Source organism: Eleutherodactylus coqui, chromosome 2, assembly GCF_035609145.1.
Source record: "Eleutherodactylus coqui strain aEleCoq1 chromosome 2, aEleCoq1.hap1, whole genome shotgun sequence".
In the NCBI taxonomy this organism is placed as follows: Eukaryota; Metazoa; Chordata; class Amphibia; order Anura; family Eleutherodactylidae; genus Eleutherodactylus; species Eleutherodactylus coqui.
In genome coordinates, this window is record NC_089838.1 from 47,858,954 (window position 1) to 47,979,415 (window position 120,462).

Sequence of the window (120,462 nt, forward strand, 5' to 3'; positions counted from 1 at the left end):
TTTCGATCAACACAGTGATCTTTGTCAAGTATACATACACCCTTAGTTACAGACTATATATAGTAGAACAACAATTAAAACCACAAGAAACAGCTGAACAGTACCTAATCCGCACGTGCTCACGTCCTCCATAGCTCCTGATGCTTCCGGGTTGTCTTCCGTGCAAATGTGCATGTGCATAATGTGTCCGCTATCGCGAGATTAAGGAGAGCGGGAGGAATCTTGAGAGACTGTTCGCGCATGCGCCTGGAGTCCTATGTTGCCGCTAGTATAACCATTAGGCTCCGTTTGGTGCCGGGGACTTCAAAAGTACAATGCGCATGCGCTAGAGGTTCCACTATTATGAACGGTCATAGAGGTATCTCCGCACCGCGGAGACACCTGTATACAATGGCAAACAGCACTTTATGTATATAGAGCGTTGTTTGTAAGTAGTCATGCAAGGAAAACTAACTCCTACCCACAAAATAGATATAAATATACCGCTAAGCAATATATACATTAGATAATAGTAATAATATTAGTCGGCTCCATATATTTATATGTAGTTTTAACAACAACCTTTTAGCCGAGGAGTGAGATATGGAGAGGAAGATAAGTAATATTGAGAAAAATATCATAATGGGAATCATCTTGGGTAAAAACCCTAATATGTAAATAATCAACCATCTATCATATCTCACAGCAATAAATCTTAATCAGAATATATATCTCGTGCAAAAACCTCATGGGTCCAACACTTAGAGTACAGCTTCCTTGGTAATCATAACATGCAGTGATACCTCATAAAACAGCCAATACATATAATGAAATAGTATTTATTTATTATGCACATTTGGCACACATTGATGCGAAAGAAGAAAAAATATATTTGAAGGGGAGACAATGTATACTGGAAGCCAAACAGCAAATAAATGAGCAAATAGGAGTCCGGAGCACATGCATCAAACAGATATCTGTAACAAAAATACAAAGGTAATTAAAATCAAATACCGTAGATCAGATCATGTACACATAGTTTGCAGATAAAAAACAAATGCACCAGTCAACCAGGTAATTATCAACGAACTAATTTATAGACAAGACATAATAGGGTACTCTATATTGAGACCCTTGGGGGAAAGGGTATCAAGTTCATGTATCCAACGGATCTCTTTGCGTTTGAGGATACCCTCCCGGTCCCCTCCTCGGGGTAGTGGGGCAACAGAGTCAATGACCCTAAACCTAAGTTGACTGATTGTATGATGATATTCAATAAAATGTTTTGGAATTGGTAGATCTGTCTTTCTTGTTTGTATGGTGCTTTTATGGCTGGTGATGCGACTGCGTACCTCCATGGTTGTTTCCCCCACATATGCAAGGCCACAAGGGCAAGTAATCAAATAAATGGCAAAAGATGTTAAACACGAATATCTGTCTCTCAACATGTACTTCTTACCAGTGGTGGGATGTCTGAAAGAATCTCCTTTGTGCATATTGTTACAGCAAGAACAGGAGAGGCATGGAAAATTGCCTCTCCTGACTTGCCCAAAAGTTCGCTGAGTCAAACCTCCATGTGGAAGAATAAGGGGTCTCACAAGTCTATCTCTAAGATTTTTTCCTCTCTTATACACCAACATCGGTGGCTGCGAGAATTCTGGAATATTACTGCAGCAATTACCAACTATAGGCCAATGTTTCATTATGATGTTTTTAATTTTTCCACTTAGAGGGCCATAAGTGGAAATGAAGGGAATTCTAGATGCACTTGGTTTACGAATCCTATCATTCAATAGTTCACCCTTGTTCATTTGTATGATCCTTTCCTTTGTTGACTGTAATAAAGAGGGGGGATACCCTCTTTGTGTGAATTTATTACACATATCGTCAATCCGTAAATCTATTGTCCTTTCGTCAGTAATCCGCCGTACTCGCAGTAATTGTGACCATGGAAGGGAATTCACCATAGAGCGAGGATGGTTGCTATTATAGTACAATAACGAATTCCTGTCAGTCTCTTTGACATATAAATCAGTCCTCAATACAGTACCCTCATGGATTACTCTGACATCCAGGAAATGGATGTCCGTATGAGAATAGGACATGGTAAAGTGCAATTCAGGGAAGATGTTGTTCAGGTAATTGTTAAACGCAGTCAATCCATCCTCTGTACTGCCCCACAGGACAAAAACGTCGTCTATGAAGCGGTACCAGCATATAATATGGCTCCAGTGTTCGGAACAATAAATATATTGTTCCTCACACACACACATGTATATATTTGCATACGTGGGCGCTACTTTTGAGCCCATTGCGGTGCCCTGTCGCTGCCGGTAGTGCACAAGGTTGGTCCCACCCTGTGGGTAAAGTGGAAGAGTGCTATCCTGAATTGTACTACACACTAGTGCCAATAACAGAGACAGGAAATAATTTAATTGTGAGTTACAACAGGGCAAAATAATCCACAAACATCTATCCACATTGGAAATGTGATATTTTTTAAGCAAATTCATTATTAATTTGATCCTGCCTGCAATGTATCATTAAAATTGAGAAAAAAAAAACTTTTCCTGACTGCCCAAGATTCTCACCTCCTCTCCTTTGTGGACAAGAGAGGGATGACCCATTATGTACTTTTACATCATCTAGCTCCACCCCTTTGATTCTTGTTGCTTGCATGCTTCTTCATGCTTTCATTTGAAATTTGCAATCCCCACATTGACATCACAAAGAAGTTTTACAGCCATCCTTATCCGCATACAAATGCATTTCAACCATTACCAGCTCTCTCTGGAATTAATGTTATCAGGGAGAGCAGCAAAGAGAAGAAGAACATTCAAACTTTATCAGTTTGTAATACTAGAGATGTACAACAGATTCCACAGCAACCACTTTGTGAGGGTATATATATATATTGCCATATGTGTTTTTTATGCTTTTATACCTGTATGCAAGTTTTATTCAATTCCAAATGAGAGAAAAAACTTATATGTCGCCTTACATCAGATATTCCAAGGCTGAGAGAGATGTTCTAGAAATTCAGAGAAAACCACGGAACCAGACACAAGGACGCATGTACTTGGCCGTTTTCCCAGAAGTGCCGTATCAAGATGTTCAACCATGTACATAATTTTCACTGTCCCAGGCCGGAAATCCGGACTTCTTAGAATTGAGTGGGTGATTCTTTGCACTGGAGTTAATTGAATACGTGATTTTCTGTACAAGCCAGAGGCGCCAGTATCAAGATAATGACTGTTATATGATTTTCACTGTCTCAGTCCGCAAATCCGGACTTCCCATATATGGTTATGAGCCCATCACCCCCTTGGGGATGGGACAAAGGGTATAAGATCTCATGTAATCTGTAATAAAGCGCGTCGACGTGGGCACAGCTGAGAGCCATGTCCCGTGTGAGGAATGATACCAGATCCCTGTGTGGTGTCTATTCTTACGGCCGGCAGCGGGGCAAGTGGGGTGGGCCTGATTGGTGCTGTATTTAGAATTTTAACCCTGATAAATGGCGCCCGAACGTGCGGCGACAAAACCGGAGCTTACAACGCATTCCACCCGGATCCACGCCACTGAGAAACCGTCCTGCTGCAAACCGAGCCTGATCAACTCACTTACAACTCCAGGTAAGACAAGCATATATTTATGCTGTGTTTTATACTGTGAGTCTTGCAGCAGGACTGACTATCTGTGGTTTGTGACCGGACGGGTTGGATTAAGAGTTCTACACGGTAACTCGTGTGGGCTCCGGGTTTGCCGTCATGGACCACTGACCGTGATATGCGCACCAATCGGTCACCCAGGGAACTAGTCTGTAGTTTATTTGTACTTTGAAGTTTTAACGTTTTAATGATAGTGGAGATTGTTTGTTGTATCTGCAGAGTTTTTTTTCTCTTACTTTTTATTTTATCTCACAAGAGAAGGGACCCTCAGTTTAGTTTAGTTAGTTGTTAATGGTTTAGCAGAGAGGGATGCATTTTGTGAGATAAGGCTTCATAAGAGAAGGGACTCTCGGTCGGTTTGCCTTATATATGGGGCTAGCGATTTGATTTCAGAGAGATGCATTTTATGGGGCTGGTTCCATAAGGAGAAGGGACCCTCGGTTGTCTGCCGGTATATAAGGGGCTGACAATTTGAAAATTAAGAGGGATGCATTCTATGGAGCGTGTTATTATTATTATTGTTGTTGTTCTAATATGCGTAAGATCTTATTAAAGAAGATAGAGCCCCTCAAGGGCTGCCGCCGTGTGGATGAATCTGTAAAATGTAAGAAAACTCTAATGAAAATGTGTGACACCGACCCGCATGGCAGATTACAAAATGGTGTCTGGGAGGAGGTCTTTAGGACCGAGAGGTGCCTTGGAAGATCAAGGTTTTCTAGAAAGTGCTAGGAGGAGAGAGAGAGACAGTCAGAGTAAGTTGTATATACACATTATTTGTTTAAGAAAGTATCCGTAAGTGAAATGTTGAAAAGTACAGTAAGTGATCAAGAGGGCGTCAGGAGAGTGTCTATTAAAGGTTATATTGGCAGTTAGGTAGGGGAGAGAAATAAGGGGAGCAAGCAAGTCGATAAGTAAGTTACAATGCACGTGATTTGTTGGCAAAGAGAGATGAAAATGTGTATAATACAAGATAGATAATAGATAATATGTATAATCCATACTAGGTGGATATATATGTGTATATATATATACTGTAAGTGCAAATAGTTAACTGAGCTTGCTTTTAGATGAGAAAGATTAACTGAGCTTGCTTTTAGGGGAGAAGAGATTGTTGACATGTAGCTGCGAGCTTGTGTTCAGTCTGTGTAGCCTTCCAAGGTCGGAAGATAACAGCGAGAGAGAAAATGCAATAACAACCTTGGTTAATATCTTTGCTTGCTTGCAATGAATTGAAATGAATTTAATCAGTTATACTGTCTTAGTAGGCAGGGAAATATAGTAATTTCTAATGTATATTCTTACTTATACAGGGGTTGAAAATGAAGAACATGTTGCGCTGTAATTATGATTTCAAAATGCAGGCAATAGTTTAAGCTAAAACTTATTCAGTCTGTGTTTCATATTCGCGGAGAGATAACAGTCAGGGTCACAAGGGGGGCTGAAAAATACCCAGAGATTCTAAAACACTTCAGCGTTTAATACAGCATATAATAGCTTCAGTAGATAAGAAATATAGAATGTATCAGCAAACTTTTTTTCACATAATTTGTCAAAGATAGCGCTCATTCACAATCTCATCTCAATAGAATTATGTACTTTATAAAATTATAGCACTCACCTCAATGTTTTTCAACTGATGTATGTTTGTCAAACTTTTTTTTTGTCCGTGCATCTGTGTGTACTGGTACACCTTCAAGGGGGGTGACGGAGCAAACTTGAGAGCATGGATGGATGAGAGTTGGTGACCCGTGTTCAAGCTGTGGTGGAATGTGTGAGGTGGATAATTGACTGGGGATAAAAGTCCTCCCCATGCATGGGACTTTGCTTGGTTGAGATGTGGACGTGTAGACGGTTAAGCTGAAATTAAGCTGAGAAGACAGACGCACGGAGCCAATTTAGAAGGGGTGGAGCTAGATGATGTAATAGTATGCAATGTTTCATCCCTCTTGTACAAGGGAGGGGGTGAGGATCTTGAACAGCTAGTAAAAGTTTTGTTGTTTTGTTTTGTTTTTTTCTCCTGTCTCAAATTTTGATAAGATATTGCAGGCAGGACCAGACTAATAATGAATTCACTTAAACGGATATCACATTTCAAATATTAGTAGATGTTTTGTAGGTTATTCTTCCCCGGTGTAACTCATGTTTCTGTTATAGGTGCTAACATTTTACAGGCCTTATCTGCATCCATCAAATCTTTTTACAATGTGGTACTAACTTAAACCCGGCTACTATTCTTCCAATTGAGTACCCTGGTTTAAAGGGGGGGGGGGGGGGGGGAGAAGGCATAGGTGATCTAGGTATTGCAAATCAGCCATTTTTAAATTTTTTGCAAGTCAGCCATTTTTAAAAACTTTTTACAAGCCATTTTTTACATTTTTAAATTTTTTGCAACAAGGTTCTAATCTTTTTGAAATAGAATACCAGTCTGATTGTCTAGCAGTGATGCAACAAGAAAATTTAAGTTTAAAAAAAGTTACTGAAAGCCCTTGTTAATAATGCATATTTTGAGTTGTTTTTTATAGATGGTACCCAGGGTGATTGACGACTCCACACTGGATATACGGTGGTTACACAACAAGATGTCCTAAAAAGCAGAATGTCTCCGCATGTCGCAGTACAAGAAGCGGAATTAAAAGCACTCACGGAGGCGTGTAGAGTGGAGGAAGGTAAGACGGCAAACATTTACACTGACTCCCGGTATGCATTTGGCATAGCTCATGATTATGGCCCAACATGGAAGGCCAGACAGTTTTTTACCACAGCAGGACAGCCAATTAAGAATGATGCAGCGGTGCAGTCTCATGGAGGCTCTACTTCTACCTGACAAGGTGGAAAGCTCACACCAATTCCTACACCGGAGAAACAAGAGGCAATGCCATCACAGGCCACACAGCAAAAGCAGCGGCCCTCAAGCCGTGGAAGAAAAGAAGAAAAGAAGAATTTGATAAAAACTTGGACTTTGATAAAAACTTGGACTTTGACTACACTTGGACTTTGATAACAACTTGGACTTTGATAATAATTTTGGACTTTGATTTGAACTTGGACTTTGATAAAAACATTGGACTTTGATATGCTAATGACTTTACAGTTACGAGCCAGCAAGGAAGAAAAAGACAAATGGACTAAAAAGGGACGGCGTATGGTGAACAGTCAACAGCACTTGCCCACCATAGTCCCTGTGCCCCATGATGGCCCAGCTGACGCACGGAAAGACGCACCTCTTAAAGCAACAATGATGTCAACGCTTGAACAAGGACGGGTGGCTCCTTGGTTTTCTGTAGCTGCTGCATCATTTGTCCAATTTTGCATGATCTTTGCCGTAAAGCAACAGGGCAGAAGTAAAATTTGCCACATCACACTTGCCTTGGCCACTCTACCCATTTCAGGGATTGCAAATTGGCTACACTCAGCTCCCACTTGTTGGGAAGCATGAAAATGTGCTTGTTGTTGTTAATGTTTTTCAGGTTGGAGACCTACCCTGTTACCAAAGTAAATAAGCAGGTAACCGCACAGAAGTTCATGAATGAGGTAATCTGCAGATATGGGGTACCGGAAGTGATTGAGTCAAACAAAGGTACACACTTCACAGGTGAAATAATGCAATACATCATGTCTGTTTTGGGTATTTTCCAGGCTTTTCACACACCCTACCATCCACGGAGTAGGGGGAAAGTAGATACAAAAGGCAATGGAGGAAAATGGGCAAATTTTGAATTGAGTGTTTTCCATTAGTTTCTTTTTTTCCAGGAGGATACATGCCACAGTAGCAGAGTTGGGGGAATGATTTTCTTGTTAATTTTGTCATAGGTTTCTCCAAGGAATTGTTAGTAATGCATTCTGCAGTCTCTGCTTTTCTCCCAGGTCCTACAGATGAGTGTCACAATCTAAAACCAGGTGACAGGGTCTATGTGAAAAAGTTTGAGAGAGAGACCCTGTTTAAAGGTCCTTACCAGATGTTGCTCACCACCCCAACTGCAGTCAAGCTCGAAGGAAAACCCACTTGGATCCACACTTCGCACTGAAAAAACTAATGATCCTGCATATCCTTTACATGCTATAATGTGGTACAATTCCTCTAACACACACCTTTGACTACTGTACACTAGCCCCCTGTTTCAGAACAAATTAATACAATCAAATGTGCAATCAATAAGAGTACACTGAGGGTGAGAATCCAACACCGCATCGTGCTAAGAGAGACGTTGACGCTCCAGGTGGTAACTTTAATCCACATGTACACATAGATGCAATAGGAGTGCCAAGGGGGGTGCCAGATGAATTTAATTCTAGAGATCAGGTTAAAGCAGGTTTTGAGTCCTTATTTGCTATTGTCACTGTTAATAATAATGTAGATTGGATGAATTATATCTATTCCAATTAGCAGAGGTTTGTAAACTACACCAGAGATGCTTTGCAAGGGTTAGCTGACCAGTTAGGGCCCACTGCATCCATGGCGTTCCAAAATAGAGTGGCCGTGGATATGATTTTCGCAGAAAGAGGTGGGGTATGTAATTTCCTGTTTGTGTATTATCCCTTTAATGTGACCAAAATTTCCCTTGTTTGAAAAAAGATGAAGAGCCAGTTCCGATAATGGCAACCACGTATGTTACCAGAAGAATGGAGAGATGGACTAGTACTGTGTCTGCCTCGGTCTCATAAGATGGACTGTCAGTGGACTTCCCATTTGCCTAGGGAAAGTGCAGAAGACCTTAGGTTCCGGCGAGGGCACACCCTGTGGGGTGTTAACTTGTACAGATAGAGGGTATGGATGCCCGGAAATAAGCCCAGGGAATCCATGGCCTCCTTCTGAGGTGAGGTAGGGATCCCTCCCTTTTAGGAGTAGGGACTTACGGGCAGTGGAGAAACCCTGACGCAAGGGAGAGACGACCGAGGAAGAGTGCAAAGTCTGATGCTTGATCTCCATATTAAGTTTTTTAGGGGGGTTTGTGAGGGTATATATATATATATTGCCATATGTGTTTTTTATGCTTTTATACCTGTATGCAAGTTTTATTCAATTCCAAATGAGAGAAAAAACTTATATGTCGCCTTACATCAGATATTCCAAGGCTGAGAGAGATGTTCTAGAAATTCAGAGAAAACCACGGAACCAGACACAAGGACGCATGTACTTGGCCGTTTTCCCAGAAGTGCCATATCAAGATGTTCAACCATGTACATAATTTTCACTGTCCCAGGCCGGAAATCCGGACTTCTTAGAATTGAGTGGGTGATTCTTTGCACTGGAGTTAATTGAATACGTGATTTTCTGTACAAGCCAGAGGCGCCAGTATCAAGATAATGACTGTTATATGATTTTCACTGTCTCAGTCTGCAAATCCGGACTTCCCATATATGGTTATGAGCCCATCACCCCCTTGGGGATGGGACAAAGGGTATAAGATCTCATGTAATCTGTAATAAAGCGCGTCGACGTGGGCACAGCTGAGAGCCATGTCCCGTGTGAGGAATGATACCAGATCCCTGTGTGGTGTCTATTCTTACGGCCGGCAGCGGGGCAAGTGGGGTGGGCCTGATTGGTGCTGTATTTAGAATTTTAACCCTGATAACTTTGTCACTAATATTTTCCCATACTAGGAACACTCATTTCTCCTACAGGACATTCTCACAGAGAAAACACAACAGTAACACCATTTAGCAATTATACACATGTCCAACCAATCACAGAACTGACATTTACACAAAGGACAGCCAGAATATACCTTAAAATTCCTATATCTTTTCTATTTTTAAGACCGTATAATTCAATGAATGCATTGCAAGTTTCTATTCCTATTTACGCTTGGTTTTCTTCTCCTTCTATGACCCTGAATACAAACTGAAGTCCGAGAATGACAGCCCCCACCTTTTCTAAATAACTCTCACTGTTAGCTTTTTGTGAAACAGCATAATAGCTATTTCAGCACTGCTACATGCTTCAAATATGGCAAAATATATTAGAAAGCAGCCAGAATATTCAAACAACTTTAAACAATATTAATCATTAGTAATTACAAGAGGTATATCCCTCTGAATGTCCAAATAGAAATATGAATATAATATGAAACACAAACTAAACAAAGTTGTTTAACTTTAACTTCAGGTAATAGTAAAACACGTAAAGAAAAACATATGCTAGGAGCTTCTGAAAGCGCAACATTTTCTGCATTTTTAACCTTTTGTATTCTTAAAAAGCCCCCACAGATGTGAGTGGGGTATAACTTTCTTATACTTGTATGAAGGAGACTAGGACGTATAACAAAGATTAGATTGCATAACATCAAGACGAACAGTAGTGGTTATTTGTCACATAATTGTCCACAGATTCTGCATGAACTTGCTTCATGTCACAGGGGGACACAGACTATAAAATAATTCCCTTTCTCTGATAACCCATTACTGCCATCTATACTTGCCTTAATCCAACTGTCCAACATATCTCCCAATCCATTACTACTGTTATCCAACCTCTGTGACTATCTCTGAATCTTTACCAAACTTGCAGGTCGAAGATTTCATTCTCCCCAAATACCTGCTTTTCTCAACAGCTTACTACATCCTTCCCCCATAGCTTGTTTACCTTCTCTTTCTCCTACTATTTCTTTGGCTGTTTTCCATATAGACAGACTTTTGCCCTGTACGTTTCCTAAGTCTGTCCTTGGTGCGCTATACTTCTGTCCCCTCTTATTTCTCCCTGCCTCTATTTTCCCTTCTTTTGCAAGAGATTTCCCCAGGAACTACTATCGAAAGTTAGTCCTGTTCTACCTAGGCTTCTCACAACCCAAAGTTTGTACCTATTTAGAGGTCAGTAAGGGGGCTCCACGGCTTATAATTGCCTGTATCTCTGCACTACCTTCCACAATACCCAGACTAGAAATAGTACATATAAACAAATACCAACAGCCAAGCAAATACCTTCCCACTCAAGCAACATATCAGCCCATCTGGGTTCTTATGGACTCGAGGTCTTACAAGGAAGCATGCACACCTACCCTCAGACCTGGAGAAAGATCAACCAGAAAAAACAGACCAGGTTGGCAAGATAGCGTCTTACCGTACAGCGCTGTTTTTCAGTCTGTGGTTCCGGGCTGCTCCCTCCCATTCGTGTCCCGAGAGTTGGGGTACAAGGATCATCCTTCTGTCGCCTCAAGCCCCTCCATTGGGCAGCAAGTTTGTTAGAGATATTCCAGGGACCCCAAATGATATGTGGCCAAGTTCTGAATTAGTATATCGTATATATTGTATCTCAAAGAATTCCAAGTTTTATTACCACAGAGAAGAGTTTTTATCAAGAAAACGAAAAAAGGAGTATACATGGCTTTATGCCAAACCTTCACATAAGGTCTCATGTGAAATTATTAACTCACATAAGCAAGTTTTCATTCTCATGTGAAACTAACACACAAGTACATACAGATGGTCCCCGACTTGCGAACAGGTTCCGTTCCAGGAACCTGTTCGCAAGTCGATTTGTTCGCAAGTCGAACAAATGCTTGTATGGAGCGGGATCGCGGGTGGATCCCGCTCCATACAACGTCGGGTGCCGGCTGTTCTTACAGCGGGCACCCGGCGGCAGCAGTTCCGACGAGCTGCGCCGCTCGTCGGAACTGTTAACACTTTAAATACCGCTCGTCGGAACTGCTGCCGCCGGGTGCCCGCTGTAAGAAACAGCCTGCATCCGATGTTCAGGGGGCCCGTACAGCGTCCCACGATGAGATCGCGGGACGCTGTGTGGTTGCTAGGCAGCCGGGGAACTCCTGAAAGGCCCCAGGGCTGCCTATGCAGAGTGCCCATCAAGCACACGGCTTGATAGGCGCTCTGCATAGACAGCCCTAGGGCCTTTCAGAAGGCCCCCGGCTGCCTAGCAACCGCGATCTGATCGGACAGGCTTCTATCAGGCTTGATAGAAGCTTGTCCGATCCCTGCACAGTATGATGTAATGCCATAGCATTACATCATACTGTGTAGGACAGATAGTTCGTATCTTGCGAAATTTGTAACTCGAATGTTCGCAAGTCGGGGACTATCTGTATCTACAAAAACGTGTAACATTTCCAGCTGCGGAATGCTGATATAACTGAACAAGCTATATTTCATGAGAGATTCTAAAAGAACAAAGGAATGTCTGTACACCCAGATGAATCCTCATCATAGGTGAAAAACAGAATGGGCTAAAGTTCATAGTTAGCGCTGTATGAGACAAGACAAAATGAGTTTAACAGAACTATAGTCTTAACAGTAACGAGTATCCACCACAGCCTTCTATGACTGGTATTGTTTAATGTTATGTTATGTCCTAAGTGTGTTACTGGGCTTATGTTGGTATAAATGAGGGTGGCTGTGGTCTAGTTAAGACTAAGAGACCAGGATTTGAGGTTAAATTGTTAGATTGCCACCCCATTATGCCACGATCGTCTGAGGTCCTGATTTTTTCACCTTAACGTCCACTACCCAGTTGAAGAGAGGGTGGGATTGTCTCTGAGAGAGACAAAGGAGCAGGCAATAGTAAGTGGATACAGTATTGAGAGGTGTCCGCGCCACCAGAATCAGCCAGAGGGCTGTGAGAGAACGGAACAGGAGAGGGTTAAGTGGTAGGTTCCAGTTGGGGAGGCCACAGGAACACTAAAGAGAGATAGGCACGAGGCAGTCTAAGCCTCAGGAAGACATTTTAACATGTGAACTGGGGGCGACAAGGGAGGAGGATGTTACAAGAAAATGAGTAAGTTAATGAAGATGTGTTATAGAAGGGGAAAGATTATAGGCAGAGGAATAGCGGAAAACCATAAGGGACAAAAGTTAAAGTAAGATAGATGCAGATACAAGATGGCATTTGTTTCATGTGCTTTGAGGTAAAGACAAAGCAAGGCCAGCCCTTCCTCACCATCTGAGGGCACCGCCCTGGCTGTCTTGTGGATGATGTATCTTGATACGCGTCTAGTATATAGTATTCCTGGACCTGCCCGTCACCATCGTCCAGTCATGCCACGCCTTTGGTGGCCATTTCAGTGCCAGCCATGGCCCGGCAGCCATTTTAGCATCTGCTGTAACAGTACCTTTGGATGCTGCCCAGGTGTCATCTTAGCTCCGCAGCAGAAATTAGCTGGCTTCTCATCCCCTATCCTATCTCATTTCCTTTTACCTGGAATCCCAATTTTTGCACTACAGTGATGGATGCGTTTCTGAATTCTGCATAGGAATATTTAAATGCCCTCCATCCTAGCTGCAAACACCTTTCCCCCGATTATCTGCCCTGAAGTCTGTGTTTAGCCCCCAAAGTAGTTTTGTCTAGCATTGTGCACATATGTAGTTGTTGCTAGAAAAAAAATTTCCACTCCACAAGGGGGAAAATGGGGTAGAAAGAGAGTTCTTTCATAATGTGTCCCCTTATGACATGAATCAAGTTCATGCAGAATTTGTGGACAACTATGTGACAATTAACCACCATACCGTTTGATCATTGCTGTACGTGATAATAGTTATATATGCAGTGCAAGAGTGTGATTGTGTCACCTATAGATAGGAATAGATAAATAGTTAAATGCTTGATGGTTAATGCAAACCCCTCATCACCACTCCCCTTCTGAGTTTGCTTTCAGTGTCCTTCAGAGCTTGCTTTTAGTTAGAGAAAGACTGTGTGTTTCCAGTAGCTGTGGGCAGCAGCAGCCCCCCTCCTTGCTTCCCAGCTTCTCATGGTGTGTCTGAAATTGCTAAAGTACTTGTTAGTTGTTACAGCTGTACTCTCTAGTGTCAATTGACTAGAACCTTGTAATGAATCCAGTGAATTAGACTGTCTTAGAAGGCAGGAAAGATAGGAATTTTAAGGTACATTCTTGTTATTTGTGTAAATGTCAGTTCTGTGATTAGTTGGACACGTGTACACTTGCTAAATGGTGTTACTGTTGGGTATAGGAAAAGCATTACATACAGTTAAAGGTTGAATGTTAGTGGTAGCAATTGAATGCAAGATGAGGAGAGTTGTAGAACTTCTGTAACTTATTCTTTGGTGGGAAACAATATTTCAAGTACATCTATGTTTGCCAAATCCGCAAATTTAATTGCTATCATCTACAGTGTTAAATAGTCACAACTGCCCGTGAATTTACAACATAGTAGCTACATATTAGACGTTAGAAGTTCCCTGTCTTATCAGGAATGTCAGTCAGAGGTTGAAGAAGGAGAGGGGGGTGAAATGTCACCAATACCCACGCATTCCAAAGACACCAGCGTTTAACATAGCGTATAACAGCTTCAGTAAATAATGAAGATGGAATAATATCTCTGCAGTCACTCAGCAAACTTTTTCACACAATTTGCCAAAGTAGCAATCATTCACAGTCTCATATCAGGGCAATAAAATCATGCACTTTATAGCATTATAACACTCACCTCAATTGTCCAGACATCATTCAAGCAGTTCACATTCCTAACTCTATCCAAAGGTATATCAACCCTCCAGGCTCTTTGCATGGATCAAACATGTTTAGTCATTGCAGGCAATTCTTTAGTCGTCACACAGACACACTCACCCCCTGCCTTTCTGTTAGAGACCTTGAGCACATAACATGACTCTTATCTCTTTCTAACATTGTTTTTTTCCTTTCACATAGCTATTTCAGCTATTTCAGCACTGTTACATACTTCAAATATGGCAAAAGATATTAGAAAGCAGCCAGAATCTTTAAACTTCTTTAAACAATATTAGTCATTAGTAATTAAAAGAGGTATGTCCCTCTGAATGTCCAAGTAGAAATATGAGTTCTGGAGTTTCACCACCTTTAGGGATAGTCAGACCCAAGGTTCCAGCGCAGGGCTGCTCTTATGAGGATGGTCACTCTGCTTATAGGTAGGGGTCTGCCATTCTCCCTGCAGCCAAGAGTCAGTTCCTGTCTACAGTCCGTCTATCTGAGGAGTCGGCTACTAACTGCTCAGGGACTGTCCTCAGCCTGGTTTAGTTGGTCCAGTGGATCCACAATTTCCTGAAAATCCATAACAGCAGTAAACATTGTGTATGAAGGATCATATGGTTCTTAATATTTATTTGAGCGAGACAGACTTGACCGCATGGATGGGTGAGAGTTAATGACCAAGATGTGGTGAATGTAAAATGTGTGATGCAGATATTGACTGGGGAAATATATTTTAAAAAAATTTTAAAAATGAAAATTTCTGTCCCCCTATGCATAAGACTTTAATGACCACTCAGAGTAGGATTTCAATTTCAGCTGCATTTTTTGTTTTTTTTCTTTCTATATTTTAGTGTCAGTCTTCACTAAAACTATAATTTTATTCATGCAGAATAAGCAGTGATAAATAGTGCTGTCTCTGACATTCCACAGACTGGAAGACTGGCAACGCCTCCCCCCAGCATATTACGCAACATGCCTCTACTCTGTTGCTTGTGTTATGCCCACTTGTGTTAAAAATGCTAAATGCAGCTGAGGGGGGGGGGAAAGGGTTTTCGCTCAGACGTTGCTTCATAGAATGTCATTTTTACCTACAGTGCGCCCTGCTCATGCCACTTAACGTGCCAGTGTTGCAACGCCCCCAGTCCAGCTACCTTGCTACCTCTGGAGAAAGGAGGGAAGTGGGAATAATCACCTGATAGTTTTTCCTCTCAGCTTGATACACATGACTATGCACTAGCTAATGGCCCAGGAGACAGGGAATTCAGTCATGTTGATCAGTCATTAGATAACCCTGATTTTGCACTCTTTATGGATGGATCCAGGTATGGTCAAGTAGGCAGGTTCTATACAGGTTATGTTGTGCTCTCGTTACATGATGTAGTCAAAGCCGAACCTCTTCCATCTTGTATGTCAGCCCAAGAAGCCAAATTGCGAGCTGTGAAAGAAGTATGATATGCTGAGCTATGAAACAAGCATGCCCACGAGAACGCGGCTATTGCTCATGACTACGGACCCATCTGGAGAGCGAGGTCATTCTTGAAAAAAGCAGAAAAATAGAAAAGGTGCACCAGCACTAATGGAAACCCTCTTCCTGCCCGAGAGTGGCCTGAAAATGCAATAAAAGGCTACTTCAGGGATGGCACAAAAGAGGCAACCGTAAATCACCCGGCTGATCAGGCTGTGAAGACAGCCACACAGAAGCCCAGACTTGATAGTCCAGGGGTTAGGGCAGTACATGTACCTCCTCAGATGTCACCCCCTCCCCTTCCCCCATGGATTATGATCTGTTGATTCAGTTACAAAAGCAGGCAACCAAAGGGGGGGGAAAGGAACAATGGGAACCAGCAAGAGGGGCAGAGAGACACCTGGAGATAAGTGCATGGTATCCAACAAGCCTTGTCTCCCACAGGCCCCTATCTGGTCATGGTTCCGGCCTCCCGCGAAAATACACACCTGTCAAAAACAGCTATGACAGATGTGGTTGCTAGTCACTGGTCTGCATCAGGATTTAGCGTCATGGCAGCCAAACACACACAGTGCTGCCTGATTTGTGCACAGTACGTGGGTAAGTCTGTATAGGCTACCATGCAGTGCACCCCCCGTCCTGACTACCCATTCCAGCGTCTTCAAGTAGACTTCTTCCAGCTGCCAAGGGTAGACAGGTATGAGTTCTGTTTGGTCTGGCTAGACCCATTCTCAGGGTAGCCAGTCTGGCATACCCACTCACAAACGCCACCACCAAAAACTGATATCTGAGATGGTATACAGGTACAGAGTACCGAAGACAACTGAGAGTGACCGAGGTACTCCCTCCACAGAAAAAGTGTTGCGGAAAGTAATAAAAAGTGTTGGGGGTAGAACTGGCCTTCTGTACCATCCACAAAGCAGTGGTAAAGCATAGAGCTTAAATGGTACCTTAGAAACCATGATCCAGAAGGCCATGGCAGAGCTCAATAGACCATGGACCGAGTGCCTCCCCCTGGCACTCTTCTCTGTAAGGTACACACCTGACACAATAGACCTCAGTCCATATGAGGTACTTTTTGGGTCCACCCGAAGGTTAGGATTGTATTTACCACAATAACCCCAGATGCAGCATGATAACTTGACAAACTGTGTTATTGCTCTCACAAAACACTTAACTAATGTATATTCTCGAGTGTTGACTTCCTTCCAGATCCAGAGACTGACACGGGGACCCATGACCTGCTCCCCAGAGATTAGGTCTATGTGAAGAAATTTGTTAGAAAACACTCCCTTGAGCCCAAATACGACGGTCCCTACTGACCACAGCCATGTCAGTGAAACTAGATGAAAAGAGCTCCTGGATCCACACCTCCCATTGCAAAAAGGTTCTGCTTCCTGAGGAGCAAGCATAATTATGCTATATATCCTTCTACTACTGGGGCTGTTCAGGGAGGGGGTGGATCTCAGGTAGCCATCACAAGAGAAAAGGATGGGAACTGGAACCCCTGGTCAATGGCATACGAGGGTACAGTTATGTTCTCGTACAATTCATCTAATACCCATGTAGCCACATTCTCCTTTGATTATTGTGGCCTAGCCCCCTGCCCTCATGCTTTGTGGCAGTGTAACGGATATGCGGGCATAAAATACATTTGCATCACGGATTCTTACTGGGGACAGGACTGTAGCTATTGAGGATCTGTGGGGTGGAACACAGGGACACCATAGGGCTACAAACCACAGAGTGCCTTAGACAAGAAAGACAGAAACGGAAAATCCTTAATTAGTCGCATGACCCTACTCAAGACTGGCAGATGCCTCGACATCGGAAGATCCGACTTCAGCATGTCCCTTCGCCACCCTACAGTGGTGATCTGCCATACTGGGTATGTCTCACCTGTGACGTCCAGAATCCCAGATGGCATGACATCTGTTTTAATTGTGGTGCGTCCCAACCCTGTCCCTCTGAGACTTTACCTCTTCTTCCCATACTCCAAGCCACTCCTACTACAACTCCGGTGACCACTTCCTGTCCTATCGGCCATCTTTGCACTCCTGGAACTACACCTTCTCCACCCAGTTCTGGCAGCAATCTTGGTACACCAGCCAGAATGCACAACCAGGAAGGACCTAAGCCCACTACGTCCCTCTATCCAGTCCTTAGGGTAGATGGCTCCTTCTATGTACCACCTAATACTGGCCCTCCTGCACCTGTAGCCAACCCCTTACATCCTAAGATACAGACAGGGGACACCAAAGATGCCCTACAGGGACTAGCGGACCAGCTAGGACCGACCGCCTCCATGACTTTCCAGAATAAATGGCTTTAGATGTGATCTTAGCAGAGAAAGGAGGGGTATGTAAAATGATAGGGGAGACCTGCTGTACATACATCCCCAACAACACAGGACCAAACGGTAAAGTGACTTTAGCCATCAGGAGTCCAGAGGACAACGAGAAATCCTACATCCCTTTGCACACTCTTTCCTGAAGCAATTACAATACCTTTAAGCCTATAGGGACAGCATCTGACTTCTCTATGTGCAAAGCCCGTGGCAAGAGAGGTCATGGGATAGCCATGACTCGTCTAACGTGCGGTACAAAAGAGTTCTGAAGCACATTGAGACAGATGAGATAGGCCCGGTATTAGGGACATATAAAATAGTCATTTTCAGGGGGAATTGTAATGGATTGTAATTAAAGATGAGCGAACGTACTCGTAATGAGTACTTACGCACCCAAGTACCGCCATTTTTGAGTACTTCTGTACTCGCGCGTAAAGATTCGGGGGGCGGGGAGAGGCGCGGCGGTGCGGGGGGTAGCAGCGGGGAACAGGGGGGAGCCCTCTCTCTCTCCCTCTCCCCCCCCACTCCCCGCCGCAACCCCCCGCGCCGCCACGGCGCCCCCCGAATTTTTTTGCCCGAGTACGGAAGTACTCGAAAATCGCGGTACTCGGGCGAAAAAGGGGCAGGGCCGAGCACGTTCGCTCATCTCTAATTGTAATAAACTAAGTAAAAAGTCTATTGCAAATATGTGTTTCTTTTCCCCACTACTAACACAGCTGTCTGTCTGAAAGTGCTAACTACTCGCTCCCCCCTCCCACTGTGCTCTTAACAGTTTACCCAAGATGGCGCATTCCTCATCCAGAAATCCCAAGATAAGGACGTCAGCACTTGGGAGAAGAAACTCATACAACATAATCACCAATCAGCTACAGATTTGTACTTCATGATGTACTAACTATGCACACCGTCTATAAAACCCAATGCAGCTTGATTAGAATAAAGAAGTTTCATTTAGCTGAACAACAGGTTTCAGTGTGATTTTTCTGCGCATCCACAGGCCTCAGGTCTTGAACCTTTTAATCAGGAAGGGGGCAGATATTCATTAGGTATATTAGTACCAATCAATAACACTACTACAGAGAGTAGCATAAGACACACTTTGAGTCTTCCATCAATTACGGTGAGCTGAACAGGCTGTTGAGATTGGGGCAAAAGTTTTTTCCTAAAATACAGACCAGTGCCGTGAGTCGTGCAAGAAACAGCTCCAGGGGGTTTCTCTAAATTGTGACCAGGAAATTAAATTGTAAATGCTTGTGTGGCTGTGTAGAGTGGAGACAAGCCAAGACTTGGGCCATTAGAGAGAGAAACCTGAAGTAAGCTATGGGTGGTATGCTAAGTAATAGCATTGAACGGGGCTGGAATTGTAGTGGAGAGAGAGGGCAAAAATGCAGTCAAAGGGTCTGCAAAAATGTATCTGTGAACATATAGGATTGTACTTGATGAAGGCCTGATGTAGTAACTGGCCGAAACGCGTCTACAACTACTTCCAATAAATACGTGGAACTAATTTCCTTGACTGCAGAACCTTGCTTTATGCCTGCTGGGACCGGAGGCGTCTGGGCACGGACGCCTCCGTGAAGTAAGTTCAAATTACATCCATTTTTCATTATTGCAATTATTGATGCCCTTTTCTTGAGCGCTGAGAATTTTTTTCCTTTTTTTCTTTCTATATATACATCCCCCCCATCATTTATATGTTTGTGGGTCATCTCATGCTGCTCTGCAGTGTTCACTTCTCTGCATGAATTGGGTATCTATCTCCTGGACCTCAAGATCTACACCCTCAAGTAATATTGCATTCTAATGCAATACTGTCTATGGTCATTTGAACAGTGAGCGCTCCCTCTTCTACATTATTGTAAGGTAAGGAAGGTGTTAGAGGAGGTGACAAGACGTGATTTTAATGACAACTGTGACAGCAAAAATCCCGACTATAGGATGGCAGTACCTTTTAGCAATGCATCATATTGGACATGCAAGCATCATTTATGGACTGTTCAGTCTCCTTTGCAGTGTATATGTCCGGCACACATTCTGACTGACATCACACAGAAAGACAAGACAGTAAAGAAATTCTTTGTAAGACTACTGATTAGGTATAACCAACACAATCTTTCAGACCAGCATCTGCTTGTTTCAACTTATGGGCTCGGGGAGACATTCAGGGAGGAGCTTATCAAAGGACCGCCAAAAGGAGTAAAATGCAGGGGGATACACAGTAGGACTTTGTTTTATTACAATTGCGTAATAGAGGGGCATATTAGATGGACCTGCTGAGCTTCCCGGCTCATGGGGTGCTTTTTTCACCCTCCAGTGAAAAAGTGAAATTGCAGTTAAAAGAATATTAAACAATGTAAAAAAAAATAAACTGGCATGAGTCTGTGGTGTGTCTGTACATTTACACTATTAATAATAACTTTGTGTAATGCGCAATAGTAATCTGTTCATATTGCTACTTAGATGCAGCCGCACTGAAATAGCCATTTTGTGTTAAAAGTTAGAAAGTCGTTGCTTCATAAAGAGAAATAAGGGAGTCATGTTAAGTTCAGTGAGGCGCTATGCTTAAAGACAGAGAGAAGGGAGGGGGGAATCTTGTATCGCTGGAAAAAGAGCACTGCTTGCTTAGATTGAATAGACCTGTGCATGTTAAGTGTGAATTGCAGCTTATTAATTGTGGCGTTTGATTGTGAGACTGTGAGATTTAGTACAGTGTTATCATAGGGGGAGATATTACAGTGGATATGAGAAGAAGCTATATAATGCATGGAATTGTGATATAAAAAAGTGAAGGGTGACTGTTTAAAAAGAGTCACAAAGTGTGCAGTGGAAAACGATGATTATTTGATTATTTGGTCTGTGCAAATGTGTTGTGATTTTTTCTGGCTTTCTCCTATGTCCCTTAAGGGGGGGTTCTCATATACAATATGAGTATATTTGCTGTATATGGAACGTGTGTGTTGGTGAATTGTAACCATCAACTGAGCGAAGATGGTCAGACAATTAGTCAAATTCATAGGGGTGGAGCTGGATGATGTAAAAGTAGGCCATGGATCAGCCCTCTCTGCAGCAAAGGAGGGGATGAGAAGCAAAGGCTCTGGGAAATAAATGCTGAGAGAAAAATCCAGTGCTGTATGGAAAGCTGTACAAAAAGTGCCTCAGGAAAGTTGAGTGGATAAAGAATTCCACTAAACATTTTATTGCCAATCATATATGATTCCACTGTTCCTGCGAGAAGTCTGTTTGGCGATTTAGATGTTAAATTCTTCATCAAGCATATTCATATTCATGTTTTCGTTTTATGAACCAATGGTAATAAATGAATTAAAATAAATTTGAATTATTGTAATTGAGGCATGTGCATCTATGAAAACTGTTGCCTGTCAATTAATAAACAGCTAACTTTTGATCACACCTAGTTGTGTTGTGGTGCAAGTTATTTCTGGGCCCAGCTATACAAACAAATAATTTGAAAACCCCAAAACATATCTTTTAAAAGCAATTTTTAAAGTTTTTATTAACAATATGTATGGTTTCAGATTACAGGGCACAAATGGAGGTTTTCATTGCCGCTGCCTTTGGGTCATTTTCTCTTTTATGTATATTTTCTTATTTCATTCTGTAATTTTTCTAACTTATTTTCAGACCTATTTTTTTTACCATCTATGACCCCCATGATGACATATAAGACCTATGGGGGTCATTCCCATAGTCTTTTTTTTATTACACACTCTTCCACTGTAGCTGGGGCATCCATAGGAGCCCCAGTTACAGGAAAAAAGCATCCCCTGTAGTGACAGTAGTAACTGGCAGAGCTGATCTGGGTCTGCTAGGACTCAGTAGCTCTGCTATAACAGGGGGTCTAGTGATCCCTGGGTTGTGTAGTGGAAGAAGAACTTCCACTTTCACTTCTTAGTACATAGCACATATTGAATGCTCTGTACCCGGGAAAGGAGAGGACAATAGTGGTTAAAAACTGCTTCTCCCTTCTCCTCTGTGTTCTCAGATGGGTCATTCCGTGTCAGTTCAACCAACGCTCCCGGTCGACCATCTCAGATTTCAATGAAACTTTGCACAAAGATAGACCCTGACCCTAAACTAAGATAGCCAGAATATTAGGCTTCAAAGTGCTTTGGTTCACGAGCTACAGGTCTTAATCTAGGGGGTTGTCATGTGATTACAGCGCGCAACCTGAAAAAAGTGGCGATTTCAATCCATTGCCAAGCCAGTTCCAATGACTCTAGAGCAATGAAACTTCACACACTAGGAGAACTTTTGGTGCTGAATCCAGCTAAGCTACTCAGACTGCCACTCTTATCATCATTCTGCCACCAATGCATGTGAAAGTAGCTGAAAAATTCTATCGCGCAAAATAAAACTCATATTTTAAGCAGTAATAACTCATAATCAATGCAATCCAACTCAGCTATGAATTTATCAATGTGTACTCCATAGTAAGGTTTCTCATTATTCACATTATGGACCCAAAAGGATGCATAGCTCTTAAGATACAATGAGTCAAAAATGGCAAAAAACACTTTTTTGCTAATTTTTCCCTTTTTCAAAGGCGAAAATCGGAATGTACTCCATTTTTATTTTTTTTCGTTTTTGTTCTATTTGGAAGAGAATTTTGTGCTCTACAAGATTCGATGTTTTTCATTTTGTTCCCAGACCTTCTAGATGGGAAAATATCAATGCCTGTGAAGGTCCTATGCACTCGCGGAGGTCAAATAATAAAATAAGTGTAGGTTTTGCATGGATGTATAATTAGTTTAGAAATCATGAGAAGGTAAATTATTTTTGGAATGAGACAACTTTTTGTGCTCAAGAAACGTATGTGATCAAAAATTGCATGGCGAGTTCAGGTGAGCCACAAGCTTTGGGCTAAGATGGTCAGAATATCATTGAGTGTTGCATAATGATTGTGGTATATTACAGTGATCACTGGGCTTATTTAGCACTCTATCCATATTGGATACTAAGATTATCTAAGGCTAGCATTTGTGTAATAAATAACTATAGTTTACAAGTGACTGATTGTGCACCAGCAAAGATGAAGTGAAAAATGAGCAGAAAGGAAGCGCAACAAGCCAGCTCCCCCACTACTGCACAATGCATCAGAATATTATTTGACAAACTTCAGCTCTGCTTTCTTCCTTCTCTTCATTGTCATCCTTGCTGGTTCCAACCATGCTTCTTTCTTGCAAACTAGAATCATCCATCGCACATAAAATTCTAGTATAATTTCCTTAAAAAACAAACATATTAGACAATGGATAAACATTTCAACATTTGCCTCTGTAAAATGCTAGTACCTAAACAAATCGAATCAAGCAGAATAAATATTTTATTCATTAAACATGTAAATGTTACCATGCAGGGCAGCGCAGGGTCCCGCGGTCAGCGCGCGCCCCCCCGGCGTCGGCTCCGGCGTCCTGGAGCCCTGACGTCGGGGCTCTCCCGGTGACGTGGAATGGCTGGTGTGCGGCGGCGTGGGCGTGTCCGCCCGTACTCATCCACCTCTCTTGTGCAGTAGTGGGGGACCTGGCTTGTTGCGCTTCCTTTCTGCTCGTTTTTCACTTCATCTTTGCTGGTGCACAATCAGTCACTTGTAAACTATAGTTATTTATTACACAAATGCTAGCCTTAGATAATCTTAGTATCCAATATGGATAGAGTGCTAAATAAGCCCAGTGATCACTGTAATATACCACAATCATTATGCAACCCTCAATGATATTCTGACCATCTTAGCCCAAAGCTTGTGGCTCACCTGATCTCGCCATGCAATTTTTGATCACATAAGTTTCTTGAGCACAAAAAGTTGTCTCATTCCAAAAATAATTTACCTTCTCATGATTTCTAAACTAATTATACATCCATGCAAAACTTACACTTATTTTATTATTTGACCTCCGCAAGTGCATAGGACCTTCACAGGCATTGATATTTTCCCATCTAGAAGGTCTGGGAACAAAATGAAAAACATCGAATCTTGTAGAGCAAAAAATTCTCTTCCAAATAGAACAAAAATGAAAAAAAATAAAAAATGAGTACATTCCGATTTTCGCCTTTGAAAAAGGGAAAAATTTGCATAAGGGCTCAGTCACACGGGCGTTTATTGCCGCGATTTGCGCATGCGCATGCGTCCGGCGATTTTTTAAAACCATTGCTTTGCAATGGTATCGGACACATGAGCGCTTTTTATGCGCTCGTCCGATAAATTAGAGAACAGAAATCGCAGATCGCACCTATCTGCGATCTGCGATTCCTGTTCTCTTCTCTATATGCGCTCAATGGGGCCGGCGGCAGCAGCGCCGACCCCAATGAGAACATATAGAAGACAAATCATTCTTCTCTGCCACAGCTGTAACAGCTGTGGCAGAGAAGAACGATGTTTGCCCATTGAATTCAATGGAGCGGCAATACAGCCGCTCCATTGAAAGCAATGGGCTGCCGGCGTGCGCGGGGTTAATTGTCGGGAAGGGGTTAAATATATAACCCCTTTCCTGCAATGCATCCTGAAAAGTGAAAAAATAAAAAAAAAGGATGTACTTACCTGCTCCCGGCAGCCTGAGATCCCCGCGTCGGTCCTGCAGTGGGTGTGAAGGGGGTGTGACTCAGGCTTGCCCCTGATTGGCTCAGCCTGAGCCAATCAGAGGCTGATCTCAGTCACACCCATTCACGAATTCATGAATGGGTGTGACTGAGACTTGCTTCTGATTGGCTCAGCGCTGAGCCAATCAGGGGCAAGCCTGAGTCACACCCCCTTCACACCCACTGCAGGCCGGCCGCCGGGATCTCCAGCTGCCGGGAGCAGGTAAGTACATACATTTTTTTTATTTTTTCACTTTTCAGGATGCATTGCAGGAAAGGGGTTATATATTTAACCCCTTCCCGACAAATCATCCCACACTCGCCCGCAGCGCTTGCATTCAATGGAGCCGCTGTATTGCCGTCTCCATTGAATGCAATGCGCTGGACAGCTCCGGCCCGTTTCTAATGAAACGCGGCTAGGAGCAGATTTTCGGGCGATTTCTGGGCCGATTTTTCGGCGCCGGTCACGCGATTTGCGCATGCGCATCCGTCATGCGATGCGCAAATCGCGTGAAAAAACGCCCGTGTGACTAAGGCCTCAAACTGTTTTTTGCCATTTTTGACTCATTGTATCTTAAGAGCTATGCATCCTTTTGGGTCCATAATGTGAATAATGAGAAACCTTTCTATGGAGTACACATTGATAAATTGTGATAAGAGTGGCAGTCTGAGTAGCTTAGCTGGATTCAGCACCAAAAGTTCTCCTAGTGTGTGAAGTTTCATTGCTCTAGAGTCATTGGAACTGGCTTGGCAATGGATTGAAATTGCCACTTTTTTCAGGTTGCGCGCTGTAATCACATGACAACCCCCTAGATTAAGACCTGTAGCTCGTGAACCAAAGCACTTTGAAGCCTAATATTCTGGCTATCTTAGTTTAGGGTCGGGGTCTATCTTTGTGCAAAGTTTCATTGAAATCTGAGATGGTCGACCGGGAGCGTTGGTTGAACTGACACGGAATGACCCAGATGTAACTAACAGCTGAAAACCCAACCTGCTCCTGCTGGCTTGCAGGAGCAGAGGCTTTAACCCCTTAGTGACGGCCCCATCGGGAAACTATACGTCCTCAGTAAGTGGGCTTTAATCCTAGAGGACGTAGTATTATGCGTCCTCTTAGGATTAATGCCCACTTGCCTGAGGACGTGACAGCTCCATGCTGTCATTGGCCGCAGGTAGCCGACATCATGGAGCTGTCATCCCGGGCTGCGAGCAGTCACCCCCAGCATTGCGATCGGCGCTATCCAATGGATAGCGCCGATCGCAATAAAGTAAATAAAACAGTGAAAAATGTTAAAGATCCAGCTGCCCTGATGGATCCGATCCATCAGGGAAGCTGAAAATATTCACCCAGCTTGTCCGCGATGTCCCGCGGCGAATGGGTCCTCCGGGAACCGACGCCGCTCTTCTGCACATGCGCGCCAGACGTATGACGACACGCGCATGCGCAAAAGGCCGGCACATTCAAAATCTCCTGGCTCCCGGCTCCTGAAGATAGCCGGGAACCAGGAGATGTCACTGGGGACCGCAGTAAGCGGTCCCTGGGCCCACGATCGCCGCTATCCAGTGGATAGCGGCAATCGCGAAAAAGTTCAAAAAGTTTTTTAAAAGTACAAGTTTCACATCCCTTCATGGATCCGATCCATGAGGGGAGGTGAAAATACTCACCTCAGGTCCGCCGATGTCCCCGGTGTTCTGGGACCCGAAGTCCCCGTCTGCGCATGCGCGCCCGTTGTCAATCATCGGGCGCGTGCACAGAAGGGCTCAAGCCCCGGGAAATTTAAAATCCCTCTACTCCTGGCTGCCATGTGTAGCCAGGAGCAGAGAGATTTCACTGGGGACATGATCACTGTTATCCTATGGATAACAGTGATCATTTCAAGTAAAGAAAGTGTAAAAAGTTTTTTTTTTTAAAAAGTGTAAAAAGTAAAAAAAAAAGTTTTAAAAAGTTTAAAAAAAAGTGTAAAAAGTAAAAAAAAAAGTTTTAAAAAGTTAAAAAAAAAGTTTAAAAAGTTAAAAAAGCTTACGTTTCATCTCCCCCCACGGATCATATCCATGAGGGAGGATGAAATGACATACCTAAGGCCCGCGGATTTATCCGCGGACCTTACCCCAGCTTCTGCGCACGCACCCGTCGCCAAATGGCAGGCGCAGCGCAAAAGCCGTGAATTGCCAGGGTAATTTAAAATCTCCCTGCTCCTGGCTACAAAACTTAGCCGAGAGCCTGGAGATTTCACGGGGGGCCGCAGTGAGCGGTTCCTGATCACGTGTTCGCCGTTATCCAATGGATAATGGCGATCACGTAAAAGTAAAAAAAAAAGGTGAAGGTTCATCTCCCCTCACCTATGCGATCAGTGAGATGAGATGAAACTTTTTACCGGAGGCCTCCGTATTTGCACCCCGACGCGATCTTCCTCTGTGAACTTTCCCGGATTCTGCACATGCGACTGCCAGCAAAACACCGGACACATGCGCAGGAGTCGGGGAGCCCAGGAAATTTAAAATCTCCTTGCTCCCAGCAACCAACGGTCGCCGAGAGCCTGGAGCAGTGACCTTGTTGAGCGGTCGCCAGTCACGTGATAAAAAGGTAGCGATCTATCTTTGGCCGGTCTCACATGACCGGATAGGAATTACGGATTCTGCATGCGTCTGATCCGCGATAATACGCAGATCAATCGCATTGGATTACACAATTCCGCTCACATTAGTGGGTCGGAATTGCGTAATCCACTCGGAGAAAACAGAACACAGCAGGTTCTATTTTATCGCGGATATCCGCAACATACAGCCCATTGTGCTCAATGGTCGGGAAAATACCCGCAGCCCATACGCAACTACCTTGTATACGGGCTGCGGGTACCCATGTCATCGCTAAGCAACGGTGCGGGAAATACAAACAAAAAAAAAAGTACTGCGCATGACCGCCTGTGTGAGTAGGCAGTTATGTGCAGTACATTACGCCGCCGTACGCAGGGTCACAGCCGGGCTCACAGCTGTTTTCCGCTGCAGGCCTCCGCAAGCGGATTCCACCTACGGCTGCATGAGCCCGGCGTTATTCAGACCGCTACCTGTAATACGCAATTTACAAGAAGCCCCGGGAACGCTCGCCTTCCTGCAGTTCCAGGAGCACCTTGTTGAGCGTCTTCTGTGTGAGACCGCCGCACCTCATCAAGCTTACGGAGACTCACAGAGCGACACTTTTTACACCCTATACCCGCTACTGAGGTCACAAAATACCCACAAAAAGCATGAGAGGAGGGGGAATACACGGTTTTATTACCCCTGTCTTTGGAAATACTACACAGTTCACATTATTACTTTTATCTAAGATTTGGGGAACGCTGAAAAGGGCGCGGAGTGTGTGTGTGGGGGGGGGATTTTTTTAAGGTGTCAATTTTTATTCCGTACAAGTGGGCAATGGGGCCTGGAATGTATTCAGTTGTGCCCTGCAATCCAACAGGTATTCCCTCCATTACAGGCCTTGCCATGTGTCCTTTAAGTAGATTAGGGCCACAAGGGGTATGTTTTTGAACACGGGACAAACAGGGGTATCCATTTTGGGGTAAACGTCTTCATTCCTATGTACACTGTACAAAAAAACTGTTTTTAAATTGACAAAATTGACAAAAAAATGAAAATCGTAATTTTTTCCTTCTGCTTTGCTTAGATTCATTCAAATACTGTGGGGTCAAAATACACAGTACACCCCTAGATAAATTCGTTAAGGGGTCTAGTTTTTAAAATGGGGTCATTTGTGGGGGTTCTTTATCGTTTTGGACGCTCAATGGCTCTACAAGTAGGCAATGGGGCCTGGAATTTATTCCGTTGTACCCTGAAATCCAATGGGTGCTCCTTCCATTATAGGCCTAGCCATGTGTCCTTTAAGTAGATTAGGGCCACAAGGGGTATGGTTCTGAACACGGGACAAACAGGGGTATCCATTTTGTGGTGAAAGTCTTCATTCCTATGTGTGCTGTACAAAAAAACAGTTTTTAAATTGATACAACTGCCAAAAAAATGAAAATTGTAATTTTTTCCTACTGCTTTGCTTAGATTAATTCAAAAATTGTAGGCTTAAAATACACAGTACACCCCTAGATGAATTCGTTAAGGGGTCTAGTTTTCAAAATGGGATCATTTGTTGGGGTTCTCTGTCGTTTTGGCCGCTCAAGGGCTCTACAAGTGGGCAATGGGGCCTAAATCACCTTCATGCTAAATTTCTGTTCTGAAAGCCACCGACTACTCCTTTCATTTTGGGCCCCGTTGTGCATCCAGACAAAAGATTAGGGCCATAATGGTATGTCTCTGAACACGGGACAAACAGGGGTATCCATTTTTGGGTACAAGGCTTCATTCATGTGTGTGCTGTACAAAAAAAGCAGCTTTTAAAATGACAAAATTGACAAAAAAACGAAAATCACATTTTTTTCCTTTTGCTTTGCTTGAATTCATTCAAAAACTGTGGGGTCAAAATGGGTAGTACACCCCTAGATAAATTCGTTAAGGGGTCTAGTTTTCAAAATGGGGGTCACTTGTGGGGGTTCTCGTTGGTTTTGGCCGCTCAAGAGCTCCACAAAAGTGCTACGGGGCCTAAAACGCCTTCAAGCAAAATTTATGTTCTGAAAGACACTGACTACTCCTTTCATTTTAGGCCCTGTTGTGCATCCAGACATAAGATTAGGGCCACAATGGGTATATTTCTGAACACAGGAGAAACAGGGGTATCCATTTTGGGGTGTAAATCCTCATTTTCATGGGCACTATAGGAAAAAAATATGTCTTTAAAATGACATATTTGCAAAAATATGACATTTTATTTTTTCTCCTCTAAATTGAATTAATTCCTGAAAAAAATGGTAGGGTCAAAATACTCATGACACCCCTCAGTTAATACATTAAGGGGTGTATTTTTTAAAATGGGGTCATTTGGGGGGGTATCTATTATTCTGACACTCATGAGCCTTTGCAAACTTGGCTTGGTGCAGGAAAACAATGTGTTCCTTGAAATGCTGAAAAGGAATGTTAAATTTGTACGTCATCTAAATGGTTAAAAACACAAAAGTTTTTGAAATGTGCATTCAGAATAAAGTAAACAGATGGAAATATATATCCTATCAAAATTTTGTACAGTAGGTTTGGACATATTTGAGATATTACAGTTGAAAATGTGAAGAAAAAATGATATTTTTTCAAAATTTTTCCAATATTGGTACTTTTAATAAATATACACAAATTATATCGGTCTCTTTTTACAACCAAAATGAAGTACAACATGTGGCAAAAAAACTATGTCAGAATCATTTGGATATGCAAAACCTTTACGGAGTTATGCTATGTTGAACGACGCATGTCAGATTTCCAAAATTTGGCTCCGTCACTAAGGCGCAAACAGGCTTCGTCACTAAGGGGTTAAACCTGCTCTGCACTTCTGCTATTGGGCAGGATTAAAGCCCAGGACCAAGTGCCATAAATTTACAGCGCTTGGTCCTTAAGGGGCTAAAATGCTTACGTAACTGGCAGACCTGAAAGCGATCATTAGACCTCTGGCTGCCATTGTTTTACTAATAAGATGCTGTGATTGCTATCAAAAGCTGGAATGTTATAGACACAACGATTATAGCTCAAAAGATGTCTTTTGAGTGACTTTTGAGCGAAAATCAATGTGTGCCTTTAGGCACAAGGTGATCGCTCAAACGTTGAGCAATCACTTTGTGCCCCGAGTAAGGGATGCAGAAGACAAGCGGGGCCACTTGTCTTCTGCATCCATTTGTTCTCTGCTCGGAGTGCTCAGGTGTTATACAGCTGAGCGCTCCGAGCAGGGGATGCAGAAGACATGTTGTCTTTGGTTTTTTGACTTTGTCGGGGTTTTCAACTGTTCTCAATAGATAGTTCTCCTGCAAGTTGGCCACTAATTTTGATATGTCTCAACTTAAGCCTTTGTCTAATGCATGGGGGCAATCCAGAATACTTTTACCTCATAACACTACAGGATGTACAGTTAGGTCCTGAGTGCGCGGGGCTTATATGGAGCAGGATTTCAAGCTGATCCCGCTACATACAAGGCGTGTACCGGCTGTATGTGATGGACTCTTTGCAAAGATTGCCGTGAAACTTTTGCAAGGTTAAGTCTAGCAGTGCAAATATATATATATATATATATATACACACACATATATATATATATATATATATATATACACACACACATATATATATATACGCAAAGGATATACAAAAAGGTTGTTACACGGGAGTATAAGGGTATACTGGCATATACACACACAGTGCTAAAGATAAACAGAGATAAAATGCCAGAAAGATACTAGGCTGAAGATTGGTTCAGGTCCTAGTAGTGTAATAGACACGGGAACAACGGGCAGCCCTTCACCAAAGTGAATCTCCAAGGTCTAATACATAGGAGAGGGAACCCCTCTGCTATAAGGTCTCCTCGGACCACACCTCCTCCAGCTTTCTTTTAACATCACAGAGGGGTGTATTGAATGTATGCATACACCAAAGTTTATTTTTTTCCGAGGAAAAGTAAGGAAGCTGATGGGTCAATTGAAAAAGCATATACTTTTTTAATTCCATTTGTGCCATTACATATCCACAGATAAAATCCAACAAAGGACGCGTTTCAGCTCCTGCTGGAGCTTTGATCACCAGGTACAACCGTTTGGGTCTGTGCGGTGAAGCCGTGTCTCACTGAAGGTGAAAGGTTTTGCTGGAGTTGGGACTGCATGTAATGAAGCTAAGGTAGCGAACAACTGTTTAGTTTTCTATTCAGAATGTATCCGAAGGCCACTTCAATGGAAACCCAATTTATTTTTTGGCCATATTTCCCCAGGAGGCACTCCCGTGGGAAAATTAAGGCTGCCATGCTGCATATCATAACCCTAGCTATCTGTGAGTACCAAACATGATATGCAGCTGATGCACTACTACGCACATAGGCGGTCCAGTGTGTTCCGAGGGTCGCATAATGATGGGAGTGGATGAGTTAGCTCCGCTGTAACCGGTTATGAAAATATAATCGCTGTTACGCTGGGACCTTTCGGGGATCTATAATCCCCATTATTGGATTTTCCCTATGATCTATCTCTGGTGCCGATTTGTCAGCCTTCTGTCTCTTGCTTCAAAAGAGGCCATATACAAATTATCACATTCTTGTCACTGCCCCCTTGTTTGTATGAGAAGGACATTTGCTCTTCCAGCCAGGGGACATTAACACTTCTAAGACAATGGGGGGTGAGGGGAAGGAATGTAGTTGATTCCTGTAGAAGCTGGGAAGAGCAGACTGACAGCTATCTGGCTACCCAGCTTTCCCTGGAACCTGAACGGTGATAGACTGACGCAGCAAAATGGGTGACGATTTTTGGGCCGCCCTATATCACAATAGGCCCTGCCCCTTAATCACACCTCTCTATCCCGCTTTGACTCTGGGAAAGTCAGGTCATCTTAATGAAAGTCAATGTGATTAAAAACCGGATTCACTAATTTTTCCTTCAGAAAATCCTCAATACAGCCCAACACCCTGAGATTGCATGAAAATACAACCACACATCTGGGAAACACTGTGCTTTTCCCAAAAATTACTAAAATAGTGAATAGCGGTGTAGGGGTCAATCGTAGCACATGGGTGTCACTGAAAACAAAAGAAGGCCCACATAGGCATAGGATATCCTAGATTAAGGGATAATGCCCACAAACAGATTTGCGCGGCAGAAATCCACGGCGGAATAACGCAGCTATTGATTCTATTAAACCTAATAGCTCAGTCCTGACATGCGGGATTCTGCCACGGATTTACATCGCGGAAAAATAATCGCGGCATGTTATATTTTACAGCGTTTTTCTGCAGTGGGAGGTCTCCATTAATATAGTATTAATGGAGACCTAAGATTGTGCCAAGAAAGACAGCAGGTGTGCTGCTTGTTATAAAAGCAATGCCATAAAGTTTGCAAAGGTCAAATTCTACAACACAACACTCAAGCATTGACCATATCCAAGGAAAAGTTGTAGAGCTGCCACTATTTCTTATGCTGTATTTCCATATTGACATATTTTTCATGTAGGGGTGAGTAGGAGGAGGAAACATGGTGGAAGCAGAAGGAAAGCAGCAAGGGCATTACTACCACCAGCAGCACCACCACTACTCACAGCAGCACCTTGAGGGCAGAGTGTGGTCCTCATGGAAACAGGAGACCTATAGTGCCACATACATTGACATATTTGTCATTTAGGGGGAAGTAGGAGGGGGAAAAACATGGCGTTGGCAGGACAAGGAGACCAGCAGCAGCTCCACCACTACCAGCAGCAGGACCTTGAGGGTACAGTGTGATCTTTCATATTAATCTATGCTCAGTCACATGTGAGGCATCATGATAACTAATCACTGTAATCTGCCATGCGGATCGAGAGGTCCGATGAAATCCATGTCTGGTTCATTTTTATAAACGTCAGACGATCCTCATTGTCTGGATGGGCGGATGTATCCATCAGTTATCACACCTCCAGCTGCGCTGAACACCCTTTCTGATAGCACATTGGCAGTTGGGCAGCCAAGCACCTTTAAAGCATGCAGTGTTTCTGTCCTGTGCCCAATTGTGCCTATGTTATATATGGATAGGTCATGTGATGCAGGCGCCCAATAAAACTGCTGTCCATATGCAAGTTGGAGGAAACATTTGGTGGCATCAGCAAGGCACCCTGGCTGCTGATTGGCTCCAAATTGACCTCTGTAGCATTATGGGAAATTCAATTTTCCCCAAAAATTTGGTTGGGCTCACTCAATTCAATTTTGCTAAAAACAAAGCGATTTCACCGATCAAGACAAGCAATGTGTGGAAAAATAGCAACGTGTCCTATTTTGATTCATATTATGGACTAAGATTGCTGACGCCGATCCATGGGAGTGTTAAAATACAGGATGAATGTCCATGATAGATGTGTATTCAGTGCGTACGTTCGCAAGAAGGCAGGAGACATTCATTGGTCCTTCTTGTGGGTTTTTCGCATGTGAAAAACGCAGTAAGAACACATGAACCTAAGTAGATCTGAGCCGGTCAAAACTGAGATCACATGACCATCTGAGGATAAAGGCCAGGAGTTTCAGACAGAAAGAAATAACTAACCGAGGTAACGCAAGGTGACTTCTGTATTCTGGAGGGATAGCTATATAATGAATGCAGAAAAATCACTGTAGTGCCCCATTAATTTTCCTTGAGTATTGAACCTCGGATCGAGTCCTTGGTGTACGAGCACAGGCGAGTGCTTGCAGAAGCGCGTGCATGTACGGACATGAATAAGTGTATGAGTGCGGGTGTGGCTGCTGCACAGGTATATAAGTTACATTAGCGCAGCGCCCGGTCCTGCACTCGTCTCATCCACTGCTCTGTAAGTACAACCTGCACCATCTCCCATGTAATAACATGAATGCACTCTTGTAGCTATTTATAGTTTGTATATTGCTGTAACTGCTACATGCCGGTGCTATATGGGCACACGTATGGTGTTCTTCTGTATTCTGTGGATTACAGGGGACGTGGAGACCTGCACCATCACTGTCTCTTTATATGAAAATACTCCTGCGGCCAATTCCAGTGCCATGACAGTAGAAATATGAAAACCACTTTGTTTACCTTTATGTGTATATATATTTATATATATGTATATATATACACTCATTGTCAGTAACATTCCCTCGCTAGAAGGAGTGTATATATATATATATATATATATATATATATATATACATATATATATATATATACTAACTGATTTACCCGGCTTCGCTCGAGTTAATTTGGTGCTGGTGTTTATCTGGTGTTCACACGGAAAATCTTATTAAAGGGGTTGTCCCGCGCCGAAACGGGTTTTTTTTTTTTTCAACCCCCCCCCCCGTTCGGCGCGAGACAACCCCGATGCAGGGAAGTAAAGAAAGTTTACCGGAGCGCTTACCTTAATCCCCGCGCTCCGGTGACTTCAATACTTACCGCTGAAGATGGCCGCCGGGATCCTCTGTCTTCGTGGACCGCAGCTCTTCTGTGCGGTCCACTGCCGATTCCAGCCTCCTGATTGGCTGGAATCGGCACGTGACGGGGCGGAGCTACACGGAGCCGCTCTCTGGCACGAGCGGCTCCATAGAAGACTGCTGAAGACCCGGACTGCGCAAGCGCGGCTAATTTGGCCATCGGAGGCCAAAAATTAGTCGGCACCATGGAGACGAGGACGCCAGCAACGGAGCAGGTAAGTATAAAACTTTTTATAACTTCTGTATGGCTCATAATTAATGCACAATGTACATTACAAAGTGCATTATTATGGCCATACAGAAGTGTATAGACCCACTTGCTGCCTCGGGACAACCCCTTTAAGTAGTGGTTATTTTAGAGATACTGAGGAAAAAATTATGTTCACCATTTTGCATGGTTCTTTGCGTTACCCAGGAAACACCATGTGGAGGTAACCATGCAACGTTTCTTTTATATAAAATGACATCAGGAAGTGAGAGAACTGGATTACGTACGTAAAATTTGGGCGCTAATTTTTTTGCACTTAGAATTGAATAATCGAGCTGGGACCCATTAACTTTTGTCTGTTAATGACATAATCAATGCTCGTGCCAAATTTCAAGTTTCTATGACATCGGGAAGTGAGAGAATTAGATTACATACGTAAAATTTGGACGCTAATTCTTTTGCGCTTAGAATTAAATAATGGAGTTGGGACCCATTAGCTATTCCTATTTATGACATAATCAATGCTCGTGCCAAATTTCAAGCTTCTACGACATCGGGAAGTGAGAGAATTAGTGGCGAGTCAGTCAGTGAATCAGTCAGTGAGTCAGTCAGTCAGTCAGTCAGTCAGTGAGTCAGTCAGTGAGGGCTTTCATCTTTATATATATAGATATATATATACACACACTTTCATTGTCAGTAACATCCCTCCCATAGTAGGAGAATATATAAATACTAGTTGACATTCCCGGCTTCACCCGAGTTCATTTGGAATGGGAAAGGAACGCAAAGATGGATCTGGAATTACTATAGGGGGAAGAGAACACAAAATCACTTTGTTTGCGGACGACATTATTATAGCCTTGACCAACCCAGAATCTTTATTACCTGCAATGTTAGAAACACTAAATACATTCAGCAACATCTCTTATTACAAACTAAACGTCACTAAATCTCAAATCTTAGGTAAGTACAGTGTATACCCAACTCTGTTATTTCCAGCTTAAAAGGAAATTCTTATTTCCCTGAGTATCGGACTCACTTACCGATTTGGGATTAATCTATCCTTCCCTGAACACTATTTGTGAATATTTCTATTCCATTCCTCCAAGATAAGATTTAACCTATTTTCTTAAATAAAAGGCATCGTGGGTAGGTAACATAGCAGCCATCAAGATGTTAATAATTCCCATATACGTTTATCTCCCTGCTCCAGCGTCTTACCTACTGAAACTACAAACAATTCTTTATAAACATGTTCGGGAAGGACAACGCCCTGTGTGACAGTCACATATTATATTCCCATCAATAATGGCGGATTAGGCTCACCACAAGCTTCTTATTACTAATATGTGACTATAATCGACCAAGTCAGAGAATGGAAAGTCAACACCATCACAAAGCATTGGTGAATGTGCAATAATAGTTTCCAAACACGATACTGACAGTGTTTTATTATGCAAATAATTCAGGGAGTTATTCTTTAGATTATTATGCAACTATTGAAGCTAAGATCACAGCATGGAAATGCATAATAATTTCCAAATCTGTTAACCCCTTCAGACTGCCTGAATTACCTTTACAGGTGACACCCTTTATTATCTCAGATATCCTAATTATTAGGTCCCCTTCACACGCGCAACAAAGTCGCCCGATTTTATATTCAATAAATTTTTATTGATTTTACAAACCGTTAACATCGTATACAGGTTTCAATCTTTAACCACATTACTGACCAGTTTCAATGGCAAGACATTGCTGATAAAATAACTTTTGCTGGATAATAATATAGGCCCGACACTCGGGCTACATATATTGATATGCCATATAACATGACACATCTCTGCCATACTTAACTATACACAATGACCACAAACATGGGGAGACAGGGAGATCAGGGAAGACACAAGAAGGAGGGGGTATATCCAGGTATGACCCTCTGAGTATCCATCTCTGTGTGGTGCTTCATCACACTACTCACAGGTGCCATTTTGTAGCCATCTGGTGAAGATAAGGGTATTCCGGATATCTGACCACACTGCCCATGTACGGTAGAAACCCTCGACACTTGCCTCGGAGACCTCCGATCTGAGCCCTTCTAGGTGTTTGATCTCATCTATCGCCTCCACCCATGCACTCCTGGGAACTTCTGTAGCCTGCTTCCAAAATCTAGGTATCACCCGTCTCGTGGCTATGATGAAGAATCTCCATAGGCCCATTTTGAGTGATGGGGTGGTGCCAGGAGAGATCGTCAACAGCGCTAATTCCGGCGTCAGGACCACCAATTCTCGGCTCACCCTCCTGAATAGATGCCACCATGGGACAATCCCACCATATATTAAGCATAAAGCTTACCTCACCTCGGCACCGCCAGCAGACATCTGGGGATGAAGGAAAAAATCCATGCAATCTCTCCGGGGTCATGTACCGTTGTGAAATGATTTTAAAATTTAGCTCCTGGAGCTTACTGGAAACAGATATTTTCTGTGTTAACTGGAAGGCCCTGCCCCAGAGCTCTCTGGGAAAAGACCTACCCAAAGCCTCCTACAATGCCCCCATCCATCTCGGAAGGTGACTATCCAGGCGCTCCTCTTGTAGTTGGTTATAGATCGACGAGACCGTATGTCTAGGTATCTCCGAAGCACAACACAGCCTCTTGAACGGGATGCGCCCCATGTTCCAGCCCTGTTGGGGGGATTTTTTTCCTATATACCTGCGTATCTAAAGGTACTGCATCCACTTGCCCCGTGGCAACTCACCTGATCCACGCAAGTCATTTACAGGTTGTAAGCCCTCTGCGCCCACCAGCTCTCCCACCCTGACTTCCATTCCCTCTGGCAAAAACCCTAAGCCACGTAGGCCTAATGTAGATGGTAGTTGTGGGTTCCCAACTAAAGGAGTAAGAGGTCCCGGGACCACCATTCCGCATCCCCCCTCCAAGCCCTGAGCAGAGTGGCCATCATAAATGAGGCTCCTATCCTTTTCCAATTGACCCTCCCCGGGATCCAAAAAGCCCCCCGAGTCTCAAATGGGTTGTTTTCCCGTTCTATTGACACCCATAGTTTGTCAGACACATAGTGGAACAAGTCCAATATGCATGTTCCCACCACAGCCTTATGAGATAACCTGAGGTCAGAGAGGCCTACCCCACCTTTGTCTTTCTGTTTGGTCAGGCTCTTATATCTAAGCCTCTTTGATCCCCCTTTCCAAATAAATTTGAGTACTAGACCTCGTAATCTGTCGAAGAAAGACCTTGGTGGCCAGCATGGTGCGGTTTGGAAGACATAGAGCAGTCTCGGAAGTACGTCCATCTTGATAGCACTCATCCTTCCAAACCACGACATAGGAACCCCCGCCCAACCTTCTAGATCCCTCACGAGAGAGGACAGCAGCGGTTTGTAATTTAGGTCATATATCGGAGATGGATTTACCGGTATCTGAACCCCCAGGTGTTTTATAGACTTATGGTCCTAGAGAAATGGGAAAGCTGTTTCTAGATCTATCGCCTCTCTCCGAGGGATCGAGACGTTTAGTATCAGCGATTTTTGTGCGTTCACCTTATAGTTGCTGAGCTCTCCAAACAATGTGAACTCTTACATGATATTGGGCAAACCCACTCGAGGGTCTGGGATGTAAACCAAGAGGTCGTCCACGAAATCGAGACTTTGTGCTCTGCAGCCCCAACCCGCACCCCCCGTATGGAAGGGTTATTTCTGATGACGCTAGCCAAGGCCTCCATCTCCAATATATATAAAGTTGGCGACAAGGGGCACCCCTGTCGCGTGCCATTCTTAATCTCAAAGGGGGCAGTCTTTCATTGACCCTAACCTGTGGAGAGGGACCACAGTATAAAGCCATGATCCAGGATAAAGCTCGAGACCCAAGACCCATCTTCACAAGCGTCGCCTCAAGGAATCTCCAGCTGATCCTGTCAAACGCTTTCTCTGCGTTGACAGATAGCATACAGAGGGGAGCTTTCTCTCTGCGTGCTCTTGCTATCAGGGACAGGGTCTTGAGGGTATTATCCCGTGCCTCCCTGCCTGGTAGAAAACCCACCTGGTCCACTCGTGCAAGACGGGGCACCAGAAGATTCAGTCTGTTTGCCAGCATTTTTGAAAATAGCTTGAGGTTACAGTTGATAAGTGAAATCAGGCGGTAATTGCCACATGACAGGGGATCCCTGCCCGGCTTAGGTATCAGAGCAATGTGAGCTTGCAGGGCCTGAGGGGGAAAATAACAACCCCGTGAGACTGCATTGAAGGCTTGTAGGAGCAAGTCCGAAATAAGTCTCCCAAACTGCTTATAAAATCTAGGAGAGTACCCATCCGGGCCTGGACTCTTCCCGACCTTGATCCCTTGTAATACCGCGTTAGCTCCTCTGTTTCCAAATCCCGATCCAGGGCCAGAGCCTCCTCTGGAGAAATAAGCCCCGGGGCGTTACGATCTAAGTATTCTACAATGGCTCGTTGACTCTGACTCCCCTGTGAAACCGGGGGCTCGGGATATTGTAAAGTTTAGAGTAGAATGAACGGAACTCTCCCAGGATCTCCTGTGGGGAGTGGGCTTGCCTCCCCCCCGCGGTGTTTATGGAGTATATATTCGGCTATGCTATCCTCGGGTGGAGTGCCCTGGCCAACCACCTGCTGCTCTTGTCACCTGACTCATAGTAATCAGCTCTACATTTGTCCCTCCGACAAAGAGCCTTTTGATCAAAGATTTCTAGAATTTTGTGGCGGAGTTCTGAGATTTCGGTTTGGAGCACGGCAGCTGGATGGGATTTATTTGCTGTTTCTTTATCCCCAAGTTACGGTATCAATTGGGTGAGACATTGTGTGTGTTCTTTTCTAAGCCTGGCCCCATGTGAAATGAAAACTCCACACAAAACACATTTTGGGGCCTCCCATTTCAACGGGCAGGCATGGGATCCGAACCATGGTCCATTAAAAAATTTTCTATGGCTTTAGCTACATCGCTTGCACATGCAGCATCTTTAAGTAGCTTGTCATTTAGACGCCATGATGGCGACCTACCCCTCACTTCAAAGTCGCCAGATTTTGTCGCGTTGCCACAATGCTACAAATCGCATGTATGTAAGGCCCATACTTTCCTATGGGTTAATTCACATGTGCGATGTATTCTAGTATGCGACATCCCGACACAAAAACTTCGCAGTTTCAGCGATATGCCTGCGACTCGTGAGGTTTTGTAGCCCATGTTTCCTTATGGAGCCTTCCTCTCTGTTGCATTGTGCGGTGCGATGTAACTTTGACAGTAGGAATGCCATAACCAAAGCCCTAACTGCATGAAAATATAAAGAAAAAGTATACATCACCTTAGAAATGCTGTCAGCCCGGCCACATCTTCCCCCCTGGGTCCACGACACTATTCTTCTTCATCTCTTCTGGCTGGGGATTGAAAAATCCCCGCCTCCTGAAAGCGCTGCCTCTGATTGCATAACGCTTAGCCAGTCACAGCCAGTGCTCAATTAACCATTCACAGCCATTCATTGAGCACTGGCTCTGATTGGCTAAGCGTCAGCCAATCACAGCCAGCGCTTCTAGGAGGCGGGGATTTTTCAATCCCCGGCCAGAAGAGATGAAGAAAACCAGTGTCGAGGACCAGGAGGAAGCTGCAGCAGCCCTGGACAGCGCTTCTAACATGATGTATATGTTTTTTATTTTTTTATAGGGCTTATGTTTCAAGCCACCATGACTGGACCTGAGTTAGGATAAACCACTTGAGTTACGTCTGCAAACTCCAGCTCGCTGCAAACATATTTTGGGAATGCCCAAGTATTAACTGCATGTGGAACCAAACTAAAGTCCTTCTTGAAAATACTTTAAGTATTCCAATAATACAGAGCTGCTTCTCTGATGTATGATTCAAAAACACCCAGGTAGATTCTTAAGGATTTAGAATTGCAGCTTCTTTATATATATCGACACATATGAGCCCACTTTAAATCATTTTCTAAGACTGAACTGTAGACTAAATGATACATTTAGTATCATTCAGACCTCAAGGTTGTATTTCAGAAAGGCAGATTTTAATGAATTCAGAAAGAGGGTAGGAAGAATCCAATGGCTGGATGCTCTTAAGGACATAATGTCCAAGAAGGTTGGGAAATATTGCAAAATGAGATTCTCAAAGCATAATCGTTAACAATCCCTAAAAGAAGGAAGAATGGGAAGTATTTAAAGAGACCAGGATGGATGAACACAGAACTTACAGACACGTTAAAAATGAACAAAAATATGTTTACCAAATGGAAAGAGGGGGGAATTGCTAAAGAAGAATATAATGGGGTCTGCAGAAACTGTAAGGCAAGTGTCAGAAAAGCTAAAGTTAATAATGAATTGAGGCTTGCAACAGAGGCCAAAAGCAATAAAAAAGGATTTTGGGGATATGTCAAAAGCAAAAGAAAAGTCAAAGATGCTATTGCATGCTTACAAGATAAAAATGGTGAATTAGTTAAGAATGATGTTGAGAAGGCCGAACTTTTAAATTCCTATTTTGTATCTGTTTTCTCTCAGAAAGTAGATGTAACATCAGCTGATCTTCCCTATGCTATTGGGGGAATAAAAGAATGCAGGCTATCTATAAGCAGAGAGATTGTGAGGGAACACTTAGCTAACTTAAATTAATTCAAGTCAGGAAACAGCGGAGGTAATTGCTGAACCACTCTCCATAATCTTTGAAAGTTTCTGGAGAACAGGAGAGGTCCCAGAAGATTGGAAAAGGAAAAATGTTGACCCTGGATCCAGGAAACTACAGGCCTGTGTGCCTGACTTCTATACCGGGAAAGATCTTTGAACAGATTTTTAAACAGGATGTATGCAAGTACTTGGATAAAAATGGAGTAATTAACCAGAGCCAGAATAGGTTTGTAACAAACAAGTCATGCCAGACTAATCTAATTTCCTTTAGTAAGTATCACCGACTGGGTTGATAAGGAAAATGTGGTGGATATAGTATATCTTGACTTTAGTAAAGCATTTGACAAAGTATCTCATACAATACTTATTGAAAAAATTACCAAATATGGGATTGACAAGGCAGCTGTAAGGTGGATTCACAGCTGGCTGAGTGATCGTACTCAAAGAGTGGTCAAAAATGGCTGCACATCCAAGTGGGAGAATGTATCAAGTGGGGTACCACAAGGCTCTGTCCTAGGCCCAGTGTTGTTCAACATTTTTATAAATGATCTGGAGGAGGGAATTGATAGGAAACTGATCACATTTGTAGACGACACAAAGCTAGGAGGGATAGCTAACACTAGGGAAGACAGAGAGTTTTCAAAATGATCTAGAAAAGCTTGAACATTGAGCAGCAACTAACAGAATGGTATTTAACAAGGAGAAAGGCAAAGTCCTAAATCTGGGCAAGAAAAATGAAAAAAGCACATACAGAATGGGAGGAATTGGGATAAGCAGCAGAACATATGAAAAAGACTTTGGTATACTAATAGATCATAGACTGAACATGAGTCAACAATGTGATGCAGCAGTCAAAAAGGCAAACACAATTATGGGATGTATTAAAAGAAGCATAGAGGCTAGATCGCATGAGATAATTATCCCCCTCTACTCTTTCTTAGTCAGACCTCATCTGGAATACTGTGTCCAGTTTTGGGCACCCCACTTTCAAAAAGACATAGACAAACTGAAGCAAGTTCAAAGAAGAGTTACCAAGATGGTGAGTGGTCTGCAAATCATGTCCCATGAGGAATAGTTAAAGGATCTGGGAATGTTTAGCTTGAGGAAGAGAAGGCTGAAAGGAGACCTAATAGCTGTCACAGTGCAGAGGGATCATCCCTATTCTCATCTGCACAAGGAAAGACTAGAAGCAATGGATGAAAATAGCAAGTACATTAGCAAGTATGCATAAGAACTAAATTGGGCACGCCAATTTAAAAAAATACATCAACAAACTGGAGCAAGTTCAGAAAATAGCTGCCAGGATGGTGAGTGGTCTGCAAATCATCTGCACAAGGAAAGATTAGAAGCAATGGAGTGAAACTGAGAGGGAGGAGACAGATTAGATATTAGACAGTGAGGGGGATCAATGAGTGGAACAGGTTACCATGGGAGGTGGTGAGTTCTCCTTCAATGAAGTCTTCAGAGGCTGGATAGACATTGGTCTGAGATGATTTAGTCATCCTGCATTAAGCAAGGGGTTGGACCCGATTACCCTGGAGGTCCCTTCCAACTCTACCATTCTAGGATTCTATGCAAAATATACTGTTAATTGGGAAAGTGGATAAATTCACCACTTTATTCTTCTACCTTGTGCTAATGTTAAAGACGTTCATTGAGTTTTTTAAAAGAACCTTATTGGAGGTCTTCCGTATTTGCAGCCACTTGTTATCTTATATTTATGTTTTTTTTCAGAATTGGAATCTTTGGCTGAAACTTTATTTAAAATTGTGACATTGCAACAACCCATTCTTGCTCAATAAAATTTATTTTTAAAAAAGTGTGGAAACACCCACACAAGATTAAAACCATTTGGCAGACGGTGCTGCAATTTCGCGTACAAGCTCAAATCTGTTAGACTGTGTAACTAACATGACGGACATTTTGAAAGCCACCATCTTGGATTCAACTCATAGTTTTTCCAATGTGTGATGTATCAACTTGATGGAAAACTTTGCCAGAAAATAATGGCATGCTTCATTTTAGCATAACTATTAGATATGAGCGAACATGCTCGTTTAGAGCAATTACTCGTTCGAGCATCGTTTTTTTCGAGTGACTGCCTAATCGGGCGAAAAGATTCGGGGGCGCTGGGAGTGAGTGGGGGGTTGCGGGGGGAAAAGAGAGAGAGAGAGCTCCCCCCCTGTTCCCCCCTGACACCCCCTGCTCCAACCCGCCGGCCCCCGCTGCCCCCCGAATCTTTTCACCCGAGCAGGCAGTTACTCGAAAAAAGCGATGCTCAATCAAGTAATTGTCCTAAACGAGCACGTTCGCTCCTCTTTAATAACTATATTCGTTCTACTCTTTACATAATGATTTTTTTTCATTAAGTCAATATGAATGACGGCGTCATCTCAAGCAGAACGTGTTGAGATTGTCCTTATGTCAGGTGAATGAAGCAGATGCGTCATCACTGCAGATTTCAGTCTATGCCCCCCAACCAGACCTCCTATTACCCAAATTGTTGTCAAACTTCTTTTCAAATTTTGAGAAAAAAAGTCACTCATAAACCAAAATTCTGTCCCGGGGCAGAGGGGGTAGCAGATATATTACCTGCAGTTGTTCTTTTCTACTATCCCATTGATCCGCAGGGTTCTGAATCCAATTTCTGTCTGTCAAAGATGTCAAGATGTCAATTTTCTAACTAGCTTGTGCACATTGTGTGCTGCTGTCTTATTGGCTAGTGCTGATCCTTTGAGCAGCGTTGGGTAATAAGTGAGCAGGTATAGTAAACTGGAAGTCTAGCACTATTAGTGCACTTTGTGGGATTAGGCGGTTTGAAATTTACATCAGCCATCTTGAATAGCCAATAATAGGACTGGGAACCATCGAATTGGAGGGAAAAAGAAGAACTGCAGCAGGTGATATATTCCCTCTCCCCTCTAGTCCTGCTGATTAGTTGATTGCCAGGCACTTGTGCATGAAGGTGATTTCTGCAGGAAGCAGACAGCTCCATTCCCACTGCAGTGGTCATGCTTGATACTACAGGCATTGAAGTGAATTGGAGCTTTGCCTGTAATACCAGAATGGAGCTGTCTATATCCTACAGAAATCAGATCAGCACAAGAGCACACCGACTGGGCAAATAGCTGATCAGCAGGGTTCTTGGGTGGCAGACCCCCACCAATCTACTATAAATGGTCGATCTTCCAGATAGGTCATCTATAGTTTACAACTGGACAACCCCTTTAACTGTAATAGATAGATATTAACTCTCTTGCTATATTTTTGTTTTGCAGTCAGTGAACAGTTTGTGGAGTTATTATAATAGAAAATGTATTTTCTTTGTTTGTCAGATATTGAATTTATGACTGGAAGAGAAGGAGGTGCCATCTTCACTGCTGTCAATTTGGACTTTAAATGTTTTGGTCATTAAAGTGATTGACTGATCTCAAAATAAATTCACATGAAACTTTTATTGATGGTCTGAAGAACTCAGAAGACTTTCTGAAAAGCTATTACACCAACTCCGTTCCATTAATCTATCCTGTGACACTTAATGCTGAATTTCAGTTCTCCCCAATTAAATTAGATCCCTACAAGAAGATGGAGAAGATCTTTGTAGATCAATTTGAAAAGTATGTCAAGACCCATAAAAGCCTTCGAAAGGCCTACCGTAGCATTAGAAAGGATTTCACTAATAACATTGTGTGTAAGCAGCCCATGACCACCAATATCATCCAAATCCTCGAAGAACACAGTAAGAATGTTGCATGGATCGAGGTTATGGCAAATGACCAAAGAGTAAACATGGGTACGTTTTTTCTTCTGACAGAATCCCTGGGTCTGACTTGTTACCATCTGGTGAAAGATGTTCTGAAGACTAATTTCAGCATTTCAATCACTTTTGACTATACTGCAGAGGATGTGGATGTACATTATTTACCCGCTGAGGTTGAGACATATTCTGAGCAATATGACTATGCATATTTACGTGTTAAAAGCCCTAGCCCAGAGGGTCCAGTAGGTTTATTGCAAAACTTGTCTATTCCACCACAAGATGGAGTTGTGGCCATCATAGGTCATCTTCAGGGTGACTGCAAGAAAATAGATTTTTCTTCTGTGGTCAACTTTGACACCTATGAGGATTTGAGTCCCCCATCTTTTGTCCATGTATTAACAATGTACAATTACATGAAAATGTTACAATGCAAATTAACATCTAGTAAGACAAGCGCATGTCTCTGTGGTGCCCCGATTTTTAATGAGCGTGGAGAACTTGTGGGGATGCACAAAGGTTGTTACAGAATTGACGCTCCAAATAAGTCTAAAACTATGATTGAGTACGGAAGGTCCATAGTTGAGATAATTGTTATTGGAAGTATAAAAATAGTTGAATTACGTCACCAGTTTTTTAAACTTCTACAGAGGAATAAAACACTAGAAAGCTACTTGGATTCTGCTTCCCATCCTCCACACATGAAGACTCATATTACAAACCTCAAGAAGTTGTGGGAAGAAGAAATAAGGCAAATCAGTATGGAGACAAAAGACCAAAAACTTCTATGTGCAAAACAAATGGAGGTTCTAAAAATCACCCAGACGTTGAGAGCCCGGGGCTATACGAATAAAGGAGAAATAGAGGAAGATGGAGGTACACGTCCTCCTTTGACCTTTGAGGTCATACTTAGCCTACAGTTTGAGATAGCTGATGAAGATGCCCTATATCGTGCGTTCACATGCTGTAGCCATTATATTTCACAGAAGGCTTTTACCTTCGAAGCACTTCTTTCCCCTGGTTTTTTTTACAATAAGACTGAAAAGGCTTCACCCGGGGAAGAAGCTGGATGTTACAAGTGCAAACCAGAGTGTAAGGCTTGTAAATATATGAAGGAAGATACAATTGTTTCTTCATATCGCACTGAAAAAAAATATGAGATTTCTCAGCGTATCGGCTGCAACTCTTCATACGTTGTCTATTTAATCTCTTGTACGTCCTGCCGACTGCAATATGTAGGTTGCACTATAGGAAAACTGAAAGGACGAATCTTCAAACATATCTCAGATGCTTCAAATAAATTAGCCAGATCTCCTTCTGCAGTCTCTAAGCACTTCTTCGAAGTTCACGAGGGGAATCTATGTACCTTGGAGTTCCGAGGAATACTAATAGTGGAAGAACCCAGCAGACGTGAGACCCGGCAACAATTACTGCGCAATCAAGAGGCGTTTTGGATTTGGAATCTAAATACAATTCATCCAAACGGTCTAAATAGAAAATTAAATTTTGCATACCGCCCTCTGGATCATCTGCTATATAAAGGCAGCACAGGATAAATAGAGAGGGGCGGTGCTTGGGGATTATATAGTTTCCTATGATTTCATTCAGTATTTTCAGTACATTCAATTTAATACTTTAGTTGCCCACCTTTATACCCGATCAAGCTCTGCTATATGCTCCTCAAGTACTGGTGCCCAAAACTGTCCACAACATTCTATGTGTGGTCTGATCAGTGACTTGTAAAGAGGAAGAACAATGTTCTCGTTATGTGCACTTAGATATCTTTTGATGCCCCCCATGATCCTACTGTATTTGGCTTGGCAGCAGCTCATATATTATAAAGCTCTTGTGTCCCCACAATTTCCTCATAGATTGAAAGCTCTTGTGCCCACTGATTTCCTAAAAATCGTAAGCTTTTGTGTCCCCTCATTTCATCATAGACTTTAAACTCCTGTGACCCCCTACTTCCTTCTCATAGATTGTAAACTAATCCCCCCTACTCCCCACATAGACTATAAACTCTCATGTTCCTCCTATTTCCTCATAAACTGTAAACTTTTGTGTCTCCTCTACTTTCTCATAGATTATAAGCTCTTGTGTTCCCCCATTTCCTCCTCATAGACTGCAAGCTCTCATTCCCCACTATTTCCTCTTAGGCTGCCTGTCCACGGGCGATTGTTCATTGCGTTATTCGCGGCGATAATCCGGACGCGGGTATCGCAGTGAACGCTTTCCAATAGCGGCGTCCACGAGCGGAGAATCATAGCGATTCTCCGCTCGTATGATTCAAATCCCAGCATGTCGCTATTCTCCACGGTGAGCCTATCTGTCAGAACTACTGTGAGAACTGCTGAGAACTGACAGCGCCCCCCCCCCTCTCCTCCCCCGCGGCGGAATATTGCTGGCGATATTCCGCAACAGCCGTGGACAGGGGGCCTTACACTATAACCTATTGGGTACTGTTGTATCTTGTCTTCACCAGAAAAATGGGTGGAGACATGCTTTGACAGTGCTGAGTTGAAGGACACTCCCCCTGCGTCTGATTGGCTGTCGCAGACATGCCCTCCTGAGCTCGGCCTCCTGCCTCATCCTCCTGGGCCCCACACAGACATATGCTGCTGGAAGTGGGGCCAGCCCTGAAGCTGTGGTTGCTACTGCTGCTAGAGGACAGCGGTACCCCTCTGCAGCAACTGCAGGGAAAACAGGGAGAGCAAAAGCGTTGCTGGCGGCAGCACCGATGAGCCAGCACAGCAGGGCCCTGAACAGCGCCGTTTAGAGGCAGCTCAGCGCGAACGTCATGGGACCACGTAAAAGAGTGGGGGCAGAGGGGTGGTTGGGGGGAGGGGAGTCGGCTGTAGCGTGAATGGAGAACGCCATGGGAGACCTCCGCAAATGTGACAGGGAGGTGGTGAGTGGAAATGCCAAAAGTCTGAGACCACTGACGGGTAGAGAGTCACAGGGTCACCAGCAACTGACATGGCATGCCACAGAGGCCAGCTGTGAAACAGTCGCTGGGAAGCGTACATGCCAGAGGGGCGTGTACAGCTGTCTGCCTGGCCCTTTCCTACTGCTGTCCCTGGCCAACCCATGTCTCAGCCCTTACTTCTGGTGTAAACAAGATACAACAGTACCAAGCTCTTGTGTAACCAGTATAAGCGCTGCGAAATAAGTTGGCGCTATACAAATAAAGATTATTATTATTTCCTCATAGATTGTAAGCTCTTGTGTCCTCATTTTCTCCTTAAATCTTGTAAACGTATGCCCACCTATTTCCTCATAGACTGCAAGTTCTTATGTCACCCCTATTTACTCATAGAGTATAAGCTCTTTTGTCCCCCTAATTCCTCCTCATAATAATAATAATCTTTATTTGTATAGCGTCAACTTATTCCACAGCGCTTTCAGGCATGGGTAAATGCAAAACAATACAACAATTATAATGTGAGGTACATTGGGTTTGACACAAATGGGTTGGGGGTGATACAGGAGGTGCAAAGGGTGGGGGGGAGAAGCAAGGCATGGGGAACACAGGCAATAGGGAATTTCATGTGCCGATCAATTATTAGATTGTAAGCTCTTGTGTCACCCATATTTTCCCCTCATAGACTGCTAGCTCTTACGTCCCCCTATTTCCTCATAGATTATAAGCTCTTGTGGACCCCTATTTTCTTCTAGATTGTAAGCTCTTGTGTTCCCCCTATTTGCTCATAGACTTTAAGTTCTGTGTGTCTCCTCATATTTCCTCCTCACATGCATACATACATTCTATACAGGTGAAGCTATCAAACAGCAATGTGTAGGTGGATGAAGCAGGACTCACAACCTCCTTTTATGAGTGGGAGGAGTAATCAGGACTCGGTCTTTCTCTGAGTAACTCAGGACTTCTTTGCATAAACATTTTTAATGAAATTTTACAAACCTATATATCTCCAAACTCCACCCCTCTCATTGATGTTGACACAATCCCCTCTCTTGACACCCATTTACCCTAATAGGGTGTGTGCACAGGGGCTCTTCTCTCAGATTTAATTATGAGTAGCGCTACATTTATCAACGCTCTGCTGGAAATGTGCTACTATGTCTGGAAATCTGTCATGTTATTTGCTACCAATAAAGAAATTATGTCACAATCACAGAGCTGCATTCTAGATACATTACTAGACATAGAAGGCCCCCAATAAAATGAACATGGTATAGGGGATTCTTGGTGGAAACATGAGGTGCTTCTTTTCACTACTGATATACCTCCAAGAATAACTCCAGAATTGCTGCTGTTCAGCATGGTGCCACAGGTGTCTACTGAACCAGATCACCATCTGTATGTGTATAGTAATCTACGTTCAAGGCTTGAAGGCAGAAACATTATTGGCCTCGAAGATAAGAAGATACACCATGACAGCTTAAAGGCAGCTTCCTACTTATTGACAATTAGATTGCATATTAGAGAATGAGAGAGTTGAGTCTGGAGGGGCACGACAGAGTCTGGAAGGGGACAGCAGAGTCTGGAAGAGACACTATAGTCTAGCATAAGACAGAGGTGTTTGCTGAAAGATAAAGGAGTCTGGAGGAGAACAAATTAGTGAGGAGAGCACAGAGTAGTCTGTAAGAGGACAGAGAAATCTGAAATGTGACAAAAAAGTCTGGAGAAGGATAAAGGAGTCTCAGCAGGCCAGAGAGGTAAAAACAGCGGAGTGTGAAGGGGGTATAGGAAAGAGACACTTGGAGGAAGATAGAGGAGTCTGGAGGGGGACAAGGGAGTCTGGACGGGAACAGAGGAGTCTGGAGGAAGAGAGAGAGAAGTCTAGAGGGGGACGGATAAATCTAGAGAAAGTTTGCAGGGGTACAGATTTGTCTGAAATAGGACAGAGGAGTCTGGAGGAGGACAGAGGGGTCTGGATGAGGCAGTGGATTGTGAAGCGGACAACGAAATTTGGAGGGGGACAAAGAGTTCTGGAGGAGGACACAGGTGTCAGGAGGAGGAATTAAGAGTCTGAAAGAGGACAGGGGATTCTGAAGGCAGACAGAAGGATTTGGAGGAGGACAAATGGGCCTGGAGGAAGACAAAGGAGTATGGAGGAGGACAGAGGGTCTGGAAGAGGAAATATGGGTCTGAAGAGTAACAAAAGTCTGGAGGACGACATGGGTTTCTAAGGGGTGCAGAGAAGTCTGCAGGAGGAAAGACGTGTCTGAAGAAAGGCAGAAGATTCTGGAGAAGGACAGAGGGGTATGGTGAAGGAAAGAGGGCTCTGGCAGAGGTCTTTGGAGTCTGGGTGAGACAGCGAACTGTGAAATGGACAATGAAGTGTCTGGTGGAGGTCAGGGGAGTTTGTAAGCAATAGTACACTGTGAAGGGGACATAGTTTGGAAGGAGACAGAGGGGTTGTCAGGACTCGAACCTGGGACCTCCTATGCTCTGGATGGTGTCTCTACTCAGTGAGCTATCCAGATAAGCTCCCCTTGCTGAACCTAGCCTTATTTCATGATCCTGTTTACCTAGTTACTGGCTTCCTGTCCTAGCCCTACCATACTTCTGATTAAGCCCTCTATATAAACCTGTCCTGTCCTTTCATGCATTGTGTGATTATTGTGGTCCCAGCATTGATCAGTTCCACTTCTGACAGCTCCTCTGCCGTTGTGACAAGACCTCCTGACTCTGCTCACAATACATGGCCAAAATACGTTAGTCTGAGTCTGGTCATCTTGTCCTCCGTGAGTCTGGTCATCTTGCCCTCCAGTGATATAGCGGGTCTTATACAATTCAGGACTTCTCTGTTTGTTACTCTCATCGTCCAGTCTATACGGAGCAGCTTTCGCCAGCACCACAGCTCAAACACATCAATCCTCTTATCAGCTTTTTTCGCAGTCCAGCTTTCACATCCATACACGGCTGTGGGGAAAACGGTGGTTTGCACTATCCTGCGTTTAGTTGCTAGACCGATATCCCTACTTTTCCAGATTTTGTCCATGTTTAGCATCACGCTTCGCCCCAATGCTATTCTGCGTTTTATCTCTAGGATAAATTCTCCATCCTGGTCAATTTTGGAGTCAAGGAAGATGAAGTCTCGCACGCATTCTATGACCTCATTGTCAATTTTGATTTGAATTTGGCAATTTTTTGCAATTGTCATAATTTTAGTCTTCTTTAAATTCAGGTAGAGGCCCATTTTTAACTTTCAGTTTTTATCTTACACATCAGCTGCTTCAGACTTGCTTCTGTTTCTGCAAGCAGAGTTGTGTAAACCACATAACGGAGATTGTTGATATTTCTGCGATCGATTTTCACCCCAATTTCCAATTTGCCTAGGTCCATTTTCCAAATGATCACTTTCGCATATAGGTTAAACAAGAAGGGTGAGATGATACAGCCCTATCGAACGCCTTTGCTGATCCCAAACCAATCTGCGTCCCCATACTGTGTTCTCACAGTGGCTTCTTGATTGCTATAAACTGATTTTATTAGCTTGACTAGATGTGCCGATACGCCCAGCTCTTGTAGGGCGTGTCATAGCTTGTCATGGCTGTCAAGTCAAAGGCCTTGATGTAGTCGATGAAGCACATGTAGATATTCTTTTGGTATTCTCAAACTTTTTCCATGGTCCATTGCAGGTTTGAATATGGTCGTGGGTGCCGCGTCCTCAGCGAGATCCTGCTGCGCATCAGGGAGTGATGCTTAAACCACTGATCTCAAGAGCTATTATTCGGTAGTTAGAGCATTTCTGGGAGTCGCCTTTCTTTGGTAGAAGGATGAAGACAGATCTTTTTCAGTCCTGTGGCCATTGTTTGGATTCCCATACTGCCTGGCATCATGGAGTGCCGCTTCAACTACTGCCTCAGTCTTTCCTGTATACTTTTGAGAAGGATCTTGCTTGCATGTGGAATGAGGGCGGCTGTTCTGTAGTTGAAGCAATTCTGGGAATCGCGTTTCTTTCGTAGAGGGATGAAGACAGATCTTTTCCAGTCCTGTGGCCATTGTGTGGATACCAATACTGCCTGGCACAGCGCTGTGATGGTTTTCACTGCTACTGGCAGCAATACCTGTACCAGTATGTAATCTACACCTAATGCTTTATTTTTGGCTAGCTGTTTTATTGCCATAACCACTTCTGACACCATAATGGAGGTTCCAAGTCCACAGGCTCCACCTCATGCAATGGTGGAGGTATGTGGTTGCAGGCATATAGTTCCTCTGAGTATTCCCTCCACCTATCCTTGATTGTCTGTTGGTCATTCAGTTCCTTCCAATTTTTGCCTTTGATTGTGTTAATGCGTGCCATGAAAGGTTTTCGGGTCATCTTGACCTGTGAGAATAGACCTCGCATATGTCCTTTCATGGCTTCTGCTTCGAGTTGTTTGCAACACTCATTCCAGTGCATTTCCTTGTCTTTCCTTGCTAAAAATTGGAAGTTGCCAAAATTTGTCTTTCTTGCTGGCCGGCTTTGCTTCTCCTCCTTTATCGACTATTCTGAGGGTTTGCTCGGACAACCAATAGTTTCATTTTTCCTGCTTCTTATAGGTGACATGCTTACTGGCTGTTTCCATAACTGTGGAAGGTGTATAGGGGGTGCATAGACATCTGCAAGAGGACTGAGAAGTTTAGAGGAAGGCAGAAAAGTCTGGTAAAGGAAAAAGGAGTCTGGATGAGGACAGAGTGGTCTAGAGGAGACAGTGGACTGTGAAGAGTACATGGAAGTTTGGAGGAGGATAGAGGGATCTGAGGGAAGACAAAGGAGTCTGGTGAAGGACAGAGGGGTCTGGAGGGAGACAGAGGGATTTGGAGGGGGACAGAGGGGTCTGGATAAGGACAGAGGGGTCTGGAGGGAGACAGAGGGGCCTGGAAGATAAAATAGAGTCTAGAGGATAAACAGATGGAATAGATACGATACAAGATATTGGTTCGTATTTTGGCCAAGACACTTAAGCCCACGAGCCTGCGGCAAGGGTTCTCATTGTTTTGTGGGTCCCTACTCTCACAAGACAACTTACCTCATGAGTCTTGCCTACAAGTGGGGTGATCGTCCCAATAGGGACGGCCCCACACTGGAACCTAAGGACCTAACTTACCCTATATGGTAAACGATCCAAGCAGACAGGACACAATTCACACCAACACACAAAGGATTGCAAACCACACAGAACAGGGCTGTTCATACACCATGTCCGGCCACATGCTCAGACCCACAGAACATGTCACTGTTCACACCATACAGAACACCATACATGGAAGCAAACACCAGGGTGTTAGGAAACCAGCATCCTCTAGCCAAAGGGGCTGGTATATATGTGCAGCAGACAGGTGGTGATTGGCTGGATAGAGAACTCCACACCCATCGAGCTCAATTATCCCACACCCTCATAGAACCTCATAGAACTACAGATCCCAGCAGCACAACCTAACAAAAACAGAGGGGTCTGGTGAAGGACAGATGAGTTTGTAGGAGGACAGAAGGGTTTGTAGGAGAACATAGGAGTCTGGAGGAGGTCAGATTGGTCTGGAAGAAGACAGATGAATCTGGAGAATAACAGAAGAGTATGGAGGAGGAAAAAAGGGTCTGGAGAATGACAAAAGGGTCTGGAAGAGAACAGAGGGTTTTACAGGAGGACAGAGAAATCTGGAGGAAGACAGAAGAGTCTAAAGAAGAACAAAGAAGTGTGAAGGGGACATAGGAGTCCTGGAGGAGGCCAAAGAAGTGAGAGCACAGAGGGGCCCGAAGGGGAGGATAGAAGGCTCTAGGGTTCAATAAAGGGTTCTGAGGGAGGACAGAGGGGTCTGGAGGAGGAAAGAGGGTCCTAAAGGAGGACAGCAGGGTCTAGAGAAGAACAGAGGGGTCTAGAGGAGAACAGAGGGGGTCTAGAGGAGAACAGAAGGGGTCTAGAGGAGAACAGAGAGGGTTTGCAGAAGGATAGAGGGATCTGGAGAAGGACAGAGGGATCTGGGGAAGGACAGAGGACTGCGAAGAGGATAGACGGGTGTAAAGATGATCAGAATCTGGAGGAGGTCAGAGAAGTGTGGAGGTGACCAAGAAATGGTCCTAATGTGAAATTCAATAACAATTTCAGACCATGCACCAATATCAATGACTATCTCCGTCCAACGCCTTCCTTTTAGAGACTGGTGATAGCGCCTTAATAATACTCTTATTGAAGATTAGAGAAATGTACTTTCACTTTCAGAAAAACTATCAGAAATTTTTCAGCTCATTGACACACCAGAAATCTTCCCCCTCAGTTATTTGGGAATCACATAAAGCGTATATTGAAGGTAAATTGATAGCTTTAGTGACAAATTTCAAAAAGCAGAGAGAACTGGAATTAACACCGTTCTCTCTCAAATTTCCATTCTAGAGAATCTACATTTAAAAAAATCATTAGATACTGTCTTATTAACCTATCTTAAAAAACGTAAAAACAGACTTAAAGGCCTCTTAGACATGAGAGCAGCCAAAACATTCCGTTCTTCCAAATACAAAATATATTCACATGGAAGTAAAGACTCTAAAGCCATGTCAAAATGTATGAAAAAGAAAGAGCATTCAAAATAAGATCTACCTTGGGAAGTATAGTCACATCTATTACAGATACTGCTAACGAATTTCAGACTTATTTTTATACCTTATACAACTTAGAAAGCAACAATCCTACAAACTCAACACAAACAACATATCCCTCTGGTGAGACCCTTTTAAGTACCTTAAGAATTCCAAAACAGCCGAAGAAAAAAAACTTCAGCGTCTCAGACCATTCCCAGCAACCAAAGTAACAAAGATCTGCACATCTATCCCCAGTGGAAAAACCCAGACACAGAAGGACTCCCTATTTGTTATTAAATGAAATTTTCTAAAGTCTTCCTCCCATAATTCGTTAAGTTATGTAACTCCCTATTAATAGGCGATCAACTCTCTTAACAAACTTTAGAAGCCTTCATTACTGTAAAATTCAAGAAGGGCAAAGACCCCAAATTATGTAGTAATTACCGCTCCATTTCCCTATTGAACGCTGACCTCAAATTATGGGCAAAACTTATTGCCCACCTAATGTCCTATCTGCTTCCTTAGTTTATATATCCAGACCAAGTTGAGTTTGTCCCTAATAGAGAGGAAAAATTTACTTCCTCCTCTATTATTCATGCTATACACTACGCCAGATTTAATAAAACCTCGCTGGACCTATTAAGCATAAATGTCAAAAAGACCTTTGATAGAGTCAGTTGAAATTATTTAAGAGATGTCCTGCATAAATGTGGGTTCCCTTCACAATGTATCTCAGCTATCTTCTCTCTATACTCTCAACCATCAGCTAGATTACAAGTTAACGGCACCCTCTCAAAATCATTTTCAATTTAAAAACGGCACCAGAGATAGAAACTTTTTCTGCAAACAATCAGACAATTCCCTAATATAAAAGGTTTACAAATCGGGGACATTACCCATTCCATAGCAGGCTTTGTGGACAATCTCCTTATTTTAACCACAATTCCGAAAAAAGCGTTCCCTTCAATTTTCAAAATTTTCTATTTCTTCTGCAAATTTACAAATAAACTACAACAAAACCGAGGCCTTGAACATCTTGGCTTCTGTAAGGGTAATCACCTCTATAAAACAACACTCCCCTTTCATGTGGCCCACTTCAAGAACCAAATATTTAGGTATCACACTGACTTCGGACCGTTCCTTATTATACAAATGTAATTACATTCCTCTCATCAAGAAACACAAATTCAGTTACAATACTTTTATACGCCACATTTTTCCTGGTTGGAATGTAAAAACGTAATGTCTGCATATGTGTTTTATATGCTTCAAACAATCGCAGTAGCGGTTCCCAAGTACTGCTTTAGCAAAATAAAATAACTTTTTGCCAATTTATATGGAATTATCGCAAACCAAGACTCACATGCTCTTACTTAATTTAAAAAAACAAAAACAGCAAGGTGGCTTCGGCCCCCCAAATGTATATCGCTATTTTCAAGCAATTCATACGGGAGGAATGGCTTTCCTCAATGGACCACTCAATGGACTTCCCTACAATAAACCATGAAAGATCTCTGGTCAAACTGCCCCACAAATACTATTAACCCTTTCCAATCCACTGTCTGACGTCTAAAGACATTATGATTTAAGGCTGTACAGCTCCGACATTGGAAGACGTCCGTTGGGGTTCTCTTACTGTATATTGCCAGTCTCTCTGCTGTCGGAGCCTATCCAACGTGTCACCTCTTGCAGTACTGGCTTTAGCCAGCAGATAGCGCCATTGTATAATGGCAGAAAAATAGTAAGCCCCTTAGGAAAAGCAGGATACAAATTGGATTGGAAAGGGTTAAGCAACACCTCATCCCTATTACAAATGGCACAATTTTATTTATACAGAAAAATCCGCATGTTCGCCTCGTAGTCTTCCAAACTTTCGCCTTTACTTTCTGCCTCCTTAATTCCTTCAATATTAGCGAATAAACACTTAAAAACATCTCAGGCATGGAGTAAATTAAACCTCTTAACAATTCTTGATATTCTCAAAAAGCTATTAACATTACTAACCCAGACCATGTTAAAACCCTAATTTTAATTCTATGAGAAAATTCCAATGTTTTTCCACAATAAACTAAAAGACCCAGTATGGCTCGAAACTTCTCTCTACCTCCTGACTATTCCAAGCAACCTCATAACACGACTAGATAAGGGGTTATCACACAATTCCTCTCCTTGTAAACCTCCGATCCATTAAAATAATGTATTATTTATCCTGCACAGTGAACTTCATTAAATAGAAGCGTAATGCCAGAATTGCACTTTTCTGCTCACAATCTCCAAGGGAAAAAATGTACAAAAAGTGATCAAAAAGTCAAAATGGTACCAATAGAAGTTATAGGTCATCCCACATAAAAAGAAGCCCTCACTCAACCCCATTGACAGAAAAATAAAATAGTTATGGGCCTGGGTGCAGAAAGCTGTTTGTTTTAAAAGACACTTCATTTTTTAAAAGTAGTACAAAAACAAAAAACTATAGAAATTTGTTCATTGCAATTACTGTATAAAATTATATATGTACAAGCTGGTATAAGATATAACAAGCTGCTGTATATAGTGATATGGAGCATGCTGGTATAACCTGGGTATCTCCTGTATATAATTATATATGTACAGCTAGTATAAGTTATACATCTGCTGTATATAGTGATATGGAGCATGCTTGGAGGAAGTTCTCACTATCGCTATGAATAAGATGCTACCCGTGCCGTTCAGTGAGTTTTCCAGGCAGCGCCACCGGGACACACCGGGATCAGAGCAGAAGCCGCTATTCCGAACCCTTCATAATGGCCGGTGCTTGTAATTGCAGGCGCAGCTCTCACTGAAATGAATGGGAGCTGTTTCTGCAATTATGAGTGCAGCTCCCAATGTCAGCTCAATACATAATGCAGCGGCTCGGGTTGGTACTGCAGCTCCCAGTGAAATGAATGTAATACCAACCCGGACAGCTGCAATGTATATGGAGCTGTTAGCTTCCTGCTCCACCTGCACTGCCAGCATGCTCAGCAAACAGCTGATTGCTGGATCATCAATAGTCTTATCATGTTATAGGACGGGCATACCCCTGTAATGTAACGTGCCAAGGCCGCCACCTGCTGGCCTCACAGGGTTTTGCAAAGGATTCAAGAAAAAAACTGCAAAAATTATTTCTTGTCTCTGGAAAAAAACATAATTTTGTGTTTGAAACGCTAAAAATTCCAAGACACATCCTCAGCTGCTGATATGTGTACGGCTGACCGAGAAGATGAATGACAGCTCCGCAGAGTATTGGCAGCAGGTATCATGTGTAACACAAAATCTGAAGGGTCCCAGACAAGTCATGGAAAGCAGAATCATCAATCGGAGGAGGGAAGGGGGGGAGGGTTACAGAGTATCTAAGGGCTCATATACAAGAAATAGTATGTGAACCCTGTGGAATTCCTTGCACTTTTGCACCTATTACTAATACAATGTATCTGATTGTATCCAAGTCACAATTATAGACACAATGTATCTAATAACACACTGACAGCTGTACAGCATCCACAGTGCAGGGATCAAAAGTAAGTGAACCCTAGTGTTACTGACTTCTGCAAGAGCTAATAGGCAAACGTGTCCCAGGAAAGGAGTTGACATGGCAGTGCGGGTGTCACAGATGATTTGCCCATTAAATAAAGGCACACAGAGCCTGGTTATTGACACATCTGTTATTCTCAGTGTTTGGTCAGTGTGAGCTGCACCTTGATGTAAGTGACTTCCAGAAGACCTCAGAAAACATGTTACAGAGGTGCATAAAGCTGGAAAAGGCTACAAAAAGAAGAATATGTTTTTGAAATGGTCAACTCAGAATTCTGATCTTAACCCTAAGGAGACACTGTGGTGACTTGAAGAGGCCTGTGCACACAAGGCACCCCAATATAAGGGTTAAAATCCACAGCAGATCCACAACAAAAAACGTGGCAGTATCTGCACCATCTAGGTGGGGATTTGCTACAGGTTTTCCTCTGTGGAAAGCCTGTAGCAGATATGCTGTATGTGGCCCTGCTTTGTAATAGGACCCTCTTGGGTGCTCCCAGTTAGTAATAGGAAACACTATGTGGCCTCAAATAGTACTAGTAGCCCCCTCTATGGCCTTACTTATAGTAATAACAGAACTCCCGGTGAGACCCAGTTTAAACTAGAACAATATGGGAAGGACAGTAAAATGCCAGACAAAAATATACAACTGATGAGTACAATTGAGAACCTTGTTATTAGAAGTGGAAAGAAAAAACAAAGACGTTCAGAAGGAAAGTAGAGGAGCAAGAGACACCGATCACAAACTAAAATGTTTCTACACAAATGCACAGAGCATGGGAAACAAACAAGGAAAATTTGAGCTTCTAACACAAGAAAAGAAATATGATGTCATAGGCATCAGGGAAACTTGGTGGGATGATACACATGATTGGAATACAAGGCTTGAAGGATACAATGTATTTATAAAGAACAGACAGGTTGTGCTTCTGGGACTTGTAGTACTCTGGGTCCCAGGAGCACATCTGCACAGGTGAGGGTTAATTGAGCTGGCCGGGTATCGTTGTTCTGGTTAGCCAATCACATGGGTCTGGGTGTAGATATATATTCCAGCCCCTCTGCAAGAAGAAGCATTATCTACTCAGTCTTGTCTGTCTGTGTTTGTGTCATGTCAGCTTGCTGTGTGTGCAGTGTCTGGTCAGCTTGCAGGGTGTGTGGTGCCCTGTGCTGCCTGTTTTGTGTGTTGCTAGAGTAGGGACTACAAGACACAAGGAGCCTTGATCACGGCCTTGCAGCTTAAGTTCATTGGCCAATGTATGAACTAATCCCTCGTATTTATATTTAGCTTTATCATCTGCTTTAGTGTGCGGGGTTGAGTGGTAAGTGTGTTCTGTCAGTTACTAGTTTGTGCATTTGGTTTGTCCGTACTTGTCCTGGTTCCGTGTACCACCTATTCTGGGAGAGCCAGGGCCAAGGTTCTAGCATGGGGCCGCCTTTATTGAGACAATCGTTCTGCTTGTTAGGTAGGGTCTCATCATCTTCCCTTCAGCACAGGGTTAGTTTCCCCTTCCGTGTTTTGTATGCCAGTTCTGTCGTTTTCCCCAGTCTGTTGCTATGTCAGTTGTTCCAAATCCCTGTCCTTGGCCACCTTCGTGTGGTCCTGATGCTTATTAACCCACATGAACATAACACAGACCTAATAAAAGAGGAGGAAGTGTTGTATTGTGTAAAAGAAGCATCTTCTCCACAGAGATTCAAGCTTCAGAGCATGGCAGTTCCGTAGAAACTGTTTGGGTAAGAATACAAGGGGAGAACAACAGAAAGGACACCATTGTAGGCATTTACTATAGGCCGCCTGGACAAGAAGATATGTATGAAGTCTTTCTACATCAGATGGCCAAGCTCTCAAAACAACATGACATGAAGGTTGTGAGTTCAATCCCCGCTTGGTTCAGGTAGCCAACTCAAGATTGACTCAGCCTTCCATCCTTCTGAGGTTGGTAAAATGAGTACCCATCTTGGTGGGGGGTAATAAATAAATCACCTGAAAGTGCTGTGGAATAAGTTGGCACTATACAAATGACAAGATTTATTTTTCATTTAGTGATCATTGGAGATTGTAACTATCCAGACATTTGTTCGGAATCTCAGGCAAAAGTAATGGATCCAACAAATTGTTATCCGCTCCTGCTGACAACTTTATCTTCCAAAAGGTAGAAGAGAAAATGAGAGGATCTGCTATCTTGGACCTAAGACCGCATGCACACAAGCAGGTCAGATTCCTCATGCGGGGGCCTGTAGCGGAATCCGACCCCGTGTCCAGCCGGCATCCGTGCGTACCTGCTTTTCTTTTTCTGTACTGTGGACGCTCCCGTACGGCATGCCGTCGGACGTGCACAGTAGAGATTTTTATTTTTTAAACTTCTGTTTTTACTGTGGAATCCGTGGGCCATCTGCAATGTCAGTTGCGGACAGACGGCGGGTTGGACACCTTCCCTTGACTTCAATGGAAGCCATTTGTGCGGGAACCGCAGTAAAATGGAGCATGCTGCGATTTTTCGTACGTGAGCAGAAACTGCATTTGGTTTCCACTCATGTGCATGAAGAATCATTTTACCATAGCATGCTATGGAGGGTTATTGTTGTGAAATTTGGAGGCAGACGCCTGCTCCAGATTCCGTAGCAAAAATCCACCCGTGTGCATGAAGCCTAATTCTTACCAACAGGGAGGAAATGGTTGGGGAAGTACCGGTGGTTGAGACCTTAGGAAGCAGTGATCATGATATCATTGCAGTTTGGATAACAAGGGGAGGAAAACAGGAGAAGACTCAGACCTCGAGGTTGGATTTCAGAAAGGCAGATTTTAATGGACTCATAAAACAGGGTAGAAAGAATCCAATAGCTGGATGTCAAAAAAGAATTGGGAATTATTATGAAATGAGATTCTCAAAGCACAATCATTAACAATCTCTAAAAGAAGGAATACTGGGAAGCATTTAAAAAGACCAGGATGGATGAGCACAGAACTTACACAAATGTTAAAAAGGAAGACAAACATGTTTATCAAATGGAAAGAGGGGGAATATAATGCCATTTGCAGAAACTGTAGGGCAAGTGTCAGAAAAGCTAAAGCTAATAATGAATTGCGTCTTATAAAAAGGGCCAAAAACAATAAAAAAGGATTTCAAAAGAAAAGTGAAAGATGTTATAGGATGTTTACAAGATGAAAATGGTGAATTGGTTAAAAATGATGTTGAGAAGGCCAAACTTTTAAATTTCTGTTTTGCATCTGTTTTTGCTCAGAAAGTAAACGTAACATCAGCTGATCTTCCCTGTGCTACTGGGGGAATACATAATTGCATCTATCTATAAACAGAGAGATGGTGATAGAAAACTTAGCTTAGTTACATGAATCCAAGTGTCTCCAGATTAAGATGAATTACATCCTAGGATACTGAAGGATGCAGCAGAGGTAATTGCTGAACCACTTACCGGAGTCTTTAAGAATTCATGGAGAACAGGAAAAGTCCCTGAAGATTGGAGAAGGGGAAATATTGTCCCTGTCTTAAAAAAAAGGGAAGAAGGTGGATCCAGGAAACTACAGGCCTGTAAGCCTGACTTCCATACCAGGAAAGACCTCTAAACAAAATATAAAACCGGATGTATGCAAGTACTTGGATGAGAATGGACTAATTAACCAGAGGCAACATGGGTTTATAACTAACAAGTCATGCCAGACTAACCTAATTTCCTTCTAAGACAGAATCACCCACTGGGTTGATCAGCGAAATGCGGTGGATATAGTATATCTTGACTTTACTAAAAAGCATTTAACAAAGTATCTCATACCATCCTTATTGAAAAAAATTACCAAATATGGGCTCGACAAGGCAACTGTTAGGTGTATAGCTAAGACTAGAGAGACAGGATTCAAAAAGATCTAGAAAAGCTTGAACAGTGGGCAGCGACTAACAGAATGGCATTTAACAATAAGAAATGCCAAGTCCTACATCTTGGCAAGAAAAATGAAAAAAGCACATTCAGAATGGGAGGAATTGTGAAAAAGACTAGGGTATACTAATAGATCATAGACTGAACATGAGTCAACAATGTGATGCAGCAACAAAAAAAGCAAACACAATTCTTGTATGTATTAAGATAAATAATAATAATTTTGATTTGTATAGCGCAAACTTATACAGCAGCACTTTCAAAGCACAGGGAACACAAACAAGATAGTTACATGTGGTATACACTTATTTGGAAAGAGGCGGCATGGGGGAGGTTCAGGAAGTACAGGGGCACGAAAGGAGGCACGGAGGAGCACAAAACAGTACGAAAATCACATATGGTATTTAATTATTAGGAAACAGTGTGGGGGTAGTGATAAGTAGGTACAGGCGTAGAAGATGTATACGATAGGCAAAGTGGAAGGTGTGGGGAGCCATAGGGAAAAGCAGGGTGCATGTTGTTGGGGTAGTGTACGGACAGGAGGAAGGTGATATACGGTGTTTCAGCGCCATGGGTGAGGGTGATGAGTTTGAATTTAGTTCTACAGTGGATGGGTGGCCAGTGCAGCGACTGCCCTAGTGCAGAGACATCTGACAAGCGGCTAGATAGGAAAATTAGTCCAGCTTCCGCGTTTAGTATAGATTAGAAAGGGGAGAGTCTGGTGCTGGGAAGGCCAATGAGCAGCGAGTTGCAGTAATCAAGTCGGGAATGGATAAGCCAATAACGAGTGTCTTTAGGAGTCCGTGGTGAGAAACTGCTGGATTTTAGCAATATTTCTGAGGTGCAGGTGGCATGTTTAGGCCAGAGATTGGACATGGGGGTTAAGGAGAGGTCAGAATCCAGTGTGACCCCAAAACAGCGTGTGTGCTTATGATTGTGACAGACACTGGAATGGAGATGTTAGCGGGGGGTCGGTTGGAAGGCAGAAATGCAAGAAGGTCAGTTTTAAAGAGATTAAATTTGAGAAAAAGGGAGGACATAGTATTAGAGACAGCGGACAGACAGTCGGTGATATTTTGGAGGAATGGTTCAGAGATCTCACGGGAAGAGGTATATAGTTGGGTGTCGTCAGCATAGAGATGGTATTGGATACAGAATTTGCGGATGGTTTGTCTGATTGGGGCTGTGTAGCTAGAGAATAGAAGGGGATTGAGGACCGAGCCCTGGGGGACCCCAACAGCAAGGGGAAGGGGAGAGGAGTTAGAGCCAGCGAAGGAGATGCTGAATGAGCGGTCAGAGAGAAGCATAGAGTCTAGATCGCGTGAGGTAATTATCCCCCTCTACTCTTCCTTAGTCAGGAATTCATCATCTGGAATACTGTGTCCAAAAAATTACATCAACAAACTGGAGCAAGTTCAGGGAAGAGCTACCAGGATGGTGAGTAAACTGCAAACCATGTTCTGTGAGGAATGGTTTAAGGATCTGGGAATGTTTAGCTTGCAAAAAAGAAGGATGTCACAGTGCAGAGGGATCAGCCCTATTCTCATCTGCACAAGGACAGACTAGAAGCAATGGGATGAAACTGAAAGGGAGGAGACACAGATTAGATATTAGACAGAGAGGGTGATCACTGAGTGGAACAGGTTGGTGGTGGCTTTGTTTTTGTAATCCTGAACATCCCCTTTAAAAATGCTCTAGTAGTGTCTCACGGCATTACATGACGGTGTACGTCGTTCCTGAAACGTATACTGTAAGAGGACAATCCCTTTAAGTTGGTGTCTGGCTCTGTCACTGCGCTATCCCCCTGTAGGGCTTGCACGTGGGTCAAGGAAAACATTGAAAACCGACATGTTAATTAGTATCTGTATGCTAATGTCACATGACTGGATTCCAGCAATGTGATTAGTTCTTACTGATTTTAAAACCACTTGTGTGAACCCTTATATTGGCGCTATCAGTAAGGCCTGAACAGCGGCTCCTCCGGTATTCTGCTGTGGATTTTAGATGCAAACAAAGCTTTCGGAATCTCTCAGTTTTGCTTTTTTCCACCTGCGCTCCATGGAATTTTTTCTTTAGGACCAGCGCCACATATATAGCGATCAAGACATTATTTGCGGCCAAATATAAGACGCCACCAAATGCGGATATTATAATTATGTTTTCTCCGATATATTACGCATTGCCGGGCTTTAGTTGCGAACACAAACACAAAAGAAATGAATAGAAAATATAAAACATGAGCGCCTGACACCACGCAAAAATATTATTCCTTTATCAAATATATAAACTATATATAATATTATTAGCAGCTCATTTGCATGGTAATAAGAAATGCCTAGAATTCTTATCTCATTTGCATAGTAATGAGATGCTGATGAGCCCCTCCTCGGCCGCTCTTCCAGCAGGCTTCTGTCTTTGTTCCGGCTCCGGCGGCAGCACACAAAGACCCGACACATTTCTGCCTACGGGGCGGGAGCGCTACTTACTATTCATGAGGAGACACCGCCCCCCTCATGAATTATTCCTCGACGGCTTCCTATTGGATCAGGCGAGGGGCGTGGTCTAAGGAGCCGCTCTACTGGCGAAAGGGAAGGGGAAAAAAAAAAGAATCCAGCCTGGACCGTACCACCGAGCGCCGCTGCTGGGGGTGCGCAGAGTTGAGTTCGGCGCGGGCATCACGTTGTTCCAGCGGTTTCCGCCGGCCCTGGCTGCAGTTGGTAACGGCCACAGGAGGCGTGTCCGCAGCGGGCGCCCAGTCTGCGTCGGGCTGCCGTGAGTGTCGGATGTCAGGAGCCCGTGAGGCGGTTATAGCGGAGCGGCCAACGAGGGCCAGGAAAGTCCCAGGACTCTAAGCATGGAGGAGGCCGCGGCCTTGCCTAAGGCGGTCCCCCCGCCGCCCCCGGAGAATGAGGCGGAGAGCCGGCCGGGCCCGGAGGAGAGGAGCGGGGAGAGGGCCGCGCTCAGCCTGCTGGAGACGTGCGGTGTGTGCCGGGCCAACATCCAGAGCCGGAGCCCCCGCCTGCTGCCCTGCCTGCACTCCGTGTGCCTGCGCTGCCTGCCGGCCCCTAGCCGCTGCATCAGCCTGCCGGCGGGACCCCAGCCCAACGCGAACCCGGGGCCCCCAGCGCCCGGCAACAGCGGCACCGTGCAGGGTGAGTACCCGGAGAGTGGGCGGCCGCGCCCCGAAGGTTACCGATGGTGACCGTTACCCCGGTCCTACTAGCAAGGCCCCAGTGTTACCGATAGCGACCGTTACCCCGGTCCTACTAGCAAGGCCCCAGTGTTACCGATAGCGACCGTTACCCCGGTCCTACTAGCAAGGCCCGAGGGTTACCGATGGCGACCGTTACCCCGGTCCTACTAGCAAGGCCCGATGGTGACCGTTACCCCGGTCCTACTAGCAAGGCCCCAGTGTTACCGATGGCGACCGTTACCCCGGTCCTACTAGCAAGGCCCCAGTGTTACCGATGGCGACCGTTACCCCGGTCCTACTAGCAAGGCCCGAGGGTTACCGATGGCGACCGTTACCCCGGTCCTACTAGCAAGGCCCCAGTGTTACCGATGGCGACCGTTACCCCGGTCCTACTAGCAAGGCCCCAGTGTTACCGATGGCGACCGTTACCCCGGTCCTACTAGCAAGGCCCGAGGGTTACCGATGGCGACCGTTACCCCGGTCCTACTAGCAAGGCCCGAGTGTTACCGATGGCGACCGTTACCCCGGTCCTACTAGCAAGGCCCGAGTGTTACCGATGGCGACCGTTACCCCGGTCCTACTAGCAAGGCCCGAGTGTTACCGATGGCGACCGTTACCCCGGTCCTACTAGCAAGGCCCGAGTGTTACCGATGGCGACCGTTACCCCGGTCCTACTAGCAAGGCCCCAGTGTTACCGATGGCGACCGTTACCCCGGTCCTACTAGCAAGGCCCCAGTGTTACCGATGGCGACCGTTACCCCGGTCCTACTAGCAAGGCCCCAGTGTTACCGATGGCGACCGTTACCCCGGTCCTACTAGCAAGGCCCCAGTGTTACCGATGGCGACCGTTACCCCGGTCCTACTAGCAAGGCCCCAGTGTTACCGATGGCGACCGTTACCCCGGTCCTACTAGCAAGGCCCCAGTGTTACCGATGGCGACCGTTACCCCGGTCCTACTAGCAAGGCCCCAGTGTTACCGATGGCGACCGTTACCCCGGTCCTACTAGCAAGGCCCCAGTGTTACCGATGGCGACCGTTACCCCGGTCCTACTAGCAAGGCCCCAGTGTTACCGATGGCGACCGTTACCCCGGTCCTACTAGCAAGGCCCCAGTGTTACCGATGGCGACCGTTACCCCGGTCCTACTAGCAAGGCCCCAGTGTTACCGATGGCGACCGTTACCCCGGTCCTACTAGCAAGGCCCGAGGGTTACCGATGGCGACCGTTACCCCGGTCCTACTAGCAAGGCCCGAGTGTTACCGATGGCGACCGTTACCCCGGTCCTACTAGCAAGGCCCGAGTGTTACCGATGGCGACCGTTACCCCGGTCCTACTAGCAAGGCCCGAGTGTTACCGATGGCGACCGTTACCCCGGTCCTACTAGCAAGGCCCGAGTGTTACCGATGGCGACCGTTACCCCGGTCCTACTAGCAAGGCCCCAGTGTTACCGATGGCGACCGTTACCCCGGTCCTACTAGCAAGGCCCCAGTGTTACCGATGGCGACCGTTACCCCGGTCCTACTAGCAAGGCCCCAGTGTTACCGATGGCGACCGTTACCCCGGTCCTACTAGCAAGGCCCCAGTGTTACCGATGGCGACCGTTACCCCGGTCCTACTAGCAAGGCCCCAGTGTTACCGATGGCGACCGTTACCCCGGTCCTACTAGCAAGGCCCCAGTGTTACCGATGGCGACCGTTACCCCGGTCCTACTAGCAAGGCCCCAGTGTTACCGATGGCGACCGTTACCCCGGTCCTACTAGCAAGGCCCCAGTGTTACCGATGGCGACCGTTACCCCGGTCCTACTAGCAAGGCCCCAGTGTTACCGATGGCGACCGTTACCCCGGTCCTACTAGCAAGGCCCCAGTGTTACCGATGGCGACCGTTACCCCGGTCCTACTAGCAAGGCCCCAGTGTTACCGATGGCGACCGTTACCCCGGTCCTACTAGCAAGGCCCCAGTGTTACCGATGGCGACCGTTACCCCGGTCCTACTAGCAAGGCCCCAGTGTTACCGATGGCGACCGTTACCCCGGTCCTACTAGCAAGGCCCCAGTGTTACCGATGGCGACCGTTACCCCGGTCCTACTAGCAAGGCCCCAGTGTTACCGATGGCGACCGTTACCCCGGTCCTACTAGCAAGGCCCCAGTGTTACCGATGGCGACCGTTACCCCGGTCCTACTAGCAAGGCCCCAGTGTTACCGATGGCGACCGTTACCCCGGTCCTACTAGCAAGGCCCCAGTGTTACCGATGGCGACCGTTACCCCGGTCCTACTAGCAAGGCCCCAGTGTTACCGATGGCGACCGTTACCCCGGTCCTACTAGCAAGGCCCCAGTGTTACCGATGGCGACCGTTACCCCGGTCCTACTAGCAAGGCCCCAGTGTTACCGATGGCGACCGTTACCCCGGTCCTACTAGCAAGGCCCCAGTGTTACCGATGGCGACCGTTACCCCGGTCCTACTAGCAAGGCCCCAGTGTTACCGATGGCGACCGTTACCCCGGTCCTACTAGCAAGGCCCCAGTGTTACCGATGGCGACCGTTACCCCGGTCCTACTAGCAAGGCCCCAGTGTTACCGATGGCGACCGTTACCCCGGTCCTACTAGCAAGGCCCCAGTGTTACCGATGGCGACCGTTACCCCGGTCCTACTAGCAAGGCCCCAGTGTTACCGATGGCGACCGTTACCCCGGTCCTACTAGCAAGGCCCCAGTGTTACCGATGGCGACCGTTACCCCGGTCCTACTAGCAAGGCCCCAGTGTTACCGATGGCGACCGTTACCCCGGTCCTACTAGCAAGGCCCCAGTGTTACCGATGGCGACCGTTACCCCGGTCCTACTAGCAAGGCCCCAGTGTTACCGATGGCGACCGTTACCCCGGTCCTACTAGCAAGGCCCCAGTGTTACCGATGGCGACCGTTACCCCGGTCCTACTAGCAAGGCCCCAGTGTTACCGATGGCGACCGTTACCCCGGTCCTACTAGCAAGGCCCCAGTGTTACCGATGGCGACCGTTAACCTAATACTACTGGTAAGGCCTGAGCGTTCCCCTGATAGTGACCGACTGTTACTCTGGTACTACTAACGGGGCCGAGTGTTATCGATAGTGACCGTTACCCCGGCGGTACGGACGGCGCCCCGAGGGTTGCCCTGATGGTGACCGTTACCCCGGCGGTACGGACGGCGCCCCGAGGGTTGCCCTGATGGTGACCGTTACCCCGGCGGTACGGACGGCGCCCCGAGGGTTGCCCTGATGGTGACCGTTACCCCGGCGGTACGGACGGCGCCCCGAGGGTTGCCCTGATGGTGACCGTTACCCCGGCGGTACGGACGGCGCCCCGAGGGTTGCCCTGATGGTGACCGTTACCCCGGCGGTACGGACGGCGCCCCGAGGGTTGCCCTGATGGTGACCGTTACCCCGGCGGTACGGACGGCGCCCCGAGGGTTGCCCTGATGGTGACCGTTACCCCGGCGGTACGGACGGCGCCCCGAGGGTTGCCCTGATGGTGACCGTTACCCCGGCGGTACGGACGGCGCCCCGAGGGTTGCCCTGATGGTGACCGTTACCCCGGCGGTACGGACGGCGCCCCGAGGGTTGCCCTGATGGTGACCGTTACCCCGGCGGTACGGACGGCGCCCCGAGGGTTGCCCTGATAGTAGTAGTATCAGGGTAACAGTCACTATTGTTAACACTCAGGGCTTGTTAACAGTACCAGGGTAACAGTCACTAATGGGCCTTGAGTCTTACCAATAGTGACTGTTACCCTGGTACTACTTGATAACGGCCCCGTGCTATACCCTGATAGTAGAGGTTATTCTGCTTGATAACTGCATTCCGAGCGGTACCCTGCTGCTTGGTAACTGCATTCCGATTGATGCCCTGTAAGTGACCATTACCCTAATGCTGCCTAATGACTGTGCCCCGAGCGGTACCCTTGTGCTACTTGATAACGGCGCCCTGTGTATTACCTTGATAGTGACTTCTACCTTATTGCTGCTTTAAAACGGTGCCCCGGCATTAGCCAGATAGTGACTGTTGTTCTGGTTCTTGATACCAGCGCCCTTAGGGATACCCTGATAGTGACTAAGGCTGTCTGTCCACGGGCGTAGCGATATCCTGAAGCGTGGGAGCGCTGACGGTTCTTCAAACTGAGCCTATCTGACAGGCTCACTGTGGCAAATTGAAGCATGCTGCGATTTGCCGCCTGTCTCCGGAGAATCGCTATGATTCTCCGCTCGTGGACAGGGGGCCACGCTTTCCATAGCAACGCTATGGAAAGCGTTCACTGCGTTCCCCGCGGCCGGACTATCGCAGCAGGGAACGCAATGAAAATTCGCCCGTGGACAGGCAGCCTTGCTCTGGTACTACTAGATAACTCTGCCCCGAGTGTTACTTGATATTGATGTTAACTTAGTACTGCTTGATAATGGCACCCCAAGTGTTAACTTGATAACGATTACCCTGGTACTGCTTGATATTGGTGCCCCGAGTGTTACCCTGGTACCACTACTAACCTCACCCCGAGTGTTACCCTGATGGTGGCGGTTACCCTCGTGCTAACTGCGCTCTGCAGGGTGTGTACCCCAATACTGTTACTTCTGGAACTGCGCAGCGTATGTGTCGTGCAACTAATAGAACTGAGTGTTACCCCAATAGTGACTGTCGCTTCTAAGTGCTACCCCAATACTGAGATCCTGAGTGTTACCCTGATACTCTTACTAACTGCCCCATGAAGGGTGATGACTGGGTGTGTGCGGCCTGTTGTCTGTCTGCCCGAGTGTTACCCCAACAGTGTAAGTAATGGCATCCTGATTGTTACCCTGCTAGTAAGACCCCAAATGTTGCTGCATTACTACTAGTACCAGCACCGGCCACGTGTGCCCCGATGTCTACCCGAGTGTTACCCTAATAGTAGCTGTAACCCCAATACTGTTACTGACTGCATATTAATGTTACTCTGCTGGTGAGTAATGTCGCCCCAAGTGGTACCCCAATACTGACCCTGGGGTAGTGACTATCTGTACCGTGCAGGGTGAGTGCTGCGTGCACCCCGATACTAACCCCTAGGGTGTTGGAGCTCATTCACACGGGTGTGAGCTGTGCCTGAAAACCTTGGGCACAGCGGACAGCGAGCGGACTCATATCTGTATGCTGTCTGATTCTGGCGCAACAGGACGTGCAGCGAGGTGTTTTATAAACGCAAAATACATAGCGCATGGCTTGAAAATACACCCGTGTGGATAAGCGCTCACCCCGATGGTGAGACCCCAACAGTGAGTGTCACCCTTGTTCTGTTACTAACGCTCCCACAAATCTGACGAGAGATCCACGGCGAGTCCGCGCGGCGTTTTCCGAGAGACATCGCACCGTAGTCTATACCGCACGACCTTTCTTTGCGCGTGGATTTGAGATCCACATGGGGGGGCAATGGTGCAGTTTTCACGGCCTGTGGATGCGCCGGCGGACGTGCGCAGTCGCTGTTATTATGGATTCCGTCATGTGAACATAAAGTTTTGTTCCACCATATCGTCGTTCTGTAGTCTGTGGGTTGATGTTGGGGATACCCGGGTATTGCGGTGTATTGCAGACTAATGACTGCCACTATACATATCCACCCCTTTTTTCTGGTTTGCATTTGCGTGGGCGGTCTCGAGGCTTTCCACTGATGGTTACTGAGCGTCGTGGCAACCGTGCGTTACTTCACTGCGGATCGTACGTCACTAGATACTTCTGAGGTCCCTTATATTTCCCAAACATGGCGGTCTATTAGAGCGTCTCCCTCCCCATATTCCCTGAGTGACCACCTCTGCGCCGTCTATCGTCCCTTCGTCTTGGGGCTCATTCACATGGGCGGATGCAGATTTCTGTCTGAATAAGCAGTGTATTCACGGACCAAAAGACTGCGTATTCTGTGCGCGTTGCGTCTTTCTTGCGTGAACATTGTGTTTTTCACGCGCACCAAAAACCGCCATAGTCTCCATTCATTTCCAGTTTAAATATACCGTGAATGCGTGCGTCCCACGAAGACCTACGCGGGCTGACTGACTAATGGCATCTTTCAGTCCGTAATACGTGCCAAAATATCAATCCGCTGCTTTTTTTTCACGACTAAAAATTGCGTGAAAAATACCCATGTGAGTAAACCCACTAAATTAAAGGGTTCTATCCAGTCCGTGTTATGTGTGTATCTACGCCCGTGTGAGCCCATAGTGACCGACGGCTGTAGTGTCTAACACGGTGCAGGCGGATTTGCGCTTTGAGATCAGCCATATCCGTATTTCTACGCATGAGACTGAACCTAAAGCGTGTGTGCTGTGGAATTAAGATACCAGCCCCTCTCGTGCCGCCGGCGTCATTCTGCTCCTGACTGTCTTCTCGATGGCATGTGATGGCTGCCGCCAGCGCCTTGTCTTAGTGGTCGCTGTAGTCGGATGCCATACTGCAAGGAATTGCGCTCTCCGGAAGAGAGGAGGGAACAGAATGGAGCGGTGACAAAGTAAGGGGGCGAGCGTCTTGTTTGTTTTTATTTAGCGGCATGAAAGGGGGAGGGGCCTTATTACTGACCATGGAAGGGGAGGCGGCTCATTAGTATCATTAGGCGTTAGTAATATGTTCTTTATAAATAGCTGGTTTTTAACCCCTTGCATGCTTGTCTATTGGCTTGAATTACTACGAATTGCATCATCCTCCGTGACTAAAAATACTCCTCAAATGTACCTTGATCAACGTTCTGGAAAATGCGTAGTGCGCCGCCTGTGTACAAAAATGACCTCCCTTCCGCCCCTCAAGTGTTCAGTAGTGACTGCACCACCTCCCATCCTTCGGTAGGAAGCTCCAATATTGGAGACGTGTGCCAACATTTGGAGCTCCGTCTCCTGCGCTGCCTGCCAGCCCCCAGTCCATTGTCAGCCTGCCGGCGGAGTATCAGTTCTTCCAGACATGTTGGGTGCTGACGTTCCCCGTTTTGTCCGCCGGCTCCAATCTCTGCAGCTGGAGCCGTGTCACCGGCGGACTGAGACGGATGAGGCCGCTGCAGCCTGTAGACAAGCACAGTGGAGACCAGAGCTGATGGCAGGGGACAATCGGGAGAGCAGAGTATCAGCTGCTTTTACACCACGGGGGACCCCACGAGAGTCCTTTACATAACTCGGAGAACCCCTTTAAGTTCTCCAGTACATTATATGGTACCATGCAAATATGCATCTGGTCTAGCAACAAGCAATCCCTCCTCGGGGTCTGTCAGCGGGAACTGGGGGGCGAAAAACTGGATAATGTCTGTACATGGCGGAGCTGAGAGACGTTTGGCGAAGGCAGAATGCTTCTGGTTTTATTCTCCTCCTAGATAATAAGGGCCACAAAGTTGTTTTGCCGTTAATCCCTGCGGTACGTCGTAACCTAGTTGTAGCCGCGTTGAGCTCTTCAGGACCTGCAGGTGCCACTCTGGAGTATTAACCCTTTGCAATCCAATTTTAAATTAGAGGTTTCCTAGGGGGCTCTCTCTTTCAGCCATTATACAATGGCGCCATCTGCTGGTAGAGCCAGTACTGTGGAATGTGACATGCTGGAGAGGCCCCCGGCAACAGAGCAGCCAGTAATCTACAGTAAGAATACCCTGCCGGACGTCTTCCGACATCAGAGCTGTACAGCCTTCAATCAGAATGTCTTTAGAGGTCAGACAATGGATTGGAAAGGGTTAAAACGTCGTCTATGAAGCTTCCGCAAACTATTATACAGGTGCTCCCCGACTTGCGAACAGGTTCCGTTCCGGGAGCCTGTTCGCAAGTCCGTTTTGTTCGCAAGTCGAACAAATGGCAGTATGGAGCGGGATCGCGGGTGGATCCCGCTCCATACAACGTCGGGTGCCAGCTGTTCTTACAGCGGGCACCCGGCGGCAGCAGTTCCGACGAGCCTCGCCGCTTGTCAGAACTGTTAACACTTTAAATACCGCTCTATCATGTTATCTATGTTAATAAACGTTACAAGAATTACGTAAAAGTGTTTCTACTGATATGAAAAAGAACAAAAAGGAAAAAACCCAAAGTGGACTATGTTTTAGAACAGATCTCGAGTCAATTGCTATTGGCAAGTTTCTCAAACTTTTTGTTAACACTTATTATTATTATAACTAAACCTTAGAGGTTTGTTTGTGCCTCAGATGCATACGGGAAGCCGGGGGTTCTCACCCACTCCTGTAGCATGGGTCTTGTTGGTACTATTCTTACTTCGCATCTTCGGTTTTGCTATTAAGGAGAGAGGAAAGAAAAAAAGAAGGGGGGGGGGGCGAAAGGGGTATAAGAATGGGAGGAATGGGGGAAATATCCAGGGGGAGAGGGATAGAGGAGCCACTAGGGGCTCTGGGAAATGAGATTAGAGGGGGGTCTGGTCAGTGCAATTGACTTTTTGATCGCTTTTTATTATATTTTTTTCTCAGATAGGGTGACCAGAAAAGTGCATTTTGGGTGTTTATTTTTTTTTTTTCGGACCACGTTCACCATGCGGGGTAAATAATACATTACTTTGATAGATCGGACTTTTATGGACGCAGCAATACCAAACACGTATTTTTTAGATTGCAAATATGGCAAAAGGGTTTTTCTTGAACTTTTATTACAGTTTTTAATAATTACTAAAGCTTTATTGATCTTATTTTTACACTTTCTTTTAGTCCTCCTAGAGCAGGGCTCCCCAATCTTGAAAACATGACCTGTTGGCGGTCCCTGAAGACTGGAGTTGGGGAACACTGTCCTAGAGGACTACATCCAGCGATGCTTTGATCGCTACTGCAGTATGCTATAGCATTACGTCATACTGGGTTTTTTTTTGACAGGCAGTCTATTAAGCCACCCCACGGGGATGCCTTGATAGGCAGTCTGCTAAGGCAGCCCTGGGGCCTTTCAGAAGGCCCCCGGCTGCCATGACATCTGCACGGCTCCCACGATCTCACCGCGGGGGGACCGTACGGGACCCCCAAACGTCGTTCAGGGTATTTAAATGCCGCTGTCAGAATTGACAGCGGCATTTAAAGGGTTAATAGCAGCTATTGCCCGCGGGTGTCGGCTGTAGTAAACAGCTGACGCCCGCGGCGCTATCTCCCTCCATACATGTCCTACAACAGCAGGACATAAAAAAATAGGGCTGTCACTAAGGGGTTAAGACCCGTAGAGTAAATATAATGTGATCATTCTCATTAAAGGTCCTTCTGGGGACAGCTGCAGTTCTGTGGATTCTGTAAGGTGGCGCCGTTGGAGGATACGGCACGTTTAGTCCGTCCTTCCCTCAAAGGAGAGAACCTGAGGTATAGGATGAGCATGGGAGGTATAACACGTAGACATCAGTCGCCACATCACTTCTACCGCAGTAACCAAGAGACTGGACTGGTTCTTCACCTCCAGAGCTGCATTGTGAGTTTTGCTGGCTGCCAACCCCAGATTGCTTAGGATCTGTTCTCCTGACAGGCACCAACAACCTTCATCTTCCCACAATAAATCAAGAAGTAGGAGTCTTGACACTGGTGTATCTATCTGTCAACTTGACAATCTCCTTATTTAAAAAAGCTGGATGGAAAACTTGCTGCAATGCATCATGGGAGATGTTGCTTCCCTCAGAATCCTAAAAAGGGAAGCTTGCAGAACTGGAATGAGCAGCAGGAAGTGGAAAGATGTTTTGCTGTCCTCTGTGCAGGTGTTAAACCTCCAGAAGGGTTTGATTTCTTGTGTTGTAGAAAAGCTGAACCAGCAGGAGGTGCAGAGACTTGTGAAGTCAGAGGAAGTATGAGTTGTGTTCTGGATGTGACTGGAGTTAATAATACAGGCTGTAACTCAAAATGCTCTATGTAGTTACCCTGCTAGAACGGAGCTGCTTGGTGTCTGTACCGCCACTTGGGTGTAACATGACTAGTGATTCCTCTGCTACAGATGCAAAGGGTAATCCAGCAGGATTCCTGAAACTGGCACTTCGGGGAGGTGTCACAGCGATGCACGCCTATAGAGTGGACCCGGGACAAGCTTGACAAAAACCTGTTGTGTATCTTGGGTCAAAACGTTGCTGCTGTTGGGGTTGTGCAATAAAGTCCTTATGGATATATTTTAATTGCACTAATTGATGCTGCCTGGATCTGTTCTTTGATGGTGATTTTTCACCCCTGTGAGGTCAGCACGCCATCTTTCAAAAAAGTAATTTTTTTCAAAAGTTCTGGATGCACAGCAAAGAGTTCTAGAGTTCACTATTGATTTTAAAAATGGTTCTAGCGAATTAATCTCGGGGGTGCTAACATCAAAAAATGAGATCACTAAATCAGCGAGAACTTTGTAAATATGGGCTCTAGAGCTTCGAGCAATCAGATCGAAAATCTTCAATATTATTACGTGCAAATAATTTTTGGGTAAATCCCGCGATTTTATAAGAGTTCTGAAGAAAACTCTTAATGCTTGAAGCTCTAGAACCCATATCTACAAAGTTCTCGCTGATTTAGTCATCTCTTTTTGAAGTTGGCGCCATGAGATACAGTTGTTGTTTTTTGCTTAATTTGCTAGAACTATTTTTTTGTGGGACGTGTTGTACATGTTACTGGCTGCACACTGCGGGACATATGTCTTGGAGATGTTACTGGCCGCACTCTAGGGGGACATATAATGGGTTGTACAACTTTAATTACATACAGTTAGGGCCAGAAATATTTGGACAGTGACACAAGTTTTGTTATTTTAGCTGTTTACAAAAACATGTTCAGAAATACAATTATATATATATAATATGGGCTGAAAGTGCACACTCCCAGCTGCAATATGAGAGTTTCCACATCCAAATCGGAGAAAGGGTTTAGGAATCATAGCTCTGTAATGCATAGCCTCCTCTTTTTCAAGGGACCAAAAGTAATTGGACAATGGACTCTAAGGGCTGCAATTAACTCAGAAGGCGTCTCCCTCGTTAACCTGTAATCAATTAAGTAGTTAAAAGGTCTGGGGTTGATTCCAGGTGTGTGGTTTTGGATTTGGAAGCTGTTGCTGTGACCAGACAACATGCGGTCAAAGGAAGTCTCAATTGAGGTGAAGCAGAACATCCTGAGGCTGAAAAAAAAGAAAAAATCCATCAGAGATAGCAGACCTGCTTGGAGTAGCAAAATCAACAGTCGGGTACATTCTGAGAAAAAAGGAATTCACTGGTGAGCTTGGGAACTCAAAAAGGCCTGGGCGTCCACGGAAGACAACGGTGGTGGATGATCGCCGCATACTTGCTTTGGTGAAGAAGAACCCGTTCACAACATCAACTGAAGTCCAGAACACTCTCAGGGAAGTAGGTGTATCTGTCTCTAAGTCAACAGTAAAGAGAAGACTCCATGAAAGTAAATACAAAGGGTTCACATCTAGATGCAAACCATTCATCAATTCCAAAAAGACAGGCCACAGTTAAATTTGCCGAAAAACACCTCAAGAAGCCAGCCCAGTTCTGGAAAAGTATTCTATGGACAGATGAGACAAAGATCAACCTGTACCAGAATGATGGGAAGAAAAAAGTTTGGAGAAGAAAGGGAACGGCACATGATCCAAGGCACACCACATCCTCTGTAAAACATGGTGGAGGCAACGTGATGGCATGGGCATGCATGGCTTTCAATGGCACTGGGTCACTTGTGTTTATTGATGACATAACAGCAGACAAGAGTAGCCGGATGAATTCTGAAGTGTACCGGGATATACTTTCAGCCCAGATTCAGCCAAATGCTGCAAAGTTGATCGGACGGCGCTTCACAGTACAGATGGACAATGACCCCAAGCATACAGCCAAAGCTACCCAGGAGTTCATGAGTGCAAAAAAGTGGAACATTCTGCAATGGCCAAGTCAATCACCAGAGCTTAACCCAATTGAGCATGCATTTCACTTGCTCAAATCCAGACTTCAGACGGAAAGACCCACAAACAAGCAAGACCTGAAGGCTGCGGCTGTAAAGGCCTGGCAAAGCATTAAGAAGGAGGAAACCCAGCGTTTGGTGATGTCCATGGGTTCCAGACTTAAGACAGTGATTGCCTCCAAAGGATTCGCAACAAAATATTGAAAAAAAAATATTTTGTTTGGGTTATGTTTATTTGTCCAATTACTTTTGAGCTCCTAAAATGTGGAGTGTTTGTAAAGAAATGTGTACAATTCCTACATTTTCTATCAGATATTTTTGTTCAACCCTTTAAATTAAACGTTACAATCTGCACTTGAATTCTGTTGTAGAGGCTTCATTTCAAATCCAATGCGGTGGCATGCAGAGCCCAACTCGCGAAAATTGTGTTACTGTCCAAATATTTCTGGCCCTAACTGTACTTGTGTACGGCAGAGTCCTGGCTTTTTACTGTTTTTTTTTTTCTTTGGGGGGGGGGGGGTGCACTTTTTTTTTTTTTTTACACTAGAATAGTACACTGCCATACTTTATGTATTGCTTTCTACTTGGCCTATGACAGTTATGGAGGCCTTCGTCAGGCTGCCTTGGGAATCCGTTTGTACCTTGTGATTGCGTGGTGGGGTGTGGATGGGTGACAGGAGCCCCTGTCATCTGATTACGTGCTGCAATTGCTATTGATTGTTGCATGTAAGGATTTGAGATTTCTCAATTTCTGGCGGTTAGAGCAGGAGCTGGGCTGTCAGTAGTCAGCCAAGCTACTGCCTTTAAAAAGATATATGTGCAGGCTTAAAACTCGTTAGTGACTGCCATAAAAAGATGTATTGGTCACCAAGGGGTTAAATCCCTTTGGTTGTTTTGTTTATAAATGTAAAAAAAATAAACTCTAATTTCCTGCACACTTGTACTGTTGTCTGTGCGGTTATTGGCTTGTGCTGCAGCTACCTGACACTGAGTGTTGCTGCTAATCTCACTGTTTGCATCTATTTACCTCTTCATCTCTGTCTGACTTGTACGGATGGAAAGTGTTGACTCTGTGTAGTGGTTTAGGTTGGAGAATATATAATTGTGTAACAAGGCCGACTCAATCTTTATATCTTATTGAGAAAGTTCTCTATCTTCTATGAAAAGTTTTCCAGAGATGGGCGGAGCCTCGCTGGCGGCTTCAGGTGCTTATCTAGATGACAGAAGGCATTGATAAGAAACGATTGACATACTAAAAATAAGATGACGAAGCAGAACTAACAGTCTATACTGTAAGCATGTTTTGTAGAGGCACACTGGGTTGTACTCTGTTTCCGGGCCGTCGGTGAGGCTGCTCTCTTGGAAGCTCCAGCAGTGTGTGTGCGACGGGCCAACTATATGTAACAGGAGAACCCGGGCCTCATTATAGACTGCAAGCTAAAATGCCACCCGAGAGCGATTCGTGGGTTCTCGAGGGCCAGATGAGGAAGTCCATACCAAAAATTGAGAAAAAGAGCAGGTCCACCACGACTTATATGCAGTAGCAGAAGGTTCTGGCGTTGGTGCCCCCAGTAAATATTATCGGGGGGTTTAAGCCCAGTAGAGAACTGACTGGCCCCCTGTAGCAGGAAGGTCAGATTGTAGGGTATCAACTCTGCAAGGCAGTCACATATCAAGATCATGCAGCAGCCACCTGACACTGAGTGCTGCTGCTTCTTACTGATCTGCTTTTTGTTAACCCCTTAATGACACAGCCTTTCATGGGAGGGGGGGGGGGGGGAACTAATTTTCTGTTGCATGGCTTTTTTTTTTTTTTTTTTGCTGGATGAGTTGTATTTTTAAATGATACTTAATGTAATGGAGAACTTTATAAAAAAAAATCTCATAGTGAAATGGAAAAAGATGTGATTCCATCTTTGGGGGCTCTTGCTTTTATAGGGTACACACTGCAACAAAAATTGTATAACTATCCTGTGGATTAGTAAGTACGACTATGATGATGCGAAACTTATAGGTGTTTTCTGTACTACATTGGGGGAAAAAGACTAGAATTATGTTTACCGTTAATTCCTTTTCCATGAGTCCATCAGGACACGTGGAGGTTGCCCTGCCTGAGCTCCTTGGGACTGGAAGAGTTCTTAAGGCCACCTCCAGTGACTCCAATCATCACAACGGATACATGGGCCAATTCTTTTATTGCTGAAAAAGATCAACATGTTGCGTGTACAGCACAGATAATTCAAGGGTGGAAAGTATGTGCTGCCATGATGGACTGAGGGAAAAGGAATTAACGGTAAACCTAATTCTAGTCTTTCCATAGCGTCTATCCTGATAGCACACAGGGAGGTATGCCGAATCACCATCATTTTTTTTAAGGGGGGGGGGGGGGTACTGCCTGGAGGACCTTTTGTCCGAAGGCCAGATCTCTTCCCGCCTGAAGGTCCAACTCTTTAATGATTTGAAAACATATGGATATTTGACCAAGTTCCCGCCCTGCAAATTTGTTCTGCCGACGCACCGCCGCATTCGGCCCTTCTTACTGAATCTAAGAGGACCCCCCCCCCCCCCCCCCCAAAAAAAAAATAAAAATCTTCCTGGTATTAGGAGTGAGACTGGATTTTTCAAAATTAACAATCCAACCTAGATACGTGAGGAGGTTGAGTGTCTGCAAAAGACGTGGACACAATGGGTTCCCACATAGAGCACTTACCAGAAAATCATCCAAATAAGGGATGATATTGATGCCCCTCTCATGCAGAAAACTGATCGGTTCGATCATGACTTTTGAAAATATCCTCAGGGCCAAGGAGATGCCAAAAAGTAGACAGATAAATTGATGATAAATAACCCCTTTTATCTGGACCGTGAACCTGAGAGATTTCTGGCATGTTGTATGTGATAGGCGTTCTTTAAGTCCACCGTAGATCACATAAGAGGGACCTATCAGTGGAACCGTCGACCTGATTGTCTCCATTTTAAACGTAGAATTCTTAACATACTCGTTACATGCTTTTAAGTTAATAATCGCCCTAAAACGGTCCATTAGATTTTGGAAGTAAAAATAAATAGAACCCCCTGACCCTGTTCATCCACAGGGACAGGAGAAATGGCCCCTCATTTTGTAAAACTATAAATCCCCTCCTCCAAATTCTCTTAAAGCAGAGAGGTTTGTATCGGGGTAATTGGGTATCTTGTAGGGGGAATAGATGATAATTCAATCTGATACCCTGACGGGATTACCGACAACCTGGCACCATCTCTGAGTATTGAGCCAGTCTACCCCCCACTGTGCTGAATTTATCTGGGTTCGGGTTTGGAGGAAAAACTGGAGCTTTCCCCCTTTCGGGTATGACCACCTACCCTATTTGCCTTTACTCCTCGCTCCAGGTGGTAATGATTCCTTCCGGGAAGATGAAGTGCCCCTGGGTAGATAATTCGAACCCTTTTTTCCTATCGGCGGTTTTCTCCAAGAACTTATCTAAGATTGGTCCGAATAGGTATTCTCCTTGGAACGGAATTGCGCATAGTTTATTCTTAGACAGTGTCCCCCGACCAAGCTCTAAGCCATAACGCTCGCCTGGCTGAATTTCCCAGCCCCGCGTTTCTTGCTGAGAACCTCACAGATCCGGCTGAGGCGTCTGCCAGAAAAGCTGTAGCTTTTTTGATTAGCGGACTACACTCCAGGATTTGCTCTCGAGGTTTTTTGTTGAAGATGGGATTCCAGTTGTTGTAGCCAGAGATACATCGATCTTGCCAGTGACGTAGCTGCTATATTGGCTTCAATTACAGTGGTCAAAGATTCCCAGATGCCTTTAAGAAACCTTCAATTTTTCGATCCATAGGATCTTTCAATGGAGAGCTATCCTCGAAGGGTAACGAGGTCGTCTTAATTAGTTTAGCCACCTGAACGTCAACTTTGGGACTCATGCCAAAGCACAGTGTAATCCGAAGCGAACAGTAGCCTTTCCCTAAATTCTTTAGGCATGGCATACCCTTGCTTCAACTTATGCCATTCGTCCCTAACAAGTTATCATTGACTGGAAAACCTTTTTCTGCGCCTGGTCCTGAGCCCCTTCAAACACTTTGTCTTGAACAGACCTAGTTTGAACCTCAAGTACCTCCATGGTGGTGTTCCGCCATGATCAGCTCCTCTAAATGATTGGTCTTTTGATGCTGTTGTCCAGCCTTTTTGAACATAAGGTGCATCATTTAATCCGCTTTTGGCTTTTAATGCTTCCTCCTGCATACAGAAGCCATTACCCCAATAACTAGCATAAGATCAGCAGTCCTTTTTGTCCAAGTGGACTACTCACGCTTGGTGCAATTCCATTGTCACCTTCTGCACTATCCATGGTGTCTGAGGGGAAGATGGAGCCCAGCAGCTCAGACGGCGTTTGATTTTTGAATTCGCCACCATTTTTAATGGGGAAGCATCTAACGTCATCACTGGGAATCGGCCGTCACTAGACGTTGGGACCTAGGCGCGAGATGCGGCTGCACTTGCTGCGGGTCCTGCGGTCTCCAGACCGCTCTCCTGCTGCGTCTTGAAGTGGAAGGCAGGTCCCGGACGCTGCAGACCCTCCCGCCACCTGTCAACCCCAAAGAAGGTTCCAGCCTGCATCTGGTGAGATACAGCCATAGCGTCCACTTGGCACAGAGAACTGTGTCCCTTGGGACAAGAAGAAACACTGGAGATGGATGGTGGGAGGTGGTCTTAAGAACTCTCCTTCCTGTCCCAAGGAGCAGAGGCGGGGCAACCTACATGTGCACCGTCAGGATGATGCTATGGAAAATTAATTTTTTATTAATGAGCTCTTCTGTGACAACTGTTTTCTTGAGACAAATTGGCCAACAAGGTGCAATTCTGACATGTTTTGTTTTTTTTCTCATGATTTTCAGAGTTGGATAAATTATGTTTTGATAGATCAGACTGTTAAGGCCCTTTTACACGCAATGATCGCTAAAACAACCGCACGGCTGAACGAACTGCGGACACTTTTGAATAAAATTACATGTACAGATAATGGCTTTTAATCATCTGCACTTCCTCCCAGGAGCTAGCTGTTTGCTCACCTGGCCATGTGTTATGCAATGGTTATCTGCCAGGCAGGAGTCAATTGTCTCCTGACTACACAATGAGTAGACGGTGTACTCATTATGTATTCAAGGCAAACGAAACCCCAACCTGCAGCAGCTCAAAAGCCACTCAAAATCCCACTTGAATGGAACAAATTTTGAGCGATCAAACTAAGTGACGACGAATAGTCCATGACTGCCCGCTTACATGTAACCATTATATTATGAAATTGCCCTAGGAATACTCTGGCATTTAGAATTGTGTTTGTATGACCCAAAGGCAAAAAATACCCATGGGTAATATCTGCTAAAATATAATCTAAATACTTTGTTATTCAGAAAGACAAAAGACATCGAATAATATTTAAGGGCAAATGGTGGTAGCAAATGAGATGTGACTAGTAGTCATCCGTGAGCATCGAGTGTGCAATTGTGCACATACACACTAGAACATAGGCCTGGATGGCTGGGAGACTTGAATTTGCCATCACTCATAATAATGCAATACTATGGTATTGCATTATATGATGATCTGACAGTCTGTAAAGCCATGTCATGCCCTGCCCCATGCTGCCGTGGCAACTGAACAGCACTTTGCGATCTCAAAGGGGGGTGATTCAGGACTCCTGAATATCAGGGCATTTAAAGGGTTAACAGATGGGTGTCAACTGTCATGTATGCAATCTATGGAGCAGGATCGGCTCCCTGTTCTGCTCCGCACAAACCATAAGCGCCAAGATGTAAATCTACACCCCGAGGCGCGAAGGGCTTAAGATTTTCGTAGTTTTATTTGTATCCATTTTTTTCCATCTCTGAGGACAAATTAAATAGACTGGCAGAATGTTTCCCCAGCAGAGGCGTTGGCGCGTTGGTCACTGACTGGTCCTTGGTACTTCCTTCGCTATCTGAACCAGGTGCTTTCTGTCTTGATGTCATCTAGTCATAACTCTATTTGCTCTTCTTTACCAACTGATGTCTACAAATTATCTTGGCTTATGTTGCTTGTTGTCTTTTTGTACTCTGATATGTCAACTGTTTGCTTTACAGCGGCGCCGGGTCATAGACAGTATGTAAAGAAATGTCTGTGAGAGAGCGTAGTGACATACACAGCTATTGACTTGTGGGAGAGCTTAGTGAGCATGCTCTGTGGCGTGTACAGCTATTTACTTGTGGGAGAGCTTAGTGAGCATGCTCTGTGGCGTGTACAGCTATTGACTTGTGGGAGAGGGTAGCGAGCATGCTCTGTGGCGTGTACAGCTATTTACTTGTGGGAGAGCTTAGTGAGCATGCTCTGTGGCGTGTACAGCTATTGACTTGTGGGAGAGGGTAGCGAGCATGCTCTGTGGCGTGTACAGCTATTTACTTGTGGGAGAGCTTAGTGAGCATGCTCTGTGGCGTGTACAGCTATTGACTTGTGGGAGAGGGTAGCGAGCATGCTCTGTGGCGTGTACAGCTATTTACTTGTGGGAGAGCTTAGTGAGCATGCTCTGTGGCGTGTACAGCTATTGACTTGTGGGAGAGCTTAGTGAGCATGCTCTGTGGCGTGTACAGCTATTGACTTGTGGGAGAGGGTAGCGAGCATGCTCTGTGGCGTGTACAGCTATTGACTTGTGGGAGAGGGTAGCGAGCATGCTCTGTGGCGTGTACAGCCATTGACCTGTGGCAGAGGGTAGCGAGCATGCTCTGTGGCGTGTACAGCCATTGACCTGTGGCAGAGGGTAGTGAGCATGCTCTGTGGCGTGTACAGCCATTGACCTGTGGCAGAGGGTAGTGAGCATGCTCTGTGGCGTGTACAGCCATTGACCTGTGGCAGAGGGTAGTGAGCATGCTCTGTGGCGTGTACAGCCATTGACCTGTGGCAGAGGGTAGTGAGCATGCTCTGTGGCGTGTACAGCTATTGACTTGTGGGAGAGCTTAGTGAGCATGCTCTGTGGCGTGTACAGCTATTGACTTGTGGGAGAGCTTAGTGAGCATGCTCTGTGGCGTGTACAGCTATTGACTTGTGGGAGAGCTTAGTGAGCATGCTCTGTGGTGTGTACAGCTATTGACTTGTGGGAGAGCTTAGTGAGCATGCTCTGTGGCGTGTACAGCTATTGACTTGTGGGAGAGGGTAGCGAGCATGCTCTGTGGCGTGTACAGCTATTTACTTGTGGGAGAGCTTAGTGAGCATGCTCTGTGGCGTGTACAGCTATTGACTTGTGGGAGAGCTTAGTGAGCATGCTCTGTGGCGTGTACAGCTATTGACTTGTGGGAGAGCTTAGTGAGCATGCTCTGTGGCGTGTACAGCTATTGACTTGTGGGAGAGCTTAGTGAGCATGCTCTGTGGCGTGTACAGCTATTGACTTGTGGGAGAGGGTAGCGAGCATGCTCTGTGGCGTGTACAGCTATTGACTTGTGGGAGAGGGTAGCGAGCATGCTCTGTGGTGTGTACAGCCATTGACCTGTGGCAGAGGGTAGTGAGCATGCTCTGTGGCGTGTACAGCCATTGACCTGTGGCAGAGGGTAGTGAGCATGCTCTGTGGCGTGTACAGCCATTGACCTGTGGCAGAGGGTAGTGAGCATGCTCTGTGGCGTGTACAGCCATTGACCTGTGGCAGAGGGTAGTGAGCATGCTCTGTGGCGTGTACAGCCATTGACCTGTGGCAGAGGGTAGTGAGCATGCTCTGTGGCGTGTACAGCCATTGACCTGTGGCAGAGGGTAGTGAGCATGCTCTGTGGCGTGTACAGCTATTTACTTGTGGGAGAGCTTAGTGAGCATGCTCTGTGGCGTGTACAGCTATTGACTTGTGGGAGAGCTTAGTGAGCATGCTCTGTGGCGTGTACAGCTATTGACTTGTGGGAGAGCTTAGTGAGCATGCTCTGTGGTGTGTACAGCTATTGACTTGTGGGAGAGCTTAGTGAGCATGCTCTGTGGCGTGTACAGCTATTGACTTGTGGGAGAGGGTAGCGAGCATGCTCTGTGGCGTGTACAGCTATTGACTTGTGGGAGAGGGTAGCGAGCATGCTCTGTGGCGTGTACAGCCATTGACCTGTGGCAGAGGGTAGTGAGCATGCTCTGTGGCGTGTACAGCCATTGACCTGTGGCAGAGGGTAGTGAGCATGCTCTGTGGCATGTACAGCCATTGACCTGTGGCAGAGGGTAGTGAGCATGCTCTGTGGCGTGTACAGCCATTGACCTGTGGCAGAGGGTAGTGAGCATGCTCTGTGGCGTGTACAGCCATTGACCTGTGGCAGAGGGTAGTGAGCATGCTCTGTGGCGTGTACAGCCATTGACTCATGGAAATATTGTGAGCATGCTTAGCGATATGTGCAGAGGACACTGGTGTGACATGGAGGGGAGCAGTTCCCAGTACTTCCGTGAGTGTAGTTATCATGATTCTACAAATGTCACAAAGCATGCTCACTACACTATAGAAGTACTGGGAAGTGCTCGCCTCTATTTCTCAATGTGTCTTCTGCACATATCACTAAGCATGCTCATAATACTTGCATAAGTTACTGTAGTCTCCCTATCAGCGATTGACACTATAGCTATTGTGGGCACACTTGGTGACTTAACCCCTTGAGTGGCACGCCCGGAAATCTTCCGGGACGAGCTCCACTGCTCATAGCAACATAGCCTGGAAGATTTCCGGGCTATGTATCACTATGGGAGCTGCAGAGCACAATGCCACAAGCTGTGACATTGTGCTCTGCCTGCACAGTCCCACAGAGAACAAAGCAAGGGCTTTGAAAAACCAGCAGAAGATATTGCCGACATGCCGGCAATCTCCTGCACTGGTTTGTTTACAGGTTGCCATAGAGACCATCGGCTTGTCAGAAGCAAGCCGATGGTCTCTGTGGCAAGGAGAGCTGGTTGTTAGCTATCAGAGGACAGCTAGGTACCAGCTCTTACAGCAGAGATCAGAGAAAATCTCTGATCTCTGCTGTGTTAACCCCTATGTGACTGCAGCATGTAAAGGGCTGTCACTGCAGCATGTAAAGGGCTGTCACCATCGGACCCCCAGAATGTGATCAGGGGTCCTGATGGGTCCCTGTGGAAGTCCCCTAAAGGGACAAAAGAAAAAAAAAAAAAAAAAAAAAAGTTAAAAAATTATAAGAACAATTGTCTCCCTTTTACTTTGTAAAAAATCAAAAATATAATCACACGTGGTATCCCTGCGTCGTAATGACCCAGAGTAGGAGGTTAATACATTATTTAACCCCTTAATGACATGGCCCCTTTTTTTCTTTTTTCTTTATTTCTTTTTTTCCTCCCCCCTGTTTAAAAAATCACAACTTGTCCCGCAAAAAACAAGCCCTTATATGGCCATGTCAATGGAAAAATGAAAAAGTTATGGCTCTTGAGACGTAACTGCAAAATTAGTTGAAATTCAATGATTAGACCATTTTAAAAAACCTGCCCTGGTGGGCACGACAGGGTGGTAGGAAACCGGCCACTCAAGGGGTTAAAGGAGAAAAGCCGTCTCCATTACTTCTGTGGAAGAGAGTAGTGGGCACGCCTCATGACATGGGAGAGCACAACCTCTGTACATCTTCTAACTTATGAGGGTATTGTCATGCTTAGTGACATGTAAAGACCCTGTGCAGAGATCGAAGGGTTAAGTAATCATTACTTACTGACTTCTATGGGAAGTTGCAATGAGCATGCTCTGTGACATGTTTGTTTGCAGTCATCTGGGACAGGACTCTTGGGCTGACCGGGGCAGGGGGGACATGATGGGATTTTAAAAAAATGTAAAAAAAATTTCAGCTTTTTTTTCCCTTTCCTCTGACAACTTATTAACTCAGTTTGTGAGTTTTTGGGTGCGGTGAGAACCTGCGCTTCACTGTGGGACCAGTTTTGGATTAACATATGTTTACACAAGATCACCTGTACCCTGCTGTGCACAGTCGCTGCACGACCGGTTTAGGCACTGAATATCACCACTGGCACTTGGTGCCCAGCCCAGAACTACATTACTGACACTTGGCACCGGTTCAGCACAATGTGACTGGCACGTAACAGCTTCATAACTAAATAAATGGCCCTTGCATCAATGTTGCCACAAAATCTCCAGCTCTTAAGGCCAGAATTATGGGCAGATTACGGTCCCTTGGTGTCGGCCCCGGGCTATCCACGGAAGCTGTAGGACTCGGCTGCGAATCAATGGCGTCTGGCGCCATTTCAGCTTGCGATCAGCCAGTGGATTTTACTTTTGACATCATACTTGGTTGATAGATGCCAGGAGCCAAGATACAGAATCCTAGGTACACATTCTTCATATCTGTCCGGTTCACGCCGTGCGACCAAAATACGGTCCGCGCTCCTCATCCAGCCTGGAGACGCCGTTTCTTTGTTTTTATTTCTCTGCATTTGCTGCTCTTTACGTTAAAAGGTGAGGAGAATTCCTGGTTTATAATGATAAACGTCTCCAAAGTTTGTGCTGGCTCTTGGGTAAATGACTTTGACATGACTGTCGGGACGGCCACGGCCGTTGTGTTGCAGCGTGTGTGAAGGGATCTTGGCCACAATTCCCAGAGTCCGTGCTAATCGCCGCACATCACTGTCGACTGGTAAATGAGTCGCGCCAAGAATGTAGAAGTGATTTGCTTGGTGCACGGGAACCGTTTGCATTTGCTCTGCCAGTTTACCTCGGAGCAAAATGCAAACATGTGAGGTTGTATGATGATGGCCATGTAAGCCGGAGGTTCTCCAGCACTGCACCCGGCACTGCGTTACTACCGGCTAAACCATCTTGTGACTCATCATCTCCAGGCACGTTGTTGAAGGTCGTGAGCAGCTCTGAAACCTGCACTTAAAGGGAAAGTCTACAAGTTTGCAGATACTCTGGATTTTAAAGGGACCGGTCACCGCTACTCCACACTGTAATCTACACCGTTTACACAAACACAAATGTGCATTTCAAAAATAACTGTCCTTCGTGCGTCAAGTGAACCTGCAAGATGCAGACTTATTTTTCATATGCCGTATGCAAATAACAAGCGATCAGTCCTGTGGGCGGCCGGACCATCCCTGGAACCCCGTGTAACTCCGCCCCTGGCGACACGTGACAGATGTTCCAAGATCCGTGCAATAATTTGTCCCTATTGGCAGTTTCGGCATGTGATGGACTGTGGCCGCCGCTGTGATGACGCAGAGAACAGTCGTTTGCTGAGAGGGGCGGTGTTGGGGGAGTTTAATAAGGTTCCAAAGATGGTCCAGGGCGCCCGCCAGAGCGATCATGTGTTTGCACGTGACGATGCAAAGTTCACTCTTGAAATGCACACCTGTGTTTAAACGGTGTAAACGTACTACAGTGTGAACAAGTGGTGTTCACTTTAAATCTGCCGTTTTGTGTCTGCAGCTCCCCGTCATGGGCAGTTGACAAGCCTGTGCAGTCTGATCATGTCCTCCTCCCATCTACAGACAGATATAGGACTGCAGGATCTGACTACACACTCATGTAGTCTGTAACCATGGAGACAGAAGGCATGGGAAATGTAAACTAAAAATGGTAGACTGGAGAAGTTGTTGTTGGGTTTTTATCTACATCGAGGTAATAAGATTGCAGAAGTCTACAGGGCTGCAGGTAAGAAGCTGATGATAAAAGGAAGATGACAGCAAGTCCGGCCCCCGTGCAGCAGGGCATTTTTGACTTTTTTTTTTTTTTCTTACTAACCTGAATGGAGTCACTTCTCATGCCATTTACCTCCTCTTACACTTAAAGGTCATATTGTTTGGGTGTAAAAGAGCCACCAAAAAAAGCCGTGTTCCACTTTGACCTCAAACGACACCTAGATGTGGGCGCAGATTCGGGATAGGCTCTAATTTCGACTCCTTTATTGGGTTTATGGTTCCTGGTGGGACTCTGCTCCATACGGCTGTATTTGGAAGGCTCTGGTCTTCCTTGTGGTGATACTGCTAAGCAATGCATCCTGGGAAGACAGTATGCAAATACGCTCTTCATCAAGAGGAAAACTGCCTCTTAGATTCCACCTACAGGTGGCAGTTATGTAGCTTTCTTCCTTCTGGAAGAGAGCTAATGTGCAGGGAGAGTCGTCTAAGAATGTGATGACCGCAGTACTTGGAAGGAAGACATTAATTTTCAGTGATGGGGGGGGGGGGGTGATTACTCAGCCGCTCTAACTGATTAGGGGGGACACAAGACTCTGCAGGTCACACTGATGAAGTCTACTCGTCTCTGCTCTCCTCCTCCCCCTTTTCCTCCCTCTGAATGGTTTGACCTGATTTAAGCAGGAGGAAGAGATGTGAAGTACTTGATTTTTTTGCAGTCACATCCAGCTGAAACCAGTTTTAGGCAGTTTCCGCAGCCGCTGGTCTGAGTATTGATGGAGAGGGGGGGATGGGCAGCGATCTCCCGACAGAGCCCGGCTCGTCTCTACAATGACTATTACAAATCAATAGGAACCTGTGAATCCCCGTATCGGCCGCCAATTGCGATAACCTTTGGTGGCTAAAAAGGGAAAAATGGTAAAAGCAAAATCTAGTTGGTACCGCACGCGGGTGATCACACTCGGTACCCACCCCCCACCCTGCTGTGGTGACGCCCCCTGACCACTAGCATACATATATAGATTTTATTTGGACCAACGGCTTTTTAGGAATTTTCGCCACCTTTCTAAAGTTTTATACCTTTATTCTGCGGCCATATGCGGCTTCTTCTTTCATGGGATCAGTAGTTTTCGCTGGTACCGTGTTTTGGGTACATATAATGTGTAACTTCTTCCATGTGTTTGCGTTTTGCCATCTGCGCAGCTCTGTTGCCTCGTTTTGCATGGTTAGCTGTAGACTTTACTGGCACCGTTTTGGGGTACATACTGCTTTTTGATAACTTATTGCATCTTTAGGGAAGTGAAATGAACAGGAAAAAACTTTTTAGCACCATTGCTTTACTGAGTTGTGGATGCGGCTATACCATAGTAGATAAAACTGTTCATAGTAGATAACACCGTCTCGCTTTCCTTTTTTTTTTTCTTACTAGTGCCCCAGCTATGGTCTGTCCTATAATACACTGCAGTACTTCAATACTATAATGCATTATCACCTCTCATAGCAACCACAGGCTATGGCGGGCCTGAATGCGATTTGTCTGGCAACCGGTTGCCATGACAACCCATTGTCCCTCCGTGATGACAAGCGCGGAGAGCGCTCCCACTGTGACATCCTCTTGTGAACCCTGTACAGTCCACACTCAACACAGCATGAAGGGATTGACAGTGGGGATCGGTGTTCTGACTCCCGCTGTGAAAGCATGCTCTGCTTCTGAGCCGCTCCATCCATAAGACATACATTTACATTCCCAGCCTGTGGTGGGGAAGGGGTTAAATACTTGGGGTAATTGGGACATGTGCTCCAGTCACACCCAAAGCTGCATTGTACTTGCGGTGTGCTGAATAGTACACTGTGGGGGCTCAAACTGTTAAAAATATATTAAAATGCCAGAGCCAATCTCTGGGTGCAGCTTTGGTTGTGACTGGAGTGGAAGACCTGACATGAAGCAAAAGGTTAACGAAATTGCTCTGTGGTATTGCTGCAGGTGGAAACTTTTGCCTACTCCAGGGCTCCTCTATGGCTCCTTCATCAGGCGAACGCTGTAACTGCGGGTGACGGTGCAGGCAGGTTTTACGAGCTGTGCGGTTGGCCTCGTGCGCAGCTTGCTCAGGGTGACTCCTCATGTTTACAGCGATGACAAGTGTGAAATGTTAGGTGGACGGAGCTTCTCTTCCGAGTCACACGTGTGGCAATATTGTTGCAGGCTTCTTACGTATTATGTCTGCAGGATGTCACTGGGGGTGGGGGGATGTCACTGGAGGTCCTCGAGGAGAGGGGGGGATGTCACTGGAGGTCCTCAAGGGGGAAGGGGGGGCTCTACAGATCATTATCTGAAGATTACAATTTCTTTCTATTAAGGAGTAAAAAGGCCTTAATAGAATGTAAATTACCTCTCAGACTCCTTGTTTTTTTGTGCCATTTCAATGCAAATTCAGTCTTCATGAAACTAATCTCCAGCGATTACTCGCAGGGACTTCGCAGGGGGCAGATGGTGTTCTCATGCTCTGTCCGTCCCTGCTGTAATGACACTTCCTAGAATGCATTGCATGACCTTTTAGACTCCAGTGCCAATGACAAGTCTCCACAAGGAGAGACGTCACCTCCTCCCATACTGTAAGATGTGTTCAGATAGCGCCGTCTCCTTAAATATATTTTGTTTCATTAATTAAAATTTGTCACCGCGCTTAATGCTCCGTTAGTCGCTCTGCGTTATGGCTACCACTTGTATCCGACTTGTGGAAAGGAGGGTGATCCGGGGTGGTGGCCCTGCTACGACTGTCCGGGAAAGCTGAGTGACAACTTTGTGTGTGTGTATATGTGGCCCGATCAGTTGCTCCCCAGCAGGATCTGATGGAATGAAGCCCCTGCTGTCCTGCCCTGTGCCTCCTGCCGTCCTCCCCTCACCTTTGTCTTCTCTCTGGCAGTGGGAATCATCCGGTGCCCCATGTGCAGCCAGGAATGTGCGGAGAGGGACATCATTGAGAACTACTTTGTACGCGACACCACAGAAGTCCCCAGCAGCACCGTGGAGAAGCCCAGTCAGGTGAGTCAGTGGAGCGACACTGCAGCTGTAGAGTATACCATGGCTAGTAATGGCGTGGGTTACATCCCCTTTATACGAGCGAACACCACTGCTTAGATGGGCAGCATTAACCCTAGCAGCGTTGGGGTAAGCGACCGTCGACCATCTCCCAGTAACTATGTGGGGGTGACCGATGCAGCCATGAATGATTGCCTGCCAGAATGTGGTATAATGCAATGTTATGGTATTTCATTATACTGTGTGAATGATCAAACGGTCACATGTTCAAGTCCCCTGTGTGGACTAGAAAGACTAATGATAAGGGGGGGGAGAAGCTTTACTAAATATTAGAAAAAAGAAAAGCTAATAAGTTTAAAAAAGCCCTCACTTCACCGTAAAGGGAAAAAATTACTTTATCGCTGCATCGGCAAAAGTCTGCGTAGTGAACACTACCAGAAAACGACACCATGCCTGAATTCCACCTTTTTTTTTCGTCACTCAATAGCCAAGAAAAAATAGAATAAAAAACGATTAAAGTCTTTATGTACCTCCAAAATTTTTTTTTTTTTTATAAAAACAAGTCGCCACGCATGCAGTAAGTTGTACTACATGAAAGTATAATGTCGCATCTCCATAATCGCACCAATCTGTAGAACAAAGTGTCATTTTTATCGCACAGTGAATGCTGTAAAAGCTGAATGCGCTCGCCAAAAAGTCTTCAGTTGAATTTTTTCCATTTTCCCTTAATTAGAAATTTAAGTTTTTTTTTTTGGTTTTTTTTTTTTTCTGGGCGGGATCTCCTTTCCTCCAGTTTCGGTGGTTTCCTGTAACGCACCGTGTAAATACAATCAAGCTGACGATGAGTCCTCATATGTCGATGTAACTGGCAGAATAAGAGTTGGGATTATTAGCACTTTGGGCAGGAAAAAAAAAGAAAATGAGAGAACGCGAAAGGACTGCAGGGAAGGGGTTAATAGTCCGCTCACATGAGGTGGCAGGAAAAGCTTCAGCACCCCCTGCTTGTTCAGCTCACCCCACATGCAGCTCCAGTCCTCCGGCAGCTGCTGCTGAGTCTGTGGTCGCTGACTTCGTGCTGAGGTGGAAGATCAGCGGTCAGAGACTCTGCGCTGCCCCCCAGACAGGAGCTTCAGGCAGGTGAGGGGAATTCCTGTTGAGCGTGATGCCTGGCCGGTGGGCCGCACAGTGAGGCGGAGGGACTTGTGATCCTCCGTTTTACATCACGCCCCGCACACTGTGTGTAGAGACGCCGCCATCCTTATTATTTTTTTCATTGGGTTTGTCCTTCTTGCAGCAAGTATGCACGAGCTGCGAGGACAACGCGGAGGCGCGAGGCTTCTGCGTGGAGTGCGTGGAGTGGCTGTGTAAGAACTGCGTGCAGGCGCATCAGAGGGTGAAGTTCACCAAGGACCACACCGTACGGCAGAAAGAGGAGGTGCCGCCCGGTAAGTGGCCACTTGTTTGGGGGTCATGACGTTGGCGCTGTGCAGGATCTGACTTTATGGCGCTCTGATTTCTTTCTTTGTCCTTGCAGCAGTCGGCGGGAATAGTCAGCGCCCGGTCTTCTGTCCGTTCCACAAGAAAGAGCAGCTGAAACTGTACTGTGAAACCTGCGATAAACTGACCTGCCGAGACTGTCAGCTCCAGGAACACAAGGAGCACAGGTAGGCCACCTCAGCCGGGGCGGACCCCCCTGCTTTACACTGCAGGTGGAAAACTCCCACAGAAATGTCGCCATGGTTTTTGGGCTTTACCCAAGGTTCCTCCTTTGGTTATACATAGCAGCACGATTACTGGGACACCGGGTTTATAGATTTTTCTTTTTTTTTTTTTTTTTTTACTACTCTTCCACAATAAAAATATTTTTAAGTAGAACAATTAACTCGCCGCATTTTTTTCAGGCAGCGGAGCCCTGTTAGTGGTTTGTTTTTTGCATGAATAGTTGTCGTTTTTATTAGTGCTATTGTAAGAGATTTTATCCAATTTAAAAAAAAATAAAAAATTCTCCCTTTTTAGTGGAATTTTTTTATTAAATGTTTTTTTTGTTTGATTTGAAGATGTGATTGTTGAATTGCTAGGATAGTACACTGCATTACTTATGTAATGCATTCTACTAAGCCTTTGACAGCAGCCTATTAGACTCTACAGGAGGCGAGAACTAAAAGGCTGAATTATTTGTCAGGCCTTTCTCAGGTTTCCGGCTGCCATGGGAACCCATTGGTACCATGCAATTGCATGACTGGGTTCTGATGGTAACTAAAAGTGCCCCCTGTCTTCTGCTCACATGCTGCAGTTGCTATTTATTGTGGCGTGTAATGAGTTAAACTGCCAGGATCTGAGGTTTCTCCAATCCTGGTGGTTAGAGCAGGAGCCTCGCTGTCAGTCAGCCAGGCCACCGATTTAACCCCTTAACGACCAGCCCATAGTGTTTTTACGTCCTCCCGAAGTGGGCTCTATTCTCTGAGGACGTAAAAACATGCTTCCTGCAGAGAATAGTGCCCCTCGGGCTGTGGACGTGACAGCTCCATGCTGTCGGTGTCCGCAGGTAGCTGACAGCATGGAGCTGTCATCCCGGGCTGTTCGGAGCCCCCCCCGGCATTGCGATCGGCGCTATGCAATGTATAGCGCCGATCGCAAAAAAAGTAAATAAAAGTACATAAAAGTTAAAGATTCAGCTGCTCTGATGGATCGGATCCATCGGAGCAGCTGAAATTACTCACCCAGGTCCTGCACGCTGCTCCCCGCTCTCCTGCCGCTCCGGGGCCCGAAGCCGGTCTTCTGCGCATGCGCGCCAGGCGGCATTACGTCAGCCGCATGCGCAGAAGGCCCGGCGGCGCGGGAGATTTAAAATCTCCTGGCTCCCGGCTCCTGTAGGTAGCCGGGAGGCAGGAGATGTCAGCGGGGACTGCGGTGAGCGGTCCCCGGTACCGCGATCGCCGTTATCCAATGGTTAGCGGCGATCGCGAAAAAGTTAAAAAAAAGTTTTAAAAAAGTCAGTTTCACCTCCCCTCATGGATCGGATCCATGAGGGGAGGTGAAAATACTCACCCCCAGTCCTCAGCGGTGTCCCGATGTCCCGGGACCCGAATCCCCGTCTGCGCATGCGCGCCCGATGATTGACATCGGGCGCGTGCACAGACGGGCTCGAGCCCCGGGGAATTTAAAATCCCTCTGCTTCTGGCTGCCATGTGTAGCTAGGAGCAGAGAGATTATACCGGGGACATGATCACTGTCATCCAATGGATGACAGTGATCATGTAAAGTGAAAAAAAAGTGTAAAAAAGTAAAAAAAAAAAAAGTTAAAAAAAGTTTTTAAACGTTTAAAAAGCGTATGTTTCATCTCCCCTCATGGATCATATCCGTGAGGGAGGATGAAAGTACGTACCTAAGGCCCCCAGATTTATCCGCGGACCTTACCACAGCTTCTGCACACGCGCCCGTCGCCAAAATGGCGGGCGCATGCGCAAAAGCTGTGGATTGCCAGGATAATTTAAATTCTCCCTGCTCCTGGCTACAAAACGTAGCCAAGAGCATGGAGATTTAATGGGGGTCCGCGGTGAGCGGTTCCTGGTCACGTGTTCGCCATTATCCAATAATGGCGATCACGTAAAAGTAAAAAAAAAAATTTGAAGTTTCATCTCCCCTCACTGATGCGATCGGTGAGAGGAGATGAATCTTTTTACCGGAGGCCTGCGTATTTGAACCCCGACGCGATCTTCCTCCGTGGACCTTCCAGGATTCTGCACATGCGATTGCCGGCAAAAAGCCGGACACATGCGCAGGAGTCAGGGAGCCCAGGAAACTTAAAATCTCCTTGCTCCCAGCGACCAACGGTCGCCGAGAGCCTGGAGCAGTGACGGGTGGCCTCGTTGAGCGGTCCCCGGTCACGTGATAAAAAGGTAGCGATCTACCATAGGCCGGTCTCACATGACCGGATAGGAATGACGGATTCCGCATGCTTCTGATCCGCGGTAATACGCAGATCAATCGCATTGGATTACACAATTCCGCTCACATTAGCGGGTCAGAATTGCGTAATCCACTCGCAGAAAAGAGAACGCAGCAGGTTCTATTTTACTGCGGAATCGGCAACATAGAGCCCATTGTGCTCCATGGTCGCGGATATACCCGCTGCCCATACGCAACTACCTTGTATACGGGCTGCGGGTACCCGTGTCATCGCTAAGCGACGGTGCGGGAAATACAAACAAAGGTGTACTGTGCATGACCGCCTGTGTGAGTAGGCAGTTATGCGCAGTACATTACGCAGCCGTACGCAGGCTCACAGATGGGATCCGCCGGGCCCTCCGCAAGCGGATTCCGCCTGCACCCGCGTGAACCCGGCGTTATTCAGACAGCTACCTGTGATACGTATTTTACAAGAAGCCCCGGGAACGCTCGCTTTCCTGCAGTTCCAGGAGCACCTTGTTGAGCGCCTTCTGTGTGAGACCGCCGCACCTCATCAAGCTTACGGAGACTCACGGAACGCCACTTTTTACACCCCATACCCGCCACTGAGGTCATGAAATACCCCCAAAAAGCATGAGAGGGGGGGGGGGGGGGATACCCGGTTTTATTGCCCCATGGGCCCATTCCAACCAGCCTCCGTAATTACCCCTGTCTTCAGAAATACTACACAGTTCACATTTTTACTTTTATCTAAGATTTGCGAACGCCAAAAAGGGCGTGGAGGGGGAGGGGGGGAATTTTTAGGGAGTCAATCTTTATTCTGTACAAATAAGCAATGGGGCCTGGAATGTATTCAGTTGTGCCCTAAAATCCAACGGGTGTTCCGTCCTTTATAGGCCTTGCCATGCGTCCTGTAAGTAGATTAGGGCCACAATGGGTATGTTTCTGAACTCGGGACAAACGGGGGTATCCATTTTGGGGTGAACGTCTTCATTCCTATGTACACTGTACAAAAAAACTGTTTTTAAATTGAAAAAATTGCCAAAAAAATTGAAAATCGTAACTTTTTCCTTCTGCTTTGCTTAGATTCATTCAAATACTGTGGGGTCAAAATACGCAGTACACCCCTAGATGAATTCGTTAAGGGGTCTAGTTTTCAAAATGGGGTCATTTGAGGGGGTTCTTTATAGTTTTGGCCGCTCAATGGCTCGATAAGTGGGCAATGGGGCCTGAAATTTATTCAGTGGTACCCTGAAATCCAACGGGTATTCCTTTCATTGTAGGCCTAGCCATGGGTCCTGTAAGTCTATTAGGGCCACAATGGGTATGTTTCTGAACACGGGACAAACAGGGGTATCCATTTTGGGGTGAAAGCCTTCATTTATATGTGTGCTGTACAAAAAAAACTGTTTTTAAATTGACACAATAGCCCAAAAAATGAAAATCCTATTTTTTTCCTTTTGCTTTGCTTGAATTTATTCAAAAACTGTGGGGTCAAAATATGCAGTACATCCCTAGATAAATTCGTTAAGGGGTCTAGTTTTCAAAATGGGGTCATTTGTGGGGGTTCTATATGGTTTTGGGCGCTCAAGAACTCTACAAGTGGGCAATGGGGCCTAAAAGGACTTCAAGCAAAATCTATGTTCTGAAAGCCACCGATTACTCCTTTTATTTTGGGCCCCGTTGTGCATGCGGACATAAGATTAGGGCCACAATGGGTATATTTCTGAAAACAGCACAAACAGGGGTATCCATTTTGGGGTGTAAGTCTTCCTTCATATGTGTGCTGTACAAAAAAAGCTGTTTTTAAAATGACAAAATTGCCAAAAAAACAAAAATCCAAATTTTTTCCTTTTGCTTTGCTTGAATTTATTCAAAAACTGTGGGGTCAAAATGCGCAGTACACCCCTAGATAAATTCGTTAAGGAGTCTAGTTTTCAAAATGGGGTCATTTGTGGGGGTTCTCTATGGTTTTGGGCGCTCAAGAACTCTACAAGTGGGCAATGGGGCCTAAAAGGACTTCAAGCAAAATTTGTGTTCCGAAAGCCACCGGTCGCTCCTTTCATTTTGGGCTCCGTTGTGTATCCAGACATAAGATTAGGGCCACAATGGGTATGTCTCTGAACACGGGACAAACAGGGGTATCCATTTTTGGGTGCAAGTCTTCCTTCATATGTGTGCTGTACAAAAAAAGCTGTTTTTAAAATGACAGAATTGCCGAAAAAACGAAAATCACAATTTTTTCCTTTTGCTTGATTTGAATTCATTCAAAAACTGTGGGGTCAAAATATGCAGCACACCCCTAGATAAATTCCTTAAGGGGTCTAGTTTTCAAAATGGGGTCATTTGTGGGGGTTTTCTATGGTTTTGGGCGCTCAAGAACTCTACATGTGTGCTATGGGGCCTAAAAGGACTTCAAGCAAAATTTCTGTTTTGAAAGACACTGACTACTCCTTTCATTTTGGGCCCCGTTGTGGACTCAGATATAACAATAGGGCCACAATGGGTATATTTCTGAACACGGGAGAAATAGGGGTATCCATTTTGGCGTGTAAATCCTGATTTTCATGTAAACTATAGGAAAAAAATATGTCTTTAAAATGACAGATTTGCAAAAATATGAAATTTTACTTTTTCTCCTCTAAATTGAATTAATTCCTGAAAAAAAACTGTGGGGTCAAAATACTCATGACACCCCTCAGTGAATACATTAAGGGGTGTAGTTTTTAAAATGAGGTCATTTGGGGGGGTATCTATTATTCTGACACTCATGAGCCTTTCCAATCTCGGCTTGGTATAGGAAAACAAAGTGTTCCTCAAAATGCTAAAAAGTAATGTTAAATTTGTACGTCTCCTAAATAGTTAAAAAAAAACGAAAGTTTTTCCAATGTGCGCCCAAAATAAAGTAAACGGGTGGAAATATAAATCTTAGCAAAAATTTCTATATTATGTTTGCACATATTTAAGATATTGCAGTTGGAAATGTGAAAAAATGACGATTTTTTCAAAATTTTCCCAATTTTGGCGCTTTTAATAAATAAACACAATTTCTATCGGTCTATTTTTTCCGCCTAAATGAAGCACAACATGTGGCGAAAAAACAATGTCAGAATCGCTTGGATATGCAAAACCTTTCTGGTGTTTTTCCATGTTAAAGTGACACATGTCAGATTTGCAAAATTTGGCCTGGTCATTAAGGCGCAAACAGGCTTGGTCACTAAGGGGTTAATATTTATGTGCAGGTTTAAAGTCCTTTGTGGCATCATCGGAGGTCTTTCTCTCCGCTCAGGTACCAGTTTATTGAGGAGGCTTTCCAGAGCCAGAAGGTGACCATCGACACCCTCATAGCCAAACTCATCGAGAAGAATAAGTACATCAAATTCACCGGAGACCAAATCCAAAACAGGTGCGTTCCACAGGACGAGGGGGGTCGCGCTGCGGTGGGATACATTATATCTGCTTATATTGCGGTACGTAACTTACAGGATAGGATGGCGAATTGTATAAAAGGGTCATCTGGTGCAGAAAATCCCAGAGCCGAAGAGAGGTTCCGGGGGGTTCAGGATGCGGCTCGTGTTCTCAGCTATCACATTTCCCACTGCTGCATTGCAGTCAGTATAGTAAATGTCCCTGTCCGCTACTGCCGCTGGCGCTCTCCAGCTGCACACGAAACGCCTCTCTCCTTTTTAATTGGATGATATTTCAGCTCTGACAGTTCGTGTTCCTGCAGCGTCTCATTTAAGTGCTTTTTTTTTTTCCTCCCTCAGAATCCTTGAAGTTAACCAAAATCAAAAGCAGGTGGAGCAAGATATCAAAGTCGCCATTTTTACGCTAATGGTGGAGATTAATAAGAAAGGCAAAGCCCTGCTGCAGCAGCTGGAGGTAAAGACTGTCAACCTATCTCTTCTGGTGAACTGCTCCAACCTCCTGGCACCAGGTTACCAATCGCCTATAGAACTTATCTACATAAATAGGGGTGTCACTGTGAACATGCATCACTTATCCTATATTATACTCCAGAGCTGCGCTCACTATGCTGCTGCAGTGCATGTTACTCCGTCTCTAAACCATTGCTTTTCCTCAGGCACTCGCCAAGGAGCGGAGGATGAAGCTCCTAAAGCAGCAGAGCGAGGTGGACATCTTCTCCAAGCAGCTGGAGCATGTGGTGTACTTCTCCAAGTGGGCGGTGTCTAGCGGCAGCAGCACGGCGCTCCTGTACAGTAAGCGCTTGGTAAGTGCATCCTTACTGCCTCTTCTGGATGGTGGAGGCTGTTGCACGGTTTCCGAGGCAGCTTTCCCCTTTGGTTACAGGTTGAAAGTAATATAATTTCTCCTGCAGATCACGTATCGGCTGCGGCACCTGCTGCGCGCCCGCTGGGATGTCATCCCCATAACCAACAATGTTCAGTTTCTATGTGATGCCAATTCCTGGGCACAGCATATCTTCAGCCTAGGTAAAAGCAGACTCTGCTGTGGTGGGGAGGGGTGTTGGGGGCGGGGCAACTGCTGTGGTGGGGAGGGGGTGGGGACTGGTGGGGAGGCAGGGCCTCTGCTATGGTGGGAAGGGCTTTGGGGGTGGGACCTCTGCTATGGTGGGGAGGGGCCTGGGGTGCTGGTGGATATAGCATCCTTGTTGAAATCAGTCTCTCTCGCAGGCTCCCTAGTTGTTGAGGAGGGGGAGCCCGCTCAGCAGACGACTCCTATGGATGTCCACAATTCTCAAGGGACTGCGCCCAACCAGCAGCTCTCCAAATTCCCAACACAGATCAACCTGGCACAGCTCCGCCTGCAGCACATGCACCAGCAGCTCCTCGCCCAGCGCCAGCAGCAGCAGCAGGGACAGCGACGGCCAAATGCCAACCCACCTCCTCAGCCCATGGTGGTAAATAATCCGAGAGTCCAAGGCCCCGCGGGCCATCAGCCACTGGCCGGTGGTCAGGTAGGTTGTCCACTCCCCTGCGAGTCTTCATTATAATGCTCTTCGTTTTACAGCTCCTAAGCGGACCTTTGTATGTGGTTACAGGGACAGCGTTTCATGACTGTCCAGAATATGAACCCGCGGGCCAACGGGATGGTTATGTCCCAGCAGCCTCTGCGCTACCCGACGTCGGAGCTTCATATGCACAACATGCCCAGAAGAGCTGCTGCTCCCAACCCAACGAGAGCGCCCTACATTGCCCCGAATGTCATGAAGCAGGTACAGTGCCGCCCCCAGGTATTTTCGCCAACACTTCTGCCACTTTATAATGGACTTCCTGCTTTGTTTTCCTCATTTGCAAAGTCTCTGCTTGCTGTCTGTGAATAAGGATGTTTTTGTTTCCACCCTGGAATGAAAGGCTTCCTTAGTTGTGGTGCTTGTAGCAATGAGTCAGATCTGTCATTTTGGCTTCAAGTGGGCAAACTTCAGGCTTTTGTTGCTGTTAACTTACAGCAAGCAGGAATTTGTGCAGGAAGGAAACAAAGTAAATTAAAAGGTTGAATAACCCTAAAAATATTGTTTCCGCTAACCGGCCATCTCCTCTAGTGGCAGATCAGTGGAAACCAAAACCTCAACCCAGTGGCCAGTGGCAGCTCCACCCCATCCAGTCCGACCATCACCAGCGTGGCCGGCGGCGATGGGAAACGTCTCTCCTCACCCGTAATGGAGTTGGTGTCTTCAGCAGCAAATTCCTTCAACCTCCCTCCTCTGCCGGATGTAAGTAGTCCGCGAACCAGAACTCCCATCATCCCTGGCCTCAAGACATTAAGGGAGATGGTGAACTGGAGTCAGGGATGATGGGGGTAATACGAAGGAGGGGAATAACAGCGCACTAATCATAGCCTCAAGACCACGGGATGAAGCACTTGGCCTAGTGGGAACAACTATGGGAAAATGAAATTGCAGCTGATCCTTTTGCTTGAAAACATAGAATAAAACCACGAAAACTTTAATTCATATAACTATTAAACATGCGTCAGACTGTTTTGTTTTTTGTTTTTGTTTGTTTTTGTTTTTGTTTTTTTTTTGCATCTACAAAAACGTCCGACGCGGTTCTGGAGAGTCTACGCTCTTAGTCATAGCAAAGAAATAACATTGCACCCCAAAAGCAGCTACGCACAATAGCAGGGAGACCAAACGCATCCTATTAGCGAACAGGTATGGATAAAAGGTAATCGCATCACTGGATCGCTGGCGGGCACATTCTGAATGATTAATTAGTGAATGTCACATCTAATCAGAAGTGCAGTAAATCTACTTAGTGACACTTAGTGTGCAAATAGAACGTCCGGCGAGACAGAAGGATAAAGCGCCCTGCACCATTGAAAGATACCAGCGTGTGCAGAAGAATTCATCAGATCGCGCGTTGCCATGTATGCGCATGGGAGGTAAAAAGATCCACGGCGTTTGGTTGTGCTACTTGTTAAGCATCGGCAGAGTCGGCCAGCAATGCGTGTATCTGCGCATAGCGTGTTAGACGGTCCGCTGGGTTCAGTTGTGCCACAATGCACACATACAGAACAGCGGACCACAAGCATACTAGACATCAAAAAACAATGTAATCGCCAAACCTATGAACCAGAGAACAGCCGGCACATGTTCTGGTCCGGAATAAGACCACAATTAGAAGCGAAACACACAAATATCAAGAGCCTCACGGAAATGGAAAGAACAGCCAAGAAGACTCTGCTTAATATAAATAACCCGACGATCATAAGGCCCCCTGTCCATCACAGCATGGCGCTATTTGAGTCCGGGGAGCGGAGAATCGCTCTGATTCTCCGCTCGTGGACAGGGGGCTGGAAAGCATGCACTGTGTTACTTGCGGCCGGATTATCGCCATGAGTAACGCAGTGCACTATTGTCCATGGACAGCAGCCCAGCTCAGAGCTTATAGGCATCCATGAAAGCAAAAAATGACAAATGCAACCGCTTAAACTATACAGTCAAATCTCTTGTGTGAACAAAAATCGCCAAAAAGTCACAGAATACTAATGGCGTGCAGATAAACGTGGGACTTGTAAAATGTCAGCGGGACTGAGTTATTTCATACCCCTAATAGATCCCCCATTCTGCCCCTGACGCGCTGATTCACTGCACTCCCAAAATATTACATGACAAGTGGCGTCACCTAATGTACAGGACGTCACTGCTGATGTCTCTCTAGAACCGTGCAATCGCGGCAACTGGCCAGTATTCCAGCGGTGGTGCTCTCCCCTACGGTGTGTCGGCTGTAACGGTGTGGACACGGTACATGCGTCAGCAAGCTATTAAGATTGACTGTGTGTCTGGAACGCCATTCTAACTAGAGATGCCGGCTCTCCTCCCAGCCCCTTCTCTGACGTTGGTCTCATGCTGCAGCCCCGATTGGTGCAGCGCCTGAATCTGCCCCTGCCTGGAAGGAACGGGAGGAGGATTCCAGCTGTGAGTGGGGGTGCAGCCGCAGGACTGCCGCTAGGGACTTCCTTGGCCACCTTTATCTTCTGGGGACACAGAGGGGAAGCATTCCTGGGGGGGGGGGGTGATGGTCACACTTGCTGTGCGGAGGCACTTTTACAGCGCATTTACAAGGTAGAGAGGTGAAAGGGCACATTTACAAGCGAGGGGTGACAAAGGGCATATTTACTGCAGAGGGCACACTTGCTTTGTGGGGGTCACGTACTTGGGGTCCTAATCCTGTTGCCTTAAACCCCCACAGATGCGACCGCCCAGCAGAGTAACCCGAATTTAAAGAACTGGTTTTTGCTTTCATGGACGTCTAAAATGTGAATTAGGATTGTGGCGGAATCTTATTGGCCGTTTTACATATTTCCGTGCGGCTCCTGCGTGTCGTGTTTATTGCGGTCCTATTCCATTCTGTGTGGTGGTTTCCATGTATCTGCTTTCTAGTTGTCTTGCATTTAGTGCTGCGGTTCCCCGTTCTATACACGTTTGATATGTGGCACAACTGAACCCTGAGGATCTTTTTAATGCACATTCATGGCGACTCACAATCCGGTGGATTGTTTTTGCACACGCTGGTGTCCTTCAATGGCACCGGGTGCTTCATCCTCTCCACATATACTCCCATGCTCTATGCTGCCTATGGTGCGCAAGTTACGGTTCTCAGAATGCATCTGCCATCGATCTAGTGACGCGATTTACCTTTTGTCCACACCTGTTTGCTAGTGACTTGTGGACAGATAGGATGCGACTGCTCGCCCTGGTATTGTGCGCAGCTGCTTTTAGGGTGTTGTATCACATGATCACTTGTTTTATTGTCTGATCCTATTACTCTGCTGTGACTAAGGGCGCATGGACAGGCCAGAAACGCGTCAAAAGTTCTTCTAGATGCCAAATTCTAGCCTAACGCGTGTTTTTATTTGTATGAATTAAAGTTTTTGTGGTTTTATTAGTGATGGGGTGATACATTGTGTGGTGGTAGGGGGGATTAGATTGTGAACTCCTGGGGTCGGGGATGATGGGAGTGGTACATTGTGTGCAACCTCACCCCAGGAGCTCACAATCTAATCCCCCCTCCCACACCCACCATCACACACAATGTATCACTCCCTTCGCCCCTCACCACAGGAGCTCGCAATCTAATCTCCCTCTCACATTGTATAAATTGTCCATGACTGCGATTATCACCGCCTGCCTCTTACAGATCGACAGCACCGATCATGTCATGATGGACAAGCTGATGCGTAAAGACCTTGCCATGGAGAGTCACCAGCAGCGGATGGCATCTCACCGAACCGTCCAGTCCCCCAATTCCTCTGTGCCATCCCCCCTAGGTACAGAGACCTTCTGTTTCCCCTCTTGTGGTTGTATTGCTCCCTTCTGACTGGTCTTCCTTGTAACAATTGCCTTCTCTTCGATTCAGGTTACATGGCCGCCCTTCACCCTCCGATCCGAACCTCCAGCGCGTCCAGTGTGGGCAGTCGGGAGAGGTAAGCGCGTGTTTCCTGGTGATGCAGGATGGTTAATCAGCGTATCGGGTGCGAATCCTAATCGGATTCTTATGATCTGTTCAACAGCACAGGGTCTTTTAGTAAACCAAGCGGAGGCGCCGACTCCACCCACAAAGTGCCGGTTGTTAGGCTCGAGCCCATCAAAATCAAGTCTGAGAACAGCGTTGACAGCGAGACGCTTGATTATCCCATAGTGGTGGTCAAACAGGCGAACCGGCGTCAACAGCAGCGATCCCGCAACGTAAGCTATCCTCTAATAATACTACAACTCCCAGCAGGTCCTGACAGCTGCTGCATATCTCCCTACACACTTTATCAACGACTCTGCTTCGTTGCTCAATCTGTTTCTGTCTTTTCTTACAGACCAATTACTCAGGAACCCTCTTAACCTCCATGCTGCTCGACAGAAACTGCAACCGCACTACGAAACTGGACACGGCGCCACGGAGAGACACGCCAGACAGCACCGGTGACCGCCACGTGGTCCAGGAAGGGTTGCTGTCGGGATCCAGCGACTGGATGTCTCAGAACCATGTGACAGAAAGCGGCGGAAAAGAAGACGACCCCAACGAAGACTGGTGTGCGGTGTGTCAAAACGGAGGCGAGCTGCTCTGCTGCGAGAAGTGTCCCAAAGTGTTCCACCTCTCCTGCCACGTGCCGACGCTGATGAACTTCCCCAGGTGAGGAACCGGTGGCCGCCATCTTATCTGGCTGCAGGAGACTGATGTCTTACAAATACTCTGATATCATCAATCGTAGCTTTTTGCGCAGTGTTTATCTATATTTTTTTTTATATATATTAAACTACACCCCCTTTCCATAGAAAATGGTACTAGGTTATAAAAAACCCTGCGCTCATAGGATTCCTTAATTGAATCAGAATAGCCCCACAAATACGCCACTGTATGAGTCACTTACATTGAGCGAGGGGTATATACCTAGGGATAATACCTAGTTCTATTTTTTTTTTTTTTTATCCTTTACACAGGAGGGTCCTCCTGGTGAAGACCCCTGTATATCCTGCAGCTTTCCTCTGAAATAGCGGATGCCACCAGGCATCTACAACCAAAGGTGAGGCAGCTGGAACCATAGGGTACCTAGCTGTCCACACCAGGTGAGACTTCCTACCTTTTTACACCATCTCAGGCGCTATTCCACTATATAGTAGTATTGCCCTTTCCACAGAGGTTGTCTTCCTAGAAGACTCCGTCATGAAAATAAACGCGACGGAAGGGCAGTCTTGAAACTCTGCGCTAGTTTCCTGCACCTCCCGGATTTGCATCCATTAAGGCCTCCGTCACTAGTTTTCGGGGCGGAGCAGCAGTTCAGTCCAGGAAGATGACTACTATGGCGAAGGGGTTGACTTCATCAAGAAAGTGGTGCAGAACTACTAAACATGTTAAGTCTCAAATACCAGTTATCTGTCCTGTACTTGAGATGTCTGACTGCTCTAATACTTCACAGCTGAGGGTTTGTTACAGTCACTCCTGATTGATTTGCTGCAATGTATCAGTACAGGTAACTCCGCACTGATATCTTTTAACAAACCTCATCAGCTGTGTGAGCAGGACTAAGTTACCAGGGGATTGGCTGTGATTAAATGTAACTTCAGCAGGTTACTGACTCGCTGTAGTGACCCAGCGAAGGGATCGAAAGCTCCCTATATATACTCCGCCCACAAATTGGTTATCAGATGCTGACTCCGCCCTCTTCTCTTGCAGTGGTAATTGGTTCTGCACCTTCTGCCGGGACCTTTCCAAGCCAGAATTGGAATATGACTGTGACGACCCTGCGCTGGCGGAGAAGAGGAAGCTAGGGGGGGTGTCAATCATGACGGCCATCGACCAGAGAGTAAGTGTTCTCCCCATCAGTCGGTAAAACCCGGTGTCATCAGATATTAATGTCCCTCCCCTGTTGTGTCTGCAGAAGTGCGAGCAGATCCTCCTGTACCTCTTCTGTCACGAGATGAGTCTGCCTTTCCAGGACCCCGTCCCTCTGACGGTAAGTGACCTAAGGAGTTGCCATGGGGGCGGTTCTACAATGAAGGTTAGTAGCGGGGAGCAACAAAGCACAACCCGTAGACTGTGATTGTGTCGCCTTTCAGGTGCCCGATTATTACCGGATAATCAAGAGTCCAATGGATTTATCGCACATCAAGCGGAAGCTTCAGCTGAACGGCTCACCACACTACTCGCGGCCGGAAGAATTTGTCAGCGATGTATATTTGATCTTTAGGAACTGCTCTGAGTTCAATGAGGTGAGAGTGGCGAGGAATGTAATACAGATTATGAATTGCATCTCTTATCCTCCAGTCACATTCAAAGCTGCATTTCTATAATCTTGACTGTACAATCTCACTACTGCCGCCTGGATAAGTTTGATACTGAGATGGTGAGAGCCCTGGCTGCACCCCCTAGGAGGTAGTGGGAGTTTGGGTCATGCCTCCTAGATGTCTCCACCCTCTAGCAGGCCATGCCCCTTGAAGGTGGTATGCGCCTTAGCCACACTCCTAAAATATTTCCTTATCTCTTCTCCCTGCTGACTTCTCTCCTGTTTCCTGTATGCAGCTCTGATTGTGACTACAGTAAGGCGGACGGAACAACCGCCAGCTGCGAGCAGCGCCTTGGTCGTATCTTGCATGCGGTTAACTATTGGCGTTCTTCCTCCCGCAGCCTGAGTCTGAGGTGGCCACTGCCGGCATCAAGTTGGAGTCGTACTTTGAGGAGCTGCTGGCAAACATTTACCGTGAGAAGAAATTCCCCAAATTAACTTACGACTTTGGCGTCAGCGAAGAAGAGACTGACGACTTTGTGGTGCCGCGGAAAAAGCGCTTCAAGGGGGACGAGCGCATATTTTTCAAATGAACTTAGTTTGTAGCGTGGCGTGTACATACGAGGGTAGCTGCTCAAAACTATTTTTGGAAATGGCTGTGAGCCTGAGACTTGAAACCCGGACAGGAGAGCGGCGCCGCAGCAAGACGGACGCAACATGGATGCCGCTGCCCCGCCCCTTTTTTTATAACTTCAGCTTCACCACCTTCAGTCTTCTCTTCATGGACCTGAAATGTTCAGCTGCTGAGAAGCAAACGTTCCTAGATGCTCCAGATCATCTCGCATTACTGAGGTTTGGTGAATCTCTGACCAGAATCTAATGTGAACTCTTTGGAGGGAGACGGAAATTCCAAGCGGAACGTATCTGCATACTCTCTATATACCGCAGCAGTCAAGTCAGGATATGGAATTGCCCGATGGGCCATGTGATGTCATGGGGTCCGCTAGAGTAAAGAGCGGCCAATCACCGTTATACAGCTCACGTATAGAAGTAATCTCTATACGAAGATGAGCAACTGCAATGCATCCTGTAATATACTCCACAGCTGCACTCACTATTCTGCTGGTGCTGTCACTGTGTACATATCTTACTTATCCTGTGATACATCCTGTATTATACTCCAGAGCTGCACTCACTATACTGCTGGTGGAGTCACTGTGTACATACATTACTTATACTGTACTGATCCGGAGTTACATCCTGTATTATACTCCAGAGCTGCACTCAATATTCTGCTGCTGGTGGAGTCACTGTACATATATATCTTGTATCTTGTTACATCTTTTATTATACTTCACCAGCAGAATAGTGAGTGCAGCTCTGGAGTAACTGTGTACATTTACTTATCCTGTACTGCTCCTGAGTTACATCCTGTATTATACTCCAGAGCTGTACTCACTATTTTGCTAGTGGAGTAACTCAGGATTAGTACAGGATAAGTAATGTAGTATGTACACAGTGACTCCACAAGGAGAATAGTGAGTGCAGCTCTGGGGTATAATACAGCATGTAACTCGGGAGAAGTACTGTATATATACATACTCCAGAGCAGCACTCGGTATTCTGCTTTTGTAGTGACATGCAGGATAACTGATGCATTTCTGGAGACGATTCTACATGTGACTTGGGCTAATTTGCTATGAGCATTTTCCCGTTATGTGTTCCCGACTTTCGCACTCCTCCCGCTTTTCATCCTGCAGTTTTTCCCGCCTCCACACGACGTCTTCCGCTCTGAGGTTTGTTTAATTTCCAATGTTCGATGAGAACGATGATAACCTTTTGTTGCAACAGAAAAACCTTTACTTGATCGGTGATCCTCCTTTATGCATTTCAGAGGTCTTCAACACACACACACACACACGCGCGCACACACCCCCTTGATACTGAAGTCCGTGTGGATGTCATTGCACCTGCAGTGCATTTTGTGGCCATCTTTAGGAGTCTGGTGACTTGCCCCATCCCCCACCTTCATAGCGCTCTGCGGTTTCTGGAAACTCTACAACGCCTGCTATGCAGGACAGCAGAGCAATGTGGTGAATCAGCAGCATTGTGAATGCAGCTCTGGGTGAGCTCTTTGCATAAACCGTGATGTAACTTGGGATTGGTGCTGTAAAAGTGAAGCTGAGGAGCCCCATGAACCACGGAGACGATCTGACGTCACTTGTGGCGGCTCTTCCTGCTAGTTAATGGTTGGCATAGAGGTATTTTCAGACGAGCGAGTGATGTCATTGTTGGTGCGTTCGCTCTCGTGACGCCTGTTTTTAGAGGCAGGTACATTATTGGCGCGTTCGCTCTCGTTCCGCCTGCTGGAACGAGCCAACGCTGTATCTGCCTGAGAAATCATTCAGTTGAAATATATATCATTTTAACAATGATCGTTCAGTGTAAAAGCGCCTTTAGTCAGTGCGCCCCCTGGTGGTGGGGTGTGAAATGTCAGTATTACTGCAGGAGTGGGGGGGGGGGGGGGGGCACATACTTTTTTTTTCACCCCTGAATGACATCTGCTGGTTAGTGTTTAGAGTCTCATGATGGGGTGGAACTTGGCGCAGGAGGACTGGCCTGTAGTGTCGCGGCCTCCTTGGGTTCAGTGTATCAACAAAATTCTGAAAACGTCTATTCTGAACCATTTAATATCTGCTTGCTGTCAGTGAATGAAACCTTTTTTTTTAACATCTGTGTGATTTTGCTTCTCTATCCGGCCACAATTAAAAATAAATAAATAACCCCCCATTCTGTCTGAATTTGTTCTCCACATAATCCCAACAGAAGCACGAACATATCCAACTGTACTGCTGCGGTGCTGTTGCAGTGTATCAGTGTAGGTGGCTAGAGCATTATCTAGACTGGATACAGTTGTAACAGACCCTCAGCTATGAGAAGGGATTGGGTCAGGGACAGGGTTCCAGCCTCGCGCTACTTTTACAAATGGTGGAAATGCTGCGGTAACAAAAGTCGTCATTCACCCCATTGGCGCAGATTTTCTGCTGCATATAATCCATCACATTTCTGCTACGTCTGAATGTACTCGAGGTAAATCTGGTTTCATTCACTGAGAGCAAGCAGAGATTTTGATAAAAGCAAATCAAGCAGAAGTTATAGCAGACTGTTGCAGGAGGCCGGGTGTGAGGCCAGTGGCGATCACTATGTGGCTGGAGCGCTGCGTGTGACGGCCCCCGTGTAGCATCGTCATATGAGACCTAAGGCGGGAGGGGCGTTCTAGAGTAGGGCATGCTGGGAGTTGTAGTTGCAGGTGCTGATACCAGAGAGGCTTCAGCTCAGCAGTGCCATCTATGGAGTCACTAATACTTCCAAATAAAGGACACTTTGTTTTGATTGGCTGCGTGTCCCCCGCCATCGTGGGACATGTTTCCCTTTATTTTGCAGCGGGTTGCCTCCTGGCTGCCTCTATGTTGCGTTTCTCTTTGCTCTGAGGGTTGAAGAATGATTTTTGTTTGCAGAAGATAAAACTTGTTTTTGGATTAGAAATTAATTTTATTTCCTGTCGATGAAGTTTGTCTGTATCACTAACGAGGTGACGACTAACATCTATTGTAATAAAGTCTTCTCTTCTACGCTGGCCTCACTTCACTTGCTGCAGACGAAAGAGAATGGGAACATTTAGACACGCAAAAGAGAAAGTAGACAAGTCTATACAGATAAATACAGCCCCCCACTAGGGGGAGTTCACTGCATACAGATATACAGGCACCATTAGAGGGAGCTTACTACATACAGATGTATGCAGCCACCAGTAGAGGGAGCTTACTACATACAGATGTATACAGCCACAACTAGGAAGAGCACGCTACACACAGATGTATACAACCACCACTAGGGCGAGGAGTTCACTACATACAGAAATATAGAGAGAGAAAAAATATTTAAATTGCATATTCCACCACTAGGAGGAGCTCACGACACACAAATATATACAGCTCCCCCACTTGGTGAAACTCCTCACGGCATACGCATATATACAGCCACCACTAGGAGGAGCTCACTACATACATACATGCACTGCCACCACTAGGAGGAGCTCAGCACACACACACACACACACACACACACACACACACACACACACACACACACACACACACACACACACACACACACACACACACACACACACACACACACACACACACACACACAGCCACCACCACTAGGGGGGAGCTCACCACATACATAGAGACATGAGCTTGCTGCTGTCAGATTTATTTGGCGCAGTACGATGGCACAGTGATTAGCACTGTTACAGCTGTGGTCCTGGGTTCAAAGCTAAGGGTGACTACTGCCTGGAGTTTGCCTGTTGTACTTGTTTCTTCCCACACTGCAAAAACCTGTTAATAGGAGAACTTGGCCTAGTAGTGCATACAAACTGCACATCACCATATTTTCTGTCCCTGTCTTATGAGGAAAATAAGAGTGGGAGATGTAGTGAGCGCCTCCTAGTGGTGGCTGCAGCCATGCTGAGGTTGGAAAGCAGCCCTCAAATGCAATTTCTTAATTACTTGTGGGGGGCACAAACAATTTCCACAGTGTAAAGCAGCAGCAGGCTCTTCCTCTAATCAGACAGCTGAGTTTCAGAGCGCTCACTTACCTGCAGAGCTCGACCTTTGGTCTCTATGGGTAGTGTAAAGGCAGAAAGTGCACAGATAAAACAGATAATAGCGAAGAGGCAGACACCGCCAATAATTGAGGTACTGAGGAGGACCTGTGAGGGTTAATAAAGAAAAGTTAGAAATTTTTTTAAAACCTTTTTTTTTTTTTGCATTAATTTTGCAGCTGAGCATCTCTTACTTGTGCTATAAACGGGGCGGCCATTGCCCCAACACGGCACAGTGAGCCGCTCGTCCCCATCCCGATCGCTCTCATCACAGTTGGATAAACCTGCGGATAGAAGCAAGATGATTTAGCAGGTGGTGACACAGCGCCATGTACCCCTGTGATAAATCTGCCCCTTGTGATAGGTGACATGCACTCCTGACCAATAGGAAACATTCTAAAACATGGCCTCTGGAATAAATGACACCTAATTGACGTGTGCCCATGCTATAATGGGTGGGGTCGACTCTTGCGGTTACGTCTCGGGTTAGATTTCGGCCTCGTCACCTCCGCCGTGTAGATGTAGATGGTGTTGAAGTTTGCGGACACCAAAGCGCGAAGGCAGAAGAGAATCGCGATGAGTCCGGTCCTGGGGAGAGAGAAAAGTCACATCCAGGACTGAAGAAGCTGGTGTTGCAGCCGCAGGGATAGAATGCTCACTGCAATCTTACCGTGACAGGCAGATTATGAGCAGAAGGAAGAAGATGCCGGTGGTTGTCATGGTGAGGCCGAGTGTCCAGCGCCGACCAATCAGGTTAATGCCCAGAATGTTAAAAGGGTTCACTAAAGAAGACGAAAACTGATTGCAGCTACCATTTGGCTGTACAGACACCACTAGGGAGAGCACACAGAAGTATACAGACACCGCTAGGGGGAGCTCACAGCATACAGGGGTATATAGCCACCAGGTATTAGTGTATCTTGACACCACCGGACGGTAGGGGTTTGACAGGAGGATTGCCCCTATCACACCCCTAACTCCTAATTGGTGCAAGAATGCATAAGTTAGGTGCCCTGTGACTGGCCTCGGTGTTAGTTGGCATAGCTGTGCGTGCACTGGCTGTCACTCACCTTCCCTCTCCGCTGTGGGCTCCCTGCAGCACTGAGTTAGTGTCTCCCATTGCGCTCTATGGAGTCCCTAGTGTAGTCTTGCAGCGCTACTGTTCCGGCGCCGCAGCTGAGTGCTTTTTCCTCGCTCGCTAGTCTTTGGCCGCCACTCTGTCACTTTCCCCCGCGCTGTATGGCCTCCCAGCTCTCCTCCTACTGCGGGCGGCAGCAGTGACGGTCTTGCCTAGGGCGCTGTGTACTCCGTGCTGTGGCGGCTTCACGGCGCTCTGCTGTGCCTGCTTATGTGGCTTCTCTACAGGTACTGGGTTGCGCCGCTGGGGAAGGAGATTCAAGCAGCAGTGCTGTTCCTGATGCCGTCACCGCTGTGCGCTTTGGGGAACAATGTTTGAGCTTGGTGCCGCTGTATGTTTCTCAAACTAGGTACTTTGGGCGCTCAGCGGGAAGCACCTTGCACATAGGGGGTATTGGTATATTTTGACGCCACCAGGAATTCCTGGTGGAGTCAAGATTGACAGGGGGTGACGCCCCCTCAACGTGATTGGCTGCAACGCTTGTTATTCCTCAGGTCCTACAAGGGCACTAAAATTATTTACAGAAGGCATAGAGCTGTTGCCGCAGCGTGTTCTTCGGCCCCTGGTGCAAGTGAGTTCCCCGGCTGGCCCACTGAAGGGATAGCACTTACATTCTCACCTTGGAGCGGCCTTAACAGAATATTGACGCGGCCGCCCTCACCTATCACAGAGGCAGCTGCCGTCTTCTGATGTTTCTTCGGTGAAGCGGGTGTTCGGGGGTCACAGAGGCGGCATCCGTATTGTCAGCGGAGGAGCGGCCTTCAGCCATCAGAGAGCCGGCCACCGCAAGATAGAGCAGTCAGTCGGCCCCACACAGAGGCGGCCGCCCTCACCCATCAGAGGCGACCGCAGTATTTTGAGCTGCCACTGGGGGAGCGCCCGTCAGGCATCAGAGAGTGGGCCGGCGTAAGACACAGCAGTCAGTACAGAGGAGTAAGGGAACGGATGGCAGGGAGCCTTGAGGCGCCACCCGGGGGGGGGGGGGGGGGGGGTTGGCTCAAATAACGACTGAACCGCAGCGTACACACAGGCAGGCACACAGTGTAGATTGATTTGTGCATGCCCTGCATGCTGAAATCAATCCACGCTGTGCTGCTAGAACCTTAATTCGTTGACCCTATCGGGAGCTAGTGGTGTGACAGGGGCGTTACTCCTGTCAAACCCCTAGCTTCCGGTGGCGTCAAGATACACTAATACCCAAATAGGGTTGGCTGCATTGGGAGACCGTGTGTTCTTTCCCCATACATCATTGTTGGGCTGTCAGGACCTGCAGCCTATCCACCTCTTCAGCCAATCAGCATCAAGGGACGTCACCCCCTTGTCTATCTTGACTCCACCAGTACTTCCTGGTGGTATCAACATACACTAATACCTAGCCACCAATAGGAGGAGCACACAGGAGTATACAAACATCACTAGGAGGAGCTCACAGCACACAGGAGTATAAAGCCACCACTAGGGGGAGCTCACAGCACACAAGGGTATGCAGACACCACTAGGGGGAGTTCACAGCATACAGGGGTATACATCCACCACTAGGGGGAGCTCAAAGCACACGGGAGTATACAGCGACTACTGGGGGGGCACACAGAAGTATACAGACACCGCTAGTGGGAGCTCACAGCACACAGGGGTATGCAGACACCACTTGGGGGAGCTCACAGCACTCAGGGGTATACAGCTCTGGAATGACTGGTTACTGTATGCCCTTACAGGCGATCTCTCCCACAGTGCTGATAATCATGGTTTGGTAGTCGGAGGGGCTTAGCATGTTGCAGTAGCAGGGGCTGTAATCTCCCTCCACCACATCCACAACCCGACCCGTCCCGCACAGCAGATTATTCTCCAGCAGCTCTGAGCTGGCCAGGATCACGCCGTAGTACGCAAAGGCGATTCCCAACCTAAGCAGTGAAAAAAAGGGTTAGCATAAGTTATCAATGGTAGGGTCTAATCCCTGGTTCTGACACCAATTCTGGTGAATGGGGTTAAGCTGCAATACTATGGACTGCCACATGAACCTGGATGGCGTAGTGTAATGAAGGAGCCTCCACATCCAGCAAGTGCATCCCCTTGTGTTCTGAAGATAGAGGTGGATGGTCAGACAGGCATATTAATGGCCTGTCCTTAAGACAGTCCAGCAATGAAAACCCCTTTTAGATGCCTACTGCAGCCCAAAGCATTAAAAAGTTAACAAATTACCAGATGACCCAGATCTGCAGTGATGTGCGCAAATATTTCCGGTCCAGAAGATCAAGCAAACTTCCGGTCGTCTCCTGGGAGGGAAGAAGGGAACATAAAGTTGGTATTCAGAGACAGAGATGTCAGAGAAGAAATCATTGTTCCACCTCATCATTGTCGCCATCTTCATTCTGCTTTACTTCTCTAGTTTAGTTACATCTTATGCTCCAGTTACATCCAGAGCTGCTCTCAGCAAATCAATGCAGCACTCACTGAACTAACGCGACGGCTGGGATTGTTTCAGCGAGTGCTGCATTGATTGGCTGAGAACAGTGTTCGCTGCACCAATCAGAGCCATAGCTTCCTGGAGGTGGGATATATGAACCCCGCAACCAAGAAGTGAAGTTCTGTTGGCCGCCAAAAAGTGCAGGACAAGCGGCGGAGCTGCGGAACTTTTTTGAATTGTGGTTGTATTATAGGACTAATGCTGCGTCGGACAGATTCCTTGGCAGAATTGTGACTGCAGCTCTGGAGGTGACTGGAGTTCACAGTCATCAGCTAATCAGGACTTACTGACACTGGTTCATGGATTGTTCCCTCCGGTATCTTTGATCGATTCATTTTGGCGATTTTTCCCAACGTGTCCATTGCCGCCTGTTGTCTTCCCACGGAAACATTGAATCTTGCAGACTCAGGGACGAACTGTGGGAAAAGAGGCAAATTATGTCACAACCGATAACTTGGAAACTTCGACCTGAACTGTAAGAGAGAAAAATGTCTTACTTTGAAGACGAGGATGAGGATGATGCCGGGAATGGAAGCAAAACGTACAAGCCAGCGCCAGCCAAGAGTGGGGGTGACCACTGAGCCCAAGCCGATGATAAGTAATGACCCCCCCAGCCAGAAGAGCTGCAGGGAGAAGGGAGCTGATCGGTGCCGAATATCAGGGTCCCTCCTTTACCTTATTTAGGCTTTGGGGGTCTTACCTGCGTTAGCGGCAGCATGAACCCACGGAAATTCTTCGGCAAAAATTCTGTTTTGATGATGAGGCTGCGAAATAATAAAAATAATGTATAGGGCAGATAATGTATCTCCCAGGATGCATCATTTCCAGCTACTATAAAATAAATGTTTTCCCTTGCTGGGAGGAGCTTAGTAATCACAAATAAAGAGGGTGGAGCCTGCCAAATTGGGGTCATGAAGATGTAGGGAGGAGTCATGGAGGATGGACCGTTACTAACCCTTGTGCATGACCTGAGAAGCCACAACCGACCATACATCTCAGGAAGACAAACCAGCCGTACGTTGGAGCGAAAGAGGTGAGCAAGGAGAAGTATGCCCCCCACAGGAAGGATATGAACAGGATCTGGGGCAAGAATAAAATCACATCATGTAAGAAGACTGAAATTTGGCAGACAAAGCCTACTTTACCTGCCGTCATTCCGCTGCTCCCATCTACCCCATGACTGACACATCAGAAGCGCCCAAAACCCGCACATATAAACCGCCACTCAGCAGAACCAAGCTTGTCAGCAGTGCGCAGCTTCACCAACCTTAAGACGACCATATCTGTCCGCCAGAAGTCCCAGGACAATACTGAAGATCATATATCCGAGGAAAACCATCTGCAAAACATGAACAACTGTGCAAATCTGACAAGAAGTCACATATAGAATAATCAACGAATACAACTGAGTCACAACGTTCATACATTATATTACTTATCCTGTATTATACTCCAGAGCCGCACTCACTATTCTGCTTCTGCTGTAGTCACTGTGTACATACATTACTTATCCTATACTGAGCCTGAGTTACATTCTGTATTATACCCCAGAGCTTCACTCATTACTCTACTGCTGCAGTCACTAAGAATAGTGAGTGCAGTTCTGGAGTATAATGAAGGATGTAACTCAAGAGCAGTACAGGATAAGTAATGTGAGTACACAGTGACTCCACCAGCAGAATACTGAGTGCAGCTCTGGAATATAATACAGGATGTAACTCGGGATCAGTACAGGATAAGTAATGTATGTACACAGAGACTCCACCAGCAGAATAGTGAGTGCAGCTCTGGAATATAATACATGATATAACTCAGGATCCGTACAGGATAAGTAATATATGTACACAGTGACTCCAGCAGAATAGTGAGTGCAGCTCTGTAGTATAATACAGGATAAGCAATGTGAGAACACAGTGACTCCACTAGCAAAATAGTGAGTGCAGCTCTGGAGGATAACTCAGGATAGTTATTGTACTTTATTACATAGCAGCTATTATATTCCATCTGTCCAGTTTACGCACCATAGTGACCAGCGCCACTTGCCAGCTCTGAAGACGCCACTCACAGCGAATGGAGGAGGAGATCACGGCCAAGAGCATAATCTCCATGGCCTCGGCGATCTGCCAGGAAGAAAATAAATGGTCATTGCTGATGTCCTCATAACTGGGCAACCAGTGGCTTCACTAAGGGACTCTCCGTCACATCATACTCACTCCCGTGCTGCCCATAATCAGAAACAACATAATATGGAAGCGGCCAAATCCGATGGTCTCCACCGCTTCCTCCACCGAATAAGTTTTTGGACCTAAAGAAAAGATGCACAAATTAGTAATAATGCAGCACCTTTCCTGTTCTCATGAAGATGGCGGTGAGCTGGGTTTGTGTCATGTGACCACCTGCAGCGGCAACAGGGAACATGGATGGAAACTGCTGCCGCGAATGGTAATTGTATCCGTGTGCAACATGTGTTTCATACACTCAGGCTACACCAATATGGCGATTATTAGCTTGCAGAGCATGCTGGGAGATTCAGCACAGATCTGGCAGCCATATTGTTATGAACTTCATTAGATCCATTCAGGAAATAAATTCCCCTTCTGTAAAGGCCACCATACTTACCCTTCGAGGGTTCTGTGAAACGTGGCGCCATTTCCTCCATCTTCACGAGGCTCACATATTTTGTCAGCTGCGGCTCCATCTTGTGTCATGCGACTGCGTTTATCTTGCCTTAAAACTGGGAAAACAAGAAAGAATAAAAGGTCAAACGCACACAATGCACAGATACATCAGCGGTGAGGCGAGGAAGACGGACACTAGCCTCGACAACATATGTAATCTGTGACAGCAGCTTTGGATGGAAGTAGACTATGGCACAATCTATTAAGCACTGCGAATCACCTCGGCTTTGCATTCAACGCTCTGTAGGATAACCCCTAATATAGCGTCTGATCTGTTAACTCCCCACGGGATCCTGATCGACAGCAATATTATCACAAATATAATCGCTGATCATTGCTGGAGGATGAAGGGTTGTAATAACCGCTTGTTATAATACTTCGGAATGTAACAGAGCGCCTAGAAAGAGATGATTGTTCAAATTCAAAACGCTACCTCTACACAAGCGCTATTGACAAAGTAGAGCACAAGAATATAGCTATTATAATACCGCTTCCTATGTACAAGTATATAACTACTGCAACACTGCTTCCTATGTACAAGAATATAACTACTGTACTATTGCCCCTTATGTAAAAGAATATAACTACTATAATACTGCTCCCTACGTACAAGAATATAACTGCTATTATACTGCTCCCTATGTACAAGGATATAACTACTATAATACTGCCTCCTATGTACAAGAATATAACTACTATAATACTGCCCCCTATGTACAAGAATATAACTACTATAATACTGCTCCCTATGTACAAGAGTATAACTACTATTATGCTGCTCCCTATGTACAAGGATATAACTACTAAAATACTGCTCCCTATGTACAAAAATAGAACTATTATAATAATATCCATATGTAAAAGAATAAAACTACTATAATACTGCCCCTTATGTACAAGAATATAACTACTATAATACTGCCCCCTATGTACAAGAATATAACTACTATAATACTCCCCCTATATACAAGAATATAACTACTATAATACTGCCCCCTAAGTACAAGGATATAACTACTATATGCTATGTGCAAGAATATAACTATTATAATACTGCCCCCTATATACAAGAATATAACTACTAAAACACTGCCCCCCATGTACAAGAATATAACTACTATAATACTGCCCCCCATGTACAAGAATATAACTACTATAATACTGCCCCCCATGTACAAGAACATAACTACTATAATACTGCACCCTATGTACAAGAATATAACCACTATAATACTGCTCCCCTATGTACAAGAATATAATTACTATAATACTGCCCCATGTACAAAAATATTACTAATATAATGCTGCTCCAGTGTACAAGAATATAACTACTATAATACTGCTCCAATGTACAAGAATTTAACTACTGCAATACTGTTTCTATGTACAAGAATATAACTACTATAATACTGCCCCCTATGTACAAGAATATAACTATTATAATACTTCCCCCTATATACAAGAACATAACTACTATAATACTGCTCCTACGTACAAGAATATAACTACTATAACACTTCCCCTATGTACAAGAATATAACTGCTATAATACTCCTCCCTATGTACAGGAATATAACCACTACACTATAGCTCCCCTATATACAAGAATATAACCACTATAATACTGCTTCCCTATGTACAAAATATAACTACTATAATGACTATACAACTACTATAATACTTCCCCCTATGTACCAGAATATAATTACTATAAAACCTGCCCCCCTATGTACCAGAATATAACTAGTATAATACTGCTCCATGTTTACAAGAAGATAACTACTATAATACTACCCACTATGTACAACAATATTACTAATATAATGCTCCAGTGTACAAGAATAAAACTACTATAATACTGCTTCAATGTACAAGTATTTAACTACTGCAATACTGTTACTATGTACAGGAATATAACTACTATAATACTGCCCTCTATGTACAAGAATAGAACTACTATTATACTGCTCATGTGTACATGAATCGAACTACTAGAATACTGCCCCCTATGTACCAGAATATAAGTACTATAATACTGCCCCCTGTGTACAAGAATATAACTACTATAATACTGCATCCTATGTACAAGAATGTAAATACTATAATACTGCCCCCTATGTACAAGAATATAACTACTATAATACTGCCCCCTATGTACAAGAATATAACTACTAAAACACTGCCGCTATGTGCAAGAAAATAACTACTATAATACTGCATCCTATGTACAAGAATGTAAATACTATAATACTGCTCCCCTATGTACAAGAATATAACTACTATAATACTGCCCACTATGTACAAGAATAGAACTACTATAATACTGCCCCCTATGTACCAGAATATAACTACTATAATATTGCTCCAACAAACAAGAATATAACTACTATAACACTTCCCCTATGTACAAGAATATAACTGCTATAATACTCCTCCCTATGTACAGAAATATAACCACTACAATATAGCTCCCCTATGTACAAAAATGTATAATACTGCCCCCTATGTACAAGAATATAACTACTAAAACACTGCCGCTATGTGCAAGAAAATAACTACTATAATACTGCATCCTATGTACAAGAATGTAAATACTATAATACTGCATCCTATGT

At 45.5% G+C, this 120,462-nt stretch overlaps 3 protein-coding genes across 5 annotated transcripts; 2 read left to right on the top strand and 1 right to left on the bottom strand.

The window, feature by feature from the left end:
- Window positions 1-33,821: 33,821 nt before the first annotated feature.
- On the top strand, window positions 33,822-47,925 carry LOC136611300 (uncharacterized). 2 transcript variants are annotated; one of them, XM_066590792.1, is made up of 2 exons: window positions 33,822-33,855; window positions 44,689-47,925. In XM_066590792.1, exon 2 carries the CDS (start codon window positions 44,939-44,941, stop codon window positions 46,664-46,666), a length of 1,728 nt encoding a protein of 575 aa, XP_066446889.1. In that variant the 5' UTR covers window positions 33,822-33,855; window positions 44,689-44,938; the 3' UTR covers window positions 46,667-47,925. The 2 variants fall into 2 exon arrangements, with proteins under 2 accessions (XP_066446889.1, XP_066446890.1); XM_066590793.1 differs by lacking the exon at window positions 33,822-33,855 and adding an exon at window positions 42,295-42,392.
- Window positions 47,926-64,684: 16,759 nt separating this feature from the next.
- On the top strand, window positions 64,685-109,416 carry TRIM24 (tripartite motif containing 24). 2 transcript variants are annotated; one of them, XM_066590794.1, is made up of 19 exons: window positions 64,685-65,229; window positions 91,672-91,790; window positions 93,082-93,232; window positions 93,322-93,451; window positions 98,986-99,102; window positions 99,464-99,578; window positions 99,781-99,927; window positions 100,036-100,150; window positions 100,352-100,635; window positions 100,720-100,911; window positions 101,221-101,391; window positions 104,321-104,450; window positions 104,540-104,606; window positions 104,694-104,868; window positions 104,991-105,307; window positions 106,349-106,478; window positions 106,554-106,628; window positions 106,732-106,884; window positions 107,300-109,416. In XM_066590794.1, exons 1-19 carry the CDS (start codon window positions 64,932-64,934, stop codon window positions 107,489-107,491), a joined length of 3,078 nt encoding a protein of 1,025 aa, XP_066446891.1. In that variant the 5' UTR covers window positions 64,685-64,931; the 3' UTR covers window positions 107,492-109,416. The 2 variants fall into 2 exon arrangements, with proteins under 2 accessions (XP_066446891.1, XP_066446892.1); XM_066590795.1 differs by having other exon boundaries at window positions 100,720-100,893.
- A 995-nt stretch (window positions 109,417-110,411) lies between these two features.
- SVOPL (SVOP like) lies at window positions 110,412-117,891 on the bottom strand. Its single transcript, XM_066590796.1, has 15 exons — window positions 117,789-117,891; window positions 117,383-117,474; window positions 117,191-117,289; window positions 116,437-116,508; window positions 116,125-116,249; window positions 115,870-115,933; window positions 115,667-115,792; window positions 115,457-115,585; window positions 114,905-114,978; window positions 114,419-114,606; window positions 112,238-112,349; window positions 112,074-112,155; window positions 111,762-111,851; window positions 111,562-111,675; window positions 110,412-110,550 (listed from the first exon to the last, which is right to left on the bottom strand). Exons 1-15 carry the CDS (start codon window positions 117,865-117,867, stop codon window positions 110,539-110,541), a joined length of 1,458 nt encoding a protein of 485 aa, XP_066446893.1. The 5' UTR covers window positions 117,868-117,891; the 3' UTR covers window positions 110,412-110,538.
- Window positions 117,892-120,462: the final 2,571 nt, after the last annotated feature.

What these genes read in the sequence shown, in the direction of transcription:
- TRIM24 (XM_066590794.1), top strand. Translation starts at nt 64,932, where the DNA reads ATGGAGGAGGCCGCGGCCTTGCCTAAGGCGGTCCCCCCGCCGCCCCCG. An exon ending in GAAAGAGGAGGTGCCGCCCG is followed by an intron (nt 93,233 to 93,321) that starts GTAAGTGGCCAC and finishes TTGTCCTTGCAG; the next exon opens with CAGTCGGCGGGAATAGTCAG. An exon ending in ACAGCATATCTTCAGCCTAG is followed by an intron (nt 100,151 to 100,351) that starts GTAAAAGCAGAC and finishes TCTCTCTCGCAG; the next exon opens with GCTCCCTAGTTGTTGAGGAG.
- LOC136611300 (XM_066590792.1), top strand. Translation starts at nt 44,939, where the DNA reads ATGGAGAAGATCTTTGTAGATCAATTTGAAAAGTATGTCAAGACCCAT.
- SVOPL (XM_066590796.1), bottom strand. Translation starts at nt 117,867, where the DNA reads ATGGAGCCGCAGCTGACAAAATATGTGAGCCTCGTGAAGATGGAGGAA. An exon ending in TTCTCAGGTCATGCACAAGG is followed by an intron (nt 115,934 to 116,124) that starts GTTAGTAACGGT and finishes ATTATTTCGCAG; the next exon opens with CCTCATCATCAAAACAGAAT. An exon ending in CAATCCATGAACCAGTGTCA is followed by an intron (nt 114,979 to 115,456) that starts GTAAGTCCTGAT and finishes CTTCCCTCCCAG; the next exon opens with GAGACGACCGGAAGTTTGCT.